Raw genomic sequence first — 144,179 nt, forward strand, 5'->3', positions numbered from 1 at the left:
GCCAGGATGACTCGGAATTCGAAATTAGTCGAACAAGCGAGATGACGTTAACACGCTGGACTCACGTCCAGAAGAACAACGCTTCAGATCCGCGTCGACATCCAGATTTAGTATATGAAGACGGTATCTGTATTCGGACATGTCCGAAAGAACAGATACCATCTTCATATAGTTAAGGCTAACCGGCCATTGACCTTCTTCTTCTGTGCTGGATGCTCACGCATTGCCCGAACTCTTACGGGACTCAGTAAGATTGTCTGCCGCGAGTAATGAGTGTAATGGGTAGGGGCACTACGAATGTTCTGTGTGGACATTAAGTTGGGAATGTGGGCCTCACAGAGAGCGTGCAAGGGATAGATCCCTGCAGTCGCTCTATTCTGTGTGCCCTCGGTGGTTCAGTTGGATCGCCGGCACGGTAGCTCAGCGTGTTGGATCAGAGAGCTGGTTGGCCTCTGTAATAAAGAAAAAAAACTGAGTGGAAGGATCAACAAACGAACTTTAACGGATGTCATGTGACGTCCGCAACGACCAAACACACGGATCAACAACGAACAAAATTGATAGAGTGTCAGCCATGTAAGCAGGAGATCCTGGGTTCGAGTCCCGATCGGGGCACACATTTTCAACTGTCCTCGTTGGTGTATACCAACGCCTGTCGACAGCTTAGGGTCTTGATTTAATTATTATTTCATCCAGATTTAGGTTTTTCGTGATTTCTCGAAACTGCTCCAAATGAACGCCGGGAGGGTCATTTTGAAAGGACACGGCCGATTTCCTTCCCCATTCTTGAGAAATTCCAAGCATGTGCTCCGTCACTAATGATTTCCATGTAGACCGGACTTTAATCCTCCTTCCTTGCTTCGACACGAGCCGGAGCGAGATCTGTCGATACTGTGATTTATCGTTCCACGATATGGTGGCTCACTGTCATGCGAATATGGACTCTACATCTACACAGATTCTCCACAAGCCACCGTACGGTGAATGGCGGAAGGCACCCTGTACCACTGCTTGTCATATTGTTTCCTGTTCCACTCACAAATATAGCGAGGGACAAACGACCGTCTACATGCGTGAAAAACTGGTAGAAGCAGATCTCGTGGAAGATTAGCTGGGATTCAGGAGAATGTAGGAGCACGCGAGGCAGTACTGACCCAACGCCTTCTCATAGAAGATAGGTTAAGGAAAGGCATATATACGTTTCTAGCATATGTAGAGTTAGAGAAAGCTTTTGACAACGTTGACTGGAATGTCCTCTTTCATATTCTAAAGGTGTCAGCGGTAAAATACAGAGAGCAAAAGGCTGTTTACAATTTGTACAGAAAACAGATGACAGTTATAAGAGTCGAGGGGCGTGAAAGGGAAGCAGTGGTTGAGAAGGGAGTGAGACAGGGCTGTAGCCTATCCTCGATATTATTCTATCTGTATATTGAGCAAGCAGTAAAGGAAACAAAAGGAAACTTTGGAGTACGAATTAAAATCCAGGGAGAAAAAATAAAAACTTTAAGGTTTGCTGATGACACTGTAATTCTGTCAGAGACAGCAAAGGACTTGGAAGAGCAGTGAACGAAATGGACAGTGTCTTGAAAAGAGAAGATAAGACGAACATCAACAAAAGCAAAACGAGGATAATGGAATGTAGTCGAGTTAAGTCAGGTGTTGCTGAGGAAATTAGATTAGGAAATGAGACGCTTAAAGTAGTAAAGGAGTTTTACTATTTGGGGAGCAAAATAACTGATGATGGTCGAAGTAGAGAGGATATAAAGTGTAGACTGGCGATGACAAGGAAAGTGTTTCTGCAGAAGATAAATTTGTTAAAATCGAGCATAGATTTAAGTGCCAGGAAGTCGTTTCTGAAAGTATTTGTGTGGAGTGTAGCCATGTATGGAAGTGAAACGTTGACAATAAACAGTTTATACAAAAGAAAATAGAAGCCTTCGAGATGTGGTGCTACAGAAGAATGCTGAAGATTAGATGGGTAGATCACATAACTAATGAAGAGGTATTGAATAGGGCTGGGGAGAAGAGGAGTTTGTGGCACAACTTGACTGGAAGAAGGGATCGCTTGGTAGGACATGTTCTGAGGCATCAAGGGATCACCAATTTAGTATTTGAGGGCAGCGTGGAAAGTAAAAATTGTAGAGGGAGACCAAGAGATGAATACACTAAACACATTCAGAAGAATGTAGGTTGCAGTAGGTACTCGGAGACGAAGAGGCTTGCACAGGATAGAGTAGCATGGAGAGCTGCAACGGACCAGTCTTTGTACTAAAGACCACAACAACAACAACAACATATGCCTACGTACGGGTCCTAATTTCTCGTATCTTATCTTCGTGTACCTCACGCGCCATGTATGTGGGCGGCAGTAGGATCATCTGCAGTCAGCTTCGAATGCCGGTTCTCTAAATTTTCTTAGCAGTGTTTCTCAAAAAGAACGTCGCCTTCCCTCCAGGGATTCCCATTTGAGTTTCCGAAACATCTCCGTAACACTTACGCGTTGGTCGAACCTATCGCTAAATATTCTAGCATCCCGCCTCTAAATTGCTTCGATGTCATCCTTCAATCCGACGTGATACCGATACAAGCAGTACTGAAGATTAGCTCGCACCAGCGTCCTATATGCGGTCTCCTTTACAGATGTACCACTCCTTCCTAAAATTGTCCCAATAAGCCGAAGTCGACCATTCGCCTTCGCTACCACAGTTCTCGCATGCTCGTTCCACCTCACATCGCTTTGCAACGTTACGCCCAGAAATTTAAATGACTTATCACTGTCAAGCAGGACACTAGGCATACTGTATCCGAAAATTTACCGGTTTGATCTTCCTACTCACTCTCATTAACTTACATTTCTTCACATTTAGGGCTAGCTGCCACTCATCACACCAACTGGAAATTTTGTCTAAGCCGTCGTGTATCTTCCTACAGTCACTCAAACGCGATACCTTACCGTCCACCACGGCATCATCGGCAAACAACCTCGGATTGCCGTCCACTCTGTCATCAAACTTGCTAGGTGGTAGCCTTTAAATCGGCTGCGGTCTGTTAGTATACGTCGGACCCGCGTGTCGCCCAGGTCTAAACAGAGACTCCAAAGCACTCGCCCCAGTTGTACAGCTGACTTTGATAGCGATGGTTCACTGACTACATACGCTCTCATTTGCCGAGACGACAGTTTGGCATAGCCTTCAGCTACGTCATTTGCCACGACCTAGCAAGGCGCCATATTCAGTTACTATGTCTTCTGAACAGATAATATTGTGATCATGTACCGTCAAGAGCGACGTTCATCATTAATGGATTAAAGTTAAGTATGTAACTAATTCCGTCCGCTTTCTGAATTCTAATTCCGTGTCATGTTCCAGACCTCAAGTCAGTGTAGTCCTTCCCTCCTCACGCCATTCTGCGTGAGCTAAACGCGTGCATTTCGGCACCCAGTTGTAACACGGTGTTGGCTCTTCAGCCAACACGACAATAACCTTGTCTCTGATGAACACTCGCCGTCGAGAATAGCATACTGGGTTCTATTATTTAAGAAGTCTGCGAACCACCCACATATATCTCAACTTATTCCATATGCTCGTACCTCCGTCAACAGCCTGCAATGGGGCGCCGTGTCAAATGCTTTCCTGAAGTCTAGAAATATGGAATCTACCTGTATTTGGAATCTGCCTGTTGCCCTTCATCCATAGTTCTTAGTATATCATGTGACAAAAGGGGAAGCTGCGTTTCGCACGAGCGATGCTTTCTAAAACCATGCTGATTCGTGGACATAAGCTTCTCAGTCTCAAGAAAGTTTACTATATTCGAACTGAAGATATGTTCAAGGATGATATAGGAAACAGAAGTCAGGGCGTCAGTGGGCTCAAGAGTACCACAATCAAAGGAACAAAGGATCTCAGCGCCTCAAAGCTTTTTACGATTTACGTAAACGATATGGTTGATGGTACTGACAGCTGCACTAGACTGTTTGCCGATGATGCTGTAGTCTACAGGAAAGTAGTATCACAAGACAGTTTGTGAACAGATCAATGAGGATTTGCAGAAAATAAATGCGTGGTGTAATGACTGCCAGTTATCTCTCAACATTAGTAAGTGTAACCTACTGCGTATAACAAGGCGAAAATCCCCATTGATGTACGAGTGCAAAATAAATGCCCAGTCTTTGGAAGCGGTAACATCCGTCAAGTATCTGGGTGTGACTATTCGAAATTACCTCAAATGGAATAATCAGATTGCACATGTAACGGGCAAGGCGAACTCTAGATTGCGGTTTATTGGTAGAATCCTGAAGCGATGCAGTCCTTCAACACAGGAAATTACAATACGTTAGTTCGTCCAGTCTTATTGTTCATCTGTATGGGACCCTTACCAGTTGGGTCTGATTCAACAGATTGAGAGGGTCCAAAAAGAGCGGCAAGATTCGTGACTGGTAAATTTGGCCATCGCGAGAGCGTTACAAATCTCACAGAAAGTTTGAAGTGGGACACACTTGCAGACAGACGACGCGCTAAACGGAAGGGGCTGCTCACTAAATTCCGAAATCCGATCTTCGCCGAGGATGTAGAGCATATACACTCCTGGAAATGGAAAAAAGAACACATTGACACCGGTGTGTCAGATCCACCATACTTGCTCCGGACACTGCGAGAGGGCTGTACAAGCAATGATCACACGCACGGCACAGCGGACACACCAGGAACCGCGGTGTTGGCCGTCGAATGGCGCTAGCTGCGCAGCATTTGTGCACACTTGCAGACAGACGACGCGCTAAACGGAAGGGGCTGCTCACTAAATTCCGAAATCCGATCTTCGCCGAGGATGTAGAGCATATACACTCCTGGAAATGGAAAAAAGAACACATTGACACCGGTGTGTCAGATCCACCATACTTGCTCCGGACACTGCGAGAGGGCTGTACAAGCAATGATCACACGCACGGCACAGCGGACACACCAGGAACCGCGGTGTTGGCCGTCGAATGGCGCTAGCTGCGCAGCATTTGTGCACCGCCGCCGTCAGTGTCAGCCAGTTTGCCGTGGCATACGGAGCTCCATCGCCGTCTTTAACACTGGTAGCATGCCGCGACAGCGTGGACGTGAACCGTATGTGCAGTTGACGGACTTTGAGCGAGGGCGTATAGTGGGCATGCGGGAGGCCGGGTGGACGTACCGCCGAATTGCTCAACACGTGGGGCGTGAGGTCTCCACAGTACATCGATGTTGTCGCCAGTGGTCGGCGGAAGGTGCACGTGCCCGTCGACCTGGGACCGGACCGCAGCGACGCACGGATGCACGCCAAGACCGTAGGATCCTACGCAGTGCCGTAGGGGACCGCACCGCCACTTCCCAGCAAATTAGGGACACTGTTGCTCCTGGGGTATCGGCGAGGACCATTCACAATCGTCTCCGTGAAGCTGGGCTACGGTCCCGCACACCGTTAGGCCGTCTTCCGCTCACGCCCCAACATCGTGCAGCCCGCCTCCAGTGGTGTCGCGACAGGCGTGAATGGAGGGACGAATGGAGACGTGTCGTCTTCAGCGATGAGACTCGCTTCTGCCTTGGTGCCAATGATGGTCGTATGCGTGTTTGGCGCCGTGCAGGTGAGCGCCACAATCAGGACTGCATACGACCGAGGCACACAGGGCCAACACCCGGCATCATGGTGTGGGGAGCGATCTCCTACACTGGCCGTACACCACTGGTGATCGTCGAGGGGACACTGAATAGTGCACGGTACATCCAAACCGTCATCGAACCCATCGTTCTACCATTCCTAGACCGGCAAGGGAACTTGCTGTTCCAACAGGACAATGCACGTCCACATGTATCCCGTGCCACCCAACGTGCTCTAGAAGGTGTAAGTCAACTACCCTGGCCAGCAAGATCTCCGGATCTGTCCCCCATTGAGCATGATTGGGACTGGATGAAGCGTCGTCTCACGCGGTCTGCACGTCCAGCACGAACGCTGGTCCAACTGAGGCGCCAGGTGGAAATGGCATGGCAAGCCGTTCCACAGGACTACATCCAGCATCTCTACGATGGTCTCCATGGGAGAATAGCAGCCTGCATTGTTGCGAAAGGTGGATATACACTGTACTAGTGCCGACATTGTGCATGCTCTGTTGCCTGTGTCTATGTGCCTGTGGTTCTGTCAGTGTGATCATGTGATGTATCTGACCCCAGGAATGTGTCAATAAAGTTTCCCCTTCCTGGGACAATGAATTCACGATGTTCTTATTTCAATTTCCAGGAGTGTATTATTACCACCAACTTTCAAATCGCGCAATGATCACTATTCAAAGATAAGGGAAATTACAGCTCGTACTGAGGCGTTCTGACAGTCGTTTTTCCCTCGCGCGATCCGCGAGAGGAACAGAAGGGGGGGAATATGACTTTGGTGCGAATTGTGCCCTATGCCACACACCGCTTGGTGGCTAGCGGAGTATATATGTAGGTGTACTTGTAGATGTAGATGAAAGCGATTAACGCCTGAGAGGACAGGCAACAAGACAAGAATCCACACGCGAGCAACGACGTCCCAGCACGGGGAGCACTGCTGCGGCTTTCTCGACGCGGTGGCAGGCGATTCGCGCCGCCAGCGATGCGGCCAACGGCAGCAGTGGACATAGAAGAAGCCGTCGTCTTGCATTTCTGACCTGTTAGGTCGATGGCTAAGCGCTATCTTTGATGACCCCGTGACATCTATTGCTAGAAGATAATTCAAGACCGGATGTTGTCCTGACTCATATCGATACACCTGCATCTACATCTACATGATTTCTCTGCAACTGACAATTAAATGCCTGGCAGAGGTTTCATCGAACCACCTGTAAGTTACTTCTCTGTCGTTCCAGTCTCGAATAGCACGCTGAAAAAAACAAACACTTAAATCTTTCCGTTCGAGCTCTGATTTTTCTCATTTTATTATAATGACCATCTCTCTCTATGTAGATGGATGCCAACAAAATATTTTCGTAATCAGAGAAGAAAATTGATTGAAATTTCATGAGAAGATCCTGCCGCAACGAAAACTGACTTTATTTTAAAGATTGCGATCCCAATCCGCGTACCAATTCCGTGGCACACTTTCCTCTATTTCCCTATAATACAAAGCGAGCTGATATTCTCTGAACTTTTTGGATGTCCTCCGTCAGACACATCTGATGCAGATCCCACACCGCACAGCAATACTCCAGAAGAGGGCGGACAAACGTGGTGTAAGCAGTATCTTTAGTAAACCTGTTACATTTTCTAAATGTTCCGTCAGTAAATGGCAGTCTTTGGTTAGTCTTCCTCACAACATTATCCAAGCAATTGTTCCAATTTAAGTTATTTGTAATTAAATGTATATAGTGTCTGTTCAAAATGGCTCTGAGCACTATGGGACTTAACAGCTGTGGTCATCAGTCCCCTAGAACTTAGAACTACTTAAACCTAACTAACCTAAGGACATCACACACATCCATGCCCGAGGCAGGATTCGAACCTGCGACCGTAGCAGTCGCGCGGTTCCGGACTGCGCGTCTAGAACTGCGAGACCACCGCGGCCGGCTCTAGTGTCTGTTGCTCGTGATTGTAATCCCTAAGTATTTAGTTGAACTTACAGTCTTTAGATTTCTGTGATTCATCGTGTACCCGAAATTTACTTGATTCTTTTTAATGCTCATGTGGACGACTTCACACAGTTGTCAATTTTTGCACCTTACAGGTATCTTGTCTAAATCATTTTGCAATTCATTTTCATCATCCGATGACTTTACATGACGCTTAATGACAGCATCATCTGCAAACAATTTAAGAGGACAGCTGATATTGTCTTCTAAATCGTTTATGTAGATCAGGAACATGAGAGGGCCTATCAAACCTTCCCGCGGAACGCCAGGTATTGCTTCTGTTTTACTCGATGACTTTCCCTCAGTTATTACGAAGTGTCACCTTTCTGACAGGAAATCAGGAATCCAGTCACACGAATGAGGCAATACTCTATAGGCACGCAATTTAATTGGAAGTTACTTGTGAGATATGGCGTCAAAAGCCTTCTGGAAATCTAAAAACATGGAATCAAAACAATGGCGATTCTGATTTCAAGGACTGGTATGGCGGTCGAAGCTACTGAAACCGACGGAAACAACCAAAGGAGATCGTTATCGAAAGCAGTTGATGCATTTGAGCTGAGCACTGAAATACAAACGGCCATAATACAGCGATAGACATGAAAAGGTGATTTTGCAGCATGACAATGCTCGACCCCATGCCATGGCGCAAAACCCGTCAAAACATACCTGGAAACTCTGAAACGGGAAGCCCTTCCGCACCCGCTGTATTCCCCTGACATTGCTCCCTCTGACTACCACCTTTTTCGGTTAATGGCACACGGCCTGGCTGGCCAGCACTTCCGGTGATATGAACAAGTGTTAAATGGTTCGATTCATGGATCTCTTCTAAATACGCCTAGTTCTTCCGCCGCAGGATTCGTATTCAACGCCGGCCGTTGTGACCGAGCGGTTCTAGGCGCTTCAGTCCGGAACTGCGCTGCTACTACGGTCACAGGTTTGAATCCTGCCTCAGGCATGGATGTGTTTGATGTCCTTAGGCTAGTTAGGTTTAAGTAGTTCCAAGTCTAGGGGACTGATGACCTCAGATGTTAAGTCCCATAGTGCTCAGAGCCATTTGAACCATTTTGAATGCAGCCCGAAAGATTGGAGAAAGTAGAGGCCAATGCTTCCAGTCGTAAATTCTTTGTAACTTTTCCACATTAAACGCTCGAAAATCGGTAAAATTCTACTTCAATACTTTTGTACGCTCTTACCTTCAAAGAGGTGTCCCACGAGTCGTCCTCGCATCACCGAGCGAGGTGGCGCAGTGGTTAGCACACTGGACTCGCATTCGGGAGGACGACGGTTCAATCCCGTCTCCGGCCATCCTGATTTAGGTTTTCCGTGATTTCCCTAAATCGCTTCAGACAAATGCCGGGATGGTTCCTTTGAAAGGGCACGGCCGATTTCCTTCCCAATCCTTCCCTAACCCGAGCTTGCGCTCCGTCTCTAATGACCTCGTTGTCGACGGGACGTTAAACACTAACCACCACCACCCGTACTCGCATATGAAGGCAATACTGCACTTTTATCTGCAGCGAGTTACGAATTCGTTCAGATATCCTCGGATCATCTTGTAAATCTTGGTAAAACTATACAGTTCGTTACTCCAAGTCTTTGACCATACCAGCGGGAGTATTGAGAACTTAAATTCTGAGATAGTCCCGAAAAGCGAGGTACAGACGGTTGGAGTCAGGTAATCTTGAAAACCAAGGTACAAGCTGTGTCTGACCTGTCCCTATTAGATGATATTAGCGCGCTGGAAGTCATCTTACATCAGCAACAAATTGTGTCCGTGCCTATCGTGCATGTAGGCCTACCACAATCCCGACCACTCCACAAGGTGAGGTAGGTCACGGGTGCAATTTGAGCCCAATTAGATTGGGCTTTATCGAGAACTTTACATTTCAAATGCATTTGTACTAACTAGGACAATATTTGATTGAAGTCAGTGGCAGCTCGTAATCACACATCCACAATTGTTTTGCAAATACCACGTTTAGCGGGATGTTGTTGCTTCTTCTATTGTACACTTTCTCGTGTGTCAGCTTCCACTACCAATTGTTATCCACCTTGTGTATATAGGTTGTTTCAAAGTCTTTGTATCATACGACTGACGGTGATAGATCACATCATGGGCGACACCTTTTGTTACAGCAAAGTGTTAGCTGACTTCCCGGTGACGCCAGACGCTCTTTCGTTTTGGTCATGGCCCTGAGAAGCAGCAGAATGTAGGCACTCTGCTGCGTGTGTATGCAATGGGTGTTGCCCATAATAAAGGCTTTTGCTCCGTGTGGAAGGGGGATGGCTGAGCCAATTGAAATTCCTGATTCGCTTAGAGACAATCATTGTTGTTTTTTTTTTGTTGAAAATCACGCTACCAATTTACAGAGGTAGGTAGTATTCAGCACACCTGGTTAGCAGACCCTGCTAATTCGGTTAAATCTCGTCGTCCTAGGGCCGGATAATACTAAAAGCACCCGTAGCGTCGCCAGCAAGAGTCAGTTAACATTTTATCTATAAATAAATCTGTTCCAGAAGTGACCCCTAGACGTTTTATGTAAAGACTTTGAAACACCTTGGATACATAATTATGACTCTGGAATTACATTAAATCGAAGTGAATTGTTTCTCCTTTTAATATTTAGCACATAAATAATGTTCATAAATTTATTTCTGTTACAGAGGAATGTCTATGTACTACTTCTTTTAAAAGAAAAAGCAACGTATTTTCGCGATCATTAGATTCAGCTTTATTTTTATGGATCTTACCAAGAGCTCAAGGTCGAAGATGCTACTCCAGGTGGGTGTAAAATGAATGTATGCAACGGAAATACTAAACGCGAAAATGAAGATTAGGCCCTGTTTGACTACCCCCTGAAGCAGATCTTAGGATCTGTTAATGGTGATTATCTCCTTCTTGCTCTTTAACATATAAATTACAACATAAACGTATGTGAATGATTAAGGGAACTAGTAACTACCAAGTGATATATGGTGTTTCCGCTTATACATTTAATGTAGATTAAAACCCCTTTATATTACAAATGTTTATATATCAATGTCTAATGGACATAAAGAGATACAAATGAATTTCCTAACTAATACGAGTGATTAATTGCCCAAATCTGCCCCTTTTTATGGCTACGTGATCTAATATAAATAACACGAGACGACTGACATCATCTACGTACCAAACACTAGAAGACACTACTTTCAAAGATCATCTACAGTGGTGTGCAGCCTCAGTGGAAATAAAATTTACGTGATCACAGCAGTTTAGCTTTATAGTCCTAATAAGCCAAAGCAATTAGCAATATCACCATATGTACTGCATCCAGTGCATCGGAGCGATGGTTCTCGTACACATCTGGGAAAGGACCCCAGCCACAAAATAAAACTCCTTTAACCACTAGGACGGCAGAAGGCGGTCCTCTGACTATTATAATCTAATACTGTCTTCTCCTTTCTGTGTTCTACAGACAATAAACGCGAACACTCAGCCACAAGGACGGAATTCAGATAAGGTCTCTACGTGAGTATAGACAGAAGAAGTGCTCTCAATCACTGAACGCTGCGTGATCAACGACGACTCCCTACCTGGAGGCGAAGTCCAGAATTGTATAAGTTCGCAACAGTACAGTGCCTAACCGTTCTATCTATAAAATCTCCTGAGAGCAAAGACAGCAAGACCGTCTGTACCAACAAAAGCTGATACTGAGTGACCGTCAAACCCGGGCACTCAAAATGGATGAGTTTTTCTCTCCCCCACTGACTTCCCAGAAAAGCTCGGCTCCCCTCCCTCGTAACTCAGAAGGCGAATCATATTCTCGAAACTACGGAATATTGTCCCACTCTACAGATTCTTCTGAACGCCGACCAACCATATTTTAGTCTTTTGTCGTCCAGCGCGGAAAGTTTGCTAGGAAATACTTATACAATGGTACGCTTCTTATAGTGAAAATCCTCGGAAATAACCCTGCGTGCGATTTCCGAGGTAACGCATTCTCCCCCGCTACAAAACCGGCCGGCCGCTGCTGTATTGTGCTTCCGCGCTCAGGTGCCCAGACCGGCAGTCTTGACGCGCCCTCTATGAAGTAAGACCAACACACCTGTGTGGGCTTTTCCACCCAGGGCTTGAGTTACGCCTGCCGTTTCATTTCCACTGGCTTTCCAAACTCTACTGGTATAGGCAATCATTCATTATGCCGTTTTCGTAATAAAGACACTCCGTCACCTTTCATGCAATAAGTGTTAACAATTATTTACAAGGTGTACGTGACAATGTCAGTCTTTTTTTAAATATTCATATATACGATGTACAACCTATCAAATGATACCTAACTCCGGTTGTAAATCACGGCAAAGTATATAGATGAATGATGAATGCTTGTAAGGTGTGAAATTACAGTCACCTTACAAAGGAAAGGCAACTAATATCTCACGTAAGAGGGGACTCTTGATGGTGAGTGGGGGGGCGGGGCGGGGGGGGGGGGGTTGGCATATTGCTTTTGTGGAAAAACTATCTCTAACCGGCCTGCCTAGCCACCAATCCTACCAATCCTATAGAGCACTCATTCACTGAAAACATCTGGTCATGGGTTGCAATCACTCACCAGCCACTTCAACCGATGTCAACTTTTCACAACATAGCGTGATGAAATTTAATGCAGAGATGAAGCAACAGGCACAGAATCATCCAGGATCAGTTCGACTCTATGCTCCGAGTTGTTGCTGCTATCAGAGATGGCATATCAGTGTTCTGAATTTCGCACCCTGTATATCCCCAAACAGTCTACAAAAATTTTCATATATACAGTAATTCCTGCTATAGATGTCCACACAAAAGTGAAATTTCTCCTTTTTACTATCCTTAATGGCGTAGCGATTTTAATGGCCACCAGAATTTCTGAATGTATAAAAAATCAGAGACGTGATAAAAGTCTTTGAAGTATGGGATCAGGTCTAAACAATGTTTGATACAATAATCAGGCCATTCCGCCGAGCTATGTTTAGTAGGCTAGAAAAGCAAGAAATGCCTTCAGTTCTTCCGATGGAACAGCTTTTCTTGTGTGCCACATTTAATAATTTGTTTGTGCGATCACCTGTATTTTCTCTGCTGTACAAGCCTCTGTTTCAGTTATCGTATAGCAAATAAAGTAGTGCGTACATGCGACAGACTGCACATTATCATAATTTTATACTTCGGCGCTAACTTCAGATTCACCGTGACTTGCATTAGCGCTTTGAAGAAGAGATTTTTCTTGCTCAGCCTCTTAGGTGAACTCTCTTTCTCCTCAGTATTCCAGAAAAAAAAACACTTGGTGTTAATCGTGTCTTATAAGCATTATCTTTGCAAAAACTCAGCACGGACGGGACTCGATCACTTGCACACGTCTCAGCAAGTAGCCTTCTGCACGGTCCAATCAATTACAGTGACGTCAGCGTGCAATAACCACTCACAGACGGCAGGTGGGAGCCTTAGCAGTAAGGGTCTATCAAGCGTGTTAGGGAGATGTGGAAGACAGTGCAGTCGTTGTCGTAATGCGAAAACGGAGCTATTTACCTAACGTCCAAAAGGACATGATCTTTGGCTTTTGGGCCGAGGATGGAAGCATTTCCAAAACGGCTAAATTTTAAGCTGTTCTCGTGGCGACGCGGATAAAGTACACTGTTAGTGGCAAAAAGCTACTATCCAAAATCGGCACTGAATCAGCTGTAGTGCAGCACAGTCCATAGATGACAGGGGTGAACGGAAGCTGCAGAGATGTGCACAGGCGAGTAGATCTGAAACTGTTGAACAACCGACAGCCCAAATGAGCTAAGGGGCTACGAACAGTGTATCCTCCATGACAGTTCAGCGAACGTTGCTGCGTATGGGCCTCCGCAGCAGGTACCTGGTTCATTCACCCATGCTGACTGCTGTTCATCGGTAATTGAGGCTGCAATTGGCGCCCCAATACCGCAACTGAACGTAAACTGAATGGCGACAGGAGACCTGTACAGTTGAATGATGTTTTATGTTCCATCGGAAAAATGGCCGTCGGCGTGTACGGCGTGAAAAGTCTCAAAGCAAACACTCTACAACGACGTCATGGTCTGGGAACTGTTTTCGTGGCATTCCTAGGGTGAACACGTCGTTCTGCAAGGATCAGTTGCAACACACATATGCTCCTATTCTTGGGGTCCATGTCCATCCCTACATGCAGTTTGTTTTTCCTCGGCCCAGAGGCGTCTATCAGCTGTGAGCTGTGTCACGAAGGTGTCACACAGCTGACAATGTGCGTGCGTGGGTTTAAGAGCACCAGTATGAGTTTACCGTGGTCCCCTGGCCTCAAAACTCCCTGGATTTAAACCCAATCGAGAAACTGTGAGACTACCTCGATCGGTCTGTACGCGCCATGGACTCTCAGCCGAAAAATCTAGCGCATTTGGCCATGGCACTGGAGTCCGCATGGCTCTACGACTCCCTATCTGTACGTCTCGCAGCAGTCATCACTGAAAAAGATTGGTCTTCAGGCTTTTGACAGGCGGTCACAGTAACTTGACAGGACAGTGTATTATACGCTAACGAAAACGGAAGGCGTTACAACACGAAGCACCAGTGAGGTATCTGTCAGACTACTTAGGAGTTGTTCATCACATAACGGATATCAAATAATTAGACGTTCATTCCATTCGCAGCTGACCAGCCTCCGAATACTATCTTGAGGAATTTCTTGACATGATTGCTGGATGGAGGGTGGTGTGAAAGCGTACACCTTCCCAATGCCTCCCAGACAGACTTCCTCGCTGGCAAACTGGAGTACCAGCCAGGCCAGTCAAGGATCCGAACACAAGGCGTTTCGGGTGTGAACTGTAGATAGTTAGTTTGTTTGTTTATTTGGTGTCCTAAACTATCCTAATGGGATTTGCCGTTAGGTACCACGCTCATGAAGGATGCAACAGCAGAATTTACCATTCTTGTCACATACCGTCACACATTCAGCCTCCTTTCAATAATTACCAGATCAGATTGTTTACCCGATTTAGATGACCCTTAGTAATTCAGCATTTCCTGACTCCGATTACATTACAACTCCAAGATAGCCAGAGTGGTAAGACCGTACAAGCGTATGTGTTCCACATTTAGCCCTTTGGAGAGTAATCAGCTTTGCACCAAATGAGACCTTTATGTGCATCGTGGATGTAGCGTGGTGGGACGCAGGCATAATAGAGCAAAGTGTTAACGGTTGACATCGGTGGCCACATCGTTGATCTACAGTTCTAGAACCTTGGATTTCGCATGGTTTGTCTGAATTACCTGTTCGATAGGAGTTTATTACAACAGTGTACGGGGTCGCTGACTGCAAATGGCAGATATCCCGTCATTAAATGACTACACTGGAGATGGGCAAACTCGTTCATTCTTGGTAACTAGTTCATTAATGATCGCTCTTTTCTGGGAACCGTTCATTTTTACTCGTTCACCGTTCATTTGTGCATGGTATATGGTTTTTATGAAAAACTGAAAATTAGTAGCATAGGTGACTGAAGATGGAAGACGCCAAGAGGGGGCACTTGCCTCCCCCCTGGAGTCCAGAGTTTTTATTCATTACAGAATTCTCACACACTTGTAGAAGTAATTTTCGTGATTCTGCAAAACCTCTCGTTTAGCCAACTGTAGCGTTATGTGGCTACCGCAGTGAACGAAAAATCGGTACCGAGTGCAGATTGCTCGTCAATTACGCACGATTGGTTGACCGCTACGAGCAGAATACAAAACTGAACTTTGTGTTCTGCCTTACGGCAGTTCTTGTTATGGGGGAAGCCTCGTCAGAGAGGTCCACCGCATGAGCATCTAGGGAAGTGATTCCAGTGGTGGTTTCCCGTTGCCTTCCACTGATGATGATGAAATGATAATGAGGACAACACAACACCCAGGCCCTGAGCGGAGAAAATCTCCGATCCAGCAGGGAATAGAACCCGGGCCCCTTGGCGTGACAGACCGCCGCGCTGACCACTCAGCTATCGGGGCGGACAGAATAGAAAAACATGTAATAATTAGGTAGTAAAGAAATAACAAATAAGCTAATGAAGAAACACAACTTAGAAACAATAGATGACGATTGGTGGGCGACAATGAGCAGTCTAGTACTTGGGGCCGATTTTTCGTGCGCCACCCTGTACCAATGAAACAATATTGTAGAAGTTATCATATTCTCTTTACAAAATGTGACACCAGACAGTCGATTATGGAGCGAGGGCTTCATTCGGTTATAAGTCAGTCTGCCTTCGTAACAATGAACATGCTGTTTTACCTTGGATCAAAAAAAGACGAAAAATGTCTACTCGTGTATGTCGTGACGACTTCCTTTGCATGTGTAATAAAAAACCTTGCCTTTTTATGAGTATGTCATCTGCTGTTTATCGAAATAGTGAAGTAAGCTGATATGCCCTTCTGTTACCTGGAAAGATGTATGTATTACATACCACGTAATTTTTATGTGATTTACGTAATTATAAAAAAATGGTTCAAATGGCTCTGAGCACTATGGGACTCAACTGCTGTGGTCATAAGTCCCCTAGAACTTAGAACTACTTAAACCTAACTAACCTAAGGACAGCACACAACACCCAGCCATCACGAAGCAGAGAAAATCCCTGACCCCGCCGGGAATCGAACCCGGGAACCCGGGCGTGGGAAGCGAGACGTAATTATAAAATACGTTTTAATTACCGGTCGTGGACGATGAACAGGATACGAAAAGAATCAGAAGTTCACAGTTCAAAAAAGGAAATAACTAGGAGCAGTTGGCAGTGGAACTGCGGCGTGTGGCCACGCGAAGAAGGACGAGTCCAGCCGAGGGAGACCGAGACCGAAATAGACGGGAACGGGAACGAGGCTGGAACGAGACCGTTCCCGGGAACTACAAGGGCTATCCACAAAGTACATTACGTTTTGGAATTAAAAATAAATAAAGTATTGGAAATTTTTTTCATTATATACAGATGAAAGCCACACTTCAATACTACTTTTCTACACAGTTGCCATTTAAATTAAGGCACTTATCGTTGCGATGGACGAGCTTGGAAATTCCTTCGTCGTAAAATTCGGCCGCCTGCGCCTTCAACCACGTGGTTACCTCTTCTTGAAGCTGTGCGTCGTCATCAAAACGCTGCATAGCCAACCACTTCTTCATTGCTGGGAATAAGTGGAAGTCGCTCGGTGCCAGGTCGGGACTGTACGGCGGATGAGGAAACAACTCCCACTTAAAAGATTCGAGAACTTCAGGAGTGGCATTTGCCGTGTGGGCCCGGGCGTTGTCGTGAATCAGCAAGATCTTTGAGCCCAACTTTCCCCTGCGCTTGTTTTGTATTGCTCTTCTGAGCTTGTGCAGAGTTTGGCAATATCTTTGAGAGTTTATTGTAGTGCCTTTTTCCAGGAAATCCACAAAAATCGTATTTCTACCGGGTTACTGATTAACCACGTGGTTGAAGGCGCAGGCGGCCGAATTTTACGACGAAGGAATTTCCAAGCTCGTCCATCGCTACGATAAGTGCCTTAATTTAAATGGCAACTATGTAGAAAAGTAGTATTTAAGTGTGGCTATCATCTGTATATAATAAAAACAATTTCCAATACTTTATTTATTTTTAATTCCAAAACGTAATGTACTTTGTGGATAGCTCTCGTATAAATAGAAAGCCGCGACCGAAGTGAACTATGAAAGACCTTTCCTTAGAATTCGTTCCTCGGTTCTTCCGTTCATCTTGGTGAACCGTTCATTTGTACCCGATAGTTCGCGAACGACCCATCTCTAGACTACATACGATGTTGAGTTGACTGGTTTGTCTCGTACCTTGGGTCAGCTATTGTTTCAGTTTAGTGTCGTAGTTGCAGTTGGTGGTAGCAGTATAGACACGCTCTGATTGCGAAATTTCGAGTGGTGGACTTTGTTCAGCGTTGCTATTACAGCGAACCCCTTGATTTCGCTGTTTCGGCGAGCGTTCACTATTGGTAAGAGAAAATATCTCATTTTGAAGCAACCAGAACCGAAATTCTGTGGAAGCTCCAGGAGAGCAGACGCAACAAGGTAACTATGGACTTGTGTGGTGGGTTTGGTGCACTATCAGCAGGCGTGGAGCAAGATCAGTGTTTTCTGTGTCTGATGGCACGTGCTAGCAAGGAAGAGATAGGCCCTATCAGTTGTTCCAGCGCTGCCGCGCGTTATTACTGTTATTCTGTTTCACTTCAGGCTAGTAGCAAGCCGTGGCTCGTTAATCCTCTCCCTCTCTGTGTTCATTGCTATAAGTGTCCCACAGTTGACGTTTTACACACCTGTGGCGGGACGTGATTACAGAATTATGTATGTGTGTGTTGATCGTGCAAGACTATATTTGCGATTCTTGTTCTACCATGGTCTTTACGGCGGTACACGCTAAATGAAAGCGGAGGACTGCGCCGTTAGAGGTAGTGCCTGTGAAAGTGCTACATGCCGTATGTGTCCTTGTGAAATGTACCAGAAAGACTATTGGCCAAGGACTGATGATTTAGTAAGCTGTGATACGGCACATAGGCGTGGTCTTTTGATGTTGGTTGCTTGTGTTTGTTTAATTGAAAGTACGAGTGCAAGAAATTTTTTTGCGCTCAATAGGGTTACTCCCTAATTCTAAGTTAGATGCGGTGTACCATGCCCCCTTAGGCTAGGTTACTGATTAGTTATATAGTATAAGTGGTATCTATGCAAATATAACGCTGTTAAGCATTCCTTTTTCAAATATATCTATCGCAAAGCGCGCTGAGGTATTTAAGTTCTGCTGCACAAGAAATAACTATTTGGGATAATGCTTTTGCTTGTGGAAAGAATAGTGCATAACACTGTACCGCCGAGGTGTTGCACAGGGCACTCGTAGTTCCGTTTTCTGTTGTCCCGTGGTGACCGGTGAGCAGAGGTTCCCTAGCTATTAAACGTGGTGTAAATTTTTACGGTGTGCTAAATGTGGTGTAATTTGTTATACTGCAGCTGTTCTCGTCATCGAGAATGAATTGAATGCGATTGAAATTTATTTGTTTTTGAGTATTGTAACGTGGAAACCTGTCAGAGAAAAGTCAAGTGTTGATATTGTCATTTAAATTGAGTTTTATTGTTAAATTATTAAAGTTTACTTTTCAAGTAATGGTAGAATTGGGAGCAATTACACATTTTTCTTATTAAGTAAGGATCTGTCAATTTTAGAGAGTTTTTTTTAAATGATTACGTAAATGTCTTAATATTACATTTATGGAATTTCAGAAGTAAAATCTTTTCAAAATATCTGTGATATGTGTTGTGTTGTCTGTAGTGTTTGAAGAGTGGTAACATGCAAGTGACTCCTGGTTCTTATGCTGACTTCAGTTACAGGAAGGCACCTGTGGATCATTACTGGGGGGATCAGTGGAGCCTGGCATCGCCTCCCAAGCTGATGGTCGCACAGCTACGATGGAATCTCCACTGTACCCTCCACCATTACTGTCGCAAATGAATTCTTCAATAAATGGTATTCAGCTCAACCTCGTCACTTGCTAAAATTTCAGCCCTCCAGCCTCAACTGCTGAAATCTCAGTTCAGATGGTAGCAAAGCATGGTTGTGCTCCTGGCCCGTTGAGGTTGATCTAGTAAATTATATCTTACCTGTAATACTTTCTGAAATGTTTCATCACGGCCACCCGAATTGTACTGGATCTGCAACCGCTCCATCAGGAGGAACTACAGTATGAGCTACAAATGCAAGGAACTCATTATGATGGTACAGTACCACAACGAATTAACATTCTTAACCAAGTCATCGGTAAGCTATTGGCGACCCGGCCGACGGTTATAAAATGGTGAGAGACACGCTAGTGCCTATAAAAGCAGCTGTTACAGAGATTCAAACTATTATAGAACTTTTTGATGTTGGACCACCATTCTTAACCCAACAGCGAAGGCTGTAGGCTAGGATGTTGCACAATGGAAATAGATTGAGAGATGTGAGGCACGTGGAGGCAAGAAGCCAGATCAACAATTCGAACAACTCGAGGGTTCCATACGTGAACTAATGGAATGGTTAGGATTTGGTAGTGGGGACACTAGAACTGAGAAGTGGGATACGGTGTCGGCCCAGTTATATCAGTGCAAGTGTTAGGAAGGTTAATGTTTTTCCTAAGGTCTAAACCCGCTGCAAGGGTTTGATAGTAATATAGTAATGTTGGGGGATAGCTCAATTAATGATGTGGTGAAATTTTTAATTATATTGATTGAACTGTAGGATAAGGGTGAAATTCTTGGCATTGGCGACAGGGCTCTACTGGCCTCGATTGCAATTAAAGTTGAAGGGGGATTGTTACAATTTCTTAAAAGTGCTATAACTCAAGACCAAGTATTAGAGCAAGCGCGGCAACAGGTTTTTGGTGAGACGATGCTTTGACGTCCTATGCAGGAATTAGTCCATCTACATTACAGCAGGGATCCGGATGTTGATGAGACAAGGAGTGATTATGTACGCAAGGTGGAAAGATGTGTTGGGGCCTTCCGATTAAATAACAACACGTGTTTACCCATATTGGAGAGGGTATGGGACTGGAAGATAGACAAAGACGTTTCTTGTGTCGAATGCCCAAAAACTAACGACAGAGACCACTTAACCCGATAAATTCAATACGCGATATATGCGGACCGTAAACAAGCGCGCACGGTACAAACTAGGAGGTGACAAGACACCCTGCACAGCGGTGAGACTAAACGTTACATTGTGGTGAAAAGAGGCACACTCGACAGTTCTGCGCCGAACCTAAAGCTACTAGTGGGAGTAGAAAATAAAAGAAACGGTGGAGGCCGAAAGTTGTTCGTGACCAACGCATTGCTAGAATAGGGCATCCCGCAGAGGCACTTTGCCTTGCAGTTATTGTCAAATTAATGACGAACCTATTTGTGTGCTTCTGGATTCAGGAAATGCAATCTCGGGAAGTGCAATCTCGGCTCTTGGTGCCCGTTGGGTGTAAGTTTACTCCAGTACGGGCTGACGTAGTCCTGTCTCTTATAGCCAAAAATTCCCATATCGGGATAATTGGCACTGTGGATGTTAGGTTGCGCATTGATAATTTTACTTAATTTTACTTGAAAAGCTCTGTTTAAGATGGTGAGTAATCTTACCACCAAGATAACACTTGGTTCTGATATTATAGTTAAAATAGATTTTTTACCAAATTGTTCAGACTGTAATTTGAATTCAAATTTTATAAAGGTGAACAGCTTTTGTTTCTCGGACACAAAGGCGATGAATGCTATGAATTCACAAGGACTAAGGGGCCAAGCTCATCACACAGAATAGAAGGTTTTCTCCATCGTTTTCGTACATATCACTTTATTTAAGAGGCACATTCGCATACACATCTTTGCAAATACTTCACAGATATTTTTGTGAATGGTGTGATCAAAGATAAATTTACTCGTAGTGCTGAAGATATAATCATCAAACAATTGACTTATGCAGGAAACAATTGACATATGCAGGAAATAACTTTAGGAAAGGTCTTTCAAATAACTGAAATAGCTGTGGCTTGCGAAATCTGATTGTTCATTAAGCATAGGTTATGGTTTTTTTGATTTTGTGGAGGTATAACTCCAGCTGTTCTACCAGATTTAGGGTCTTACCATTAGCTTCATTATGTAGTACTACCAAATTGTTTTCTAGATTGTTGATGACATGCTTCGTTTCCAACATATGCTGTGCAATAATTAATTTCTCGAAGTGGTTGAGCATGAAAGCATTTAAGTGTTCTTGGAAACGGGTTTTGAAGATCCTGCATGTTTTCCCTACATAGGTATGAAACTTCGTAAACTCCACTGTTGTTGTGTGTTAGCGTATTTGGTTTTATATTATGAACGACTAACTTCCCTAACTTATTATTAGTTGAGAATGAAACTGTTACATTTGTTTTTACTGGACAGGTTAGCATTTTTTTGTGATATGGGGCCCAGGTGTGGGATACTTCATTCACAGTGTGGCCATTCGTTGTTTTGCATTTGTGTATTTTCTGTCTGAACTGTCAAATGTTTTGGCTGTGTAGCCATTGCTTATGGCAATGCTCTTCATCGTATCCTTCTCATTCTTGAGGGTGTTTTCTTCTAGATCAAGAGAGTGTACTCTGTGTAGCATGGATCTAAATACTTCATGTTTCTGTGTGGTGGGATGGCATGATGAATTGTCCATTGTTACATCTGTATATGTGTGTTTTCTGTGTATGCTGAACTTATGTTTTTGTTGATGGTTGGTGATTTTAATATCGTGGAAATTTACGCTTTTGTTATCCCCAGGTTCTATTGTGAATTGTATGTTTTTGTGGAAAGAACTGAAGACTGCTAGTAGTTCTTCGAGCTCATCTTTTGTTCCATCAAACAGCAGCAAGGCATCATCAAGAGATCTTCAGTAACATATTATTTCACTTTTGAGTCTACTGTTTTCATTCAAGAACTTACTTTCCAGATGATTGAGAAGCATATCTGCCAGAAAACGTGTTATGCTATTGCCCATGGCAAGACCCTCAATCTGTTAGTAAAGTAATTATGAGACAATATTAGCTGCAAAATGTCCTTGACTTCTGATATTTCTGCAATTGACATTTTTTTATGTTTTATTAAGTTCTCGATGATTATTTCTATTTTTTCTTCATTTGGTACATTTGTAAATAGGTTAGTTGCATCAAAAGAGGCAAACCTGATGACTGCAGGAATATTTTTATTTTTAGTTGCTAATTCATTTGTGTTGTTAACTAAGTATGTTTTATCAAATGTATGGTACTGTTTGAGAATTTCGTTCAGTAATTTGGAGACTTTGGAGGCAAGTGTACCTTTGGAATTAACGATAGACCTCAATGGATCTTAGGGTTTATGGGTCTTAGGTTGAGCTCTCAGTCTTGGGGCTGTGAGATTCATTAAAATGCATGTCTTTCTTGTTTTTCTGTGAAGAGAAAACTGCACTTATTAACCATTTTTTTATTTTCTTTCGGAACTTTATAGTTGGACCTTGTTGGAGTTCAGTTGCTTTCAGGCAGTATTTTAGTGATGCATTCGTCTTTGTTCACAATTACTGCAGAATTGCTTTAGCCTTCAGAACCATGGCATTGTTATTATCGAGTTTCATGTTTATGCTGTTTACTAACTTTCTTTCTCGACAGACTGCTTTCTGGGTTTCATTATGAATATTTATCATTTTCTGAATAATTTTATTTATGTTGTGTGCTAGGTCAGTCTGTTCAGTGTTATTTAGGTCAGATAAATCAGCTGCTTTTTTAGTGTGTATGAGGGTTTTTAGGTTATTGTTACTTAATCGGGGTTTTATATTGCGTTTTAGCACTTTCTTGAGAATATGTTGATCTTCTTCACTGAAGGTGATGTCAGTTTGGCTAATGATTTTTCATAAAACTGTGTATTGTTGGATGGTTGGTTGTCCTGTTGCTGATGCAGTTTTAGTTGCATGGCTTCTAATTTCTTTTGGTGCCTGTGCCTGATTTCAGTTTGCATTTTGTTTACAATACTTTCAACATAGTCTTTAGCAGCTTTTAATCCTATGGGTATTAGCTATTTGTAATTATATTTTATAACAGTTTTTAATGATACCTTCTTTCTTCTTATACTGAGATTTAACTTCTGACTTCATCCACATTATTTTACGTTTCCTTTTGGCAATTTGGTCTCCGGCAGTCTTGTTTTGACCTTCACTGTGACATAATAGGACAAAAATCTCACGGTAGACATTCTTCGATTAACTTAATACTAGCACTGGTTTCACGAGTTCTATTTTGTAATCCTGTATGAGTATACTGCTTTCAGTAACTGGCTGGGCCATTTCAATTTAATTTTATCGATATTTCGTAGCTTCAAATGTGGCTGTATTCAGTACACTGTAGGTATGAATTAAAAAACGCCTTCCGTCACAAATTTTCGTGTTTTATTTAGTATACGATGCATTTCGGACCCTGTGGGTCCAGCATCACGTGTGATTTGTCTTAATACATGCCTTATTTTTTACCTTGAATGAGGTGAACTGCATATTGCTGTCACGAAAAGGTTTGATGTTAGGTTATGAATTTCGTGAAGCAAACGTGAAAGATATGTGCGAAATGGTGGAAAAGAATCTCAGTGTAAACTTACCAAAGAATCCAAGAAAAGCGTTTTTAACGTACATTCTTTTCTCCATCGTTTTCGTGCATATGACTTCATTCAAGAGGCACATTCGTATACACATGCTTGCAAACACTTCACATATGTTTTTGCACATTGTGAAGTCAAAGATGAATTTACTCGTAGTGTTAAAGATATAATTTTTAAACAATTGACATGTGGGGGAAACATTTGATAAATGCAGGAAATAACTTTAGAAAACGTGTTTAAAACTACTGAAATAGCTGTGGCTTGCGAAATCTGTTTGTTCATTTAGCACAGATTCTGTTGTTTTTGTTTTGTTTTGTCGAGGTATATCTCCTGTTGTTCACACAGATTTAGGGTCTTGCCATGGCTTCACTATGTAGTACTACCAAATTGTTTTCTAGGTTGTTGATGGCATGTTTCGTTTCCAACATATGTTGTTCAATAACTGTTTTTTCGAAGTGCTTGAGCCTGAAAGCATTTACATATTCTTCAAAACGGGTTTTGATGTTTCTGTTTGTTTCTTCTACATAGTAGGCAGGACAACTGGGGCAGTTGTTTTGGCTGTGTAGCCATTGCTTATGGCAATGCTCTTTATTGTGTCTATCTCATTCTTGAGGGTGTTTTCTTCTAAATCAAGAGGGTATACTCTGTGTAGCATGGACCTACATGTAGCATGTTCTGTGTGGTGAGATGGCATGATGAATTGTCCAGCCAAAACAATTGACAATTTAGACAGGCAAATACACAAAAGCAAAACAAGGAATGACCACACTCTGAATGAAGATAAAATATTCGCCAGTATCCCACACCTGGGCCCCATATCACAAAACATTGTTAACCTTTTCAAAAAAATCGAATGTAACAGTTTCATTCTCAGCTAATAATAATATAGGAAGCTTACTCGTCCATAACGTAAAATCAAATACGCAAATATTCAACATGAGTGGAGCGTGCACTGTATCATGCCCCAGTTGTCCTGCCTACTATCTAGGGAAAACAGGCAGAAACTTCAAAACCTATTTTCAAGAGTCTGTAAATGGTTTCAGGCTCAACCACTTCGAAAAATCAGTTACTGCAGAACATATGTTTGAAACGAAACATGTCGTCAACAATCTAGAAAACAATTTGGTGGTACTACGTAACGAAGCCAATGGTAAGACCCTACATCTGTTAGAACAAATCTGGAGATACACCTCCACAAAATGAGAAAACCAGAATCTATGCAAATGAAGAAACAGATTTCGCAAGGCACAGATATTTTTCAACAATTTTAAAGACCTTTTCTAAAGCTATTTCTTGCATTTCTCAATTGTTTCCTGCATAAGTCAGTTTTTTAATAATTATATCTTTAGCTCAGAAGTATAATCTCAGTATAAGAAGAAAGAACATGTTATTAAATGCTATTATAACACATAATTACAAATAACTAATACACTAAACCCATTAGAATTAAAAGCTGCTGAAACTGTTGTAAACAAACTATTGTAAACAAACTATTGTAAACAAAATGCAAACTGAAATCACACACAGGCACCAAAAGAAATTAGAAACCATGCAACTAAAACTGCATCAGCAACAGGACAATCAACCATCCAACAAAATACAGTTTTATGAAAGAGTAATTAACCAAACTGACATCACCTTCAGTGAAAAAGAATAACATCTTCTCAAGAAAGTTCTAAAACACAATGTAAAACCCAGATTACGTAACAATAAACTAAAAAACCTCCTCATACACACTAAAAAAAGCAGCTGATTTAGCTGACCTAAATAACACTGAACAAACTGACCTGCCACGCAACATAAATAAAATTATTCAGAAAATGATAAATAACCATAATGAAACCCACAAAGCAGTTCATCGAGAGAGAAAGCTAGTAAACAGCATAAACATGAAACTCGATAATAATAATGCCATGGTTCTGAAAGCTGATAAAAGCAGTTCCGTAGTAATTATGAACAAAGACGAATACATCACTACAACACGGCCTGAAAACAACATAACACAGCTCCAGCAAGATCCAACTATACAATTCCGAAACAAAATAAAAAAGGTTAATAATTGCAATTTCCTCATCACAGAAAAGCAAGTAAAGACATGCATTTTAATGAATCCCAAAGCCCAAGACTTAGAGCTCAACCTAAGAGCCTTAAACCCCAGGTCCCATTGCTGGAGATATCTTGATGATACCTTGCTGCTATTTGATGGAACAAAAGATGAGCTCAAAGATCTACCGTCAGTATTCATTTCTTACCACAAAAACATACCATTCACAATAGAACATGAGAACAACAAAATCATAAATTTCCAGAATATTAAAATCACCAATCATCAACAAAAACATAAGTTCAGCATACACAAAAAACATACATACACAGACATAACAATGGACAACTCACCATTCCATCCCGCCACACAGAAACATGGTGTATTTAGGTCCATGCTACACAGAGTACACTCTCTTGATCTAGAAGAAAGCACCCTCAAGAATGAGATAGATACATAAGCAATGGTTACACAACCAAAACAATTGTCATTTTAGACAGAAAAATACACAAAAGCAAAACGACGAATGGCCACACTGTGAAAGAAGAGAAAATATTCGCCAGTATCCCACACCTGGTCCCCATGCAACAAAAAATTGCTGACCTTTTTTTTAAAAAAAAAGCAAATGTAACAGTTTCATTCTCAACTAACAATATGTTAGGAATCTTACTCGTCCATAACATAAAAGCAAATACACAAACACACAAAACAGTGGAATATACAAAGAATCATGTCCCAATTGTCCTGCCTAATGAGTAGGGGAAACAGGTAGAAACTTAAAAATCCGTTTTCAAGAACACATAAATGTTTTCAGGCTCAACCACTTCGAAAAATCAGTTATTGCACAACATATTTTGGAAACGTCATCACAAACTAGAAAACAATTTGGTATTAATACGTAACGAAGTCAAGGGCAAGACCCTAAATCTGTTAGAACAACTGAAGATGTACCTCCACAAAATCAAAAAACCAGAATGTGTGCTAAATGAACAATCAGATTTCGCAAACTTCAGCTATTTCAGTTATTTTAAAGACCTCTTCTAAAGTTATTTCCTGCGTATGTCAACTGTTTCCTGCATATGTCAATTGTTTAATAATTATATCTTTAGCACTGCGAGTAAGTTCACCTTTGACCATACCTTGTACAAAAACATGTGTGAAAATGTATGCGAATGTGCCTCTAGAATGAAGTACTGTGTACGAAAACTATGGAGAAAAGAATTTATGCTGGTGCTAAAACGTTAAAAACGCTTTTCTTGGATTATTTCGTAAGTTTACACTAAGATTCTTTTCCACTATTTCGCACATATTTTCCGCGTTTGCTTACGAAATTCATAACCTAACATCAAACCTTTTCGTGACAGCAATATGCAGTTCACCTCATTCAAGCGAAAAAATAAGGCATGTATTAAGACAAATCACACCTGATGGTGGATCCACAGGGTCCGAAATGTATCGTGTACTTAATAAAACGCGAAAAGTTGTTACTGAAGGCGTTTTTTAATTCGTATCTCCAGTGTTTTGAATACAGTCACGTTTGAAGCTGCGAAATATGGATAAAATTAAATTAAAGTTTGGATTATATCCATCGTTGCTATAACTGTGAGCTCTTGGCTTCGCTATTTTGGCGAGCATTCGCTGTTAGTTGGAGAAAATATCTTATTCGATGATTTCGTGATGCTTTCAGTTGCCATTCTCTTTACCTGATGAGCGATTGTACAATTCGGCCTCAGACCATTTTCAAATAAGTGAAAAAGGGGCCTTATGCATTGGATGCATTAGTATCACTTATGAATTTAACATAAGAACAAGACGTATACAAAGATATACTAGGATGATTATACCTTACTTTATTGACGATTCTTTTAATGGTATTTTGTCATGTGCGTCCTTGCTCCTATAACTGATTGTAATTATCACAAAGTAAATTAAAAATGGCTTTTCGCAATTTTAATACCACGTTATTCTTTAGCAGTTTTTACAAAGCACTTATATCTCAGATCGACGCTTTTGACGTATTTACATTAGGAGGTTTATAATTGTTTTATAGAAATTTGATAATTAAGCTATATCTGTCTTTGTTGTCAATTATATTTAATCATCGTTCGTCATTGGTGTAAACACGACTATATGTTAAGTTGTTAAAATAATTTGTAAATATTTGTTACGATATTTGGAAGCACGTAATTTTTCAGTAATTCTTACAAAGATTTTATATGTAAAATTCGATCAGCGTACTGTAATGAAACAGTACTGAAGATCATGAAAATCGAGCAAATCCTTTCGTTACGTGATGTACGTGATGATTGAGTGATGTTTCGCGTTGTAGTGATATTTATTAGTGAGTATAGCGACAATTATATATTCTATGGTTCGTCGTAGAACTGGTAAAATGTTGTCTAGTGACTTTCCATTTCGCTGGTCTTTTTGTTCCTTTAAAATTCCTGCTGGTTGATACTTTAGATGGGTGTAAATTTCAGTTTATTCCATCACATCCATGATTTTACCTTTCTGTACTTACGTAATGTAACCAATGTAATAGCCCATCCATCTCTGCTGCAGATTTAAGACACCAACAACGAAATACCTAATATTGATGAATCACAACAAATATCCAGTAGCCATTGTCACCTGTGGGGAAGACTTTGTTCTGTACTAGTAATACTGAAAATAAGCTCACTTAGAAATTTTAATCAATATAACCCATAGGCATGCAAGTGCTGTACTATCAACTTGGCAGCGTTCGTTCAATATGTTGATGGCGCAACACTTCCCATTTCCAACAGTGCTCTCACAGACATCTTGCGCTATGTGATGCTCAGAGTTGGTACTACATGGCAAAACGTGGTTGGGTTGCATGTGCAAGCAGGCAAAGTGAAAAAATAATAAAATAGCGTGTTTAATGTCATCTGATATTGGAGCTAAAGCTGAAGATCAATATCATTTGGTGGCGTCCGACATCGCAGTGGAAAGGGTTAACCAAGATGTAGTCAGAAGACTGCAAATGAATTGCTGTAGTGTTTGCCCTGCATTGATCGAATTCATGCACTCCATGCACATGTATTAGTCTTCTGGGAATGGCGACAGTCGAGGCGAAGGAAGCCAGCTGACGTCACAAGTGGCTGGCCTTTGTCCCCTGATTGTTGCGCGGAGCTGGTGTTATGACACAGGTCGCGGTGTGCGTCACCAGGGTCACGTGGCGCCTGCTTCTGGGAAGATCGGACCCTCCGCCTGGAGGCTGGCGTATCGCGGAGCCGATCTGGGTAGGCTCCCTTGACGGACGGCCAGCGATCAGGACAAGAGGCGGAAACTGTTAGCCGCCCCGTCACCTCCGGTCGGCAAGCATAATGCCGGCTCCGCGTGAACAGACGAGCACCGACACACTCTGCTAGTGGCACCTGCGATCAATCGCCCTTCGTGGCCGCTGCGTTGCTTGCTAACTGGCCTCCCTACCCTCCTCAAATATGTTAGCGAATACCCCATCCTCAGCTGCAGCGCTTTGCCTCGTTCCTTTGCCTGGTGCTCTACTGGCCATTAAAATTGCTACACTGAAAAGAAATGCAGATGATAAACGGGTATTCATTGGACAAATATATTATACTAGAACTGCCATATGATTACATTTTCCCGCAATTTGGGTGCATAGATCCTGAGAAATCAGTACCCAGAACAAGCACCTCTGGCCGTAATAACGACCTTGATACGCCTGGGCATTGAGTCATACCACAGTTCATCAAGAGTAGTGACTGGCATATTGTGACGAGCCAGTGGCTCGGCCACCATTGACCAGACGTTTTCAGTTGGTGAGAGATCTGGAGAATGTGCTGGCTAGGGCAGCAGTCGAACATTTTCTGTATCCAGAAAGGCCCGTACAGGACCTGCAACATGCGGTCGTGCATTATCCTGCTCAAATGTAGGGTTTCGCAGAGACTGAATGAAGGGTAGAGCCACGGATCGTAAAACATCTGAAATGTAACGTCCACTGTTCAAAGTGCCGTCAATGCGAACAAGAGGTGACCGAGACGTGTAACCGGTCGCACACCATATTATCACGCCGGGTGATACGCCAGTATGGCGATGACGAATACACGCTTCCAATGTGCGTACACCGCGATGTCGCCAAACACGGATGCGACCATCATGATGCTGTAAACAGAACCTGGATTCCTCCGAGAAAATGACGTTTTGCCATTCGTGCACCCACGTTCGTCGTTGAGTACACCATCGCAGGCGCTCCTGTCTGTGATGCAGCGTCAAGGATAACCGCAGCCATGGTCTCCGAGCTGATAGTCCATGCTGCTGCAAACGTCGTCGAACTATTCGTGCAGATGATTGTTGTCTTGCTAACGTCCCCATCTGTTGACTCAGGGATTGAGACGTCGCTGCACGATCCGTTACAGCCATGCGGATAAGACTCCTTTCATCTCGACTGCTAGTGATACGTGGCCGTTGGGATCCAGCTCGGCGTTCCGTATTACCCTCCTGAACCCACCGATTCCATATTCTGCTCATAATCAGTGGATCTCGACCAACGCGAGCAGCAATGTCGCCATACGATAAACCGCAATCGCGATAGGCTACAATCCGACCTTTATCAAAATCGGAAACGTGAGGATACGCATTTCTCTTCCTTACACAAGGCATCACAACAACGTTTCACCAGGCAACGCTGATCAACTGCTGTTTGTGTATGAGAAATCGGTTGGAAACCTTCCTCATGTCAGCACCTTGTAGGTGTCGCCACCGGCGCCAACCTTGTGTGAATGCTCTGAAAAGCTAATCATTTGCATATCACAGCATCTTCTATCTGTCGGTTAAATTTCGCGTCTGTAGCACGTCATCTTCGTGGTGTAGCAATTTTAATGGCCAGTTGTGTAGTATTTGTGGAGGAATTAGAGAACATATTAAAAGGACTGGCTCGTTTCGTCACAGATTCTCTTAGTAACCACGAGAGCAATCTACAAATGTTCCAAACTACAGGTTGACTGTCACAGAGTAGACAACAGCAACCAACCACTTTTTACAATGCTATTTATTTATTTAAATAGCGCCATTACTGGTTTCGAACCGAAAGGTTCATCTTCAGACGGCTAGTTCGCGTTACATTTTACATTGGCTTTCGCTTTCTGTTTTCCCAAATGATGAAATTTCCTTGGGGTGGTGGTGTCCTACAACTAAAACAAGATGTGTTTTTAACTATAATTGTAGCCAAAACAAGATGTGAGACAATGTCTTTTTAACTCTAGTGTCAGACGCCATAAGAAAGGCGATGGGTCTCATAGAAACATTTACTGTTAAAATTCTGAGAGCGTACGTTCCAAGAAGAATCTTGAAGCGTACAGCTTTCTCCCACATACATATCGCGAAATGGTCATGATGGAAGGATGTAAGTAAATCTAAAGAGTTACCTTTTTTCCCTACGTCCTCAATTACTTTTTGCATGTACTCCAATCTCTGTCTTTCTCTGAAGTTTTACCGCTACAGCTCCCCTTTAGTTCCATGGAAGTTACTCCCTGATGCCTTAACAGATGACCTATCACTCTGTCCCTTCTTGTCGCTGTTGGTTGTGTGGAGAAATTCCTCATTCCTTACCTTATCAGGCCACCTAACTTTCAACATTCTCCTGTAACTCCACATCTCAAACGCTTAGATTCCGCCCCGGTATTCCCAATGTCCATGATTTACTACCATATACTATTGTGCTCCAAGGGCACAGTCTCAGTAATCTCTTCCTCAAATTAACGCTTATGATAGACACCAGTAGTTTTCTCTTGACCAGAAACGCCCTCTTTACCTGTGATAGTTTGCTTTTTATGTCCTCCTCACTGCGTCCGTCATGGGTTATTTTGCTGCCTAGGTTAACAGAATTCTCTAACTTCGTCTATTTCGTTATCACCAATCCTGATGTTAAGTTTCTCACCAGCCTCCTGTTACTTCTCGTTACTTTCGTCTTTCTTCGCCGGCCGGTGTGGCAGTGCGGTCTAGGCGCTTCAGTCTGGAACCGCGTGACCGCTCCGGTCGCAGGTTCGAATCCTGCCTCGGGCATGGATGTGTGTGATGTCCTTAGGTTAGTTAGGTTTAAGTAGTTCTAAGTTCTAGGGGACTGATAACCACAGATGTTCAGTCCCATAGTGCTCAGAGCCCGTCTTTCTTCGATTTATTCTCAATCGATATGCTGTACTCATCAGCCTTCCCATTCCATTCAACACATACTGTAATTCTTGTTCACTTTCACGGAAAATAACAATATTATCAGCGAATCTTATCAGTCATATCCTTTTACCATGAGTTTTAATCCCGGTCTTGTAACTTCATTTTATTTCCGGTACAGATTGAACAGTAGGTGGCGAAAGACTGCATCCTTGTCATGTCACCCTTTTCAATCCGTGCACTTCGTTCTTGGTCTTCTAGCCTTATTGCTACCTCTTGGTTCTTGAAGATAATGCATATTACCCTTCTTTCCCTGTAGGTTACTCCTTTTTCTCTCAAAGTTTTAACATCATGCACCATTACATCGTCGAATACCTAGGATGACAAATCGTATGAGCGTGTCCTGATTTGTCTTCAGTGTTGCTTCTGTTATCAAGCGTAGTTACCTCTCTGGTGCCTTCACCTCTCCTGAATCCAAAGTGATCATCTGTCAGATCTTCAATTTACTTTTCCTTTCTTCTCTACATTATTCTTGTCAGCAGGTTGATTGCATGAGCTGTTAAGTTGATTGTGCGATAGTTTTCGCTCTTATCTGCCCTTGCCATCTTCACTGTTGTGTGGATGATATTTTTATGGGAGTCTGATGGTACATCGCCAGTTTCATTGATTCTATACACGAGCTTGAATAATCGTTTGGTTGTCCGTTCCCTCAACTACACTCCTGGAAATGGAAAAAAGAACACATTGACACCGGTGTGTCAGACCCACCATACTTGCTCCGGACACTGCGAGAGGGCTGTACAAGCAATGATCACACGCACGGCACAGCGGACACACCAGGAACCGCGGTGTTGGCCGTCGAATGGCGCTAGCTGCGCAGCATTTGTGCACCGCCGCCGTCAGTGTCAGCCAGTTTGCCGTGGCATACGGAGCTCCATCGCAGTCTTTAACACTGGTAGCATGCCGCGACAGCGTGGACGTGGACCGTATGTGCAGTTGACGGACTTTGATCGAGGGCGTATAGTGGGCATGCGGGAGGCCGGGTGGACGTACCGCCGAATTGCTCAACACGTGGGGCGTGAGGTCTCCACAGTACATCGATGTTGTCGCCAGTGGTCGGCGGAAGGTGCACGTGCCCGTCGACCTGGGACCGGACCGCAGCGACGCACGGATGCACGCCAAGACCGTAGGATCCTACGCAGTGCCGTAGGGGACCGCACCGCCACTTCCCAGCAAATTAGGGACACTGTTGCTCCTGGGGTATCGGCGAGGACCATTCGCAACCGTCTCCATGAAGCTGGGCTACGGTCCCGCACACCGTTAGGCCGTCTTCCGCTCACGCCCCAACATCGTGCAGCCCGCCTCCAGTGGTGTCGCGACAGGCGTGAATGGAGGGACGAATGGAGACGTGTCGTCTTCAGCGATGAGAGTCGCTTCTGCCTTGGTGCCAATGATGGTCGTATGCGTGTTTGGCGCCGTGCAGGTGAGCGCCACAATCAGGACTGCATACGACCGAGGCACACAGGGCCAACAACCGACATCATGGTGTGGGGAGCGATCTCCTACACTGGCCGTACACCACTGGTGATCGTCGAGGGGACACTGAATAGTGCACGGTACATCCAAACCGTCATCGAACCCATCGTTCTACCATTCCTAGACCGGCAAGGGAACTTGCTGTTCCAACAGGACAATGCACGTCCGCATGTATCCCGTGCCACCCAACGTGCTCTAGAAGGTGTAAGTCAACTACCCTGGCCAGCAAGATCTCCGGATCTGTCCCCCATTGAGCATGTTTGGGACTGGATGAAGCGTCGTCTCACGCGGTCTGCACGTCCAGCACGAACGCTGGTCCAACTGAGGCGCCAGGTGGAAATGGCATGGCAAGCCGTTCCACAGGACTACATCCAGCATCTCTACGATCGTCTCCATGGGAGAATAGCAGCCTGCATTGCTGCGAAAGTTGGATATACACTGTACTAGTGCCGACATTGTGCATGCTCTGTTGCCAGTGTCTATGTGCCTGTGGTTCTGTCAGTGTGATCATGTGATGTATCTGACCCCAGGAATGTGTCAATAAAGTTTCCCCTTCCTGGGACAATGAATTCACGGTGTTCTTATTTCAATTTCCAGGAGTGTATTTTAGGAATTCCGATACGGTATTATCTTTCCCTTCTGTCTTGTTTGATCTCAAGCCTTCCAGAGCTCTATTAAATTCTAATTGTGAATCGCTATCGGTTCCATATCTATTCCAATTTCTCCTTATATCACGTCATCAGACACATTCTCTCTCTCGCAGAGGCCTTCAGTGCATTCTTTCCACCAATCCTCTCTCTCCTCTGTGTTTAACAATGGAATTCCCATTGCAGTTTTAATGTTTTCACCCTTGCCTTTAATTTCATCAAAGATTGTTTTGACTCCTCTATATGTCGAGCCAGTCCTCCCGACTACCATTTTTTCCGATTTCTTCACATCTTTCGTGCAGACATTTCGCCTTGGCCGCCCTGTACTGCCTACTTATTTGATTTTTAAGTGGTTTATCTTGCTGTATTCCTGTCTTTCCCTGGACTTTTTCTTTGTACTTCTTTATTTCCTCGATCAACTGAAGTATTTCCTCTATTACCCAACGTGTCGCAGGTTCGAATCCTGCCTCGGGCATGGATGTGTGATATCCTTATGTTAGTTAGGTTTAAGTTGTTCTAAGTTCTAGTGGACTGAGGACCTTAGATGTTAAGTCCCATAGTGCTCGGAGCCATAAACCATTTGAAATGCAGACTGTTATAACCTTCACCCTATGACGTCCATCTACAGCCAGTTCTAAACACATTTGTGACTGAAAACTGTTTAAACCTAATGAAGAGATCATGACAGCCGCGTATGGGTTTTTCGCAAAATGTCACTTCAGGAATAGAACCTACTCACCGGGAAACATTTACACAGGAGGTGTTCACAGTGAAAAGTAAGGGCATTTTTATCTAAAATATTGTTTCACTGCCAGGCTGAGAAATTTATGTATTACCCTTGTATGTTCCCAAAAACTCAACAAAGACTGATCGAACTATATTTCACGACTGACGAGGCAAAGGATGTCGGAGAGACTTACTCTAACCTGCTATCCCTGTGTTGACCTTTCCATCGCTGACGTCACAGAGGCATAATTAGCCGGAGAGCCTCTGTGATATCGCTAAACGGTTACTAGAGGGTTGTTGACAAGTGAGGTTATTTGTCTGTGGAGTGCCGCTAAGCTCTTCCTGCCGAATAAGGAACAGCAACACTTAGACTGACTTCGTAGCAGTTAGTCTGAGAATGTACGCTACATCTACATCCACATCCACATCTACATCTATATCTGTATTCCGCACGCCAGTTTATGGTGTGCAGTAGAGGGTACTTCGTGTACCGCTGTCACTTCCTTCATTCCAGTCATGAATATCGCGGGGAGAACGATTGCTGGTGAGACTGTGTGTGGGCTCGAATTTCTCTATTTTTATCTTCACGATCTTTTCCTGATACATACCCGGGAGGAACCACCGTATTGGCTGGCTCTACAAGGGACGCACGCTCTCGGGGTTTTTACAGTAAATCACAGTATGCCTAACAAAGGACCTCTTGCGGCGTCTGCCAGTGGAGTTGGCTGAGCATCTCCGTCACTATTTCACGCTTACTGAATGAATCTGTGATTAAACGGGCCGCTCTTCTTTGTATCTTCCCCATTTCCTCTATCAGTTCTACTTGCTACGGATCTCGTGCTGATGAGCAATATGAGCAACATTCCGTTATTGGCCGAACGAGGTTTTGTCAGCTATATCCTGTGTGGGTGGTACACATTCTGAGGATTCTACCAATGAATCTCAGTCTGGCGTCGGCTTACCTGCAGATAGTTTTTTGTGGTCGTTCCACCTTAAATCACTCATTGGGCATACGTCTAGATATTCAATTGAGGCGACTTTTCTGCGATCGTGTAGTCATACTATAATGTATCTTTCTGTCTATTTTGCGCACTATGTTACAAAAAAATGGTTTAAATGGCTCTGAGCACTATGGGACTTAACATCTGAGGTCATCAGTCCCCTAGAACTTAGAACTACTTAAACCTAACTAACCTAAGGACATCACACACATCCATGCCCGAGGCAGGATTCGAACCTGCGACCGTTGCGGTCGCGCGGTTCCGACTGAAGCGCCTTTAACCGCGTGGCCACATTGGCCGGCCACTATGTTACATCTTTTTATGTTGAGACTCAGCTGATAATCGCTGCGCCAAGCAGCTCTTCCTGCACTTCACTACAATTTTCTATTGTTACTTCTCTGTGAATAACAGCGTCATCGGCGAAAAGCCTCTTGGATATACCGACGTTGTCCACTACGTCCTCTATACACTATGTGATCAAAAGTATCTGGACACCTGGCTGAAAATGACTTACAAGTTCATGGCGATCTCCATCGGTAATGCTGGAATTCAATATCGTGTTGGCCCACCCTTAGCCTTGATGACATCTTCCACTCTCGAAAGCCTACGTTCAATCAGGTCAGGACTCTGTGAAGGCCAGTCCATTACAGGGATGCTTTTGTCGAGTAACCACTGTGCCACAAGCAGTGCATTATCAATAGGTGGTCGTTCGTGTTGAAAGATGCAATCGCCATCCTCGAATTGCTCTTCAACAGTCAGAAGCAAGAAGGTGCTTAAAACATCAATGTAGGCCTGTGCTGTGATGATGCCACGCAAAGCAACAAGGTGTGCAAGCCCCTTCCGTGAAAAACACGACCACACAATAACACCACCACCTTTACAGTTGGCACTACACACGCTGTGAGATGACTACACCCTGCCATCGGATCGCCACATTGCGTACCGTGATTCGTCACTCCACACAACATTCTTCCACTATTCAATCGTCCAATGTTTACGCTCTGTACACCAAGCCAGGCGTCGTTTTGCATTCATCGGCGTGATGTGTGGCTTATGAGCAGCCGCTCGACTATGAAATCCAAGTTTTCTTACCTCCCATCTGACTGTCATAGTACTTGCTGTGGATCCTGATGCAGTTTGGAATTCCTGGGTGATGGTCTGGATAGATGTCTGCCTATGATACATTGTTACCCTCTTCAACTGTCGCCGGTCTCTGTCAGTCAACAGACGAGGTCGTTCTGTACGCTTTTGTGCTGTACGTGTTCTTTCACGTTTCCGCTTCACTGTCATATCGGAAACAGTGGACCTAGGGATGTTTAGGAATGTGGAAATCTCACGTACAGACGTATGACACAAGTGACACCCAATCACGCGATCATGTCCGAAGCCCGTGAGTTCTGCAGAGCGCCCCATTCTGCTCTCTCACGATGTCAAATGACTAATGAGGTCGCTGATATGGAGTAGCTGGCAGTAGGTGGCAGCACAATGCACCTGATATGAAAAACGTGTGTTTTTGAGGGTGTCTGGATACTTTTGATCACATAGTGTATACATTGTGAAAATTAATGGTGTTATAACGTTCGAGTGGAGTACGTCCAAAGCAACGTTTACCTCTTAGAATTCTGCGCGTTAAGAACGACACGCAGTGTTCTATTTGCCAGGAATTCTCCACTCCAGTCACAATGCTGGTCTGATATTCTATGCGATGATATTTTGTTCATTAGGTGTCAGTTCGTAACCGTATTGTACGCCTTCTGGAAATCAAGGAACACAGCACCAACCTGGGCGCCGGTTTCTACTGCCACCTCGTTCTCGTGGACGAACAGAACGAACTGGGTTTCACGCCATCGTTGTTTTCGGAATCCGCCTTGATTCAGACAGACGAGAATTTTCGGTCTCAGGAAATGTCATACTACGCGAACATAAAACGTGTTCGTTAGTTCTACAACAGACTGACGTCCGCGATATAAGTCCATCGTTTTGTGCCTATGTTCACGACCCTTCTTGAAAACGGGAAATGATCTGCGCACTTTACCAAATACTGGGAAGTATTCGCTCCTCCAACGACCTACGGTGCACGGTTTCCTAAAAGCAGAGCGAGTTCTCCAGTATATTCTACCTGTGTGTACAATCGTATAGGTATTCCACCAGTTCCAGTCGCCTTTCCTTTGTTTAGCGATTTCAGTTGCTTTTCTATCCTGCGGTCATTTAATTCAGTTATCTGTCACTTCGACTTTCGTGCGGCGAATTAAAGGAGGAACTGCGGTACAATCTACCTCAGTGAAAGAATTTTGAAAAAAAAAGGAATTTAATATTTCGGTCCTCTTTCTATCGGCCTCTGGTCCTTAGTTGTCACTATTTGAAATTCGTTTAATAAATCATTTCTGTTCCTACCGAATTCGTAACAACTGCACCACCTCGTTCGATTTTCGCCCACTGGGGCTACATTACAGTACTTCTGTGTCGCGCCTGACGTAGGGATGACGTTTATCGCTGAAACAATCGGTTTTCGCTTATAACGTCCTTTCATCTCTAGTTTAACCTGACTGTTAAAACTGCTCAAAATAACCAGTTTGTGGAATAACCGATTTTCGTTTTTTTTCTGTTATTTTGATTAAAAGTTCTGAGACTCCCTCAGACTTTTGCATTATGCATCTGCAGATACATAGAATCTGGATACGTAGACTCCAAGTATCAAATAAAACAGATAAATAAAAGAAAACTTAGTCCGCCAATTGTGTGCCACTTTTTTCGAAAAATAATGCGGGATTGAATACTACAAAAAATTCACCAGTATTCTCTTACTGATCCCAGTTTTTTATAATCTGCTCAAAATCCATGTTGCAACCGAGGATCGTACCATTATTGGGTATTTCGAATAGTCAGTGCTAAGAGTAAAAACTGAGGTTAAGGAACTCCATTTTCCGTGTTGTCCATTTCCAAGAGCTACAAGCAGATAAAGCCATATTATGTAGACGCAGGGATCAAATGGGCTGCTTTCTGTTTTCGCTGTAAACAATGAATGAATTGTCAAGTTTTTAATTTATTGCTGTTGCCATAACTTCCTTTCTCTTTTATTATTTCACAGAAATGACACACAAATGATAAGCTTTTGTGTAAAATTTGTTTCTTTCTTTAATATTATTTCGAACTAAAAACTCTTTTTAGTCAAATGTATTATATACTTTTACTTTTTAATGGTAGATTGAATACGATGGATTTATTACTGACAAAATGAAAAATGCTCTTAAAAAATTCAGACGAACAGTATGGATAATAGAACCCCGAACAGTTACATCACAGTCGTCATAACTTCAATAACGAATTAATCCATTGGGTAATATTTATTGCCCAGTCTGTTCACAAATACACATTCTGTGATAAGTTTATCTGTAAGTTGACTGTTGTCATCAGAAACAATATCGTTCAAAGCCGACACCAAGCTTTCAGAAGCCACAGAACTTCCTACGAAACTTGTTTCTAAAAAGGAGTTTTATTTAAAAACCAAAGATTTTAGCACCACTCCTATGACAAACTGACATATCAATTTTATACCTCCTATGAAGTCCACAGCTCGTGGTCTCGCGGTAGCGTTCTTGCTTCCCGAGCACGAGGTTCCGGGTACGATTCCAGGTGGGGTCAGGGATTTTTCCTGCCTCGAGATGACTGGGTGGTGTTGTGTCGTCTTCATCATCATCGTCATTCATCCCCATTACGGTCGGAGGAATGCAATGGCAAACCACCTCCACTAGGACCTTGCCTAGTAAGGCGGCGCGGGTCTCCCGCATCGCACCCCTACGCTCTGTAAAGAAGTATGGGACTCATCATCATCATCAGTAAGAAAATAAAAATACTTGTAATAACCAAGACCAAACAAATATCGAAAAATACCGGTTAATAAGAACTAAAATACCGATATTGTTTTAACTGTGTGGTTTTTCCAAGCCCTGCCTGACGCCGATGCAACAAAGTATCCTGTTTCAATATGTAAATTTTTGTGCGTGCGACGTATTATTGCTTTATTTGTGTATCAGCTTGTGCTTGTACAGGTGTCAATTGATTAGCTGAGCGAATGCAAATAGTATTGAAGTTCGCGTGCCGGCCGCGGTGGTCTAGCGGTTCTGGCGCTGCAGTCCGGAACCGCGGGACTGCTACGGTCGCAGGTTCGAATCCTGCCTCGGGCATGGGTGTGTGTGATGTCCTTAGGTTAGTTAGGTTTAAGTAGTTCTGAGTTCTAGGGGACTTATGACTTAAGATGCTGAGTCCCATAGTGCTCAGAGCCATTTGAACCATTTTTGAAGTTCGCGTATAACTAATTGCTATAATGACTTCAGGGGATAGAATATTAATCACCACCTCAGAAGAGCACATTGGTGGCTTTGGAACGCTGTAGAAGTTGTATAATTGGTACCAGGTACACGTGTGACTCTGCATTGCTGACTTAAGTCATGACAGTGAAGTGATTTGTCTGGAATCAGCACAATGGAAGAGTAAAAGAATTGGAAAAAGGACCTATCGTCTTTGTATGTGACATGACCAAGCCACGAACAAAGCTGTCCGATTTATTGGCGTATTAACACGGAATGTCCAACGTCTTCATAAAAAAATATTTAACGACTCGCATCTCTGTAACATGGCGTAAGAAAAGTGCTCGTAAAAAGATCCTAACTGACAAGCACCCGAGACGAGAGTCAATGACAGTCGGTTTCAGACTCGACGGGAATTTCCGCTGTTAGTGAATGCAGGTCCGTCAGAACCAGCTCCCGGACGATCATCGCGAAGGAAGCAGTGCGTAAAGCAGCAAGTGTTCATTTCTCCAGAAAACGAAGTGGACAGTATCCAACTGGAGGTACGTAGCGTGTGTTCTGGAGACTCGCAACTTTCTCTCTTTTCAAATGATGCGAAGCTCAGAGTGCACCGACAGCCCTAAGACACACGTCTGAACCGCCGTGTTTGGAGCAAGTGCCCAGTGCGGAAGTGGGGCTGTGATATCTTGGAGGTGTTTTTCGTAGCATGACTTGAGCCCAGTCATTCAAGTTACCGTGAAAGTGAACTGGAATGTTTATTTCAACATTGGTGGTGCCTTCATTATATAAACACGACATCACTGAGGTTATTTTGTCCACTCAGATTAGAGAACTAGACAGGAAATGCGGGGGTCTGTCTGCAACCTGAAAATCGGACAGCGCTTATAGTGGAGGAAGTCGCCTTTTCCAGAAGAACACTACAACTGCCGTACATGATGACTAACAACCTTTCTCTGCCTCGTGGTGACTGGGTGTTGTGTGATGTCCTTAGGTTAGTTAGGTTTAAGTAGTTCTAAGTTCTAGGGGACTGATGACCATAGATGTTAAGTCCCATAGTGCTCAGAGCCCTTTGAACCATTTTTGACTAACAATCAAGTTCCTCTCTAGCAGCGTAGAGCAGTGTGCAGAGATTTACGTAGGTTCTGTCCATATAAGTTACTTGCTGTGCTATTATTGGCAACTCATATGTGCTTTCCACGTATCGTTTATGACCTTTATAGACCATAAAGAAATTGAGAGGTGGTGCTACAGACGAATGTTGAAAATTAAGTGGACTGATAAGGAATGAGGAGGTTCTGCGCAGAATCGCAGAGGAAAGGAATATGTGGAAAACACAGAAAAGGAGAAGGGACAGGATGATAGAACATCTGTTAAGACATGAGGGAATAACTTCCGTGGTACTAGAGAGAGCTGTAGAGGGCAAAAACTGTAGAGGAAGACAGAGTTTGGAATACATTCAGCAAATAATTGAGGACGTAGGTTGCAAGTGCTACTCTGAGATGAAGAGGTTAGCACAGGAGAGGAATTCGTGACGGGCCGCATCAAACCAGTCAGAAGACTGATAACAAAAAAAAAAAAAAGAAACAGCCCCCCCCCCCCCCGAGCATGTTGGCGCATTGCTTTGCCAGTAATCAGTGATTCATTAAGCACTTTGTGAAACACCCTGTAGTTGCGTGTTGTGTCGTAGTGCGGTAGATAGAGTGGCGAATCATCTGTTCGACTTTCAGTTTCCAGACCTATGAAAGAGGGAAGTGCACGAACACAATCTAGTGACCCACCTTCTCTCGCTCGCCTACCCCAAGCATTTCCCTCCTCCACTCTGTTATACCTCCGGAACACGATTGATCCCTTCATTCGGCTGTAACACATTTAATATTTGGTTTTATCCCACTTCACTTAAAAGTAAACATTAATTTCACACCGTAAGAAGAATATTTTAATAAATTGCGATTTTTCTATACCCTGCAACGCAGAAACTGTTAATCCTACAGACCAATTTTGTAGAAAATTTAATATAGCTTAATATTGTACAGGGAAACATTTTCGCCAGTATCCGTGGTTTCTGAATTATCCGAGAAAAATGTAAAAGGTTACCTTTAAACGCACCACCACCCAGAGTCTCATATTCCACCGTTCAGGATTTTTAGTATGTTGTTCCGGACTGCATGATTTTTTTCCACTAATTTATCTTCATTGACTGGACTTAGGCAGTGTTACGCGGTATTGGCGTGTTCTCCGGGTGACTATTTTCTATTTTCCACTGGGCTATTTTGGGAACTGGATGGGACTCGCAACGACACCGTTCTCATTGTGGCATAGATAGTGGCATATGTGCGCAAGTAGTCCAACTTTTCAGTAAGAAGTAAATAGCCTGAAAAAATGATAATGAATTACGTACACCGATCTACGACGATCCATGCGAAGTGGGTATGTAATGAGCGATATTTTGATAGAAACGTTGACACTGTTATATTCCCAGCGTCCACTTTTCTACTAAAACTGTCTGTACTTGTTAAGTCAAGAATGTTTTTATGGAAGATAACATTTACCGACCATAATACTTTCCTTGTGCTCCTTGTTTTAAACACAGAGTTTAAATTCTAAATACCAAGCAGTACTCAAAGTACAGTGTACAGAAACATAGACAGAACCACTCTGAGAGAGCCACTATTAATCTTTCATGTTTTCTCTTTTTCAATCGGATATCGAGAAGGTACAAAAAGTCACGAATTTGCCACAGGTGCGTTAGAAATACCACTACTACTGCTTCAGGATACATTAGTTGTACTAGAGACCAGCCATTATGGGAAGTTATGCCTGATTTAAACGAGCATTACCGCTTTGCATTGTTCAAGACGTAAGGGAGGTAACGGAGGGCCCAGTTACGTAACAAGTTGTAACTGCACAAGCGTTTCCGTGGCTGTTTTTCTCCACGGGCGTATTTCAGTATGGATTATGCGGGTCGACCTTTGGACCGTCAGCGACGTTGTGTTACTCCGATGGAGAGATAGCTCGGGGGCCAAAACATTCTTCCCTGTCGTTCGTTCCCGCCTAAGCGTGCCGTTCATTCATCCTCGCGGCGCCATTAGTTCCATGGAACTCTTTAGAAATGCACGCTAGCCACCGGTTATCTGGCAATAGATTGCCGGGAAAAATAACTACGAGGCGCTGTGACGCACGGAATTATTTGACACCTCTATTATTCAGTCAGCTCGTCAGAACGTAACTCAGTGTCTGGAAATTTCTACCAAACGATCCACTCCAATGCGCACACGAAATTGTGAAAACACTACGACGTCTTATTAAGCTGTCCAGGCACTTCTTCGTATTTCTCACATGTAGAAGCAACAGGTCGCAATTAAACGAAATAACTTCTTTCCTCTCTCTTACCACATATAAAGAGACTGCCGAAGAATACGGAAACATCGCGAGAAATGCATACTTGAACGCAAATCAGATGCTACTCATGCCTGCATGTTGCCCTTTTGTATTTGACCACGAACGGTAACTTCTGAATACGTTGCAAGCGTCTGTCGCGGTCAGAACCGAGTTCTGTGTAGTTGTGGGTGCGTTATGTCGGAGCCAAGTGAATTCGAAGGTGGGCAAATTGTTGGTGCTAGTATGTTGGGTACTTCCGTAACCAAGGGAGCCTAGGTGATTGGTGTTTCAAGAGGCACCGTATCGAAGATTTATGCAGCGTGCAGGGAAAACGGAAAGATGTCAACAGCTAAGTCACAACGCGGACGAAAGTGTGTATTGAGTGCTCCGGACAGGCGATTATTGAAGAAGGTTGTGAGGAAAAATAACAGGACGAAAGCTGCGAAAGTCTACATCTACATCTACATTTATACTCCGCAAGCCACCCAACGGTGTGTGGCGGAGGGCACTTTACGTGTCACTGTCATTACCTCCCTTTCCTGTTCCAGTCGTGTATGGTTCGCGGGAAGAACGTCTGCCGGAAAGCCTCCGTGCGCGCTCGAATCTCTCTAATTTTACATTCGTGATCTCCTCGGGAGGTATAAGTAGGGGGAAGCAATATATTCGATACCTCATCCAGAAACGCACCCTCTCGAAACCTGGACAGCAAGCTACACCGCGATGCAGAGCGCCTCTCTTGCAGAGTCTGCCACTTGAGTTTGCTAAACATCTCCGTAACGTTATCACGCTTACCAAATAACCCTGTGACGAAACGCGCCGCTCTTATTTGGATCTTCTCTATCTCCTCTATCAACCCGACCTGGTACGGATCCCACACTGATGAGCAATAAGTATAGGTTGAACGAATGTTTTGTAAGCCACCTCCTTTGTTGGCGGACTACATTTTCTAAGGACTCTCCCAATGGATCTCAACCTGGCACCCGCCTTACCAACAATTAATTTTATATGATCATTCCACTTCAAATCGTTCCGCACGCATACTCCCAGAACTGCAGAACTCCAGTCACTGCAGAAATGAATGTTGCACTCGCGAACCCAGTCACCACCAAAACAACACGAAGGGTCCTTAAGCCTGGAACTGCAGAGTGAACTGGAATTCCAAAACCACTCACCAGTCATGCAAATCCTCGTAACTGGAAAAAATGGTGGCGAACCATAAAACCTGCACTTTGGAGCAGAAGGCAGAATGATATTTGGTCGATTGAGTCTTGTTTCATACTTTTTGACTTTTGGCAAGGTTTATGTCCCAAGAGTGAAACATGATGGGCGTTCGGTGATGATTTGGCTAGCCATATCGTGGTATTCCGTGGACACCATGGATGCTCTACAAAGTCACGTTATTGTCATAAATTATATCTTCATTTTGGTTGACCAGGTCCACCTCAGGGTACAATGTTTGTTCTCCAATTTTGATGCTGTGTTCCAAGACGAGAAGGCTCCTATTCACACAGATCGCGTCATTTTGTAAGCACTAGGATGAATTGTTATATTATCCCTGGCCACCACAGACACCAGACCCCATCGTTATTGAGCCTTCGTGGTCTACTTTGGAGAGAAGGGTGTCCAATCGCTATCTATCTCCCTCATCACTACTTGAATTTGCAACTATTTTCTAGCAAGAATGGGATAATATTCCTTGAAGAGTATATGGGATCTATATTAGTGGTAGGGTAATGTTCGTTCTGCAGTAATTTGTTTGTTCAGGTTGTCTATGTTAAGGGGCAAGCACACATTCAGAGACAAACCTATTGTTCTGTTAATTGATTTAACCCCCTGGGGTTTGATTTATGACTTCCTTGGGATAATCTGTCCTTCTGAGAAGCCTCCCACCCCTCCCCCTCTCTGCCGGCCGCGGTGGTCTAGCGGTTCTACGTGTTCAGTCCGGAACTGCGCGACTGCTATGGTCGCAGGTTCGAATCCTGTCTCGGGCATGGGTGTGTGTGATGTCCTTAGGTTAGTTAGGTTTAAGTAGTTCTAAGTTCTAGGGGACTGATGACCACAGATGTTAAGTCCCATAGTGCTCAGAGCCATTTGAACTATTTGAACCTCCCCTCTCCCTCTACCTTCCGACCACTCTGGGAAATCTCCAATCCTTTCCCCTCGCCGATACAAGCAAAATTTTGATGTCAAATTCTGGAAATTGGCAGGAAAAAGACAGTCTGTGCTGGAGAGAAGGGATCTTGTGACATAAATTTTTAATCAGTGTTAGCAATAATAATGTATGTATGCATATTCTTTATTTAGTCAGTTTGCAGGAGACAGGGCTGCCCCACTTGGGTAGAGCTCACGTCTGCCCCCAATTTCCATGATGTAATAACCACCGAGGAATGGAATGAAGTGTCCAAGCACCAGCCACCTCACATATTCCCACACACACAGGTCAGGAAAGAGGCCTGCATACAGGACTGACTCACACTGCAGGAGACAACTTCGTCCTATTCCACTATCCCAGTCAGAATGAACCAGAGGTGTCCACCTTGAGCCGGCCACAGTGGTCGAGCGGTTCTAGACGCTGCAGTCCGGAACCGCGTGACTGCTACGGTCACAGGTTCGAATCCTGCCTTGGGCATGGATGTGTATGATGTCCTTAGGTTTGTTAGGTTTAAGTAGTTCTAGGGGACTGATGACCTCAGATGTTAAGTCCCATTGTGCTCAGAGCCATTTGAACAATTTGTTCACCTTGATGTATGGGACTCAACTGGCTAGGTCACAAAACTGCCGCAAACGGCGCTTGAAATGGGTTTTTTCTCCCCCACCACTTCCTTCAGGAATCAACAGGAACACACCATTCACCTGAAAATTGGCGGAAACTAAAGCCTAGTTTACACGACGACATTGGGTTGTGCCACTCGTTCCGGCGGAGGTTCGAGTCCTCTCTCGGGCTTGGGTGTGTGTGTTTGTCTTTAGGATAATTTAGGTTAAGTAGTGTGTAAGCTTAGGGACTGATGACCTTAGCATGACCCATAAGATTTCACACACATTTGAACATTTTTTTGCCACTCGTTGCGTGGAATGAGTTGCACCCAAATAGTTTCATATTTGACAGTAGACACGGCGCCACCAGAAGATGCGGTTTTAGTTGGTGATGATACATTTTCATTAACACCAATAATTATTAACATTAACAGTAATAATTATTAACATTAACAGTAATAATTATTAACATTAACAGCAGTAATTATTCGAAGCAGGCCGCATTACTAAGAGAATGGTTTGCAAACATTTCTCTTGAAGATAGATCTGTATAGCGGTAATATTTCAAAATTCTAACATATGTGAATGGGGATCACTGCTGCGACGTTTTAAATAGATGAATTTTGAATAAAGAATGCAGCTTCTTGATTTGTGTAGCCTTCCCTCCTGTCAACAATATTCCTTAACAAAGAGTCGGCCAACTCGAACGATGGGATTTTAGTCTTATAGACGAGAGCATTGCCACATCTAGAATTACTAGCTTGTATTTTTCTTAATTCAGCTGTATATGTGCTCCTAACCCAATAAATTTTGCCCTGCAGCTCAGATAATGTCAAACCATCTCTGTTCTGATCACAAATGACAGTCTCTGGAGCAGCAATATGTTGCTGAGTTTTGTAATCAGCATCACTGATCGCACAAACACCTATGCAAAGCATAGATATCCAAAAAGCGAACATTATTCTCCGTTCCCCACTTCATACTTCAGTTTTTCTACACTCTACGAACACACATAACCTAAAAACTCACCCCGAAAGTGTTTAGTTTCACCAACAAGTTGCGCAAAAGCGCGGCGCGCATGCGCAGTGGCCGGTAGCATAATCGCCTGCAACCGAGTGTCCTCGTGTAAACTGGGCTTATTGCGAATGCAGGAACACTACATCCAGTCACATGGTCACGAGGTCAGGGGGATATAAGACAGATGCGATCTCAGGTGCAGTTAGTCAGTGGAAGAACGGTGAAGTGTCAACAGCAGCTGTGGTTCTTATCTGCCTCTACATTGCAGAAGAAGAGTAAAAATAAGTACTCATTACATATCTTAGCCACTATTACCACATGTAGCAGTTCTTCCTCTTCTTTGTCAAGTCCCATTTCTCTGTTCAACTCACTGTCTTTGTCACTGGATGCTTATCGTTTCTTCTTCTTTACTCAGCGGCCCTCAGTGTTTCCAGACCAGTAGTGACCTCCAGCAAGTCTGGACCAGCAGCAGCCACCATCTGCTCTTCAAGACCTGCAGGAACTCCAGGCTGTCAGGACCAGCAGTGGCATCAGCACCCTGGGATCCTGTAGCACACCTGACCAGCATGCTGGAGCAGAACAATGAGTTGCTATTATCCATCCCACTCAATAATTTGAGTAATGAAGACACTCAGCAAGCCCTCAACTCTCAGAACTGTGTTGGGGGCCCTACACCACACGGCGAATGTCAGTATTGGTCACTGATCGGTTTTACAGCAAGGACAGCGTGTTAATGCGGTGGATGACTAACTGACGATTCCTCCCAGTGCCATATTGCTTTCTGCTTCAACTCATAATTTAACAGCTGGTGGTTCAAAGCACTTAAATATTGGTATAGGAGCATCAGTGGACAGTGACTGGCGTGTTGTTTTAGGGATAGAAAATGCGTTGAGAACTGTTACAGTGCAGTTTACAGAGTTGGTATGGGATGAACTGCATAATGCAGATCCCTACATCAACCAACAGATGACCTCTGAGTATTCTCCAACTCTGGACATTTACTGTGCTGGCCTGACACTATCCATAACATGATTACATGAAGGTGTGACACTCATGGTGAGATCTGGAGGTCGATACATTTATCTGAAACACTTCACTGTTACAAACTTGTTCGGGCTATCCCTTGTGCTGGAAAGACTGAACTGTGGGCTACCATGTGTTCAAACTGTGGGTAAAGACATTGTGAACTATCTCTGTATGTAAAGTGAGCATGCTGACAATTTAGATCGCTGCATCAATACGTTGTCAAAAGAAGGAGCTAAAGGAACACTCATCAGTTTGAGAGAAATACACACTGCATTTTGTGCGAACAAGTGAAATATTCTACTGTTGTGAGGACTTAACCAGGGAATTCTTACTGATGTGTACCACTGCTGATGAGTAAATAAAAAAATATTATTGCAAATCTTTGTTGACCTTATTTAACTACCCTCTGATTACATATCGTAAGATGTAGACATTGCAGCTCAGTCAGTATGATGATTGTGCAAGAGTGACTACACATGGTATTATTACAAGTTTTAATTTTTCTATAAAAGCCCATTGCACACCAAAATCGGATGTAGTCGGTATCATGGCAGGGTGGGTGAAGTGTCAGGACATTATTGTAACTGACTGGTGTGGAAGAAGACTGGAAGGAGAAAAATAGGATACTCCTACCTGATAATATGCAAGTAATAGTTGTAGGTCCATCCAACTGCAGCAAGACAAATGTTCTCATGTCACTACTAACACATCTAGATGGAGTCCACTTTGAGCATGTATGTGTATTTTCAAAAACGCTGTTTCAACCCAAGTACCAGCTACTGCAACAATACTGCATGGTGTAGGTGGTGTAACATACACGACATTCAGCCAAAGCAATGAAATCTCCTGCCAGAAAAAGTAAAGCCTAGCACAGTGTTGGTATTTCATGTTGACACTGTGGAAAACGAAGATCAGATTCTATGATCTTTCTGTTTTGGTCTTCATATGGGTACAGTATTTTGTTTGAGTCTTACATTCTCCAGAATCCCAAAAAGTTGGTGAGTGATAATGCAAATCTCATAATAGCTTTCAAACAAGATAGTTTGAATTCAAAACACATTTACCAGGCGCATGTAGCAACCAACATGTCATTCAATGATTTTGTAAAGATATGTACAAATTGCTGAAATCACACACAGTATGGGTTTCTCATTATTGATAAATTAATAAAATTGAATGACTGTAGGTATAGACAGAACTTCAAGGAGTTTTATATGTATATGAAAAAAGTGATGAGTGTGTTAGTATACACTGCACCCTGGACAAATTAGCATATTTGTCAGGCTTTCAGCCTGAGGGGACAGGTGTGCATAGACAGAGAATGTGTGTGTACATAGCTGGAAAATTTCAGTTCTCCAACGTAAAGGAGCTAGAGAGGTATGCGCAGGCCCTTCTAAGACTGATCAACAAATCAGATATCAGGGTCAATGAACTAAAGACGTACATGCAGATAATCCAGACAAAGAAACTAGATGACTTAGCTGTAAAGGTTGATGAAACTAATAAGAAAGTGAATGACCTAACTGAAGAAGGTTGAGCAAAATGTATATACACTCCCGGAAATTGAAATAAGAACATCGTGAATTCATTGTCCCAGGAAGGGGAAACTTTATTGACACATTCCTGGGGTCAGATACATCACATGATCACACTGACAGAACCACAGGCACATAGACACAGGCAACAGAGCATGCACAATGTCGGCACTAGTACAGTGTATATCCACCTTTCGCAGCAATGCAGGCTGCTATTCTCCCATGGAGACGATCGTAGAGATGCTGGATGTAGTCCTGTGGAACGGCTTGCCATGCCATTTCCACCTGGCGCCTCAGTTGGACCAGCGTTCGTGCTGGACGTGCAGACCGCGTGAGACGACGCTTCATCCAGTCCCAAACATGCTCAATGGGGGACAGATCCGGAGATCTTGCTGGCCAGGGTAGTTGACTTACACCTTCTAGAGCACGTTGGGTGGCACGGGATACATGCGGACGTGCACTGTCCTGTTGGAACAGCAAGTTCCCTTGCCGGTCTAGGAATGGTAGAACGATGGGTTCGATGACGGTTTGGATGTACCGTGCACTATTCAGTGTCCCCTCGACGATCACCAGTGGTGTACGGCCAGTGTAGGAGATCGCTCCCCACACCATGATGCCGGGTGTTGGCCCTGTGTGCCTCGGTCGTATGCAGTCCTGATTGTGGCGCTCACCTGCACGGCGCCAAACACGCATACGACCATCATTGGCACCAAGGCAGAAGCGACTCTCATCGCTGAAGACGACACGTCTCCATTCGTCCCTCCATTCACGCCTGTCGCGACACCACTGGAGGCGGGCTGCACGATGTTGGGGCGTGAGCGGAAGACGGCCTAACGGTGTGCGGGACCGTAGCCCAGCTTCATGGAGACGGTTGCGAATGGTCCTTGCCGATACCCCAGGAGCAACAGTGTCCCTAATTTGCTGGGAAGTGGCGGTGCGGTCCCCTACGGCACTGCGTAGGATCCTACGGTCTTGGCGTGCATCCGTGCGTCGCTGCGGTCCGGTCCCAGGTCGATGGGCACGTGCACCTTCCGCCGACCACTGGCGACAACATCGATGTACTGTGGAGACCTCACGCCCCACGTGTTGAGCAATTCGGCGGTACGTCCACCCGGCCTATCGCATGCCCACTATACGCCCTCGCTCAAAGTCCGTCAACTGCACATACGGTTCACGTCCACGCTGTCGCGGCATGCTACCAGTGTTAAAGACTGCGATGGAGCTCTGTATGCCACGGCAAACTGGCTGACACTGACGGCGGCGGTGCACAAATGCTGCGCAGCTAGCGCCTCGACGGCCAACACCGCGGTTCCTGGTGTGTCCGCTGTGCCGTGCGTGTGATCATTGCTTGTACAGCCCTCTTGCAGTGTCCGGAGCAAGTATGGTGGGTCTGACACACCGGTGTCAATGTGTTCTTTTTTCCATTTCCAGGAGTGTACGAAGCAGCTCGCTTAGTATATAGCAAGATGTCGAACAAGCATACGGTCATTGCTGCATGGAATGCTGTCGAAGAGAAGTTACAGCTGCTAAGGTTAGCATATTTGGATCGAGAGCAGACACCGAGATAAACGTTGAAACTAGTTAACTCATCTCTCAATGAACTCTCATCGAAATTATACAACGATGAAGATGACACTATTGCCAGTTTCATTAATCATCACAGTAATGCACAGACAAAACATATGGTGTCAGTGATGAAATACCATACATGTTGGGCACATTGCCTATAACTTTAAATTAAAAAAAAAAAAAAAACAGTACAGGTAGGGGATAGAGAATTTCAAAGAACACCAGGTCTACTAAACCTCATTTTCCTAAAACCTTGAAAAAACAGTAAAATTTTCACCCAAAGACCTGGAGATGTATGATGAAATGATACCATTGACTGGTGCACTCAGCAAAACAGGAAACCAACACAGTGCGAAATACAGAGACATTATAAAACCATTAGTATTAGATGGTTAGTACAGCAGTGTTATTACTATTGACATTCAGCATAAAAGAGTCAGCAATCAGCCCCACAATATATATACAACGACCCCAATGAGATAATACAAACATCAAAAAACAGTTTTGCATCATCTTGGTTCCGAGGATAATAGAGGTTGTTACTTCAAGCTGCATGTGTTGTGGGCTGCACCATGGAATTTATCCGTCAGATGACATGGTCTCTACGTAAATTTCCATATTTCTGTCTAACGGCAGCCCATAAATTTGACGGTCAGCTATCTGCTCGTACAAGGCACCATTCTTTTGCAAGTCACTCATGGGAATGTTGTTGCGATAAGTCCAATTAACTTTGCACGTGAGGTTTTTAAGCTCAGACAACAACAGTCTCGCAGGATTATCGCTAACATATGATTCTAGTTTGTAGCTAGTGGTGTCACACAACCATGTAACTTGATATGATGCCACATACTGAACATGTCGTTCTGTGAAGGCAGTGTGGAGGCAGTGGAGGCATCTTCACAATGCTCCACAGGAGCTAGGAACTCGAAATTAGTGTAAACGACGGAGGGACATTGCTTCTGGTGGTGAGCGTTCTTAAACTACGAGAACTATTTCCTGGGTAGACATTTTCACATGCACCATTTCCTGGCTCGACCAGTCAATGAACTTCCTTTCAAGATATTCTCTCTTGGTAAGTACACACATCAAAAAAAGTTTTGCATCATCTTGGTTCCGAGAGTTCCGGAACCTGTACAGAAAATTGGGATAGAGATCAACATAAACATCATTTCCGCCCTTTTCATTGCTCATGAAAACCACACATTGCATGTTGTACCACCATACAACGAGAGCTTCAGAGGTGGTGGTCCAGATTGCAGTACAGATTGGTACCTCTAATACCCAGTAGTACGTCCTCCTGCATTGATGCATGCCTGTATTCGTCGTGACATACTATCCACAAGTTCATCAAAGCACTGTTGGTCCAGATTGTCCCACTCCTCAACAGGGATTCGGCGTAGATCCCTAAGAGTGATTGGTGGGTCATGTCGTCCATAAACAGCCCTTTTCAGGCTATCAAGGCATGTTCGATAGGGTTCATATCTGGAGAACATGCTGGTCACTCTAGTCGAGCGATGTCGTTATCTTGAAGGAAGTCGTTCACAAATGTGAACGATGGGGGAGCGAATTGTCGTCAATGAAGACGAATGCCTCGCCAATACTCTGCCGATGTGGTTGCACTATCGGTCGGAGGATGGCATTCACATGTCGAAAGCCGTTACGACGACTTGCATGACCACCAGCGGCGTACGTCGGTCCCACATAATGCCACCCCAAAACAGCAGGGAACCTTCACCTTGCTGCACTCGCTGGACAGTGTGTCTAAGGCGTTCAGTCTGACCAGGTTGCCTCCAAACAGGTCTCCGACGATTGTCTGGTTGAAGACATATGCGACACTCATCGGTGAAGAGTACGTGATGCCAATCCTGAGTGGTCCAAAAAAATGTTCAAATGTGTGTGAAATCTTATGGGACTTAACTGCTAAGGGCATCAGTCCCTAAGCTTACACACCACTTAACCTAAAGTATCCTAAGGACAAACACACACACACATGCCCGAGGGAAGACTCGAACCTCCGCCGGGACCAGCCGCACAGTCCATGACTGCAGCGCCCTAGACCGCTCGGCTAATCCCGCGCGGCCTTGAGTGGTCCATGTGGCATGTTTTTGGGGCCATCTGTACCGCGCTGCATGGTGTCGTGGATGCAAAGATGGACCTCACCATGGCCGTTGGGAGTGAAGCTGCGCATCATGCAGACTATTGTGCACAATTTGAGTCGTAACACGACGTCCTGTCATTGCACGAAAAGCATTATTCAATATGGTGGCGTTGTTGTCAGGGTTCCTCCTTACCATTATCCACTGCAGTAATAGCCTTGGGCAGCCTGAGCGAGGCATGTCATCGACAGTTCCTGTCTCTATCTCCTCCATGTCCGAACAACATTGCTTTGGTTCACTCCAAGACGCCTGGACACTTCCCATGCTGAGAGCCCTTTCTGGCACAAAATAACATTGTGGACGCGATCGAACCGCGGTATTGACCGTCTAGGCATGGTTGAAATAAAGACAACACGAGCCGTGTACTTCCTTCCTGGTGGAATGACTGGAACTGATCGGCTGTCGGACCCCCTGCGTCTAATAGGCGCTGCTCATGCTTGGTTGTTTACATCTGTGGGCGGGTTTAGTGACATCTCTGAACAGTCGAAGGGACTGTGTCTGTGATACAATATCCAAAGTCAACTGCTATCTTCAGGATTTCTGGGAACTGGGGTGATGCAAAACTTTTTTGATGTGTGTATGTTGAGGCATCTACTGTACCACAATATTTAGACAATAGGGCGGAAAGTAGGTGATCCAAACAGAGTGAAATTACAATGCCTGCAGACAGCAGATGTTTCATATTTACTTGTATGCTGTGCATGTCTTGGGCAATTTCTATACTAGCAGGTTGTGATCACACAAGGCAATATTCATCCCACTCATCTAGAGTCTAGACATTAACGCATGCCTCTTTGAGGGTAATATTTCATTAAATGGATCAAAGACATACAAGTATACATCAAGGTGGAGTACATGGCACCAGGCCTTACCTGATCCTCTTTCTTGCACTTCGGAAAAATGGCGAGTATGACACTCTTCACAAATGTTTTGAAATACTCTGTGCAGTATCACACTAGTTCCTCCCCCCCCCCCCTCTCCCCAATTTCAAAAGTTTCTCTTTTCTTCACCAGCATTACTGCCCTCTTTCAGGAGATGTTCGAGCTCATAGTATATAGCTGTGTTACACTTAATGACGGGATAATGAAGGCGCTAACGATTTCGGGGAACATACTTTCCAAAACGCCTTGGCAGGCATCTAGAAAAGTTGCAGGATCTTGGTTATCAAACATTGATGTTATCCCCAAAACCGTCAGCAGCCACAGTGCAGTGCAATGCGACTGCAGAACTTACCTGGAGATTTGTAGAAAATCTCGTAGTAGTACTGCTGCTAGACCCAAAGTTATGTCAAAGTGATATCCTGTACCATGGATTATAATGATAATTGTGAGATGGTCCAGGGAGTGGCAGCATCAACAAACGAGCTGGCTGGTATCATTCTGTTGATGACGACAGATCAGGCTGTGGTGGTGTATGTGGGCATGGCGAATACTCATTGATGAATCAGGCTAGGGTGATAACTGCATCATCATCGAGTCAGGTGGTCGAGTAGTTGTAGGTGCAAGTCCACATCTGCATACGGCCTCCATCTCATCTGCAAAGAAAAGAAATTGATAAGTGTCATGCATAAAATGACTGTAGTAGTGCTACTTACGTTCAAAACGGTGGCATCTGAATAAGTCCACAAGCTCCTCAGCACATTGTCTTGGAATATCACATCCTGTTGATCCATCACTTCTTTACGAGATGGTCCATGTCGTGGAGAGCGTGGCTGCATTGGCAAAGGAGGTGATGTCATCAGCCTGTACCACAATGATTATGATAGAGTGGGGTGGGCTGGTGTCTGCAGGTACAGCGAATACGCAATTGACGAGCCGGGTTGGGGCGACGACAGCATCATCATCGTATCAGGTTGGAGAGTAGTTGTTGTAGGTGCTACCTCGAGTCCACACCATTTACGTCCCCCACATCTGCACCAGTAGAAGAAGAAAAATAATAAATTAATCTCCAGATTGCAGCTATAATGAGCACACACGCACACAAACACACACACACACACACACACACACACACACACACACACACACACACAGACGAAAAATCAACTTAAGTGCGTGCCTGTAGGATCACTAGGGTCAAATCGGCGTCACATATCAGCCTCTGATGAACCATCACCGTAACCATTTACATTGTGGTGTTTCATCTCTCGTGATTATAACAGCACTTTTGATGTTGCTGCTAGGAAGTCTCAGACTGTAATGTCTTCTCCCATCAAAACGACTCATTTTTATAGCCAAAAACCATAGCGTATCTGAGCTATGCGTATGTTTTTAACGTCAACACTCAACCTCCACATCAATCCACGTACATTTGAGTATTTTACAGTTGGTTTTGCCCATTAGTGTTATGTATATTGACATTTGGAGGATATACAGGGTTATTAAAAATGATTGAAGCGATTTCACAGCTCTACAATAACTTTATTATTTGAGATATTTTCACAATGCTTTGCACACACATACAAAAACTCAAAAAGTTTTTTTAGGCATTCACAAATGTTCGATATGTGCCCCTTTTTAGTGATTCGGCAGACATCAAGCCGATAATCAAGTTCCCCCCACACTCGGCGCAGCATGTCCCCATCAATGAGTTCGAAAGCATCGTTGATGCGAGCTCGCAGTTCTGGCACGTTTCTTGGTAGAGGAGGTTTAAACACTGAATCTTTCACATAACCTCACAGAAAGAAATCGCATGGGGTTAAGTCGGGAGAGCGTGGAGGCCATGACATGAATTGCTGATCATGATCTCCACCACGACCGATCCATCGGTTTTCCAATCTCCTGTTTAAGAAATGCCGAAAATCATGATGGAAGTGCGGTGGAGCACCATCCTGTTGAAAGATGAAGTCGGCGCTGTCGGTCTCCAGTTGTGGCATGAGCCAATTTTCCGCGGGCTACGCGTGAAACTTGCCCGCACGCGTTCAACCGTTTCTTCGCTCACTGCAGGCCGACCCGTTGATTTCCCCTTACAGAGGCATCCAGAAGCTTTAAACTGCGCATACCATCGCCGAATGGAGTTAGCAGTTGGTGGATCTTTGTTGAACTTCGTCCTGAAGTGTCGTTGCACTGTTATGACTGACTGATGTGAGTGCATTTCAAGCACGACATACGCTTTCTCGGCTCCTGTCGTCATTTTGTCTCACTGCGCTCTCGAGCGCTCTGACGGCAGAAACCTCAAGTGCGGCTTCAGCCGAACAAAACTTTATGAGTTTTTCTACGTATCTGTAGTGTGTCGTGACCATATGTCAATGAATGGAGCTACAGTGAATTTATGAAATCGCTTCAATCAATTGTAATAGCCCTGTATAGTTTGTAGGTACCCTAGCTGGGTTAGGAGTCTGTATCGCAGTTGAATGATACGAATATCATGCCACGCCTGGTAATGTAAGCAATAAGAGCACGTACCAACTTTTACATGTGTATAAAATGGAAAAATAGGGAAAATACGGTAAAAATTCCCAGTAATATGGTAAAATCCGGATACAAAATGGCCAGACAGGATATCTGTATGTATACATAGGAAGTAGTCAAACTTTGGCGACATAACCACTGAGTCAAAGTATCTGGAGATATAGTGGATACAAGTTTGTGTAAAGGAAGAAAACTACCAGAATCACAGCACAATCTGCCCCCAAAGTGATTGAGAGATCTGCATTAAACGTTGAGAGAGCTCGCAGAACTGTTGAATAAACATACGGAGTTTGTTGTTTATACAAAGGGAGGGAGAGATATGACGTCACACGTATGCTTAGAAGTAAAAAAGTTCTATGCAGATGGAGTAATCAGAATAAGCGGTGGAGAGGGGCTATAGACCCTTTGTATGTGTGTGTGTGTGTGTGTGTGTGAGAGAGAGAGAGAGAGAGAGAGAGAGACAGACAGAGAGAGGAAATGGTAACGTCTTTTGTTTGGATTCTGGCTCCTGTGGTATTGTCTCCCAATACATGTGAGCTGCAAGTCATATGTAATAAGTATTGTAAAAATATGTGGATGCAGTTTAAAGTGAAGTGACTCCATAAACGAAAAGCGACACATACGGCTCACATATTGACGCTACTACAGATGAAACTGCGGGAAGTTTGCTGATCGCACGTAGCATACATTTTATCTACCTGAATTAGATTAGCACGTAAAGCTATTGCTCGGCATTTGTCTAATTTTTTAAACCATTTATCTTACTTTTAACCTTTTTTGATTGTTTTCTCTGGGAGTATCAGTTATGGGAAATATATTACTTTCGACATGAATGCAGTTGACCGTTTTGGAGGAGAATTAACGCACGCTAGAGACAGAGGAGGCTGCTGATGCTGTCAGCTCCATTGCTGTTCACAACTTAACTCGCTACGGTGAGGAAGGCTAGGTCTGTCTCTGCTGATTCGTCAGGGTCACCTGGTATCATTATCTGCCAACCTTCGAGCTCCGGTCATCGTCCTATGCTTTTTAATATGTAACATTTTATCGTCAAGCATTGCTCGCGGTGGCGTTCTCGCTTCCCGAGCACGGGGTCCCGGGTTCGATTACCGGCGGGGTCAGGGATTTTCACCTGCCTCGAGATGACTGGGTGTTTGTGTTGTCCTCATCATTTCATCATCATCCAGGAAAGTGGCGAAATTGGACTGAGCAAAGGTTGGGAAATTGTACGGGCGCTGATAACCACGCAGTTGAGCGCCCCACAAACCAAACCTCATCATCATCATCAAGCATTGCTACTTTTACAAAATATTAGCAATTCCACACTTGCTTTAAAATGAATGTGGGTGGCATTCATAAATTGTAATACTTTTTCTCGATTAGTATACGTTTTGGAGTGTTGAGTACTACTACTGTGCCCTGGGGTATCGGCGCTCCAGCGCACACTCAGGACAGTGTAATTCCACTCACACTTAGAGGGTATGGCCAAAAGTGCTGTCACCATGGATCTTTAACCAGAGGTTTTGGCTACCACTATGGAAATAGACTAAACAGTGTTCTGCAGGTGAGAGTCCAATGAAAAATTTTATCTCTGCCTATAATTTTAATTATTTAACTCAGAAATCGATTATGCAAACTCATACAGTTGTTGTACTCACATAAAATATCACAGAAAGATTTGTAAATACTCCTCATAGAGTGGTACTGAGCAAAATAACTGATGATGGTCGAAGTAGAGAGGATATAAAATGTAGACTGTCAATGGCAAGGAAAGCGTTTCTGAAGAAGAGAAATTTGTTAACATCGAGTATAGATTTAAGTGTTGTAATATTGTAACTCTAATTTGGTATGCTGGAATGTAATATTGTAACTTTAATTTGGTATGCTGAAATCGGTGCTAATTGACAATGCAAGTGGGTTAAAAGCTGTGATCTGTCTGGGGACGTTAACCGTGGATTACTGGGCAACTGTTTCATCAGATATTTAGTCTAGGTTTACCAAGCAGACAAAACCGGTAATATATATATATATAAAAAGGAGAATTTAAATAAAAAGAAAGAAATCAGTTTATATTTGGAAATTTATTTTAAGATTGTTCATTGAAATTTCAGCATATTATACGTGAGTTATAACTGAGCTGGTGCCTTATTTACGATTGAAAAGAATGTGAGATTGTAATCTTACGGAACACATAAAATATGGAGCCAAGATTTGGAAAACTGCATACAACACTCCATTCATAAAATAACACACGAAGAACATTGAAACATAAGCAAGAACAAATTAACCACAACCAACAGATTCAGTTTTTACCCAAAGAAATTACGTTCATACCACAATCCTGTCCGTCATGTAATTACCACACACTGGTATACTAAATTCATATTAACTCTTTGTGAAGTCTTCGCAAAAAGAATAGCTGAGGGCTACTTTGATGATTACACCACATGCTCCACGTGGTCAACTTGGTTTACACAAAGCGTATAACTCCACAATAATTTTGGTAATTAAAATAAATTCGATCGAAAAGCAATTGACAAAAGAAAAACCTTGAACTGGTTACTAACGTCTTACTATTAACCTGATGGGTCAAACAGTTATATAAGCACGTGGTACTGGTCTCGCAAAGTACACCCCACGTGGGTTGAACATAAAGAAAAGTATAAAGAAAAGTTGCTATATTAAAAAAATATTCTCAAGACGAGACGTTATAATCACACAAACATTCGCATTTAAGATTGATGAACTTAGTTAGAGTTACTGATCAACACGTGATTCCACTTTACTCACAAAGTGGTAACAAAGCAACTACCGCAAAATAATCTGAATTTAACACGAGAATTACACTCCGCTGCACTTTAAGATAGCATTAGATATTTTAGAGCTAAACCTGAAATCAAGGTGATTAAATTTTCAGTTCGGCTGAACTTAAGAAATCCATTGTCCTACGGACTTAACAGACACGCGCTTAGCCGGAGATCTTACCACTTCAGACGCTCGCCACGGCCACCCTGCAACTGCCTACTGCCGAGCGTGCTTTCTCGAAGGTGGCTCACAAAGACCAACGGAAGTGGCCAGAGGGGCAGCTTCCTATACCAACATGACAACGGACGGACAGGACCATACTAAGGATGGAAACCTCTTTGCTTTTAGGAAGCGTAGCTACCTGTTCCGACGTTGGTCCTACTGTTCTCTAGCAGACAGCCTTGTCTGCTACCCTCAAGCATGCAACTAGAAATACATATGTTCATTCATCCTCTCACACAAAAGGAAGGGGGATGACAGTATCTTATCATATACAGTATATAAAAGAAAGCGGATGTAGGTTCCGTATGAGACTGTGTGACATGAATTACATATAAGAATTACATATAAACTGTGCTTTAAAGTGTAGTAGTGTGACATATCGTTCTTGTTTATGTGTAAAAGTAACACGTTCCACTGCTCAGTCTCCTCCCAGATAGTCAGAAACGCCACAGTACATTTAGAAGAGGAATTTATTCCATAAATGGCAACAGATTTAAGAAATTAAACATGAAAGGAATCCAACAGAGACCTTTCATAACCCCAACGCTCCGGGAAAAGACTGTGCAGGGAATTTTCTGGCCATGCTAGGACATTCCCAAGCAGGCTTCTCACACCCTACTTAAACCAAAAGTGTAAAAGAAAAGGCAAAAGGACACCAGCTACTTGCTAAAACACAATAATTTCAACACATCTTTAGAATCTACCAATTTCAAACAGAAAAAAAAGAACACAATCTGCGACACCTATTTAAAAGGTAGTGTAGACCTAATTCGGTCAGCAAGTAAAAACAATGGTTCCTGTGTCATTAATATAAAAACAATTTCTGGTTGTTACCCTTATGGAGTTCACCAGTATTTGCTCATTGCAAGAGCCAACTGATCACAGGAAAATTTATGACTGTTTATTCACAAGCAGAATTTATGAAAATAGCGAAGGTGCCACAGCAATTAAAAAAAGAACATCAAATAACATCGGTATTAAAAAGCAGAACATAACAATGCACAATCTGCAAAAACAACAAAATGATAAGAGAAAAAACATGTTTTACAAAGTGGTTATCGCAAAAAAATTCTATATCGTATAAAACTAATAATTTGTAGAATTAAAATAGCTATGTGGCACTCATTTAATCACTCTACTATATTTCAATTAGCTAGCAAACAATGAACACTGTGTCATTATACTGAAACTACAATAATTATGTGATTGTTACCCTTAAGGGGTTCCTCACAGTAAATATGCCCCATGCAAAGGCTAATCGATCACAGTTCAATGAGAATAAAAAGCTATCTGACTGATAAACGAAGCAATGCCACAGCAATGAATTTACGAAACAAAATATCACAAATCTAATACATCACACAAAAACAAACATTGATAAATAAAACAGTACAATAGTCAACATCTAAAACAAAAAAAACACCTATAAATAAAACACCTGCAAAATACAAGAGTCAAAGTCTAAAAAAAGATAAATAGAACACCTGCAAAATACAAGAGTCAGTCTAATAAACACCAATAAATCGAACTCCTGCAAAACACACGAGTCAGAGTTTCTCTGATAGCAACACCCGTATATGCACTGGACTAAGAACCGTATAATCACTGTTCACTGACACACTCAGTACTTCCACTGTTCCGAGGCACAATATAGGGGAAAGAGGGGGGGTTCGTCGCCGCAGCTGTCAGTAGGGATTTTTTTGTCCATCTGTTGCGTGCGATCCCGCCGTCTCTGCCCTCTCATGAAGTTTCTCCCGTGTCACGTCATCTCGATATGGTTCCATGTTTGTGTTGTCAAATTCGTGCGGTATCCTCGTTTGACACGCCAGGTTGATATTCTCGGGCAAGGATGACACTTAATGGCTCTTCTTTTGTGCCACCCTTAGCGACCAGAGAACATCGAACCAAGATTTACTGTCGCTTGACAGTAGGCATCCATCAGGAAATGTCGATAGGCGTCGTTGACGTCTGCAAGTTTCTCTGGGCAGTACCTGTCAAAAGGCTCCACGCCCCTTGTGTTGTTTCACCGCGGCCGTCTCGTCACGGTCGCGTGCGTGTGGTGCGTTGCCAGCAGATGGATTTCCGCGCGGTGGACCGCTCGCCCATCTCAGGTCATCGCCTCGAGGAAGGGTCGCCCGGGGCGGCCGCCCATTAGCTCCAGGTACAAGGGAAAGTGTTTGCCGCTTACTCTCCTTTTGTTGTCGGCCGCGCTCCCAAAGTGGCCCGGATGACAGCGTGTCCCGCTGGGAAACCCACCAGTTTACAACTAGTCCGGCTGCTCCCGCTGTCTCTTAAGAGTTTTGCCGGTTCGCTTTCACGTTCTCAACTGCATTCACAGAAATTTTTCATCATCGTAATGTGATTACACAATGTCATACATAATACCACTTAGTATTGTCTTTCACAATTTTTAAGAACAAAGTGAGACTTAAATTTTTTTTAAAATAAAAAATTAGATGAATCGACAATATAAAATAAAGTTTAAATGACTTGACAATGTATAAAAAAAAATAAAAGTGAAATGACTTTACAATGTAAAAAAAAATAAAGGTTAAATAAACTGACAATATAATATTTAAATCCACATCACTAATGTGGTTCACTTACGTTTTAATAAATCAAATGCTATTTATTAATTCACTAAAATGAATAGGATTATGCCTTGTGCAAGTATAGGTCAGGACAGCATAGGGTTCACATGTTATTTACACACACATACATGCACACCTGTTGTCTATTCTACAAACTAACTACCCATAAACATGCATTACTCAATATTCTACTTCTATCCACTACTAGTTAAGCCAATAAGCTACTTCAATGCTATTTCAACACCGTGTATATACCACTACAACATTGGTCTAATTCGTCCTCTTCTTGACGCTCGCGGGATACGTCTTGTCACATGATAAATATGGAGAACTTTCCTTAAACATACACATTAAAAAGAACAATGGTTATTAACACGCCAAAACATTTATACCAGTTCGCACACCTGAAAAGAGACTCGCAATTATACATTTATCATGCTCATATATTCACACATAAAACAGTAAGAAAATTTCACCTAAAATTACGTTATCACAACAATTAATCACGCAGATGACTCTGAGAACGGTAAAAATATTTGCATTATACAGGTTATATTACATTTTCTTACCCATTTTGCTGCGATTTCGTTCCTTCTTTACGTTACCTTTCGCTTCCAAATCAGTTATTTCGCCTGTGGTGGTTATTCTGGATTCATTTCTCATGAATGGCAAAATTGTGGTCACCTCTATTCTGTAAAACAGTATCATCTTAACATATTGAACTTACAACAGACACAAAAGATCCGAATCCTCCTGTAGTTTAAATGACAAATGTTTTGCTTTATCCTTATTACCTTAAACCAAGCTTTCCTTCGTTCCCATAATCAAAATTATTTAATCATCCTCTACCTTCAAGAGGGAAATTTCCTCAGTACATATCATATAGGCTGCAGTGCATCCCGCACCAGCGAAAACAGTAAGCTGTAATGCTCACAGCATCAGCAAAACACATAAACGTCGCTTTTCTAGGACAAGTATTAACGCAGAATAATTTTTTAGGCTTTGGCTCAACATCAATCAAGACTACAAAAAGGATCCATATTTCCGTTCCATTCTCCATTTGCTGAAAAGCTGCTCGTATTTGACTACCACAATAATATTTCAGAGCCACGTAAATTACACAAACCACAATTCTTCTTTCACCTTGAAGGGAATCAATATACTTACGAAATCCACAGACAGCACTTTACGTACTCAGCTATAAAGAACAAAAAAAAAAACATATATCATCAATATTAACATATCATCGCATATTGGAAGCCAATGGTTTAACAATCGTATTATCGCATCCTGTTTTCAAGATTCCAAACTTACTCATTCCTTTCTCAGAGTTCTCCTATCTTAAAATATTCATACAGCACGCATACTATAGTAAGAGATCCTCATTTATACTGACAGATATAGAATAGTAATAGATAGATAGTAGCACTGAAAGCAGAAAATCGGAAACAAGGCTACTAACAGCTGGGGACCTGGGTTTGCCAGACCCATAATACCCACAGATCGGATATTCCCCTGAGGTTTCCTATCTTAAAATATTCATACAGCACGCATACTATAGTAAGAGATCCTCATTTACACTGACAGATATAGAATAGTAATAGATAGATAGTAGCACTGAAAACAGAAAATCGGAAACACGGCTACTAACAGCTGGGGACCTGGGTTTGCCAGACCCATAATACCCACAGATCGGATATTCCCCTGAGTTTTCCTATCTTAAAATATTCATACAGCACGCATACTATAGTAAGAGATCCTCATTTACACTGACAGATACAGAATAGTAATAGATAGATAGTAGCACTGAAAACAGAAAATCGGAAACAAGGCTACTAACAGCTGGGGACCTGGGTTTGCCAGACCCATAATACCCACAGATCGGATATTCCCCTGAGTTTATGCACTAATTCAGCAACGATCTTGCTTTCCTCAGGAGCGACTCTTTTCAATTTACACACAAAAAAAACATAAACAGCATTTTACTCGTTCACAAAGAAACCTTTTATCTTCACGTTTGAATCAAACTAAATCCTAATTGCACAAGGAGAGAAAAAAATTAAAACATCACTTCAATCCATCACATAGAAACATCTTTATCATTAATTTTTATCAACATATTATTCAAAATGCATTTATCACAAATGTAAACTAATCAATTCTTTCTCCTCACCGTCCTCTCTACTTCTCACTGTCCTTTCTAGTCATTTGCCATGTCGCTCATTTGTTCCGATTGGGCGCCTTCTGCGCTGATCGTTTGTCATTGCCGGTTTCGTTCATTTCCATTTGCTGGATTATGTCTAGGGTTAGCCGGCCGAATTTCCACATCATGAGGTGCTCCGCCTACAGTCCTATTCCCACCGTATTCATCATAGTGTCGATTCTGGTTGCCGTACCTGTAGCGTTCACGATCCTGTCTACGTCCTCGATCATTTCTGTTGTTCCACCTGTGTTCGCGACTGTCACCCCAGTTTCTATACGGCCTGTCCCGATTATTGTTCCGTTCGCGTCGCGACGACCAGTCACGCGGTTGATTAGTAATACGGCCACGACTGCGGTCGCGCTGCTGTGCCCCGTAATAACTTTGTGCCTGATTAGGCGGGCATTCTCCTGTATTGTATTCCAACTCTTGGAGAAGCGTCTTAAACGTTTCCACGTCCTCTTTGCATCGTCCCGCAAGAATGACGTGCCGCAAGTGCATCGGCAATTTGGTGATGCATATCCTAATTAGTTCCGCAGGCCCGTATGGGTCGTATAGGAATTGATTTGCCTGCAGCATGTGGTCGAATAGGCGTGCAGGGCTGCCGAAACCAGACTGGTTCAAATTTGGCAGCATAATTATGCCATGTTTGACCCTATCTTGTGCCGCTTCCGACCAATAGGCGGACAGAAAGGCTTGTCGAAACTCCCGAGTGGAGTTGCAGTGACGCGCTGCCGACCTCATGCGAATCGCCGGTTCGCCTTCCAAATAGCCACACATATATTCTATCTTATGTGAACTTGCCCAGTCGGGAGGAAGACAGAACTCAAATTGCTCGAGCCATGCTCGTGGATGTATTCCTTTTTGCGAATTTCGGAATATCTCAAACTTTCTCACCGTAAGGAAATGTTTGAAATCAAATCCCCGCATTTCCTCCTGGCGAGGCCCTTGAATGTTTCTATTACTCTCATGTCTGCCCCTCAAATTACATTCTTCCCTGTCGTCAAAATCTCGCTCGTGGCCGGAGTCCCTCTCTGCACTGTTCGTACGGCTATTTTTAATGCTATTGACGAGTTCGGAATCACACGCCATGCGGTTTTCCAGATGCGCCACGCGTTCTTGTAATTCGCCTGTTACAGCTCTGTTTTGCCTGTTCACTTCGAACTGTCCCTTCTGAAATCTCAGAAGCGAACGCACTTCTTCGGTCTCTGCGGCCGCTACCGGTGTAGTATTGTTCTCGCTTTCCGTCAGCTTCATCGTGCCTACAATGTCCGCTAATGCCGCAATCTTATCATCAATTTGTCTCTTGTCCTCCGCCCCAGTCTGCTTCAATTGTTCTACTTGCTGTTCCAACGCGTGGATCGCTAAACTGTTGTCCGCTATTGTGTTGCTAACGGACGTGGGACAATGCGTTTCCGCCTCTTGGACCATCGAAAGTACCTGCTGGTGCTCCCTTTGGCATTCTTCCCTCAGCTCTTGGAAATTCCTAAGTAGCCGTTCTTCGCTTTCTTTAGATTGGGCATCGCCCCTCCGCTTGCTCTGTTCTAAGGCTTGCAGACGATCATCGATTTGTTCAAATGTACGGCCTAATTCTTTCATAATATCACTTTTTATCTCACTTGCCAGATTGTTTATTCTTTGTGAGATATCATCGGACACTCTCTGCATCGACTTGTCGACTTTATTTGTCTGCTGGATTAGTTTTTCGTCTATTTGTTCGCCTAGCTCGCGGATCGATTTTTCGGATGTTTCTTTTTGTTCTCGGAACGATTTTTCTGATCTCTCTGCGTTTTCTTTATTTTGTTGCAATAAGGCTTTCATGAGTTCTGCCAAATCAATTTGGTTAGTAGGAGGCAAATTAATTTCTGGCTCTGATGTGAGCCCGTTCGTGCTGTTTTGCATTTCGTCTGAAGTATTCCCCATTGCATTTTCGGAACCGCCCGACGCGTTAATATTGGAAATCAAATTATCCCCTTGGTCCATGTTGCTTAAGTTGTTGGACCGCTTACTTTTAGCTTGGTTACGTGTTTGCATTAGTGCAATTTATACTTTGTACGCAACACACTAATCACAATAAATGTATCCCCCAAAAATTACGACAGTCACACGAGAGATACCCAACCTAGTACACACTTTTTCACACGCAAAACAAATTTTTATCTTTGATCGAAACAGTGGAATTTACAAGCGAGAAAAAAACACACATATAAAACACGCATATATAGAACACACAAAAATAGAAAACAAAACAAGACAAACAACGCAACGCCGATCAACGACGCCGTGAATCTTTTGAACGTCTGCTCGGAAACAACGCAAAAGTTGTTTGAGCGCTGTAGGGAAAAAAAAATTAAGATTATAACACGCTCGCAATCTAACATTTCAGAGATTCCAGAGTCTAGCGGAATCACAGAACAGGGTCGCCATGTGTAAGATTGTAACTTTAATTTGGTATGCTGAAATCGGTGCTAATTGACAATGCAAGTGGGTTAAAAGCTGTGATCTGTCTGGGGACGTTAACCGTGGATTACTGGGCAACTGTTTCATCAGATATTTAGTCTAGGTTTACCAAGCAGACAAAACCGGTAATATATATATATATAAAAAGGAGAATTTAAATAAAAAGAAAGAAATCAGTTTATATTTGGAAATTTATTTTAAGATTGTTCATTGAAATTTCAGCATATTATACGTGAGTTATAACTGAGCTGGTGCCTTATTTACGATTGAAAAGAATGTGAGATTGTAATCTTACGGAACACATAAAATATGGAGCCAAGATTTGGAAAACTGCATACAACACTCCATTCATAAAATAACACACGAAGAACATTGAAACATAAGCAAGAACAAATTAACCACAACCAACAGATTCAGTTTTTACCCAAAGAAATTACGTTCATACCACAATCCTGTCCGTCATGTAATTACCACACACTGGTATACTAAATTCATATTAACTCTTTGTGAAGTCTTCGCAAAAAGAATAGCTGAGGGCTACTTTGATGATTACACCACATGCTCCACGTGGTCAACTTGGTTTACACAAAGCGTATAACTCCACAATAATTTTGGTAATTAAAATAAATTCGATCGAAAAGCAATTGACAAAAGAAAAACCTTGAACTGGTTACTAACGTCTTACTATTAACCTGATGGGTCAAACAGTTATATAAGCACGTGGTACTGGTCTCGCAAAGTACACCCCACGTGGGTTGAACATAAAGAAAAGTATAAAGAAAAGTTGCTATATTAAAAAAATATTCTCAAGACGAGACGTTATAATCACACAAACATTCGCATTTAAGATTGATGAACTTAGTTAGAGTTACTGATCAACACGTGATTCCACTTTACTCACAAAGTGGTAACAAAGCAACTACCGCAAAATAATCTGAATTTAACACGAGAATTACACTCCGCTGCACTTTAAGATAGCATTAGATATTTTAGAGCTAAACCTGAAATCAAGGTGATTAAATTTTCAGTTCGGCTGAACTTAAGAAATCCATTGTCCTACGGACTTAACAGACACGCGCTTAGCCGGAGATCTTACCACTTCAGACGCTCGCCACGGCCACCCTGCAACTGCCTACTGCCGAGCGTGCTTTCTCGAAGGTGGCTCACAAAGACCAACGGAAGTGGCCAGAGGGGCAGCTTCCTATACCAACATGACAACGGACGGACAGGACCATACTAAGGATGGAAACCTCTTTGCTTTTAGGAAGCGTAGCTACCTGTTCCGACGTTGGTCCTACTGTTCTCTAGCAGACAGCCTTGTCTGCTACCCTCAAGCATGCAACTAGAAATACATATGTTCATTCATCCTCTCACACAAAAGGAAGGGGGATGACAGTATCTTATCATATACAGTATATAAAAGAAAGCGGATGTAGGTTCCGTATGAGACTGTGTGACATGAATTACATATAAGAATTACATATAAACTGTGCTTTAAAGTGTAGTAGTGTGACATATCGTTCTTGTTTATGTGTAAAAGTAACACGTTCCACTGCTCAGTCTCCTCCCAGATAGTCAGAAACGCCACAGTACATTTAGAAGAGGAATTTATTCCATAAATGGCAACAGATTTAAGAAATTAAACATGAAAGGAATCCAACAGAGACCTTTCAGTGTCAGGAAGTCATTTCTGAAAGTATTTGTATGGAGTGTAGCCACGTATAGAAGTGAAACATGGACGGTAAATAGATTGGACAAGAAGAGATTAGAAGCTTTTGAAATGTGGTGCTACAGAAGAATGCTGAAGATTAGATGGGTAGATCACATAACTAATGAGGAAGTATTGAATAGGATTGGGGAGAAGAGAAGTTTGTGGCACAACTTGACCAGAAGAAGGGATCGGTTGGTAGGACATGTTCTGAGGCATCAAGGGATCACCAATTTAGTATTGGAGGGCAGCGTGGAGGGTAAAAATCGTAGGGGGAGACCAAGAGATGAATACACTAAGCAGATTCAGAAGGATGTAGGATGCAGTAGGTACTGGGAGATGAAGAAGCTTGCACAGGATAGAGAAGCATGGAGAGCTGCATCAAACCAGTCTCAGGACTGAAGACCACAACAACAACAACAGAGTGGTACTGGTAAAAAAAATCAGGATTTTGCCATTTTTAAACGCACATCAGAGACCAGTAACGGCTTTATAAAGATGTGTGGTTGTGCCTCCAGGTAGCTCCTGCAGGGCCGTGGGCAGGCTCTGCATGACAGCAAGCGTGCGCTTTTGGATGCCGCAAAGGTCTAAGGTGTTTTCGCGCTGGTGGAGTACAAAATTATTCTCACTGTCTTCAGTTAGTATTATTGTTTCGAAAGTGGTGCGTAGCGTGATAGCTACCGAACTCTGAGTGATACGCCTGATGCCTAGATCGATGGCTTCTGCGCTTGGGGAGGCACCTGCTTTTAAGTGTAGTACTAAAATGTGTATGTCATTCGTTGAACAGAATTGATAGCGTCCTCTGATGCACGGGTGGCACTCCACAGATACCTGTAGTGGCGCACAGAAAGACTCAGAGCATCAGAGAATTATTCGTCTCTTTCAGCACCGGATGCTCCATTCATCTGATGCACCAGTGCATGCACCCATATGGAAATATAACCATATATTTAAGAACACTAGCGGAAGCGCTGTAAGAGAGCGTTGTCTATGCACAACTATGAGCCAGTTCTCATGCCTAAAACGACATGACTAAAGATAATCAGATCATTTTCTATTGTTTGACATATAAATGTGAGTCGTTTCGGTGCGGGAAGTTATTCCAGTCTGAGACTTTCTAACAGGAACAGCATATATTATGAACTACAGAAACCTCCAGCTATGCCTCATGCTAGGCATAGAAATTGTTAGAATCACTTATGGCATTACTTCAATTAAAAGCTGCTGGTTGGTGGAGTACACTGATGGAAACACCGTACATAGAGCTCTTGCAACGTGTGACTTTGAGAAAGAATTTCACAAATTAATGAACAATTCAATTTTAGGTAAATCTATAGGAAATGTTAGCTAATATCGCAAATTTCATTCAGTGCACCAGTGAGATGGGGTGGTCGTATGGCACAAGAGTTTACATCGTCAGGCCAGATTTCATTTTCTATGAAGGGTTACTCACTGTGGAGATGGCCAAGGTTTTTTGTTCACGAAGCCTGTCTGCATCGATATCTGCGTTCTGGATCTCCGCAAACTCCAAATGCACGAATTCCACTATTAGATTGCAATGCCAAACTTCACCGACCCCCAGTTACTTTATGCAAATACAGACAGTTTCATCTATTGGGTAAAAGGCTGTGATCCGCACGAGGTAATTATGTATATCATGAAGAATTCGGAACATCTGGATATGTGTCCAGTAAACCTTTTGGAATAACATCTCTAAACAAGAAGGTTATCGGCCTGATGAAAGATTATGACGGTGTTTGTGGGGCTCAGATGCAAAATGCTTGCATATCCCATAGATGCAGGTGCCATGCACAGGTTGGCTAAGGATGCACATCATATAGCCTCAAAGGCTCTCAAAATCGTGGATTACAAGAGATTCCTGTTCGAGGATGTTGGCATTCCTCCACATATGGTGTGCCAGGTAGCCTTTTGATTGTGAGGCCATCATGTACATACTGCACTGCCGCTGAAAGTAGGGCTTTTGTGTCATGATGACATTCGGTTCGCCGGTGCGGATGGGATCGAGACTCTCCCATACTTTCACTATTCATTCAGTGATTAAGTGTGTGGTTGTGTATTTATTCGTAAATATGGTTGTGTGTGAGGAGTAGTTGGATGAATCGCTTGTCATAGTTGCATAGTTTTGTATGTGTGTGTGGTTTTTTTTTTCGACTTCAGCTACTAGCCCTTGTTTCCCATATATATATTGGAAACGCCACATATATATATGGGAAACAAGGGCTCGTAGCGGAGGGTGAAGAAAAACCATACACACACACACACACACACAACTACGACAAGAAATTCATATTCATAATGATCGGAAAGAAAATTATTAAAATGTAAATATTGTGCAAAAGAGTAAAAAGTGTGTATAAAAACAAAATGAGAAACGTAATATTTAAGTTCTTCTTCTGTCTGCTACTTCTAATGTAAATGAATGTACCATATAGTATTTGCAAAGTAAATAAGTTTTCGGGTAAGAAGTAATAACTTTGTGGATAAAACCAAAGCACATCACCCATCAGAAAAAATGAGTGTGTAAATATACCAATTAAAAAAGGTAAAAAATTTGATTTGCAAATTCTTGTATATAAGAATAAAATAGCTTTATAAAAAGACTATGTTTATGTAATCAGAAACATAAACAAATTTTTAATAAACAGTAAAAATTATTGCGAAGAAATTGTATCGCAAAAAATAAATTGTTAGTAATAAATCATCACTTAATTTGTTATATCATTTTTATTATTTCCAAACCCTTTAATTATACAATTATTGTTAGTAATAGCCGGCCGCGGTGGCCGAGCGGTTCTAGGCACTTCAGTCCGGAACCGCGCGGCTGCTACGGTCGCAGGTTCGGATCCTGCCTCGGGCATGGATATGTGTGATGTCCTTAGGTTAGTTAGGTTTAAGTAGTTCTAAGTCTAAGGGACTGATGACCTCAGCAGTTAAGTTCCATAGTGCTCAGCGCCATTTGAACCATTTGTTAGTAATAATTTGTGTATTACAAACCTGATCCCTGTGCCCATGATGCACAGACCTCAAATGAAGAGGCCTACACAATTTAACCTGTTGTAAACAATGAGAAAGAGAAGGGGAACTTGGATCTTATTGGTCCATCAGGCGGGGGGAGGGGGGGCAGGGGAGAGGAGGATTTTTTTATGTGAAGTGACGATTGTCGAGTTGTGTCATGAGTATGAATATAACTAGGCCACTTGCCTAAGGTTTGTGGCTAGGAATGTGATTCCGCTGGATGACCTTGATGAGTTGCCGGTGATTCCCGAGAGGAGGGATGTGGGGAGGGGACGTGACTTTGAATGCAACTAGCACAAATATGTAACCTGCTGCCGAAGTGCTTATCAGTAACTTCGAATAAGATCGTTATGGACATGGTCCAGCCCTCGATAAGTATCATCACACACCGTACAGCTCAAAATGAAACAACCCTTCCCGTTGCGTCCCCCAATTTAAATTGCCAGTACATAATCGAAGTATGTGAAAATATCGTATCCTCTGGTGAGTCAACTGCTAGCAGCCGAGCCTCGCTTAGTGTGTATCAGACGAGAGATCACGTCAGCGTGATGGCGGGGCTCTTGTGGCGGTTTGTGGACACGCGAATCGAAGCCGGCCACGTGTTGAGCATCCCAGGGGACGGCGCCGACACCAGACAGTTGGCGGCGCGAGCAGGCCAGGAATCGATAACGCCGAGAGCAGACGCGATCGCCGTCTGTGGTCGACGCCAATTTGGCGCCAGGCGTCTCCGCCACTGCTAAGGCTGCCTGCCCGCGGCTGATGACTCCCACCTCACCGAGCGCGCCGTCTTTGTCAGCAGTGTAGTCCACATGGTTGTAGGGCGAGCTCTGTCGTTAACACAAGAAGCACGACGACAGAACACATGTAATGACACAGACACAGATTCACATTCCGAAGCAGACACAGAAAACATTACACCTATACAGATCCAAACATATGATAATATTAATAATTATAGATTTATAACAATCATTATTATATAGCAAACAACAGTATAACACTTGTATAATGTATAAGAATAAGGTACAATCAATTTTGTTAAATATGCAACACTAGCAACACACACACAACTTACAGAGTTATTCTAATTGTGCCAAAACGAACAGAACAATGGCTGTGTCCTATATGAAGCACTCAAAACTTGTAACATGTAGTAATAGTTACGAGATGACACAAACACATACACACAGACGTACACGCTGTTTTTCACTAGTAAACATAAAAGGTACCTAAACTAGATGTAAGATCACACCATCTGAGGGCGAGAGACTCACAGCATCGCTGAGAACCTGGCTCTTGGATGGCGAGCAATAAAAGAACGGGAGGAAGCTGTCCGGGAGCGAAAGGCCCAGGCTCCCTCCTGAACAGTATTGACTGTGGCATTCTGCACCTTGCTACTTTTCTATCTTCTTAATTATCCAAAATTTTAAGCGTTCCATTTCCCACTTAGTTTGAAGCTGCAACATTCTTAAAATTTCGTTAGAATAGTAAAAACTTCGTATTACCTATACGCACAATTCGATATTGTAAAAAGGCGACTTGTCTTAGTCACTAGGTGGCAGGTTATTTCTAAATGGCACCACGTAAAATAAAATTTCAAAAAAATGTCGTTAACATTTAATGTCTGATAACACTCTGATTCGACAGATGACTCAAAACAGACACCAACGAGTCGTCTGTGGAGAAGTCACCATGCTAACATATTCTCTCTGGAATCTTCCAGGTTTGAGTTCATGGTCCATTGCTTTCCTCGTAATACTTTCTACCAATGATATTCATCTTTTCTGCAGTATTATAACCACCACTTTTATGCTGACGACAATCATTTGCAAACTCTACGAACATTGCTGATGCTGTATCAGACCTGACTCACGACTTCTGCTCAGTATTACGAGGTGCACAAAATCTGCGTTTTAAACTTAACCCCGAGGAATCACAACTCATAGTCATATCATGCCGAAAGTTGAACAGCAGAAGTTTTCATGAAGCATTTCCTCCGATACTCCATGATGGTATCCGCAGATACCCTATTAAAAAAAGTAAAAGTTCTCGACATAATCTTGGATGAGCTTCTAAAATGAGAAGAAGGAATTGTTACAGCAGCTGGAAAATCTCTCTTGTTTATACCGTATGTCAATGATGTGGCCGCGCGTTCTAAGGCGCCTTGCCACGGCTCGCGCGCTCCCCCTGTCGGAGGTTCGAGTCCTCCCTCGTGCATGAGTGTCTGTGTTGTCCTTAGCGTAAGTTAGTTTAAGTTAGATTAAGTAGTGTGTAAGCCTAGGGACCGATGACCTTAGCAGTTTGGTCCCATAAGAACTTACCACAAATTTCCAAAATTTCAATGATGTGTCAATAGTCTTATCCTACTATATATCCCACGTGTATGATGGTGACCTCCAGTTGTAAATAAGTGAAAAATCAATAAACCTGAAAACAGCTATCGAGAGTCTCAGCACAGACATTTCACTATCAAAATGGGCGTTAAAGCTCAAGTTATCCAAAACACACAGAGTACTGGTTGGTCATTCTAGGTTCATCAGCCCGAAATATCCGGAATCCCTACCATCTTTATCCATAAATAGGACAAATATCAACTTATGTCCTTCAGCAAAGAGTCTGGGAGCAATAACAGATGAAAATCTAAGTCGGACTGAACACGGAACTACAGCGTGCAAGAAGGTATCAGCATCTCTCTATGTCCTACAACAATATGAAAAGCTCTTCCCTCTTGACCTGATAGGGCACTTTTATAAACATTTATACTTCAAATTATTCATTACAGCAATGTTATCCCGCAAGGCGTTTCTAAGAAAAACTCACGCCGCCTAGAACTGACTCAAAACAACTGCGTTCGTCATGTCTGTAATGTTCAATCTTTCAATCATATTTCTCCATCATATCCACAACTATGTTGGCTTCGTGTAGACAAGCGCAAAGATTTAGTGATTTCCACTCCCTCTGACTTCTCTACTGTCTTATCGACGTACACTATCCACCATAGCTCTCCTCCACCTTATTTTTCTTGTCTGATCAACATGGCAGAAACAACCATTTCCATCAGAGCAAAATCCTCTCTGTTCCACGTTTTCGTTCAGCCACATTCTCAAAGTCCTTCTTAGTAACAGGAGCCGACTCTCGAATAACTTCCCGATTTATTTTGGGGAACTGAAGAACATCACCAGCTTCAGACGACAGTTAATGACATATCTACTAAAGCAACAATAAGGATTACCGTTGACCCAGTACGCACTCATTACCCTTCTACATTTCTCTTTCCGACTTGATCTTCCTCATTCCCGAGTATTGTTAGCTGATGCAGTCCACTTATTTTTCCTTTCCCTATAACTCGCCATATCAGAAAACTTCCATTTTGTTCACCTATAAATTCTTCTTCTGTCTGCTACTATCAGCCCGCCGCTTTAACCGAGCGATTCTAGGCGCTTCAGTCCGGAACCGCGCTGCTGCTACGGTCGCAGGTTCGAATCCTGCCTCGGGCATAGATGTGTGTGATGTCCTTAGGGTAGTTAGGTTTAAGTAGCCCTAAGTCTGAATGTGGCAGGGGTAAAATACAGGGAGCGAAAAGCTATTTACAATTTGTACATAAACCAGATGGCAGTTATAAGAGTCGAGGGGCATGAAAGGGAAGCAGTGGTTGGGAAGGGAGTGAGACAGGTTTGTAGTCTCTCCCCAATGTTATTTAGTCTGTATATTGAGCAAGCAGTAAAGTAAACAAATAAAAAATTTGGAGTAGGAATTAAAATCCATGGAGAAGAAGTAAAAACTTTGAGGTTCGCCGATGACATTGTAATTCTGTCAGAGACAGCAAACGACCTGGAAGAGCAGTTGAACGGAATGGATATTGTCTTGAAAGGAGAATATAAGATGAACATCAACAAAAGCAAAACGAGGATAATGGAATGTAGTCGAATTAAATCGGGTGATGCTGCGGGAATTAGATTAGGAAATGAGACACTTAAAGTAGTAAAGGAGGTTTGCTATTTGAGGAGCAAAATAACTGATGATGGTCGAAGTAGAGAGGATATAAAATGTAGACTGGCAATGGCAAGGAAAGCGTTTCTGAAGAAGAGAAATTTGTTAACATCGAGTATAGATTTAAGTGTCAGGAGTCGCTTTGAAAGTATTTGTATGGAGTGTAGCCATGTATGGAAGTGAAACGTGGACGCTGAGATGCCATGGACGATAAATAGTTTAGACGAAAAGAGAATAGAAGCTTTCGAAATGTGGTGCGTGGTGCTACAGAAGAGTGCTGAAGACTAATGAGGAGGTTTTTTTTTTTTTTTTTTGGTCATCAGTCTACTGACTGATTTGATGCGGCTCGCCACGAATTCCTTTCCTGTGCTAACCTCTTCATCTCAGAGTAGCACTTGCAACCTACGTCCTCAATTATTTGCTTGACGTATTCCAATCTCTGTCTTCCTCTACAGTTTTTGCCCTCTACAGCTCCCTCTAGTACCATGGAAGTCATTCCCTCATGTCTTAGCAGATGTCCTCTCATCCTGTCCCTTCTCCTTATCAGTGTTTTCCACGTATTCCTTTCCTCTCCGATTCTGCGTAGAACCTCCTCATTCCTTACCTTATCAGTCCACCTAATTTTCAACATTCGTCTATAGCACCACATCTCAAATGCTTCGATTCTCTTCTGTTCCGGTTTTCCCACAGTCCATGTTTCACTACCATACAATGCTGTACTCCAGACGTACATCCTCAGAAATTTCTTCCTCAAATTAAGGCCGGTATTTGATATTAGTAGACTTCTCTTGGCCAGAAATGCCTTTTTTGCCATAGCGAGTCTGCTTTTGACGTCCTCCTTGCTCCGTCCGTCATTGGTTATTTTACTGCCTAGGTAGTAACTTCATTGACTTCGTGACCATCAATCCTGATGTTAAGTTTCTCGCTGTTCTCATTTCTACTACTTCTCATTACCTTCGTCTTTCTCCGATTTACTCTCAAACCATACTGTGTACTCATTAGACTGTTCATTCCGTTCAGCAGATCATTTAATTCTTCTTCACATTCAGTCAGGATACCAATGTCATCAGCGAATCGTATCATGGATATCCTTTCACCTTGTATTTTAATTCCACTCCTGAACCTTTCTTTTATTTCCATTATTGCTTCCTCGATGTACAGATTGAAGAGTAGGGGCGAAAGGCTACAGCCTTGTCTTACACCCTTCTTAATACGAGCACTTCGTTCTTGATCGTCCACTCTTATTATTCCCTCTTGGTTGTTGTACATATTGTATATTACCCGTCTCTCCCTATAGCTTACCCCTACTTTTTTCAGAATCTCGAACAGCTTGCACCATTTTATATTGTCGAACGCTTTTTCCAGGTCGACAAATCCTATGAAAGTGTCTTGATTTTTCTTTAGCCTTGCTTCCATTATTAGCCGTAACGTCAGAATTGCCTCTCTCGTCCCTTTACTTTTCCTAAAGCCAAACTGATCGTCACCTAGCGCATTCTCAATTTTCTTTTCCATTCTTCTGTATATTATTCTTGTAAGCAGCTTCGATGCATGAGCTGTTAAGCTGATTGTGCGATAATTCTCGCACTTGTCAGCCCTTGCCGTCTTCGGAATTGTGTGGATGATGCTTTTCCGAAAGTCAGATGGTATATCGCCAGACTCATATATTCTACACACCAACGTGAATAGTCGTTTGGTTGCCACTTCCCTCAATGATTTTAGAAATTATTCCGATTCTCTAATACTGGATCCCCTATCTCTTCTAAATCGACTCCTGTTTCTTCTTCTATCACATCAGACAAATCTTCACCCTCATAGAGGCTTTCAATGTATTCATTCCACCTATCTGCTCTCTCCTCTGCATTTAACAGTGGAATTCCCGTTGCACTCTTAATGTTACCACCGTTGCTTTTAATGTCACCAAAGGTTGTTTTGACTTTCCTGTATGCTGAGTCTGTCCTTCCGACAATCATATCTTTTTCGATGTCTTCACATTTTTCCTGCAGCCATTTCGTCTTAGCTTTTCTGCACTTCCTATTTATTTCATTCCTCAGCGACTTGTATTTCTGTATTCCTGATTTTCCCGGAACATGTTTGTACTTCCTCCTTTCATCAATCAACTGAAGTATTTCTCCTGTTACCCATGGTTTCTTCGCAGCTACCTTCTTTGTACCTATGTTTTCCTTCCCAACTTCTGTGATGGCCCTTTTTAGAGATGTCCATTCCTCTTCAACTGTACTGCCTACTGTGCTATTCCTTTTTGCTGTATCTATAGCGTTAGAGAACTTAAAACGTATCTCGTCATTCCTTAGTACTTCCGTATCCCACTTCTTTGCGTATTGATTCTTCCTGACTAATGTCTTGAACTTCAACCTACTCTTCATCACTACTATATTGTGATCTGAGTCTATATCTGCTCCTGGGTACGCCTTACAATCCAGTATCTGATTTCGGAATCTCTGTCTGACCATGATGTAATCTAATTGAAATCTTCCCGTATCTCCCATACCTCCTCCTCTTGTGATTCTTGAACAGGGTATTCGCTATTACTAGCTGAAACTTGTTACAGAACTCAATTAGTCTTTCTCCTCTTTCATTCCTTGTCCCAAGCCCATATTCTCCTGTAACCTTTTCTTCTACTCCTTCCCCTACAACTGCATTGCAGTCGCCCATGACTATTAGATTTTCGTCCCCCTTTACATACTGCATTACCCTTTCAATATCCTCATACACTTTCTCTATCTGTTCATCTTCAGCTTGCGACGTCGGCATGTATACCTGAACTATCGTTGTCGGTGTTGGTCTGCTGTCGAATCTGATTAGAACAACTCGGTCACTGAACTGTTCACAGTAACACACCCTCTGCCCTACCTTCCTATTCATAACGAATCCTACACCTGTTATACCATTTTCTGCTGCTGTTGATATTACCCGATACTCATCTGACCATAAATCCTTGTCTTCCTTCCACTTCACTTCACTGACCCCTACTATATCTAGATTGAGCCTTTGCATTTCCCTTTTCAGATTTTCTAGTTTCCCTACCACGTTCAAGCTTCTGACAGTGTCCTTTACAGTGATTTCTCAATATACCTTTTGAGGAGGTATTGAATAGAATTGGGAAGAAGAGAAATTTGTGGCACAACTTGACTAGAAGAAGGAACGGTTGGTAGGGCATATTCTGAGGGATCAAGGGATCCCCAATTTAGTATTGGAGGGCAGCGTGGAGGGTAAAAATCGTAGAGGGAGACCAAGAGATGAATACACTAAGCAGATTCAGAAGGATGTAGGCTGCAGTAGGTACTGGGAGATGAAGAAGCTTGCATAGGATAGAGTAGCACGGAGAGCTGCATCAAAGCAGTTCTGGACTGAAGACCACAACAACAAGTCTATGGGACTGATGACCTCAGATGTTAAGTCCCATAGCGCTTAGAGCCATTTGATCCATTTATGCTACTATTATTATTATTAATTATGGTCGCTATTATTGTTATTATTATTATTATTATTAGTGGCAGCACCTGCAGTAGTACAAGTACTGTATCAGTTCACAGTCAGTATGATTTACATTTTCACTGTATATAGTCGTATCATTTTAATACTATTTATCACATCAAATTGTCATTTTTAGGTAACTATGATGTAAAAAAGTAAACCATAGTCCGATATAAGAGAGGACGTGAGGGCCCTGATCATACCAGGTTAAATAAATGAATGCATGCAATCCAGAAATTTTGAAAAATGTTTGGACCTCAAATTAAACAAAAATTCGTCCAGTCTATAGTTACTTACCACAGTGATGTAGCAAAATTAGCAAGCGCCCCGGACGGCTCGAGATGGCTATCAATTCTTGCATAAAATGTGTAACATTTGGTTATTTGATCATGTCAGTCCTTTCTGCACACAGTTAGGATGAATACGACAGTATAGGCGAAGTGATTTTCACGCAATTTATACCCATCATTGGTTTCTCAGCCACTGCTGACCTCATTACCTCTCCTCATACATGAAATACAGGGGCTGGACAAAAATATGGAAACACGGCGAGAAATGCATTCTTGAACACAGATGCAGATGCTAACCAAGTGTGCAGGATACCCTGCTGCGTTTCATCACGAACGGCGCCTGTGCAATGCCCTCAATACGTTGCAAGTGTCAGTAGTGGTCAGAACAGAGTTCCGTGCAGTTGTTAGAGAATTTATGTCGGAGTTCGGTGAATTCGAGCGTGGGCAAATTGTTGTCGCTCGCATGGCGTGTGCTTCCGTAACCACGGCAGCCGAAGTGTTTGGTGTTTCAAGAGGCATCGCATAGAAGATTTATACCGCAAACGTCAACCGCTAAATCACAACACAGACGAATCTGAATAATCGTGGCAGATGGTCACTGGAGAGAATAGTGATAAAAATTAGAGGACGACAGCTGCAAATGTTATTGCAAAATTGAACGTTGCACTCGCGAACCCTGTGAGCACCAAAACAACATGAAGGGAGTTCCATTGGCAGCGAATTGAGGGGCGATGTGGAATTCCAGAAGCACTCATCAGTGGTGCAAATTCACGTAATAGGGAAACGTATAGCCAAAGCCATAAAACGTGGACAGTTCGGATGAATCATTCGTTCGGATGAATATTGTTTTACACGGTTCACAACTTCTGGCCGAATCTAGTTCTAGCGCACACCGTCCCAAGCCTACAATGCACACTGTTCGCTGCCAAGAGTGAAACTTGACAGGGGTTCGTTGTTGATTTGGAGGCCGGCCGGAGTGGCCGAGCGGTTAAAGGCGCTAAAGTCTGGAACCGCACGACCGCTACGGTCGCAGTTTCGAATCCTGCCTCGGGCATGGATGTGTGTGATGTCCTTAGGTTAGTTAGGTTTAAGTAGTTCTAAGTTCTAGGGCACTGATGAACACAGCAGTTGAGTCCCATAGTGCTCAGAGCCATTTGAACCATTTTTTGTTGATTTGGAGCAGCGGTATCGTGGTATTCCATGCGCCCCATGGTTGGTTTGCAAGATCGCATTATTGCTTAGGATTAAGTGTCCATTTTGGCTGATCAGGTCCTCACCATGGTGCAATGTTTGTTCCTCAGTGGTGATAACTGTGTTCCAAGAAGACAGGGCCCCTGTTCACACAGCTCGTATCATCCAGGACTGCTCCTAAGTGTCCTGTAAATGTCGCGTGACTAGGGCCTCTCGTCGGGTAGACCGTTCGCAGGATGCAAGTCTTTCGATTTGACGCCACTTCGGTGACTTGCGGCTCCTGTGAACACGGGTATGAATTTTCCGCATCTCTCCTGGCCACCATAGACACCAGATCTGAATATTATTGTGGTCTACCTTGGAGAGAAGAGTGCGTGATCACTGTCTGCCTCTACATTCTGTTGCCTAAATTGCCACGATTTTGCAGGAAGAATAGTATAAGTCTCCTTTGAAAACCATACAGGTCCTCTGTTAATCGATTCCGAGGCGACTGGAAGCTGTTTTGAATGCAAACCGGTTTCCTACACAAAACCAGATATAGTAATGTTTCATATTTTTGGCGTTTCCATATTTTTTTCCAACCCCTGTACCCACCATCATTCCACAGCTGCAATACCACATTGGGTACATCCATCGTCTTCGCTATGCATTTACACAACTGCATATATTTCTCCATCTCCTTTCCATATAAGCCGTACAACAGTGGAACAAATTACCCTGCAGCCTGTGTTTTATCCAAATCCACTCGTCATTCGACAGGAAATTAAAGTTTAATCTGTTAACATTGGCGTAGCTTCTCTCATGGTATATCCTAGCTCTTTTCCTTCCGTCCAACAGTGAAGCAGTATCCTTGTCACATTGTCAACACTAATCTTGCCTTTTCCATGCCTATCTGTTTCTATTTTCTTGGTTCTCTATCGTCTGCTAACCTTACCCTATAATATCTCGCTCTTTCTCTTACTAGTCAGCTTCTTTACCACATTTGGTTCCTTCTGTGTTGCTGCCATACATTTCTGTTAACTGATATTATTCACACCTTGAGAGTACATAATAAGAGAACTGTTTGACATAAGGTTACTAAGACTGATATTTCTGAATTATTATTTAACGTCCAACTGACTCCTTACTATGTCCTGAACGATATCGGTAATTAAAGATCTGACAATGAGAGTTGAAATATGGGGAATTCATAAAACCACACAACAAAACAAAATCCAAATATTTGAGCTTCATCGAATATAATACATTTTATTTACACTAAAATATACTTTTACTTTAACCAGCATCTCCTCCAGGAAACACCCAGAAGACACGGTCGTTTGTCAATGCAGCATCATACACGTGCTCTCCGTCGACAGGTACACAAACGTTTAGAATTTCAGTTCTCTGTGACACGGAGAAGAGTGCATTACAGTTTTTACCAGGCCTGGTAGGATATATAAGGGACTTGAACAGAGTGAAATATTGAGAAATCACTGTAAAGGACACTGTGATGCCACGTACTCGTGTGATAGTATATCAGCATCTGATAGTCTGAAAGGGATCTCACTGTAGGTCTCCATTAGGCCAGCTGAAGGAATCGTGCAATATGTAGATTTGTGGGGCACTCGGCTGTGGCCGGTCATGGAGGCCGAGCGGTTCTAGGCGCTACAGTGTGGAATCGCGCGACCGCTACGGTCGCAGATTCGAATCCTGCCTCGGGCATGGATGTGTGTGATGTCCTTAGGTTAGTTAGGTTTAAGTAGTTCTAAGTCCTGGGGGACTGATGACCTCAGAAGTTAAGTCCCATAGTGCTCAGAGCCATCTGAACCATTTGAACTCGGCTGTGGCAGTGCTCTAATGTTGGTCTGCACGGGAACGTGATGGCGAGCGTACTCGTCGTCATGGTTCCGGTCAACCAAGTCGACCACCACAAGGAAGGATCGCCGGTTTGTGCACCGAGCACACCCTACCCCTTCACATCTGCAGCTGCCTTCAGGGAAAAAGCAATGGACTCCCAGCAACGTTCTGTGTTATACCACACTACTGGTCAATTACTAGCAGCAGCTGGACTACGAACTTGCTATCCCGTGCTAACACCACCACACAATGCGTTTGGAGTGGTGCTGTGACAGGGAAGCATGGGCCGCTGGTGAATGGCGTCACACTGTGTTCAGTGAGGATTCGCAGTTCTGCACTACCCCAGATGACCATCATCGCCGAGTATGGCTGCGACCCGGAAAAAACTCCCATTACTCCAATGTTTTGGAGAGGCACAGCGGTGTTAACCCTGGTGTCATGATGTGGAAAACCGTCAGGTATGACTTCAGGTCGTGGCTGGTAGTGACTGACAGAACTCTGACGGCACAACGGTACCAAATGGACATCCTGCGTCCAAATGTTTTACCTCTATTACGGTAGCATCTTGGTGCCGCTTTCCACCAGGACAGTGCTCATCCACGCGTGGCAAGTCTCTATGAACTGTATATGTGATGCCGGCCGGTGTAGCCGAGTGGTTCTAGGCGCTTCAGTCTGGAACCGCGCGACCGCTACGGTCGTAGGTTGGAATCCTGCCTCGGGCATGGATGTGTGTGATGTTAGGTTTAAGAAGTTCTAAGTTCTAGGGGACTGATGACCTCAGAAGTTAAGTCCCATAGTGCTCAGAGCCATTTGAACCATTTTGTATACGTGATGCTGAGCTTCGCCGATGGCCGATGTATGGGACCAGCCTGGACGTCACCTCCGTCCCTGTGCCTATCCAGGATATCAACGACGAATTGCAACGCCTTTTTTTCAGTGTCAATAAAATTCACCAACAGTTTTATACTTTAAGATATTTTATTTTATTCTGAAAAAAATCAGTTTCGACTTTTCATTCTGCCATGTTCAGGCCCCTTACGCTTCTATCAAAATAAACGAACTTGTAGTAGAGCCCTATAAATCGCTAGATATCGTGAGCTCCAGTCGTTATCCAATTTCTTCATACGAAAACGTGGCAGCAAGACAATAGATCTGCACTGCTGTCACATCTTCGTATGAAACAATTGTATAATGATTGGAACTCACGATATCCAGTGATTTATGGCGCTATACGACAAGTTCATTTATTTGGATAGAAGCGTATGGGGCCTCAAGATGGCAAAGTGAAATGCCGAAACTGGATGCTTTCAGAATAAAAATAAAATACTTTAAAATTGACATTGAAAATTACTTACCAGCCGATGTCCCCTGGCCATGATGGACCAACAGAGATTGAATTACAACGGCTGTGGGTCGGTTTGCCCGATGACACCTTTGCCAAGCGAATCAGTGCGTGCAGCCAGGCCAGAGGGAGTACGTCAAACTGATAAATTGGCTCATACTGCCAAGTTCTTTGTACATTTGACTTTATTTTGTAACCACTGCAATAACAATCAATCCGAGAAGTTTCATTTCGTTTCCTTCACTCTATCTGGGTGCTTCAATTTATTTATTTATTTATTTATTTATTTATTTATTTGGCAGTGTACATTCTTATGCAGGCAGTCACATTAGCTCTCTCCATTACATTGTGCCTTGATATTATGAAACTCGTGAAGCACTTCGTATAGTTCTGGTATGATAATCGTAATTACACCTTTGTGGTTCTCACCTTCGAATAATAGGCCTAACTTTTCCTCATTTCGATTTACATTCGTAGCAGCAACAATTATTCACCATTGCAGTTACTAGCAAACAGACGTATAAAAACAGGGTAAATGCGTGTAATATTAAAGCTCCGATCTTACCGAAAAATGTAAACCAACAGCTTCACGTTAGACAAAAAACAACCACAGTTTCATGTCGGTGTCAGGCATCATCCATAGATATCTGTAATCCATGATGCTTATCTGCGACGATACGCCGGGCTGCGCAACGTAACCAGTCACTGAATTTTAAATTTTTTATTTATGGTGCGTTTTAAGGAGGTTGCTGCGTCTCCAGATGGCAACTCCGGTGTTTGACTCAGCTTCTTTTATCCTGGGAAACCAAAGTAGTGGAAATATCTAGAATGTTTCAAGTTTGTCGTTTTAGTTTTCAGTCTCATTCCTTCTGCCTTGTACTCCAGTGGTAGTCATCATGGTCCCCATCGCCCACTAATGGGCATTCCACCTTTCGTTGAAGTGGTAGTGGTATTAAAAAAATAGCCGAGCGGATTGCCGGCACGGTAGCTCAGCGTGTTCGGTCCGAGGGTTAGCTGCCCTCTGTAATAAAAAAACTGAGTTAATCGATCAACAACGAACTTAAAAGGATGTCTTACGACGTCCGCTCCGAGCAGATGCAACTAACAAAAGCGAACAAAATGAGATTTAAAAAAAAAAAAAAAAAGAAGCCGTCTAAGGCGCTGCAGTCATGGACTGTGCGGCTTGTCCCGGCGGAGGTTCGAGTCCTCCCTCGGGCATGGGTGTGTGTGTTTGTCCTTATGATAATTTAGGTTAAGTAGTGTGTAAGCTTAGGGACTGATGACCTTAACAGTTAAATCGCATAAAATTTAACACCCATTTTTGGTATTAAAAATATTTTCACTAAGGGTTTCATAAAGTTTTAAAATAAAGTGTTTGATAATTATTATTGTTATAAGCTTTCTTTTGCTGTAAATCTGCTTTACAAGTTTTATAATGTGAAGTCTTTTTATAAATCACCATTGCTGTCGAACTGATGGGCGCTTAGAAAATTATACTAGTAATAGAGGTACAAAAGTGGGTGGTAAGTAAAAAAGGTGACTGTCCATGTTATACTCTAAGAAACCTTCCACTGAAGACATTTTTCCTTTTTTTTTTCATTTGTTTCGTGTCAACTCCAGCAAGCGGACCAGTTACCTTACCCCGGGTACCCTCACTATGTACTAGAACAGGAGACTCAGAGTCAGTTTCTTGTTACGTTTTTAATAACGCCACGCTTACGTTTTTGGACGAATCCTGAGGAAAGAAAAATTGATCGTCGAACAAAACATATAGGGTGTTATTTAAAAAAGATGTACTGCTGTACACGTCATTGTAACGAGGGAACTTACGTGGAAAGCAATCATGACGGTTAACAATCCCTTGGTAGCTAAACAACATTTGCTCGATTTTTTTTTTATTTTGAGTTTGGACAAAACGTTATTTGGGGTGTTGAATGTGTCCTCCTGTATAAAATTCATGTGCAGCTCACATCCAAACCTCCAGATGTCAAACAAAACTCCCACATAGTTTGTGACATGTGCTGTTGCCCAGAAGAACTTGCCTAAAGGGTAAGTAAGGAGGAACACCTGATCTACGGAGCATAGGAAAAGCGTAACTGTGAGCGTCTGGCATGTAGAACTCCCACGGGAAAGTCAGTAGAGCGTTAGCTTCTCGTATGGAGGGTGTGACAGTTTTTGTGCTGTAGTACGTGTAAATACGGGAGAACATCTTCCTCACATGTAAAAGGGCTCTTCGGGGTTTATAGCAATGTTCTATTGGCAGTCCGCTTTCGTTTCTTTTACTTGAAAGCACCAAACCTACAGAGTACTTTTGTAGTTTCACAGAACATACATAAACAGTCGAAACAGAAGAATAAAGAAACAACGGTATCATACGTGCGAAAGTATTGGTAGTAATAGTAATAATAATAACAATAATAATAATAATAATAATAACTGGGGCAGATGTGGATCCTGACCACAATCTATTGGTTATGAACTGCAGATTGAAACTGAAGAAACTGCAAAAAGGTGGGAATTTAAGGAGATGGGACCTGGATAAACTGAAAGAACCAGAGGTTGTAGAGAGTTTCAGGGAGAGCATAAGGGAACAATTGACAGGAATGGGGGAAAGAAATACAGTAGAAGAAGAATGGGTAGCTCTGAGGGATGAAGTAGTGAAGGCAGCAGAGGATCAAGTAGGTAAAAAGACGAGGGCTAATAGAAATCCTTGGGTAACAGAAGAAATATTGAATTTAATTGATGAAAGGAGAAAATATAAAAATGCAGTAAATGAAGCAGGCAAAAAGGAATACAAACGTCTCAAAAATGATATCGACAGGAAGTGCAAAATGGCTAAGCAGGGATGGCTAGAGGACAAATGTAAGGATGTAGAGGCTTGTCTCACTAGGGGTAAGATAGATACTGCCTACAGGAAAATTAAAGAAACCTTTGGAGAGAAGAGAACCACTTGTATGAATATCAAGAGCTCAGATGGCAACCCAGTTCTAAGCAAAGAAGGGAAGGCAGAAAGGTGGAAGGAGTATATAGAGGGTTTATACAAGGGCGATGTACTTGAGGAAAATATTATGGAAATGGAAGAGGATGTAGATGAAGACGAAATGGGAGATAAGATACTGCGTGAAGAGTTTGACAGAGCACTGAAAGACCTGAGTCGAAACAAGGCCCCGGGAGTAGACAACATTCCATTTGAACTACTGATGGCCTCGGGAGAGCCAGTCATGAAAAAATTCTACCATCTGGTGAGCACGATGTATGAGACAGGCGAAATACCCTCAGACTTCAGGAAGAATATAATAATTCCAATCCCAAAGAAAGCAGGTGTTGACAGATGTGAAAATTACCGAACTATCAGTTTAATAAGTCACAGCTGCAAAATACTAACACGAATTCTTTACAGACGAATGGAAAAACTGGTAGAAGCCGACCTCGGGGAAAATCAGTTTGGATTCCGTAGAAATGTTGGAACACGTGAGGCAATACTGACCTTACGACTTATCTTAGAAGAAAGATTAAGAAAAGGCAAACCTACGTTGCTAGCATTTGTAGACTTAGAGAAAGCTTTTGACAATGTTAACTGGAATACTCTCTTTCAAATTCTGAAGGTGGCAGGAGTAAAATACAGGGAGCGAAAGGCTATTTACAGTTTGTACAGAAACCAGATGGCAGTTATAAGAGTCGAGGGGCATGAAAGGGAAGCAGTGGTTGGGAAAGGAGTAAGACAGGGTTGTAGCCTCTCCCCGATGTTATTCAATCTGTATATTGAGCAAGCAGTAAAGGAAACAAAAGAAAATTTCGGAGTAGGTATTAAAATTCATGGAGAAGAAGTAAAAACTTTGAGGTTCGCCGATGACATTGTAATTCTGTCAGAGACAGCAAAGGACTTGGAAGAGCAGTTGAACGGAATGGACAGTGTCTTGAAAGGAGGATATAAGATGAACATCAACAAAAGCAAAACGAGGATAATGGAATGTAGTCAAATTAAGTCGGGTGATGCTGAGGGAATTAGATTAGGAAATGAGACACTTAAAGTAGTAAAGGAGTTTTGCTATTTAGTGAGTAAAATAACCGATGATGGTCGAAGTAGAGAGGATATAAAATGTAGACTGGCAATGGCAAGGAAAGCGTTTCTCAAGAAGAGGAATTTGTTAACATCGAGTATAGATTTAAGTGTCAGGAAGTCGTTTCTGAAAGTATTTGTATGGAGTGTAGCCATGTGTGGAAGTGAAACATGGACGATAACTAGTTTGGACAAGAAGAGAATAGAAGCTTTCGAAATGTGGTGCTACAGAAGAATGCTGAAGACAAGGTGGGTAGATCACGTAACTAATGAGATGGTATTGAATAGGATGGGGGAGAAGAGAAGTTTGTGGCACAACTTGACTAGAAGAAGGGATCGGTTGGTAGGACATGTTTTGAGGCATCAAGGGATCACAAATTTAGCATTGGAGGGCAGTGTGGAGGGTAAAAATCGTAGAGGGAGACCAAGAGATGAATACACTAAGCAGATTCAGAAGGATGTAGGTTGCAGTAGATACTGGGAGATGAAGAAGCTTGCACAGGATAGAGTAGCATGGAGAGCTGCATCAAACCAGTCTCAGGACTGAAGACCACAACAACAACAACAATAATAAGGATAACTATTATTATTAATATTAATACTTCCGCACATATAATGCAAATGCATCTTTATTATTATGTTCCGATTGTTTATGTTTGTTCTGTGAATCTACGTATTTACTCTGTAGATTTGCTACTTTCAAATAACAGACGCGAAAACAATTGCCAATAGAACATTGCTATAAACTCCTAACAGTCTTTTTACATGTCAGGAACAAGTTGTCCCATATACAAGTTTCACACGTACTACAGTACAAAGCCCGGCATGACCATGGCTCGAACCTGGGATGCTTGGTACGCCAAACAAACGCTCTATCGACTTCCCCACAGGATCTGTGCCTGACAGACGTTCAAAGTTACGCTTTTCCTGTGTTCCGTAGATCAGGTGCTACTTATTACTTACCGTCTACGCACGCCCTCCTGGACAACAGCACATAGCAAAAAACCATACTGGTGTTTTGGTTGATGTTGTTGTGGTCTTCAGTCCAGAGACTGGTTTGATGCAGCTCCCCATGCTACCCTATCCTGTGCAAGCTTCTTCATTTCCCAGTACCTACTGCAACCTACATCCTTCTGAATCTGCTTAGTGTATTCATCTCTTGGTCTCCCTCTACGATGTTTATCCTCCACGCTGCCCTACAATACTAAACTGATGATCCCTTGATGCCTCAGAACATGTCCTACCAACCGATCCCTTCTTCTAGTCAAGTTGTGCCACAAACTTCTCTCCAATTCTATTCAATACCTCCTCATTAGTTAAGTGATCTACCCATCTAATCTTCAACATTCTTCTGTAGCACCACATTGCGAAAGCTTCTATTCTCTTCTTGTCTAAACTATTTATCGTTCACGTTTCACTTCCATACATGGCTACACTCCATACAAATACTTTCAGAAACGACTTCCTGACACTTAAATCTATACTCGATGTTAACAAATTTCTCTTCTTCAGAAACGCTTTCCTTGCCATAGCCAGTCTACATTTTATATCCTCTCTACTTCGACCATCATCAGTTATTTTGATCTCCAAATAGCAAAACTCCTTTACTACTTTGTCTCATTTCCTAATCTAATCCCCGCAGCATCACCCGTTTTAATTCGACTACATTCCATTATCCTCGTTTTGCTTTTGTTGATATTCATCTTATATCCTTTCAAGACACTGTCCATTCCATTCAGCTGCTCTTCCAGGTCCTTTGCTGTCTCTGACAGAATTATAATGTCATCGGCGAACCCCAATGTTTTAATTTCTTCTCCATGGATGTTAATTCCTACTCCGAATTTTCCTTTTGTTTCCTTTTGGTTGACACTCTGTCAATATTCAACGTTAGGTACCGATATGACTGTCAGACATCTGGAGGTTTGTGTCTCAGAAATAATAAACGTGGCAACTACTTTTTAAAAAAATGAGTTAACGCTATTTTTGTGATTGTTCTTAAAGTTTTTGGAAGCCAGTAAGGATGTGCCTCACAGTGACGCCTCCCACTACCTGTAGGCAGAGCACGCAGGCAGCCAGTCCTAAACGGAGACGTGTTTCGCCGCCTACTTGTTCTTTCATTCCCGGCGCGGCGCCCCGGTCGGACGTCGCCCTGGAGAGGCGAGCAGAGCGCGTGCTTGGCAACGCAGCTGCCCACGGCAGCAGCGGCGGCGGCGGCGCGGCCGTTGGTTCGCGAATAGCGGGCCCGGCGGAGCCGCGCTATTGATTGCGAGGCGCCGGGGTCGTTGAACCCGGCGTGTGTACGCAGCACGCACGTGCGACGCCACGCTGGCTGCCGCCTCTTATCTCCGGCCGGCCGCGCCCTGCGGCGCGACTCGGCAAACACTTGCTAGCGCCCACATGTCTGCGCACGGTATTGACGACCCTCAGGGGCACGAGTACGTATCTGGCTCCAGTTCTCTCCACACCCACTTATCCTTGACAAGAATCACAGCTAGGATCAGAGACGGCCATACTACACTCTAAGACAACAAAAGGCGCATCATGAACGAATTATCCACATTGGACGGAAATCGGTAGATGTGATGTACGTGTACAGACAAACAAATTATTACAATTTCAGAAAAATTGGATGCTTTGTTCGAGAGCAAGAGCTTTACAAATTGAGAAAGTCAATAACGCGTTGATGCATTTCTGGCCCTTATGCAAGCAATTATTCGGCTTGTCGTTGATTGACCTGTTGGTTGTCCTCCTGAGAGTTATAGTGTCAAATTCCGTCCTAATGGCGCTTTAGATCGTCAAAATCCCGAGATGGTTGGAAGGCCCTGCCCATAATGCTCCAAACATTCTCAACTGGGGAGAGATCCGGCGACCTTGCTGGTCAAGGTAGGACGTAGCAAGAACGATAACAAGCAGTAGAAACTCTCACCGTGTGCGAACCGGCATTATCTTGCTGATATGTAAGCCCAGGGTGGCTGGCCATTAAGGGCAACAAAATGGGGTGCAGAATATCGTCGACCTACAACTCTGCTGAAAGGATCCCGGAATCTCATTGGCCGGCAGTTGTGACCTAGCGGTTCTAGGCGCTTCAGTCTGGAATCGCGTGACGGCTACGGTCGCAGGTTCGAATTCTGCATCGGGAATGGATGTGTCTGGCGTCCTTACGTTAGTTAGGTTTAAGTAGTTCTAAGTTCTAGGGGACTGATGACCTCAGATGTGCTCAGAGCCATTTGAACCATTTGAATCTCATTGACTGGCGTAGAACTGTCGTCAGTGATAAGTCCTTATTCGAAAGCCCATGCGGCTTTTCGCGGATGATGCTGTAGTATACAGAGAATTTGCAGCATTAGAAAATTGCTGCGAAATGCAGGAAGATCTGCAGCGGATAGGCACTTGGTGCAGGGAGTGGCAACTGACCCTTAACATAGACAAATGTAATGTATTGCGAATACATAGAAAGAAGGATCCTTTAGTGTATGATTATATCATAGCGGAACAAACACTGGTAGCAGTTACTTCTGTAAAATATCTGGGAGTATGCGTGCGGAACGATTTCAAGTGGTTCAAAATGGCTCTGAGCACTATGCGACTTAATTTCTGACGTCATCAGTCGCCTAGAACTTAGAACTAATTAAACCTAACTAACCTAAGGACATCACATACATCCATGCCCGAGGCAGGATTCGAACCTGCGACCGTAGTGGTCGCTCGGTTCCAGACTGTAGCGCCTAGTACTGCACAGCCACTCCGGCCGGCCCGATTTGAAGTGGAATGATCATATAAAAATAATTGTTGGTAAGGCGGGTACCAGGTTGAGATTCATTGGGAGCGTCCTTAGAAAATGTAGTCCATCAACAAAGGAGGTGGCTTACAAAACACTTGTTCGACCTGTACTTGAGTATTGCTCATCAGTGTGTGATCCGTACCAGATCGGGTTGACGGAGGAGACAGAGAAGATCCAAAGAAGAGCGGTGCGTTTCGTCACAGGGTTACTTGGTAAGCTTGATAGCGTTACGGAGATGTTTAGCAAACTCAAGTGGCAGACTCTGCAAGAAAGGCGCTGTGCATCGCGATGTAGCTTGCTGGCCAGTTTCGAGAGGGTGCGTTTCTGGATGAGGTATCGAATATATTGCTTCCCCCTACTTATACCTCCCGAGGAGATCACGAATGTAAAAGTAGAGAGATTCGAGCACGCACGGAGGCTTTCCGGCAGTCGTTCTTCCCGCGAACCATACGCGACTGGAACAGGAAAGGGAGGTAATGACAGTGGCACGTTAAGTGCCCTCCGCCACACAGCGTTGGGTGGCTTGCGGAGTATAAATGTAGATGTAGATGTAGAAATGAGCCTGCATGACCAGCAAAGACGTGTCTGGAGCCGATCCAGACAGCAATTGGATACCAAACTGACTGTCTTTCGCCATACGGCCCAACAACCAGGATTTGTGGTCTGGGGTGCCATTTCTTTTCATAGTTGTCATGCGCGACACTCTTACAGCACAGCGGTACGCCAACAATATTCTGCTGACCGCTTTGTTGCCCTTCATGGCAAGCCGTCCTGTGCTTACATTTCAGCAAGACAATTCCCTCCTGCACCGGATGGGAGTTTCTACTGCTTATCTTCATGCTTGCCAAGCCTTACCTTCGCCAGCAAGATCACTGGGTCTCTCCCCAGTTGAGAACGTTTGGAGCATTATGGGCAGAGCCTCCAACTAGCTTAGGATTTTGATGATCTAACGAGCCAATTGGACAGAATTTGGCACAATATCCCTCAGGGGGTCATCCAACAACTTTATCAAACAGTGCCAAGCCGAGTAACTGCTTGCATAAGGTCCAGAGGTTGACCAACGCGCTATTGATTCTCTCAATTTGTGAAGCTCTGGCTCTTGAAAAAAATCAAATTTTTCTGAAATTTTGATCATTTGTTTTTCTGTCTAGGTACATCACGCCTACAGATTTTCGTTCCTTTCAGATAATTCCTTCGAAGCGCGTCTTTTTTTTATATTTTTTTACATCCGTCACCACATTTTGCTGATTTCCTCCTGAGTGCGAAAATATCCATGTCCTCTCCGTTTTCTGAGTACAAGGGATGGTGCGTGGATTAATTACGGATGACTGGCATCCAGGGCACACTTCCACTTTCCGCCATCCTCACTCAGTCGCAGTTTGTCACATGGCATTATTTTCTTTGGTTGTTTTATTGGCTTTCGAGTGACTCTATACAGCCACCTACTTACAGAAAATACACGAATATGGCACGCAGTAGGTAAATACAATTATAATATAACAACTATCGTAACAGATTCCAGCATTAAAACAATTGCTATGTAGTTGACGAATGTCAACGTGTCACGTTTTCTTCGACTTAAATAAGAAGGTATGCAGGATGCGAACGATAACTGTTTACAACGTACCACAGTGGTTTAAGGGAAGTCCAGAAGAACAGTCTGCTATAAGAAGCTTGTAGTCTATCAAATCGGGAAACAACCTCAAATTGGCCTACAAAAGCCACCCAAGCCAAAGCGCATACGCGCCGTGCGAGGTTTCGGATATCCTCTTGACAACTTCATCCAGCAGTTTAGCCAGACCTAACGGTTTAAAGCTCTTTTCTTTTTCTTGCTGATATCTTCCTTGAGTATTAAACGTATCTAATTCTACATTTTACCTGAAAGTTTTACGGCTGTAACACCTTAAAATTGACAATCAAATCGTTTCTCTGGCATTCTTACTACGACACAGGTGTCCTGGTAAGTGTTAAGTTTAGATAGAAGTGTAAATACAGTTAGATTTAGCATAATGTTTATAAAAGTCTTTTTTAAGGCTCTGTGTCTCAACCTGTAAAATCGGAACCCCTGTACGATCGCTTTGTTGTCTGTCTGTCTGTCATTCTGACTGTTAAAAGCACTTTTTCTCAGGAACTGGTAGACGTGTCAAGTTAAAATTTATGTCACAAATTAAGGTCTATGGGCTCTTGGTGGTGTAAAGATTTTAAGTTTCTAAGATAATTCAGTCAAAATACAGGGCCATTTATGTCACATATTTTGATAATCGCCAACTCTCATCAGAACCAATTGGGTGCTTCCGGTTGACCTAGAATCATGTATGCGTTCACGGTACAAGTAACGTAAAAAATCTTAAACTTATTGGTTTGTAATTATATTACATAAAAATATCGTTTGCGATTTGAACAAACATTGCTGTCATCATCCTTCAAAAGCGTAACAGACGAACATTACTGCTTGCAAACGTAACAAGTAAGTTGAAGTCATGTTTTAGTAAGTAAATAAAAAATATTTTATTAAATCTTCTCTCTCTGCATGTATAGACTGAAGTCTCCTACTCGATTCTTTTTATATATCTGAGCAACTACTGTCGAGTTACAAATAAGTCTTGCAGTTGCCTCGACCAATATCTTGACAGTATCGATATTGATAACAGGCAAAAATCGTTGATATCCTCGATTCCGAGTATGGATGGACTATCGATTTCCATAACTGAGTTTGTACGGAACCCTCAGTGCACGAGTTCCACTCGCACTTCGCCAAGATTTTTTGTTACACTCAAGAGAAAGCTTACATCACTAATGTAAACGAAAAACAATGTTTCGAAAATCTCGCGCGCCGCGCTTGTGCTGTAGCTCAGGTGACCTAAGTCTTTTGCAGGCTTCCTACTTGACAGGCCATTAGTCTCCTCTATCAAATTGTTCGTCTCAACTTCCTCTACTCTACTGTGGTACGTTGCAAACGGTTACAGTTTCCACGCTGTACAATTTCCTATTTATTGAAACGTATTTTCATGGAAACAATAGAGAAACTGAGGTTGACGACTGGTGTTTAAGGCTGCTAATTTTTCTTAGTAACTTTGTTGACAAGTCCTTCCTATATATGCAACCAAGAAAATGTCACAGATTTTTTTATATAATCCTCACTGCTGCGTAGCCTGTTTAATGACATCATTATTTTACAATAAAGTAAAAGGTACACACTTAAATAATTTATTTTTGCATGACGCTATTCACAAATTAAACAACACATTGTCCAAAGTCCCAACAATAATGCGATTAATATTGTTAATATTTGCAGCCATTTTCCTCAGTTGCCAATAATAACTTCAGTCATTTTTTATCAAAAAGATAAGAACATTTACGACTTTTTCAACTAAAATTTATTCTTGAGAACCAGACATGTTTCGCCTATCTATGTTAGGTATCTTCAGTGGTCTTAAATATTTAATTATAGATATTTTGACGTGAGATTTGTAGTGATTCCTTTGCAGTTCGTTTAGACCTGTCTATTTCTGTTTACAATTATATGTTTGTGTTTTTTACAAACTTTCATTTTCGTGCCCTGATCGTGTAGCCATTTGTTGTCCTATGTGTGCTAAATGCAGATGGTATCTGGTTCTTCCAGTTTTTTCTCACATAATCGATACTGTAGAGAACTGCTCCTGCTTGCACTGCTCTTGGTCACATGCTTTAGGGCTGACTGACGGATCGTGGGAACTGAATGAGGAATCCTGGGACAGTGGAGTGGGGCTCTGGGGTGAGATTGGAGGAGGGGTAAGTGGTGGGGCACTTGTGTGTCTCTCTGTGCGTACCTTTTTAATTTTTATTTGTTTATTTATTTTTATTTTATTTTTCAATTTTTATTGTTTGTTAATATGTTTTTATGGTAGACTGTGAATCACTTTGATTATTGGTTTTCTGTTGTTGCTTTTTTGATCATTGAGAATATTTTAGTTTTCATTTACTGCGTTCTATGTGAAATATTCTTCCTGTAGAGTAACTTTCGCTTTCTTTTGTTGTTGTGGTACAAAATTTCTATGGTTGTTTTTATCCATTGTGATGATGTTGTTCCTTTATTAGATGTTCAACATATGTGCAGTGGATACATTCACTCTTTAGTGCCTTTATATATTCTCTGTACCTGATGTTAAGATTTCTTCCACTCGTCCCAGCTATTCAGAGTTGCAGCTTTAACTTGTTTACTCATTACACCTGAACTCCTGCATTTATTTTTCTCTTCTGCCACAGTTTTTAATTTTCTTTTGTATTGCTTTATTTGTCTCGAATGATATATTGACTTTTTTGTTTTTTGAGGATGTTGCTAGTTTTGTGTGTGAGCTGGTTGCCGTATGTCATGAACAATGCGTTTCGTTTTGCCCTGTTTCATTTCCGACAAACGTAAAGCTGTAGCAAATAATACAACAAATACAAAATCTACTTCTTTTACTTTCATGGCCTTAGCTCACTTAACTTAATGAGAGTGAATCCACGTAGTAACCGTCAGCAAGAAATAAATCTTTTCGTACCTGGGAGAGGTAGGTCTCATGGAACTGTTGCTCGGTACGATCCAACCCAAAACTCCTCATGAGTTCCTCTTCATACATCTCTACGTGCTTCTTGTTTTAGTGGTCACCTATCCTTTCCCTTGATGTTTTCTTTCTCTGTCCCCTCCTATTTCCGCCTCATCTTTTGCTTCTCTTTCGTCCTTTCTCACTTTTTTCGCCTGTCACAAAACTGCGCTCTCACGGCGAAAGCACACTGGGCACGCGCCCCTGCTGCCATGTCCAACGTACGTCACTGGATACGCAACACACCCAGCGAAACACTATAATAATATTTGTGAGCATCAATCCACTAGACTACTTTCGTCATTTATGGACTATGAAACTAGTAACAGATTGTAGACGTTTACTCAACTGGGACTCGAACAGGAACCCTTGCTTTGATTGCAGCACACAACATAGAGGAGAATCTCCGTAGAGCTCAAAAAATGGTTCACATGGCTCTAAGCACTATGGGACTTAACATCTGAGGTCATCAGTCCCATAGACTTAGAACTACATAAACCTTACTAACCTAACACACATTCATGTCCGAGGCAGGATTCGAACCTGCGACCGTAGCAGCAGCGCGGTTCCGGACTGAAGCGCCTAGAAACGTTCGGCCACAGAGTCTCTAGAACTCAAAAACTTAAAAAGAGGTTCTGACAGATTTGAGAGTGGGCTGTGAGATGTGTCTGAACAGTCCACTCGATTTCTTGTATGTCCATCCTTTTGCCAGGAGGTCTGATGGACTACGGCAGCTCACTATTGTAAGAAAATGAAACACCTACAGCCGCCCTTAATGTTGTCATTTACTGTGTAGCTACCAGTTTCGGCGCTTCAGCGTACCAACTTCAGACCTTAGTTGATGCTGAAGCGGTTGTCACGATCCATATATCGATGCACCAGTGGCCAACAACTCGTTTATGCAGACTACCTGTAAACGCGATATCGTCTCTCCAACGACATCACAGTCTGATTCTTTCAACTTTTCAGATTTACACAGTTGCTGTTTCGCGGCCATGTTTAAGACTACGGTACCTGAGCAGTCAACAAGAAAATTTCATCTGCAGCTCTGACAATGCTGAGCATCAAAGGACGAAGTTCAAGAGTATTGTACAACACGCCCTCGACAGATAAATCATCGACAAATGAAGAAATGATAGATATCGCAATAAATTACCACGGGTCAGAATAGCAGCTGAAATCACTCAACAGAGGGCTGAAGCCGACGGAGTACCAATGTAGCTCTACATAAAGTACGAAAAATAACTCGCTCTGTGAAGGCATTGCTAATTACGCATATAAAATTTTTTTTCGTGATTTTCTTTGGATTTCTATTCTTTTTCTTTTGTTCATATGGGCATTTCTAATTGTGATTATGTAACATTCTACTGTGGTTTTTGAATGTAAATATGTAATTTTGATTATTTCGTTTGCCAATGGATAAATATGTTTCTTGCTTTGTACCTGTAGTAAAGTTTCTAAAGTTCTCTTTTGGAATACTATTAATTGTGAAAAATGCAGTCAATAACATGTATAAAGGTTTATGCAATTTACGATAACGATATAACATCTATAGACAGGGGACAGCGATAGTGATATCGAGAGTCGAAAGGTTGTTGCGTAGTAGAGGGGATGGTGGATGGTGTGTCTGTGAAGCATGAGCGGAAAAAATAGTACTGTGTTCCATGGCAAGCTAACGTAATTGTATGGACAGTGATACTGAACTATCAGGTTGTTAATTCTCTTTACCACTGCGGTATGTAATGCCATCGCCAGCGAACTTTAAGAGCAAATAAACCGGACTGTGAAAGTGCCGCTAACATTACTTTGTTGTGGCCGACACGAACTGTGCTTTTATTCGAATGAACTTTGCTGGTATTGGTTTTGGGTGGTGGAACTGTTGTATATCACATTCTATCAAGCCATGAAAGTGAAGACTAATTAACTGTCCAATATAAATGGCTTTCAGTGACGTCGAAGTTTGAAACAGAGTGGACATTGTTTACAGTGTGCTTCACATACATGAACAATTCTATGAACTGTGTATTTGTGGCTAAGACTATATGAATGTGACGAACCGTGTAATTATGGACGATAGCGTCACGGACAGTGCATAAAGTGTAAAAACGAGCGATGTCTGAAAGAGAGGACATTGTCAACAACGTTCGTATACTGGCGTCTTGTGGTTTGTTAATCACCACAGGGTTAATGATACAGCTGTGCCGGAACTTTATTTGCGTTTCGCCGGAGAAGATTAACCAGCGGAACTGTCTGTATCCTGCTCTCATCATCGTAACCCGCCGACATCGTGCTGCCTAACGCAACGCTTCGTATGCAACAAAAAGTTAAGGGATTTCGCTGAACGCTATCCCCTGACCTAGAAACTTTCTTTCTCTATTAAAAGTATAAGAATTACAGACTCTGTTTAATTAAATGCTTGTTTAGTTTGTTTGCTTTCTGCTAACTAAAATAAAATTACAATCAGTGAATTAAAAAGTTGCCTGGTAGTCATTGTTGAAACACCAGTAAATATAAACTTCTTCCTCTCATTAGGACTAATTCTCCTTGTATGTCAAAATTATTGTAGTTATTTTATGTAGTTTTATGTATTGTTATGAGACTAGATATATGACAGTAACTAATAAGAGTAATTTGTCGTGAAATATGGCTTCGCGCGAAAATTACGGCGACTGCCATAATTGCTTGCGTTCTGACCAATAATGTAAAAGCTGCTAATCCCGTATTGGTGCTTTTCCTGACGTGAGCGGGAATTATAAATGTCAGCTGTCAAATCACGAGTGACTCTTTACCCAGTAATAAAAGTTTTTTGATATTGTATTGCTACGAGTCGTAGTATTAAGAGACACTGGTTATACTCAAAAGTGGGTAGATGTGTGGTGAAATCCCCAGTGTTCATGCGATTGTTAACAGTACTGTGTGTGATTCACGAAATTTTGTCACTTTTTCTAATTCCTTTGAAGTTTCAGAGAATATATACACAATTTTATCGGTTCAGGTTAATTTCAGAGCAGTTTGTCGTGAATATTAGAGTTTTCAGTTCATAAAAAAAAGTGGGATCGTGACCAATTGAGAAGTATAACAAAGAGTGTGGTTTTCCAACTAGAATTTTGGATGACTTCATAGTTCAGATTTTGATAATTATTTTTCCTGTGGGTTGAGGTCATCACAGCTCTCTTCAAGGAGCAGCGTACTAGGGATAAGTACTCCAACATTTTTTCTTTTCTCAGTCAATTTCAGCTAGAAAAAATCCCGAACTTATTGTGGGACATTGTGGAATATTCCCGTTTCAGTCCATCTGGTTTCATGAAGTTCCGGTAGATGGCGGCGCAATGCGTAGCCTTCAAAATGGTGTTCCCAACGGAGGTGCGTCCCAAGTAAAGAGCTGTCTTTGAGTTAATTTGGCGGAAAACTAGGGCTCCGCAGATATTCATAGGCGCTTCTACGGTAGGGTGTCCATTCGTCTCGTTTTTCCCGGGACAATCCCGTTTTTTACCAAAATGTCCCGCTGTCCCGAAAGCTTTTTGGGGACGCTCAAATGTCCCGTTTTTTTATGATTCCGCTTGGCTAGACTATTTTACGCTACTGGTTGTTTGACTTGGTATTAACTGCGCAATTATTTACGCTAGGAAGCGTGTGATGACTTTCAGCATACCCCAAACATGTACCGAACTGTCAAAAATCGCAGGTAATTTTATCCACTGAATCCGTCCTTTCGATCTAGAGATACTCTACACCACTGATACTTGCTCTCTGGCTTTCGTCACCACACTGGTAATGTTTTGCACTGTGCAATCACTGTTTCATTATGCCAAAACGAAAGTGTAATTTTAACAGCAATGTAAAAAACGAGTTTCCTTGTATCACTGGTAGTGGAGAAACTATAGAATGTATGTTTTGCAGATCAAAATTTGCTGTTGGTCATGGTGGAACGTATGTTTTCGTTAGTGAACTCTCTGTGGTCAGACGAAAAAAAAAAAAAAAAAAAAAAAAACAGAATGAAAGTTGAAACAGTGGGGGCCTTGCTCAATGTCAAAACACACTTTAATGGTGTATCGTGTACTGACTTTTATGATACAATTTCAAACGAAAATGCACTTCTTGATAAAGTACATAAAAGTGAAAAGTACGGTGATAGTGAGGCAGAATAATTGAAAAAAGTGATTTGGGATCATCTGAGTGGACGTTGTGAAAGTAAACTTGTATGTGTATTAAATTTAGTCAATACAATATTTATGTCCCGTTTTTTTTTCTTCATTGTCCCAGGTTTTTCTCAAATTTATTTTAAATGTCCCCTTTTTCAATGAAAATGAAATGGACACCCCATTCTACGGAGACGTGGAAGTGAACAAGAGCACGGTGACTCGTTGGCAGAGGCGTCTCTCATTATCGCGTAAACCTGTCCGATCTCCCGCGTGCACAGCTCCGACTTCTACAATGTTACAACGTGGGGACACTCTCTTTCGAGGTGATCCATGGATCACAATCAAACATCTCGCTGCACAACAGGACGTCTCTGTTAGTAGCGCAGACACACTCGTCCACCAGTTGGGTACCCAAAAGTCTGTGCACTCTGGGTTCCTCGCCACCTAACGGAAGATCGTGAAGGGTAACGAAGGGCCATCTGTGCGGAAGGGCAAAAAATGGGGTGCAGAATATCGTCGATCTACTACTCTGCTGAAAGGTTTCCGGAATGTCATTGGCCGGCCGAGGTGGCCGAGCGGTTCTAGGCGCTACAGACCGCAACCGCGCGACCTCTACGGTCGCAGGTTCAAATCCTGCCTCGGGCATGGATGTGTGTGATGTCCTTAGGTTAGTTAGGTTTAGGTAGTTCTAAGTTCTAGGGGACTGATGACCTTAGAAGAAGTCCCATAGTGCCCAGAACCATTTTTTTGAACTTCACCGAAAATTTAATTTCTAATGTTAAAGGCCACTTTGGGAGAACGTTACGTCCGACCGAGGGCTTAAAGTTCTGTATAGACACTGCCGTCAGCAATTAACGTGTTAAAACATCGACTATAAAACAGGGAATATTTAGTATTAGAAAAGAGTACAATTAAAATAGAAAACCGTACTCACCATATGGACGCCTCTTACTCCACGTATATTTTATAAAACTCATAGCTTTCTTAAGCTGCAGCACACAATCAACGGACAATATGCGGCTTTGCGAATGGCTCTGAGCACTACGGGACTTAACAACACCCAGCCATCACGAGGCAGAGAAAATCCCTGACCCCGCCGGGAATCGAACCCGGGAACCCGGGCGTGGGAAGCGAGAACGCTACCGCACGACCACGAGATGCGGGCAGCGGCTTCGTGTATCGCGCTGGCGGCTCTGAGAAAAGTGAATGGAGAGCGGAGTTTCGTCAGTCAAATGCGCCCGCCGAGAAGCCACGAGGATTCCCTGTAAAGGAACCGACGTCTGGAGGCCGGCTCTGCCGGCTTCTACTTAGTTATATCCCCATTCGGTATATTCCTTCTCAAGTAGGAATACCTGCCGTAGTTAATATGGTTCCAACATACAGACGTTTCGTATTTTAATTCGAACAGTCAGATATACATTGAATTCTTAGGAGAGGATTAAATAATTGTGTCATGCAGATATGGGGACATTAAAATGAAGTCGATCAAAGCGATTTGGCTGAATTTGCCGCCTGTTAGGCTCGCCGCCCCCGTGCGCCGCACGCCTTGCACGCTCCAAGCGGCCCTGCTGAGGTGACAAACGTCATGGGATAGCTACGGTCGTAGTATCGCTAACACAGGGTATAAAAGGACAATGCACTGGCGGAACTGTCATTCTCACTCATGTGGTGCATGTGAAAAGGTTTCCGCATTGATTATGGTCGCACACGACCGTAGCGAGTTCCTTTGCTCACACGACATCGCCTTCAGTGCCTCTCCCGGTCAAATGATTCACGATTTCAGTTGGTAAGAGCTGACGGTAGGGTTCGACAGTGGCACAGATCCCAGCATGCCATGGACCCAAGTTGTCGACAATTTACTGTGAAAGCTGATGTTGGCTCCATACTGGTGTGGGCTGTGCTTACGTGGAATGGACTTTGGCATCCCGTTCAACTGAACCGATCATTGATTGGAAATGATTATGTTTGGCTGCTTGGAGACCAGCCTTCCATCGACTTCATGTTCGCAAACAACGAATGGAATTTTTACGTACGATTGTGTGCCATGTCACCAGTCCCCAGTAGTTCGCGTTTGGTTTGAAGAACATTGTGGACAATTCCAGCGAACGATTTGGCCACCCAGATTGCCCGACATTTAATCCCATTGCACACTTATGGGACATAATCGAGAGGTCAGTTCGAGCAGAAAATCCTGCACATGCAACACTTCCGCAGTTATGGACAGCTATAAAGGCAGGGTTGCCCCAGATTCCTGCAAGGGACTCCCAAATACTTGTTGGGGCCATGCCAGGTCGAGTTGCTGCAGTATGCTGGGCGAAAAAAGATTCGACACGGTATTAGGAGGTATCTCATAACTTTTGTCACCCCAGTGCGTACCTTCCGGATTTTTCTTTTCTTTCAAAGCCATTTCTTTTCCAACCACTGCATAGTCTTGATACCTACGACTTCCCACCTCGCTCTTAATGCACTTTGGCATTTTAACAAGATGCCAGTTCACAACATGTAAACAAGTAGCCTACTCGATAAAGGTGAAAAAATTATAAAATTCAGGTTTGACAAAGTCCTCCCGTTTCCATTAAGCTTCCTGCTGTACTATTGTCTAGTGACATTATTACAGTAAACCTACATGCAAAATAACAATTACATCTAGAACTGACACGGAAAGATAATTAAACAAATCAAGCACTTTTTACTCAGGCGTTAATGAATGAGCAGTGTGACACATTTTAGACTACCGAACAATCAACTGCTCAAAACAGAAGCAAAACTCGGAAATTGATTTTGGTTAACTCACGAACTTAACAGGCCAAGTTGTCCAAATATACGTACGTGTAAAAATAATTGTAAACAAATAGAGTTAAATTGGTTTTAGTACTGCACGAGTTATACTTTTGAACACAAGTGCGAATGTTTAATGCTCGCAAAGCATGTAGAGAAGCCAATTGTTAGTTTTGTATACGTTTACCTAACCAAATAATATTTATTGAAGGAATAATAGCGTTACATTATCGGTAGTAGTATGAAACGCGGAACATTGGAGGCTTATACCTAATATCACAATTAAATACAAGGTTTTCCGGTGTTCGTAATAGACTAACGAATTTCTTGTCTGTCATCTACAAAGTCTGGAACCTGTAATTCCACATATATCAGATGCAAAATAGCTTAAATGCTTTAGAGGAGGGGCTACCCCGGGAATTAAATGAAGAAGCAGGAATATTTGTTTTGGAAGTCATGTTGTTAGTCTCTGGCTGGGAATTCCCTGAATGTTTGTGTTCAGTTACATTCGTTAGTAAAGGTTAGTTGATGTAATCGGTAATAAACTTTCGAAGCTTGCAGACATTATGAAGCTGTGCAGAACATACTGTATGCATGAAATACGGCTGAAAATGTATCCACGATTTATGTTGTACAATTGTTAGTGAAGTAAAATGGCCTTGAGATTTTGCACTAGATAAATATGGTATAGTATTTAATTGAAGTATAATTTATCAACGTAACATTTTATCATTAGAAACAGAATATGATGTGGAGTACAGCAAATATTGAAGAGACCTAGAGGATGAAAGCATCAAGTAAAACTGCCTTAGGAGTGTCTGAAATTTTCAGGTGATTATCATCTTTCCGATGTCGTAGCTCTTCTTGTATACCGTGCTCGCTACGTAAAACCGGAGAGAAACCCCGCGTAATGAAATACATTGTTCAGAAGGTCTGTTATTATAAAAAAAGTATTTCAGCATTTTATTAGCCGTCTTCACTGAATTTTTTTTGCTTAATGTTTTCTCATATTGCGTTATTTTTTTATCGAAGCAATTGTACGCTGATTGGTTTCATCCACCATACGTTTTACAGCATACTATGGTTTTTTGGAGTTATGGTCTTGCCTCCCTCGTTTATGACGTGATAAAGCACTTATTTCTTTGGTTGCTGTCATTTCTGTCAGTTACACACGTATTTGACATCATTTATAATGAAAAGCCCAAGGTTTCTGCTGCCTGTGTTTAGCGATGTGATTGACATAGGTAATAGCTACGACGGAATTTTCGGACATATTATTTTTTCATAAGAAACGATATGCATCTTGCTTTAAACTTTGATACTTCATTTTTTGTGCACACTAGATGCTTTCTTGTTCTCATTTGTTAATAACGGTTGGAATGGCTGTTTCAGAAACGACTATTGGATTTTAAAAGAAGCATTAGGGACCGCTCTGGAGAAAACATACAATAATATCGAGGAGTGTGGCAATGAACTATCGCACAGAACAGCTGTTGCTTCGGTAATTCTTTGTATACTTACTTGTAACATTTCAGTACCAATAATTTCAAACATAAAAATAATTTGGCGTCTACATTTGTTCTTGGCTGTCCTGGTCTTAAGTTTAGGAAGGAAAGGTTCACAGCACATCACAATGAGGGAGATGGAACATATATGTTTAAGAAGCATACCACTACTCTTAAGTTTAGGAAGGAAAGGTTCACAGCACATCACAATGAGGGAGATGGAACATATATGTTTAAGAAGCATACCACTACTCATTAACCACCAATTAAGTTATTAGAACTTCTAGGATTACTTTATTACTGTTACTAGATCTGCATTGTTTAACAGTCATGACTGGATGGGCTGCATCAAAATTACATAAGGCAGGTACATATTAGTTTTACAGTTATTCACTTACTGGTAACATGAAGAAAACTGCCCACATTAAGAAATAGGCTATATAACAGATGAAAACAGTATTATTTTGTCCAATCACTTTGGTTACTTGAAAAATTCTGCAATGGAGTATAAAGACTAGTAATTCAAGTTCTGTGCAGTTTTTCTTTTGAATGATGTTGGCAGCAGACATTGCACTTCTCGAGGTGGTGTGTTGAACATTTTTTAGATCAACCACTGGAAAACCATATGTTTTTCCAGACAGTCAGCAGTTGGTATTTCAGTGTCCCTCCTCCTGCGTGTCATAATTATGTATTTCTTGCCGCGCGCTGCAAGCCCCTTGGTTTTCTTTTACACAGATGAGGCAGAGCAAAAACACATACTGGATAAAAATGGTCATTATTTCTAACTGTGTGATCAGAGGCATGCAGTGCACCTGTCTTTTGTTTGAAGTGATGATCCTGACAGTTTATTTATTTACTTTTGTGTATTAACATGTTGTTGCTACCTGAAGTGTGTCCCCAACAGCAGGCCATAATTAATGTGGCTATGAAATAGTGCATAATATACTTTTATAAGCATTGGATCTGTGGGGTACACCATGCTGCAATTTTTGTTCGTGTGAGATTGCTCCATGAATTGATACTACATGTCTACAGTTTTCAAGATAAGATTGAATAGTTGCCAGAACAGCACTTCAATACCATGACACTTTAGCTCATTAAGTAGTATCTTTTGCAAGATGCGGTCAAATGCGTTGCTAAGGTCACAGAGTTCCAATTCTATACTTTCTCTGCTCTCAGACCCCTGCATTATCATTGTAATTAAGTCCAGTGCTGCTGTAACCATTGACTTTTCTTTATGAAAATCAAGCTGTGTGTCCTGGAAGAGTTTAATTGTCTTCAGAGTAACCTAGTATTTGGTGTTTCATCACAGACACCATGACTTTAGCTAAAATTGGTCTAAAACTGCACACTTCACACGAGTCACCTTTTTAATAGACTGGTGCCAGTTTCAGGAATTCATGGAAGACACAGAAGCATTTATTGGTTAGTATTGCTAGTGGTTGAGCAGGCTCTGTGATAGTTTCTTCAGGACTGTACAGGACATGCCATAGATATCTGCACTCTCTGTATGCTTATGTGAATTCAATATTTTACAAGGTCCTTAGGGGGCACTTCATTGTAGTTATTAATAGTGCAACAGCTTAGATTTTTTTATATGAGCTTTAGGTTCTAAGCCTGAGTCTGGTATTTCATTTACAATATTTTCCACTATCCTAGCAAGTTACTGATTGAAGACATCAGGACAATAGGAATTTAAGGCAGAGGTAGTCTTCTTCCTGTGCCCATTTACCAGAGTCCATGCTGTTTTACATTGATTATGAGCCTCTTTAATGAACCTGATATTGTACTTCTTTTTAGCATCCTTTAATCCCTTTCTGTAAACTCTCTTTACTCTGTGTTTACATTGAAGCAGCTGTTTAGATGGAAGATCTAAAGCTATCTTTATCCACTTCATGAACATTGACACTGCATTTTAATTCATATAACTCAATTGTATACCACATCTTCCCTTTAAAAGACTTTCCCTTCCTTGTGATCTGTCTACGAGATTGTTGCTGGGGACTAATGGGGTACATGTCATTAAATTTCATTCTTAATATTTGGAATTCACATTGAAGTGAGTCACTCATCCCCACCTTTGCAATTTTCTGCAGCCAGTTTACACCAGACAGTGCTGCTTTCAGGTCATTTAGTCTCTCCTCTATAATAATCCTTCTACTGAATGTGTAATTTGAATTCAGTATGTTGAGTTGCAATTTACTCTTGCTGTTCATATTGACTCATGAGCTCCATTACTAATGCACTGTGGTATGCAATCCGTGGGTGCTACACTGATATTATAATCCCATGTATTGAGCTTGTTATTAATTGCGCGTAGACAGGCATCACTCCTTGTTGCGAGCTGTTTTGCTACAAATGGGCCATAGCTTTTTATTAAGCTCATAAAGACCCTCTCTTTTGTACTTCCATCAGCTATATGTATGCTGAAGTCACCACACAATGCAGTTTTACACTTACTGTAAGGTGTGTAATGTGAGATAAACAGTTCTCCATTTGTGCAGTAAAGTTTTCAGTGTCACCATATGAGGACTGGTGTACAGAGATAACTATGAGATCAATATTTGTTAACACTATTGTATCCAGTTCAAGATCCAGGTCACATTAGCATATGATGCAACTGGCATAAAATTAAATACAGAGTGAGGAAACATGAAATATAGTGTGCCACAATGTTTGCTGCTTGGCCTGCTCATGTTCTTAGTCTACATAAATGATGTTCCTGGGAACTTTGAGGACTCTTCAAAAATTTGAATGTTTACTGATGACACAAGTATACCGTTGCAGGGTCAAAACACACTTATATACCAGACACAACCAGAATGGGTGAGGCTTACAACTGGCTCATAGCCAACAGCTTAACCTTAGTGTTATACAAATGCCTATTATGAAATTCCAAACAAATAAAAATTGCATGTGGATACCAGAGGTTAAGAGAAACCAGCATACACTGGATGGTGCTCCATATGTGAAGTCCCTTAGTATCCAGATAATTAACTGATGTGATGCCAGCATCTGGATAAGTTGACCGAGAAGCTCAGTTCTCCTCCATGAGCTCTCAGAAATCTCTCAGCCTATGTTGACCTGTAGACAAGAGTGCTAGATACTTTGCTTACATTCACTCAGTTCCGTCCTGTGGCACAATATTCTGGGACTTTACAGCTAAGATGAAAAAAGTATTTATTCTACAAAAATGTGCAACAAAAATGTGTAAAGTTGATAACTGAACATCTTACAGAAGCCTCTTAAATGATCTGGGGTTCTTACACAAGTACATACCTGTCTAATGATATTAGTGGTTAATAACAAAAGTGAATTTAGCATGGGTACAGCAATTCAGAACCACAGCATGAGATGCAGAAATAATTTCAATGTAGACTATGCAGCCCTCTTTAGTGTTCCAAATAGAGTTTCATTTTCTATCCTTTTTTCCCCCAATAATTCTATAACAGTTTTCCAGTACAAATGTGTCAGAAACTTGAAAACCCCAAATACCTAAACACAAAGTAAAAGAACCAATGTATACCAGATAGTGGTGCGTCTAAAGCTACATAAATACTTTGGAGTATACATGAAAACATTAGCTGAAAATTATGGAAGGAGGAGCAGTGGCTTTTTTTTTTTTAAAGTAGCTGTTTTTTTTTTTCACTGCCAGCTATGTATATAAAGTAATATAGAACTAAATACTATAATTATCAGTTAGAGTAGATTAGTGCCACTCACAATATGCCTTTAGTATACTACACAACAAGAGTCAGCAGTGGTTTCTTGTGTTTTTTAATGTATAACCTGGCTTGTTCCACATCCCCAAAGGCTTTCATTTGTTATGGGACTTACAAAAAATTATGTATGTGTGTGTGGGTGTGTGTGTGTGTGGGGGGGGGGGGGGGGGGGTGTGGTGTGTGTGTGTGTGTGTGTGTGTGTGTGTGTGTGTGAATTAATGTTGGTATGAACCACAAAATGCAAAATATTTATTTACACAAGCAGAAGCTGCAGAAGATTATTTGCAGAAAATAACAGTGATTAGATCATTTATTCAACAATTTCTTCTAATAAAGGGATTGATGTAATCAGAAAAATGTCACTCTATAAATTTGAAATTTCTACAAACAGTCAGATGTATTATTGTTTTGACAGCAATAGAACGCCATAATTTGAGAGATATTACAAAACAAGCTATGTAAATGTAGCACTTTTGTCAGTGTGATACCTTCAAAAGAAGCATGTCTTACAAAGAAAATGATAGCATATGCAACCTGTGCTGCTGTTGCTGCAGCTGACAAGTATTTGTCTAAAATTGTTTATAATTCTGGTATGTCATGTACATATTTAAATCTTATTTATATGTGTTTAAAAGAATTATTTTGCTGTACATAGCAGCTTACTTTCAATGTCCTATTGATACTGTTGGTTGTCAACCTTATCAGACCATGATCATATGCATATTGACATTCATTTGGTGAAATCATGTGCAAAGATTTGCACCATGGTCTGGAATCTTTGTAATTTTTAGCAAGAGTGTGTGATAAGTTATGTCTTTAATTTGTTTTTTTGATACACATGGTTTGCCAGCTTCTGTAATTGCAATGCTTCTCTTCATTTACAGGGTGTTTCATGTATACCTCAAGGCTTGTTTGTGGTGGGAACCAACACCCCCTTAGGCAGTTTGAGGCTACTATGTGATGCATTTGCCTGTCGCTTGGTTTTAATTGGGAATAAACTTGATGATGATAGGATAGTTCTGTTATCTAAAATAACTCCTAATACTGACATAGGTGCAGTGGTGGTGTATGCGCTAATCGTCCTTCATGAAATAATCACAGACAGCTTTCTTACTTGTTACTTGGAAAAAGTGTTGTAACATATTGTTTGCATAGCCACCAGAAGTTATGATTTGTTATAAAAAGCTCTGTCAGATAATACATATTGCACTAATTGCATACTACACTCCTGTTTTCACATCTTGTGGAGGCTTATAACGTAAATTATGAGGGTTTTGATAACTCCAACACCAAATGTTCTCCAAGTTCACAGAATGAGAAAATGCAGGTGTGCTTTGTCAGAAAGGAAGGGCATTTCTGTTTCAACCTCTCCATCATGCACAGACTGCAGCTGCTATTTGTGGTTCTGTTGTTGAGCAACTGTATCTCAGTTGGTCAATCAGTGCACTCGTTACTTTATAAAGTTTCAGTGTGAGCTTGTGCTGTGCACTGGATGCTGTTGCCACACCAGTCTCAAATGCAAAATGCTACAAAGATTTTCCCAAACTTCTCTCTAACGCAATGCCTAATTTGGGTCTAGTTTATTCGGGGCTGCAACAATAATGGATCACCTGTCACTCTGTCTGAACAATGAGCTGGAGCATCATGTAGTGACTGTGGCTTGCGTGTGGGGTGGAGGGAACGAGTCCCTGCATAGTGTTGGAGACAGCACTTGCGTTGTACGTGAAGCACCCTGTATAACTGTGGCTCTTTTGGTCTGTTGTGCTTACTACTGTGTGGCGTTATTTCATAATTCTTCTGCAAAATGATTTCACTGACAGATGGCAGTTGCTTCAGCTCTCTTCTCCAATCATTAATCTTTTTGAACCATGAGTAAAGGATTGCCATAGAGCAGAGCAAGTTAATTGACAGTCATTGCCTTACTGCATTGTTTGTACTCTGTATCCGATATTTATGACACACTACACTCTGCTCAATTATATGTAGATGTGCCAGAGAACATGTCAGCACTAAGTAGGAAAAAAATAAGAGATAAATCAGTTTGTTAAGAGCTTGATTTACAAATTCACCTCACCTAACCCTCAGATAGCAAGGACATACAGTTAACTGATCATCCTCCACACATCTTTGTCTGTTTGTTTCGCTTATAGTCTTGTATGACTAATGATTCTTTGCTTCCCAGAGCCACATGCATACAGCTCACACTATTCTTAGGACTGCTCAGTGTCTTCAAAGAACTGTCCTGTACTTACCTTGCTCTCAGCATTTACTGCAGACTCATTCCAAGTCACTGTGTTCCTTCTCCAAGCCCAACAACAACATGATTTAACTTCATTCCAACACCATTGAGGAAAGGCAATTCCCAGCTTTGTTATTCACTGGTACATGGTTAAAGCAAGTTCCTTCTAGCCATCCAGTTACAAAGGGAGCAAAATATTATTCCCACACTACTTGGCCACATTCTCAAGATCTAGGAAATTAACAGACAGCTGCTACCTACATAGAGTATAGTCTAAATTGATGTTCTGATCAGCAACAAGATGGAACATCAGATGTCGAGCAACATGCTGGTGGATGCAAGGTTTGTTAAGCCTTCAGAAAGAAGTATAACATCTTTGAGGAAGCAATATGACAATAACCACCAAGGAGATGGCACTGTGGTTAGAGACTGGACTCTCATTCCAGAGGATGATAGTTAAATTCCTTTGCAGCCACCCAGAGTTCAGTTTTCTGTGGTTCCCTGAATTGCCTAAGGCAAATACTGTGATTTCCTCTCAAAAGGAAATGTCAAATGTCCTTTAAATCCTTCTTGACTCTGTTCTGTGTTCCATCTTTAATGACCTCATCATCAATGGGATGTTAAGCTCATCTCCTGTTCTTGAGCACAATTATTCGTACAGCAAGCTTCTTATAAACTGTAGCTTCTTTGCTCTAGTCAAGTACGTAATTTGGTTCAAATGTTTGCTGAATGATAACAAGATACAGAAATTTGTTAACATCAAATATAAATTTAAGAGTTAGAAAGTCTTTCCGGAAACAATTTATGTGTAGTGCAGGCTTGTATGGATATCAAGAATGGATGACAAACAGTTCAAGCATGAAGAGAATAGAAGCTTTTGAAATGTGGTGACCCAGAAGAGAGCTGATGATTGAATGGGTAAATTGAATATCTAATGAGAAGGTACTGAATTAAATCAAGAAGAAAAGAAGTTTATCAGTAACTAATAAGTTAATAAGTATCAGTAACTAATAAGACACATCCTGAGGTGTCAGTTTGGTAATTGAAAGCCATGTGGAGGGAAATTGTGCAGGGAGACAAAGGACTATCTATAGTAAGCAGCTTCAAATGGATTTAGGTTGCAGTGGTTATAGGGAGATGGGGAGGCTGCTCAGTTACACTAGCGTGGAGAGTTGCATCAAATAATCTTCGGATTGAAGAGCACAACAAAACCAAGGAAAAACAAAACAATATTTCTCATAAGCAATCATTACTCGAAATGAAACATTTACTGTAGATTTCATAAATCCTTTGAGAACTTTGAGTAAAGGCATCTAGAACAAGTGATCGCAGAATAACAGTTATCACTTGTTCATGGATGGCTAACATATGTATAAGACATGAACATTTCAAGGTTTCTTCCATTCACCTGCAATCCTTTTCTGTTTCTCTCTCTGAAAATACTTGTAAGTAGCACTCATTTCTTGAGATATTTTAGCTGTCCACAAAATGTGTGACACCGTTCTGCAGATGTTTCATTATAGAGAATTTTTACATCTTAGAGCTGTTAAAAGGGCATTGTTAATTTGAAAAGCAATAAACATTTAACGGCATCTATTTATTATTGATTGATTGCCTGATTTTTTATTGGTGCAGTTATATCATGCAGCACAAATTGTACTATTGATATTTCATAGCTCAAAGAAAAGTTGAAGTTATACATAGTCTTAGGAAATAGTAGCAAATTAAATTTAGGTACATATTCTTACAATTTAATTTTTAAGTAACTTCTTTTGTTACATATTCAGAAATTCTTTTACAAAATAGAAACAGTGCTTTATTAGAAATGCCTTTAGTTGAGTTTTAAATTTTGGATATGTAGCAATTTTTATTTCCTCTGGTATTATGTGATAATATTCACAGAAAACATAAGATATATACCTTATGCTGTTAAAGAACAAACTGTGGTTGTTTCCAAACATGTTGACATTTCTGTGTATATATATATATATATATATATATATATATATATATATATATATATATATATATATATATACCTACGTGGAATGTTTCCTTACCTAAAAACAAAGATGATGTGACTTACCAATGAAAGTGCTGGCAGGTCGACAGACACACAAACGAACGCAAACATACACACAAAATTCAAGCTTTCGCAACAAACTGTTGCCTCATCAGGAAAGAGGGAAGGAGAGGGAAAGACGAAAGGATGTGGGTTTTAAGGGAGAGTGTAAGGAGTCATTCCAGTCCCGGGAGCGGAAAGACTTACCTTAGGGGGAAAAAAGGACAGGTATACACTCGCACACACACACATAACCATGGTATATGTGGATGGATATATATATATATATATATATATATATATATATATATATATATATCAAAAGAGTGAAAGTGTAATGAATTTTGGTATAGGTGGCAGGCTGTCTCATCTGTGTTGTCTTCCCATTATGGTGTGTAAAATTATAAAAAATAATCTATTTTGAGCAAATGTTTCATTTGACAACTCAGTTACTGCTGTGTTCACAATTGTTTGGTTTAGATGTACATGGAAATTATAATCAGTGAGTATTGCACCCTTTTTTCCAGCTCCCTTCTGGCTTCAGAATGTAATGATTATGTCATGGAGAAATGGTTAGCTTGGAGACAAGTATTTGACATTTGCCCCAGTCTGAATGTAGTCTAGTGACTACAAGAAAATGCCTAAAATTGCTACAGTTCTTCCCTGTGGCCATTCAGCAGGTCCCCGAGGAAAATGCTACTGATGAAATCTTACTTGTGCTCTTAGTGTTGCATTTTCTGATTTACGTGATTACCGCCACTATTTTTAGTTACTTTTTGCACATTGATGATACAAATTACAATATTTATTGTGAGAAGTTAGTGAGGGACAAGGGCAAAGACATATCCTACATTATTTCTTACAAGGTGAGTGTATATTTCAGACATTTCTTTTAAGAAAACTGTAATTTTCATTATTGATACTCTTGAAGATTTGGAAAAAATCAAGATATGCTTACTCATTTTAAAAAGTTTACATTAAGAATGAGATATGAAAATATCACACCATGTACTATTTATTTTTAATCATTGGTATTAATGGAAATTTCAGTGTATCATACCAAATATGCTTAGAACTAGACAAGTTCAATAACTGATGACTGGTGTGATAAAACAATAGAATGTTACACACACACACACACACACACACACACATTACACAAGCATTCATAGCTAGCTTAAGCTGTACAGAGCACAGCAGACAGGTTATAGCCTTTATCTTCAGCTACTTATGCCATAAGAATAATTACTTGTTTTTGGGACATAAGAGACAATAAGTTAGCAGATTTTGTACAGTTTCATTCCCTGATATCTATTGCTTAGTACATTGGGGTAACTTTGCACTTAGACTGAAAGTATTTGTGACACAAAAGAAAGTAATTGGAATTAGATGTTGGTTTTACAGAGATAAAACCTTTACGCATAAACATTTATACTCCACAACTGTGCTAGAGTGTGTGGGGAAGAGTACATGTACCACCCATTGACACACAATAAAACAAAATATGTAGGAGTCTTGATACTAATGTTGGATCTGATATTATCTTGTGCACTGTGTGCTAGAAATGTACACAGATGACTTAGTTTTCAATCATCAAAGATTTCTCTGAAGTACAGTCAACAATTATATGGGATAATAATTATTTAAATTACACTTCCAATGTTTTAATGTTTGTGTGCAGGTAAATTATGTTTTAATGCATTTGATGCATGTTTCTTTGGCACATCTGACTGACACATGGTCTTTTATACCATTGTGTACCCTTTTCTTGTTACCATTTTTAATTGCTGGTGTTATGCATCTTGTATTTAAGAGCTCTTTTATTCATGAAATTATACTACTGAATCATGAAACTGTTATAACGATATCACAATCTGACCAAGGTTATGTTGTTACTGGGGTAATGTTTCATTTGCTCCATGTCAAACAGTCTGTGAAGTGAGCTCAGTTACATTAAGAGTTATTCCTTGTAAAGTGAAAGAAAGTAAAATATGGATCAAACCAATTTTTGTTTCAATTTTTGTTTAATGAAGCCTCTTCGCAGATTAAAACTGTGTGGCAGACTGAGACTCGAACTCGGGACCTTTGCCTTTCGCGGTCAGGTAATCTACTGACAGTTTCCCAAGTGTATCTCATGACCTTCCTCACAGCTTTAATCTGCCGTTACTTCATCTCCTACCTTCCAAACTTCACAGAATTTCTCCTGCAAAACTAGCACTCCTGCAAGAAAGAATATTGCAGAGACATGGCTTAGCCACAGCCTGTAGGATGTTTCCAGAATGAAAGTTTCACTCTGCAGTGGAGTGTGCTCTGATATGAAACTTCCTGGCAGATTAAAACTATGTGCCACTCCAAGACTCGAACTCGGGACCTTTGCTTTTGAGGGACTAGTGCTGTGCCAATGAAATGATGATGGACTAATTATGAGTAAATCAACCACAGCTATAAATAAAATACTTGAAGAATTCAAGATTCATTTTGGAACTGTAGTTGATGATTCCATTTACTTTGTAGGACTGGAAGTCATGTCAGACCTTGAAAGTAAAGAACTATGAAAGTTTCACTCTGCAGTGGAGTGTGCTCTGATATGAAACTTCCTGGCAGATTAAAACTATGTGCCACTCCAAGACTCGAACTCGGGACCTTTGCTTTTGAGGGACTAGTGCTGTGCCAATTGAAATGATGATGGACTAATTATGAGTAAATCAACCACAGCTATAAATAAAATACTTGAAGAATTCAAGATTCATTTTGGAACTGTAGTTGATGATTCCATTTACTTTGTAGGACCGGAAGTCATGTCAGACCTTGAAAGTAAAGAACTGTTTATCTTTTAACTGGGCTGTATTAGCCACATCTGAGAAAAATTCAAGATGAACAACTGCAGTCCCTTCGCAACAACTACTCATTGCAGTTTACAGTTGAATTTTGGGGAGTACTGCTAATGAAGATAACAACTCCTTGGAAATTGTAGGCTGTTTAATGTTTGCTGCCACAGTGGTGAGGCCATATGTTTTGTCAGTCAAACAAGTCAGTTTCTCAACAACCCTGGACTGGACCATTGGATTGCTGTTAAAAGCATCCCACAATATCTACAAGGTACAAAAACCTCCTCAACTCTTTTTGGACAACCAGAGTGCATTACAATTAACGAAAAACAATGAACATGACAACAGGCCTAATAACATTGACACGAAGTTCAAACAGTATTAAGAAATGGGTAGACTGCTACTCACTGTGTAGACGAGGTATTGAGTCACAGACAGGCACAACAAAAAGAATGCTATACATGTGAGCTTACGTCTAAAAGACTGTCTTGTAACATAGAAAAATGCACATTCACACACACACACACACACACACACACACACACACACACACACACACACAGAGAGAGAGAGAGAGAGAGAGAGAGAGCCTAATTTGCCAGAGACAGTGATCAGATGAGTGTGAGCAGTGCTTGCATGAAAGTGTGTGTGTGTGTGTGTGTTGTGTGTGTGTGTGTGTGTGTGTGTGTGTGTGCTCTACATTAGAAGAAAGCTCACATGTATAGCCTTTTTGTTCTACCTATCTACAAATCACCATCTCCTCTTCATGATGAGTATGAATCTATCCTTTTGTTAATATTGTCATTATCGTGGATTTTCTATTGTTTGACATTAATTTTCATTATGTTCATGAGAAAAAAAGTGGTGGTTCCACTCTTGTATCTTAGACCAGAAGATCAATTGACATTTTTGCAAAAGCATTATCAAAAGAAAAGTTTCAAACTGATTGAAAATCATTATTAATTGTGTCTTTAAAATCACCCAACAATAGTAAGAGTGTTGCGTAGTGGAGCTTGTTGTGCCGATTATCCTTAAATTTTTTGTGTGCAGGTATATAATGTTTTAGGGTTTGATATATTTTTATCTTTGGCACTTCTGATAAACCCATAGTCTTTTATTCCATTGTTTAATCTTTTCTTGTTATTATTGTTAATTGCTAGTGTTGTATGTCTTGTGTTAAACTGCTCTTTCATTTGAAAAATAAAACTCTTGCATCATAAATGTGTTCATCACCAAAATTTGCAATAACCTTATGAGCAGAAGTAGCTGAACTCATACATTTCAGAAGATCATCAATCTGTTTCTTCCAATTAAATTTCTCATCAATGCACACATCCATGAATTTTGAATGTTCTGCCTAGCAACAGGCTTATGTTCAAAGTCTATATTTATCAATGATGTTATGCCATGTAATGTACAGAAAACATTGAACTCAGCAGCAATGGCTTTCTGCGAAGAATCTCAATTTAACTTACCTAAAATTTCGAGTTTCTGCTTGAGGTCTAGTGTAACGTGTTTCCTTGTAGAAGACATGATTCCGAACTGTAAAGAAAGCTACAATTTCAAATAAAGTATATAAAGTATTGTTTAACTAAGCATTGTTGTGCATGATAATTTATTGTGCACATGTTTTTAGAAGTGCACTGGATTACTGACAGGCTGGATTACTGAGGGCTGGATTAGCAAGAGTCTAGTGTATTCGCTTACGAAATTTCCTATTCATAACCAATCCCAATTCAAAAATAATAGCAAAGTGCATAGCCACAACACTAGAAAAAATGGTGATCTTCACTATTCTGTGTTAAATCTGCCTTTGGCACAGAAAGGGATTAATTATGGTGCCACAAAGGTCTGACAGATAGCCAACCAGGATTTAAAAACAAATTAAAAGAATTTTGGAATGTGAAGAAAGCTTGTGTTAAACTGACATGTTTCACATCTTTACAAAAAGTCATATTCATGATCTGTGGGACAAGTATTAACATAATGTACAATTGTTAAAACTTGAGCACTCTGGCCAACAGTTTATTTTGATATTTGATCATATTGACCTTACAGTCATCTGTATTTTAGCAGATTTTATAATACAAATATACTATAACATTTTCTTTTTTGCTTATAGTACTGATTTCTCTAAATGAATATGTTACATTCACACAAAAATTTTAGCTAATATTTTATATTTGACTGCACTTGGCTGCTGTTGTCCAAATTTTAATAAAAGAGTCAGTAAATCTTATTGGTGGCTGCTGAACCACCTAAGGAGAAAAAAAAATCAGACATGTGATTCAGACAAGTAATTGATGTTCCATTAAACCTCACCATATTGGAAATCAGTAACTTTGATTTGATGCAAATGGCTATAAAATGAATAATGGTTGAATCTCATTCTTATTACCAATATTATTTGTTTTCTTTTTTCTACTAAATGAAATAAACCAAGGTTTTCTTTGTATTCTCTGTGTTACTCAAATAAGAGCACCAAGTTCACAGAAACATTAAGGCAATATTGTTATCATTTTTTAAACATTTGTAGAATTATTACAAGAAATTTCTTCCACTAGTCATTGTGCATTCCCTTCCTAAAATGAAATTCTGGTGGAATTGGTAGTGATGTGATTTGACTGGAGACAATTCAGAAGGGAACTGTACTAATTGTGGCATCAGCAAAATTGCTGGGGATTCATGTAGATGAAAATCGTGATTTTAATGATCATGTAATGAAACTTGTGCAGAAACTTAACTCGGCCTGCAGAAACTTAATTCAGCCTGTTTTGCTCTTAGAATTATAGCAAATGTTTGTACTACAGAGGGTGCCAGGATGGCTTATTTTGGCTATTTTCAGTATCTTGCAACTTACGGAATAATATTTTGGGGTTCCACACTTGCTGCCTAAAACAAATCTTTCTGTTACAGAAGAGGGCTATCTGAATAACACCACACAGTCATCCACAGACACAATGCAAACCATTATTCAACAAGCGTAAAGTTCTAACAATACCTTCCTTATATATATACAAATGCAGATTTTCAGACAAATGCTGACATGCATAACTACAACACTCGAAATAGCACAGCACTCCATACTCAGCGAACAAAAAGAACACACACACACACACACACACACACACACACACACACACAAACACAAAGGCATGTGAGCCATATTGGTACAAAACTCTACAACATACTGCCAGCCAACATCAGAAAGTTAGAAGATGAAAACAGATTTAAAGTAGAATTTGAAGAATTTCTACTTGAACAATGTTTTTACTCAGCAAATTACTGTTTAGGTCAATAAATAATTCTGATAATGTTTACATTAAGGCAAAACTGAAAACACCGTCCTTCATCCCCTAAAGTTTCTGTTAATTTTTTAAATCTGATGGACAGCTATTGAGTGTGGTAAAATCTTTACTGAATTATTGTAGTGTTTAGGGAAGACAAAAGCAAAGCCTTAGGCCTATCCAGCACTTGGGTACAGTAACTGGCACTTCTTACCGTGGTACACTAGAGCAATGACTCTTCCATCAGTTGGAAGAATATGAGCCAGAGAACTTCATTTTCCACCAAGATGGTGTGCCACCTCACTGGCATAGTGAAGTACATGATTGGTTGAACTTCACCTTACCCAAGCACTGGATAGGACACAAGGGGCCCAATGAGAGGGCTTGCTTTGCATGGCCTCCACGTTCACCCAACCTAACGCCATGCGATTTTTTCCTTTGGGGCTTCATCAAAGATCATGTGTATGTGCCTCCACTACCAGCAGACCTCCCTGAATTAAGAAACCAGTGAAGCAGCTGTTGCTACGATCACTGAAGACACACTTATCAACGTTTGGGAAGAACTCGGCTATAGACTTGATGTGTGCTGTGTGACAAATGGTACTCTCATTGAACCTTTATAAGGTTCTTGGTAAAACTGTTTGAGGTGCTCTTTCATTTGATATATCATTTAAAACTGTAAGTTTAACATAATAAATATTATAAAGCGTTCAAACCCCGATGTTCATTTATAAACACCCTGTATTTTGTTGGCGCCCTCCTATGTGGGAAGGAATGGTTGTCATAACAAAATAAGAGAAATTGGAGCTTGCACAAAAAAAATTAAGTGTTCATTTCTCGTGTGTGCTGTTCGAGAGTGGAACAGTAGAGAAATAGCTTATAGGCGTTCAATGAACCTTCTGTCAGGCACTTAATTGTGAATTGCAGAGTGATCATGTAGGTGTATAAACTTTATAGTTTGTACTTTGTCACCTTGAAATTAGTTTGTTGTCTAAATTTATCTTTTGTTTTCTCACTGCTTGCATTGTTTACTTGTTGATCAATATGGGTGATATGTGGCAACACTGTCTCATTCCCTTTCCTTTCATGGCATTCAATGCAGCCAGTATCTCATTCTGCCTTCCTTTTAGAGATAATACTGTCATTGTGTCTCATTCACCTTTAAGTGATTGTCAACCGGCCAGGAGCACTACCAACACCACCACCACCACCACCACCACCACCACCACTACAGCCCAGGGCAGCAGCTGAAAGTCTGTTGATCCTGGCTAATGCAGATTCACACTTCTTCCAGACAGTGGCCAGTTCTCCTTGCACCTGTGCGCAGCTGACACAATCCTTTTCCATCATTACCTGTTTTCAACTATAAGCAAGAACACATTACTGACCCAAGCAGTCACTAGATACAGTCTAAATACTGCAGCTAGGGAGCTCCTAGTTATCACTTATTCACTAAGGAGAAGAGCACTACTGAATATTTGTGATGGCTGCTAATTCTAATTCAGTCAGTCAACTGTGATGTTTTGTCTGTGTGAAACTACATGACAACCTCATATAACATCACCAGCAGAATAATACTGGAAAGATACACAAAAATTAGAGGAACGAAAATCATTTATCATCAGAGCCAATAAACATTTATTGATCACTTACAAGGAGAGCCATGTAATAAAGTGACTAAACTAGGGACTCGATATAAACTAAGTACTGCTGCCACTGTTGTCTACTTCTCGCCAATGACTACCCACACTGGTTATGTTCACTGAACATCCTGAAGTGCATTCAATATAATGTTATGGAGACATACATTAGCAAACAAAGCTGTCATTATAAGGTAGCACTAGTAACAACTTATGACTATTACTAATCTGCCCAAACTGGTGATTGTGGGAAATGGCTCTTGTATATTAGGAGAAAAACTGCTACTTTGAAAAAAGCCTCTGTGTTTTCTCTTGGAGTTCTTGGCAGCTGCTCTCATCAGATAAACCGAACAAAGAGATTAATTAATATTACACAAAACACCATCAGCTGTCTGAATACTGGCAAAATCAAGATCTCTTTAACACATACAGTTGGGTTCTGTGGAATTTACACTCCTGAGGTCACATGTTCTTCTGATAAGTTGTAGAAGGAATATCTAAAAAGTTATTCTTTCACTTTGTTTTTGAAAGTCTGAGAATTTTCAGTTTTCTGCTTGATGTCTACCAGCAACTTTTTACAGTCTTGTGCACCACAATATAAAACTCCATTCTAAATCCTAGATGGGGATGTTTAGTTTGTATGAAAATTATTTTTAGTTCTAGTATTGTGACTGTGAATGCTAAATTCCCTGTTTTAGTTAACCACAAATGTCATTAAGGCATATTGGTACTGGCATGTTTGTATAAGAAAAACAAGGTCACAGAAGAGACTTATGCATGATGTTTGGTTATCAACTTTACACAGTATTCTTGAAGCACACCACTGTAGAATGAATACTTTTATGATATTAGCTGGCTTGTTTGCGTTGTGAATTAATCCACTTTTTTGTATGTTTGTCTTCTTGGCGGCATTGAAGGAATCCTGTTAATGAATGAAAAGCATCTAAGTCTGTTTCTGTTGTCGCAAACTTTGCATGCAATTTCTTGAAGATTTATAAAATGACAGAATTCGTGTCAGTTCAAATTATATTGATGTGAAGGTCCACTTTGTCAGTGAGTGAAAATGTTAATACCCTTTATAGAGCCCAAATAATTTTTTTTATATATATATTTATTACTTTTACCTTTTTTCCTACATTGAAAAAGAACAGTTGAAGGCGAAATAGCAATTTTTACCTAATGTTTCTAATTAATTTACTGTATGATGTAATGCTAAGTGCTGTGGAGAGCACTTGTACATACTTTTAATTGAAAGAAATAAGTATGTCAATAAAATCTTCTTGTAATCTGCATCACTTTGAGTAAAACATTTGGGCTTTCAATAACTGTGTCCGCCATCATCATCAGGACTTAAAATCACTGACTGCTGGGGCTGGCAGGTCTTCATGTCTGCCGGTATTTGAATGCCAACAGTGTTCCTCATCCTGTACACAAAAAAATGGTCATGAGTATATTAGTACACAAGACAAACATTATTTTGGATGACAACCATTTAGAGTCTGAATTTCAGCATTTGTAGGTCATGTTTACAGAAAATGGTTACAGCAAGGGGGAATTGCAAAAGCTTTCAAGTGCATGGACAAAAGATACCATATGAATCAGCAGAAGTGGCTAAACCAGCTGCATTCCTTCCATACTGTTGAGCAACTAAAAGCAAGCTGCAATGCATGCTGAAGAGACACGGACTAACACCAGTGTTAAGACTGGCCTCCAAGATAGAGATATGTTATGTCCCATTAGAGGCAACATAGGTCTTCATGTTCCTGGCATGTATGGTGTCCCTTGTGAATGTGTTAGCATTTACATAAGTCTAACTATTCACACTGTTGCTGAGTGTTGCACAGAGCATCCACAACATCTCAGACTTAGGGAACTTGAGAAGACAGCTCTGAAGCTGAAAATTGCCTACAATACAGGCATGAAATACAATTTGATAAGATGAGAGTATTGCCTGAAACACCATCACACTGGGATACTATTATCAAAGAATTGGTCAAAAGTAGAATAATCAGCAACAATTTTGACAAATACTAGGGGTACACACCTAATAGGGCATGGGGGTTGCCTTTGGATATTGAGCGAAAGCAAAGACGTGGGCTTGACATTTGTAGGGATGTGGGCCTGGCAGTTTCAAACCTGGTGCCAGGCCTTGAGCCATGTGATGTCACTCAGTCCCACAGCGGGATGGAGCTGCTAGTAGCTGCCCAATGTTTCTATCACACATGTGTCACTCTGACTTTCTGGAAGGTTCCTGACACTGCCATTACATCTATATAAGCAGAACACGATGCCAGCCCTGCCAGTCAGTGATGATGAAGGCAGAGACAGCAATCAAAAGCTCAAGCGTATGACTCGAAGTGATGCAGCTTGTAAATCGAGATTTTGTTGAAGCGTACCACCGTGGAAGACTCGGAGGACAAATTAAATGTGAGTACAAAGCAAAAGCAATTAATTGCTTGTTAAGATTAGCAATAATACATTGAACACATAATTCCCCATTACACATCTTGCACTTGGTGTATGCTGATGTATAAATTATTCCAACACTTTGTCTTCTTTAGTTTCCGTATTTTCACAATCAGGTGGTTCATTCCATTAAACGGGTCCTCATCTGCTACAGTACTGTAGTGTGTGGTTTGTCCAGGTCATCTAAGTAGCATGGCATACCTTCTGAAGTAAAATTTCTCATCAAAAATTTATACAAGAGATTGTATTTCCATTTTTGAGGTGGAGCATCCAGGCATTGTGTAGAGCGACATCCAATATCTACTTGATAAGATCTCCGTTCCATTTCTTGTTATGGATATTTATCCTGTAGTATTTCACATTTTCATCTGTTCAGCCAGTTCTGCACATGAGCTTACTGTATTCTGTCAGGACAAAGGGTCAAGGAACTTCAATGTGTTTCCATGACCACTGAAAATGTCCTGTAACACCAGTTGTATTTCATGCTGCAGAAACAGTTGTTATGCAGTGCAAAGTTGTTACGGTATGCAATCTACACAGAAACAGGTTATTTTCCTTTTGTATAGCACCATTCACTTTCTCTATTTCCCTCTTCTTTGGAAGGGGGCAGTTTTTGGGATATTATTTTCTATCACATTCCTGGTGTCCCCAAAACCTAAGAAAAAATGACCAAAGAAAACTTGTAAACAAGTTGTCAAAACAGATATGAAATGGAAGTGATTTCATTTTGGGAGGTGGATTTTAAATCATTTTTATGAGACGCACTGTTGCTTTGTTGAAATACTTCTGCCTTGAAATCTGAATAGTTATCTGGCCAGGATAGGTACCGAATCTCACAAAGTAGCCACAAGGTGTATTCAGTGACCAGACCTTGTACCCAGAGCGGATTGGTTTACCACAGATATGTTGTTTCAGGCTACGCCTCTGAAAATAGCTCACTGTTCTTTCATCGTAGGACAAATTCTCTTCTGACACATAATATTTTTTTTTTTTAAATTTGAATGTGAAATATTTTAATGTTATACTTACTCTAAATCCATAGTGTGGTGAAATTCAAGCTGTGGAAACAATGTTAAAATTTAGTTGCCAACTGTCCCCTCTAATAGACTGCTTATTACAAATACTAAAACTGGAATGGAAGAATAGATGTTCAACAATCTGTAAATAAGTGTAACATGATTATAGAAGTTTGTTGTTGTCCATTAATGTAACACTGAATACTAATGGGCTAATGTAATTCATTTTGTCTCCTTTCAGGGCTGTATTGACCTTGTTGAATTTGTCCAATATATCTGCTAAATGCACAGTGTAAGGACACTGTAGTTTGACTGCAGCACCAAGACTTAGGTCAGCTGGCTGAAGAAACTCAACTATTGTACCAAAAGGTTTGTATATTAAAAAAAAAAAAAAATCCTTGTGATAGTCACCTCAACTTAGTGCGTAAGAGAAGAAGTTAAATACATCATCATTTTCTTTACAGAACTAGTAGAGTAGATGATTATTCACAGAATGTAAGCCTGTCTTTTTAAGATAGTGCAGAGATTCATGCAATCACTTACTTATATATTTAACAAAGAGGTACTGCTGCATGCGAATTACACAAAGGACTTAAATAATACCAGGTGTAGTGGATATTAATTGTATGTAAAATGTGTGATATTGAGCAGTCATGGATTACAGCTCCATCAGTTGTACATCCAAGTACTCATACATTTGCTAAGGGAAAGGGTTTCTTCGAAAAAAAAATTTCCACTTCCGTATATGGAGAAAACCTCTAATGTTGGTAGTCAGGTTTCAGATGAACAACAGTTCTTCCAGTACTTTGTAACTGCTGATAATGAACCAAATGTAAATTAGTAGCAATTGCTTGTTGCTGTTGATTTATCAATTTGTATCACAAATTCTATTATCTGAGTATCAAAAGAAAAATTCAATCAAGGAAACCAATAAGTTATTGCACAGAATTTCTTGCCAGTACTTTACTTCAGGAGGCAAAAAGTTTAAATATCAGAAACATAAAAATAACAACACTATCCTAACTGTTTGTACCTTCATCAGGGAGGGGAGAGGGATGGAGTGGGAAAAGTTATGAAGGAAGAGCAAGTCACTTAGACACCAGGATGAGAGGGAGCCATCTGTAGTCAACATGGTGAGGTTAGTGAAAGAAAAATATACTAGTGAAAGTAATGCTTTTCCTTCTTAACCTTTCCCAAGCTATACTTCTCTCCTCCCTGAAGAAGGAACTAATAGTTCCAAAAGATAGGAGTGTGTCATCACTTTCACTTTTATATGTGTCTGTCAGCAGTACTAAACATTTTGCCTTCAAATAAGTGTTCATCCCACAGGGCTGCTTTCCCTTCCCTATATCCACTCCCTTCCATCCTAGCTCCTCTCCCTCTGCCCCCCCCCTCCCCCACACCACTTTCTTCCTCGGTGTTTCCCTTTACAACAATTCAGCTATTCCCTCAATTTTGCTATTCCTTTACAGTCTTGTCTTGCGTTTTGCTCTCCATTTTTTTCAGCTTTTTCTGGTCACCCTTGGGGTTTGACCTCCCTTTCTAAATTGTTTCAGTTTTGGGGAAGAACCCCCTCCCTAGTGACTCAGGTATGGATTCCCCTCCCTCCCTCCCTCTCCTTCCTCCTCCACCGTTGCCTACACCGCTCCCTTCCATTAGGTCACTAGTAAGGTAGCCAGTTTGTGTGATAGGGCTGTCATGTACACATCTGGCTGAACCTCCTGAAAACAAAGGGATCACACTTCTGGTACCTGCGCGATCACTGCCTCACGCATGACTAGGAGTGGTTGCTAATCTTTTTGGGGCAGCTACCACTATGCCAGGCGGCCCTTGCTTCAACACGGTGGTCCCGCTCGGGTGAGCCCCTGATCAGAGTGGGTGGTACCAGGGCAAGCATGCTAAGCTTCACAGTTCTGGCTGCTCTTCTGTGAGCATCTCTTCAGATAGGATCAGTTCTCTCTTTGCTCCTACTTTTGCTTTCTTGGCCTTCTCCTACCTCATCACTCCCTGGTAGGAGGGCCAGGCCTGTCAGCTTAGGACAAAAGTTTCCTCCTACTTGGTTTGTTCCTGGACAGATGGGGAGACTGTGGCCATTACCAAACCACTCTTCTTTTGTAGAAGACATTGAAGATAGGTTTGCTGAAGTAGACTCCCTTAGTAAGAAGCAACCTGGTCCCCTGCTGACGAAAAGCTCTTCTATCAGTCTGCTGGCTTCCTTTTGTGCTTGCAAGCACTTAGGAGGCATCCTGGCGGGCATTACTCCTCACCAGTCCTTAAATATGACAGAGGGCATTATTTTCTATTCGACCTCCTTCTTCAAGCTGATGAGGAACTCGGGACTAATCTGCAATGGCATAGTGTTCATTTAATCCAGTAAGTCCAGAGAAGTCCTAAGGACAATTGTATTAATACCAGTGCTTTCATCTTGGCTTTTCAGGGAGAAGCCCTTCTGGAAAAAGTCACAGTTATGGTTTACCATTGTGACGTGAAGTTCTATACCCCACCTCACGTGCTGTTTCCAGTGCCTCCATTTAGGTCACATGTCTTTGCTATGTGAAGCTATTACTATTTGCGGTGAGACAATATGCCCCAGAAAGGATATTTCAGGCTGTGCGAATTTAACTTTAGATGGTTTGACAGTACATCCAGCTTTTCACAACCTTCGGACTACCTCACAAACATGCAGGTACACAACTCAACAATCTGCTGTCTCTGCTCTGGCAATAAATGCTCCAGGTCATACACGGAAATGGTTTCCACTGCATTCATTACATGTCTGGAACCATTAATCCGGCGATGTACATGATGTTTACAGAACTCGTAAGGCTTTTCCCTGGTAAACTTGAAATAAAACTTCGTCCAACACCACTGGGGCACCAGCTCTATCTTCCCGACAAAATCGGCACCCAGTATAGCTGGTACTGACAGATTACGCACCACTTGGACAGGAAATTTCCACGTAAACTCACCAGTTCGGATCTTAAACTTAATTGTCCCCAAAATCTTGTATTTGCTCTGAGTTGGCTAGTAGGCGATAGCCAATTTTGTATGATAAGTCTGGCAACATGCAGTGTCGATGCCCGTCTTTCATCCATTAAAGATGTGGAACTACTGGTGTCCAGCAGAGCACACACAGGTTCCTCATTTAGTGCTGTGCAAACAAAAGGAACTCTATCTCTGGGAGCCGCTTCAATTCTTATACACAACCCCCTAACATGCAATCCCCGCTTACAGTACCATAATAAATTCTTGTCCTTCCCTGTTTCAGGGCAATTCTCAGCAATATGTCCCCTGTTCTTGCACTTGAAACACCTTACTGTAGGACAATTCCTAACAATATGCCCACTGCTCTTACACTCAAAGCACTTTACTCCCATGGAACCTGCCTGTCGTATGAGGCTAGCTCTTGCTGTTGAGAAACTTGTTCCTTACCTCATTGTTGGTTGGTGTAGACAAGAGCTTATGCACTATTGATCAATTCATCTAATTGCCTACAGCTCTGTGGGCATTCACGAAACAGAGCTCTGCAATGGTCGCTAGGACGCACCTGCTGGAGAATATTCTTCACTACTTCCGCTTCACTATAATTAAGACATAAGCTTCTGGCACTATCCTTTACCCTTTTAATGTACTTCTCTAATGGCTTGTTATCATGCTGGACTTCAAGATATCCTTTACCAATAACTTCATGTTACTTTCGGGGGGACAAATAATTACCGCAGATTAACTCCCGAAATGCGCTAAATGACAACCCATGATGCCTAGTGTCCATTAACAGTTGTTCCAGATGCCCACTCACTATTAGACTCAAAACTGATAAAGATGACAAGCAGTCAAGTCAAAAAATTCCCCTCTATCCTCTAATCTCGATAGAAAATGCAAAGTGCTAAGTACCTGATCAATTGAGTCTAATGATAACGTACTTCCCTCCAGTAGTAATTTTTCGAAAGGGTTGGGCAACTTAGCAAAAATATCATTACCTTTTATAGAAGGAATAGAAGGGGTCTCGCTCACAACTTGTCCTAAGGTAGGCTGAGATAATTCCCCATCCATGGCGTCTCCTCCGCGTACTAACATCCCCTGTGTACGTCCTAATAATGTGTTTAACTGTTCAGACAATTCTTTACACTGGGTGTGGAGGGGTTGACAGTACACAGAACCTGCGCCCTACCAATATATTGTATAATCCGAGCTCTCACTCCTATTAATATGTGACCATGACGGTTCACTGAATTCACAGAAGGAAACTATTGACTTCACCTCGCCTAGTGCACACTTAATGCTGGATACGGCGTCACTCACCTCGCTTTCCTCCATCTGCGGCAGTACAACTGGATGGTCAGCGACTTCCCGCAGCTGCCGCACTAACTCAGCCACACTGCCCAATGTATCGGCACCCCGGACACTTACTTCGTACAGTAGTTCCTCCTTCCACAACTCCGACACCTTTCTGGCTGCCATGCTGAAACAATACAACACCAAAGTATTATTGGCTTTACAAAATGTAACACAGCTCAATCTTAGTGAACTGTAATTAAAAAAATGATATAAGTCATACCACTCCCACGTCCTCACATAACAATGATGCTCTCTGCTACCTTAGTGTAACAGAGCATTAAGTGGAAGAGCTGGAGGTGAGGAGATAGGTGCAATACAACAGTTCTAAGCATAATTTTATTGTAACTAACCATCCAGTAAAATCCACTAATACTCTTAAAACCAATCTTTTAAAAATGACACAAAATAATTGATTTAAAACAATATGTCAAAAAACTTTGCAATGAATCATTTTATTTAAATTAATGTGGTATCTTGGCCAAGAAAACTTTACAATCAGAAGTGAATATAACACATGCATTAACCCTATCAAAATTACTGCAGTTCCTCATTCATTTATCTTTGCTCCTTGCAAACAGGTACCAAAGAAAACAAAACTATCAGAACTTGTCTCTGGAAGGGACATGAAAATAACCATATGAATACAGTACGTATGAGTAGCATGACAAGTTTTCGGACTCCCCCTCCTGCAGAGCTCTCTTAGTTAAATATACGCCACAGCTGAGTCACATACAACATGCCCGGTATTCAGATCCTTGGGCGACGACTGTTCCAATCACCACAGCTCACTATAAATGAAAAACGTTAATTATCGGTATTATGCACAGTGTCACCGATACTGAACAAAGACATCTTTTGTCCGGAACACGTCGTGTAGCAGGTTGACACAGTCCGGGGCTCCGCTCTTCCGTCTCACTCCCTGGTTGCAACTGTTCTCCCGTAGCTGGCTCCAGCCATCCCTCATGGCAGTCGGCAGAGAAAAACACCTGAGTGGAGCTGGATGCGGCACACTGTAGTACCAGTGCGGAAAGGTTGTGTGCGGCATTAAAAGGCATCAGACGTGGCAATGATAGCATCGGCACAAAGGAAAAGACGCAACAGTTTCCTTACTTACGCTGAGTGACAGTTGTTTATCTACTGCTGCATGCTTAGTGTTGATGTGACTACATTGATCCCTTTCAAACCGCAAAAAGTGGTTTTTTTACAGGGTGCATTTATATTCACACATATTATGCAGTAAGCAATAACTTCAATTCTTGAATTTAATAATTTGTAAAATGAACAGTTATTAAGATAGTTTCTTGGTTGTAATCTGCAGACGTTTGCAGTTTGTTTTTTAATATTTTCTGGCAGCTTGTGTGTGTGTGCGGGGGGGAGGGGGGGGGGTGTCATCCGGTGATGAGGTTATAAGTGCCTTTATTTAGCAGAAAAAAATGTAGTTGAAATATCAAAAGTGTGATAAAAGAAGTAAAAACACTTTGATATAAAATTGCATACACTCTCCCCCTAGATCATCCATGACAAACTGCACACTAGCTCACATCCTGTAAGATATCGTTAAAATTGGTCAGGTGTTCTAAAATTGTCAATTAAAACACAAGAAAGTCAAGAGGAAGACTAAAATAGATCTGCAGGAATATGTGGCTGGCTGAGCACTTACAAGAAACATGGATGAGCCTGATAAATTTTAGGGAACAAGTCGGACATTTCATAAAACGTTAAAATATGTACCACATTAGTTTGATTGTTATCTAAAATCTGTCAGTAAATTAGATGCTTCCACGTTGTCTGAATATAAAACACAGTCTTCTAAAATGTGGTTCAATTTGATCGTTATGCCACAATCACCACACACTGGATGCTCTTCTTGCTGGAGCAAGTAGCCTTTATGTCACAGGGCTATGTCCTATGTGAAGACAAGTGAGAAGGATCTCATTCAATGCAGCTCATTGTTTATCGCTTCCAACTACTCTTCCCGTTTATGCATGACTCAGTACCTCAACAGGTAGGTGATAGCATGGAGCTGGATGGTACACTGAACTATCTGAGTATTGTGATATGCCACCTTGGCTGCTCACATTTGTCATTTTGTTGCCTATAATACCCATGCCCATGCCCATGCCCATGCCCAATTTTGGTGGCTTCCTTTAGAGGACTGCCCATTTGGTAAGCAAATTCAAGGTGAGAAATGGTCACCGAAGTGAAGGTCATCAATAACTACCCACTGAGCAGAATTCAGTTGCATATTCCCAGAGGCATTTAGCTGTCTGAAAGTTTGTCGCTTTTGGAAGCTAGATGTTTCAACTAACAGTGTCCCATTCCTCAATTACTTTATAGATTTTAAAGTGCCAGCAATGCCTGGTAAACCATTTTGAATCTATAAAGGTGAAACTGTCTCAAAGCTGCCCTCTTTTCTTGTAATTATCAAAAACGCACTCTGTGAAGCAGCCTGTGTTCTATTACTATAAACTGAATGGTTTAAAATAAATCATGTATCAGGAGGACTGGTGACACAAGCTCTCTTTGTGGGTTAGGTATTGATACCTACTAGCAGTACACCCATTCTGCTTCGAGGTGGGTGGTTAAACATTGAGGTTTCCATCTCTGTCTCATGAGCAGCTAGGGAAATAAGTTTCCTCCCAGACAGAGTCCCTTTTGCCTGAGTAAGGCAACTCATTAAAGACATTTGCACAAGAATGCAGAACTCCACTCATAAATAGACGAAAATGCAAAGTCTACATGATTATCAGATTTGTATCTTGTATTGTAATTGTGTGAGTCACATTTCACTTAAAACTCATTCTTTTTATTAGCACCAACACTGTTAAATAGCGAATGTAGTGGGAAGCAAGTGTAAGAATTCCAAAGTCCTTTAGAGGGATTTGCAAGACATACAGCTTTGTACTGCACACATTATTTATGTTACTGACTTTTACTGAAGAACACTTGATTTGCTTTAGCTTCATGTTGTCACTAAGTAATGCCATTAGTCAAGAGGGAGTAAATAATGCAAAGGAAGCTAGTACCCTTGTCCTCAATTCAGCACAACATGGGAGAGTTCTAAGTGCAAACACACTTGACAGTATGTCATCATCATCATCATCAGCAACAACCTCAAGTATTAGACCTGTTGCCATGCTCTTTATTAAAAGTTGTTCGTGTCATCTTTTTGTAAGCTAATTATGTTTTATTTCCCCTGATCATTTTAGTACTTCTGTCATCTTTCGTGTGCTGTATATGATCTGTTTGTTTTAAGTCAATAGCTTTTCATCTTGTTATTGAATGACTGTCCTGCTACAAAAAAGAAGCCATATTTTAGAAGATTAGCTCAATCTTATTTGTTCAGATGTTAAGTGTCCAGTTCTTGTATTCATACTGCAGTAACAATGAAACAATATCTGTATACAACTTAATCGGTCTCTTCTTTTGGATAGGTCTTTTTTTTTTTTTTTTCAGGCCGTTTTCAGCAGTCGAAATATGTTTCAAAAAACTCATGACACTGAATTGCATTAACTGGATTTTATTATTGCTATCAGTTTCAGCTGTAAGCCATCATATGGTATGAAAATCATGTAAAGCATTTCATTTGTCATGAATACTGAAACACAAAGCATTGAATATTGTAATCCACATGAAACACATAATAAAAAACTTATTCATAACATTCACATGTGCAACAATTGTCCTATTCATATGAGATGACAACAACAAATAAAGTCATTTGGATTTTATGTTTTAGTGTTCACTGTATTGTACCAAAGCATTTCTCTAATCTGTGGAGCTTCATGTCCACATCTTCAAACTTAATATGTTTAAAATAACACCCAGTATGCTTAAATTTATGTGTTTGTTCAATAATTTGTTTATAGTGATATTACGTGCTGTAAGGTCCAATGCTCTAAATGTCATAATTCAGTTCTATTGGTCGAGACTATCATACCATATCAAGCACCACTGCAGTACTGTTTAGGACTGATTTTCATTGTTATCTCTATGATCTGATTATCAGCAAACAATGAGGTATTAAACTTTACACCATTATTGATAGTAAGTGAAAGTAAATATGCTTAGTGAACTGCTTGGTTAGTATTTGAAGGGCTGTTATGCTCCTCAAACTCTGAATTCTTTTGTATTATTCATATTCAGTGACAGAATTGCTGAGACTATGTCTACTGGTAAAGTAAAGGCACCAGTAGTTGACCAGCTAAGGAACATTTTTCTCTGTATATTTAACAACTTAATTGTTCGTTTTTTTTTTTCAAAACTTTAAAATGTCTATTTTTATAATAGTTGACCCCTCAAAATCCAAATTTTTCAGCAGTTGACCACAAACTGTTTCAGTAGATGAAGACAGCAATTTTATTCAACAGGCTAGGATAAAGAATATGTTTGTTTCATTGAAATATGTACATAATACAAGTTCATTCTGAAATATACAACCATGCATACCTTTATTGACCAAAGTTAACAAAACTCAGGGAATTTTGTCATTTACTGCCAATTTTCCTTGGAAAGATAACACTTCATTGTTATTTGATCCCTTGAGTATGTTATTTGTCCTCTCTTACTGTCCATATGTAATTGGGAACTCCACTCTTAGTCATGGATGACACTGTAAGAGCCATCTAAAACATTAATATTTTTTCCTGGATAGTAAGACCCACTATATCCAACACTGACATAGTCATTATCGTTTAAACTGAAGTCTATCTCTTCTTCCACATCACTAAACTTCACATCACAGCCTTCAGTATCGTCATCAGAGAGTTCTGGAACTGAAATAGAAAACTCGGAGTCACGACAGTGTTATAAAAGGATAGATTGCTACTCACCATATAGTGGAGACAATGAGTTGCAAGCAGGCACAACAAAAAGATTGCTGAAGAAGTAAGCTTTCAGCCAAAAATTCTTCTTCTGAAATAGTCAACATATATACATTACAAGCCACATACATATGACAACTGTCTCTGGCTGCTTAGGCCAGACTGCAAGCAACAGTACATGATGAAAGAAGCAGTCTACATATGGGGAGACTGGTGTGGGAACAGGGAGGGATAGCAGTGTGGGGGTGGGGGCAGTGAAATGCTGCTTGTGGAAGCATAAAGGGGCGTAGTGGGGAGAGTGGTGGGCAGCTAGGTGTAGACAAGAGGTTAGAAAGAGGGTGTGGGGGAGTGGGTTTGGAGCAGAAAAGGTGAGAAATAGAAAGACTGTGGGTGCAGTATTGTAATCTAAGGCTGTGCAGTGCTGGAGTGGGAACAGGTTGGAGACAGGTGGGTGAATGACAGTGACGAAGGTTGAGGCCCAGGGGGTTACAGAAACATAGGATATATTGCAGGGAGAGTCCCCACCTGCGCAGTTATGAAAAGCTGGCATTGGTAGAAAGGATCCAGATGGTGCAGGCTGTGATGCAGTCATTGAAGTGAAGAATGTTGTGTTGGGTAGTGTGTTCAGCAACTGGTTGATCCAGCTGTTTCTTGGCCACAGTTTTGTGGTGGCTATTCATGTAGAAAAACAGCTCATTTGCTGTCATGACCACGTAGACACAGCATGGTGCCCACGTAGGCACAGCATGGTGGTCGCAGCTTAGTTTGTTGGTCACATGACTGCTTTCACAGGTAGCACTGACTTTGATACAATAGGTGATGCTTATGACCTGACTGGAGTTTAGTTGGTGGTATGGGACAGATCTTGTGTCTAGATCTATTACAGGGATATGAGCCGTGGGGCAACGGGTTGGCAGCAGGGGTGGAGTACAGATACACAAGGATATGTGTAGATTCAGTGTGTGGCAGAATACTACTGTGGGAGGGGTGGGAAGAATAGTGCGTAGGACTTTCCTCATTTCAGGGCATGACGAGACATAGCCGAAACCATGGCGGGGAATGTGATTCAGTTGCTCCAGTCCTGGACGGTACTGAGTCACAAGGGAATTGCCCCTTTGTGGCTGGACTGTGGAATTTTGGGAGGTGGTGGGTGACTAGAGAGAAAAGGCATAGGAGAGCCATTTCTGTACAAGGTAGGGAGGGTAATTTCAGTCTGTGAAGTCCTCGGTGAGACCCTTGGTAAAGTTCGAGAGGGACTGCTCTTCACTACAGATGCAACGGCCATGGTTGACTATGCTGTATGGAAGGGACTTCTTGGTACAGAATGGGTGGTAGCTGTAGAAGTGGAGGTGTTGCTGGTGGTTGATGGATTTGATATGGACAGAGGTGCTGATAAGGCCATCTTTGAGGTGGAGGTCAACATCAAGGAAGGTGAATAGTTGGGTTGAGGAAGATTGGTGAAGCGAATGGGGGAGAAGTTGTTGAGGTTCTGGAGGAATGTGGACAGGATTTCCTCACCCTTGATCCAGGCCACAGAGGTGTCATGGAAGGATTCCTCCAGATGACCCATGAATACGTTGGCACAGGATGTTGCCCATTGCCGTACCACAAATTTCTTTAAAGATGATGCCTTCAAAGGTAAAGTAATTATGGGTGAGGACATAATTGGTTATGGTGACCAGGGAGGAGATTGTAGGTTTGGAATCGATCGGGCTTTGGAAAAGATAGTGTTCAATGTGGGTGTTTGGGAGGAGGCATTAACAGTGATGAGCAGGGCACTGTGTGGTAAAAGAACAGGAACTGTGAACAGTCAGTGGAGGAAATGATTGGTGTCTTTTATATAGGAAGGTATGTTGCGGGTAATAGACTGAAGGTGTTGGTCTGAGAGAGCAGAGATACTATCAGTGAGGTACAGCAGCTGGTCACAATGGGGCGTCCTTGGTGGTTGGGTTTATGGACTTGAGGACGAAGCATGTAGACGGTAGGAGTGCAGAGAGTGATAGGGAAGAGAAGAGAGATCGACTCAGGGGAGATGTTCTGGGATGAGCCTAAGGATTTGAGGAGAGACTGAAGATCCTGTTGGATTTCTGGAATGGAGTCAATGTGTCAGGATTTGTAAGTAGATGAACACGACAGCTGATGGTGTCTTTCTGCCTAGTAATCCGTGTGGTTCAAAACAACAGTGGTGGAGCCTTCGTTAGTAGGTAGAAGTATAAGTATGGGATCCTGACCTTATAATCCTACCTGCTTATAATCCTGGTAGAAGGACTCCGCCAGCTGTCATATTCATCCATCTACAAACCCTGCCACAGTGACCTCATTCCAGAAATCCAACAGGGTCTCCAGTCTCTCCTCAAATCCGTAAGCTCATTCCAGAACCTCTCTCCTGAGTCTGTCTCTCTCCTCTGCCCTTCTACTCCCAGCACCCATACATGATTCATGAAGTCCATAAACCCAGCCACTGAGGGTGTCCCATTGTGACCAGTTACTGTGCCCCCACTGAGAGATCTCTGCTCTAATAGACCAACATCTTCGGTCTGTTACCCACGAAGTACACTCCTATATAAAAGATGTCAATCACTTCCTCCAGTGACTCTCCACAGTTACTCTCCCTTCACCACATGCTGCCACTATTGAACACCATCTTTCCCATTGTCCAATAGATTCCAAATCTACAACCTCCTTCCTGGTCACCATCACCAACTATATTCTCACCCACAATTACTTCACCTTTGAAGACATCTTCTTTAAAGAAATCTGTGGTGTGGCAATGGGTACTTGCATGGCACCATCCTATGCTAACTTATTCTTGGGTCATCAAGAGGAATCCTTCCTAACCACACATAATTCCAAACCCCACACTTGGTTCAGATTAATTGATAATGTCTTTGTTATATGGATCAAGGGTGAGGAAGCCCTACTCACATTCCTCCAGAACCTCAACAACTTCTCCCCATTCACTTGGCCTGGTCCTACTTATCCCAACAAGGCACCTCCCTTGATGTTGACCTCTACTTCAAAGATAGTCAATATCAGTACCTCTGTCCATATCAAATCTATCAACCACCAGCAATACCTCCACTTCGACACTTACCACCTATTCAGCACAAAGAAGTCCCTTCAATACAGCCCAGCCATCCATGGCCATTGCATCTGTAGTGAAGAGCAGACCATCTAGAACTTTAACAAAGGCCTCACTGAGACCTTCATAGACCAAAATTACCCTCCCTACCATGTACAGAAATGGATTTCCTGTGACTCAATACCAACCTGGACTGGAGCAACTGAATCACATTCTCCGCCCAGGTTTTGACTATGTCTCGTCGTGCCCTGAAATGAGGAATGTACTACCCACTATTCTTCCCACTCCTCCGAAAGTGGTATTCTGCTGCCCACCAAATCTTCACAATGTCCTTGTCCATCTGTGTTCCACCCCTCCTGCCAACTCCTGGCCTCATGGCTCATATCCCTTTATTAGCCCTGTCCCATATATCCTCCAACCACAACCACCTATTCCATCAAAGGTAGGGCTACCTGTGAAACCTGTCATGTGATCTGCAAGCTACGCTGAAACCACTGTGTTGTGTACTATCTAGGCTTGACAACCAATGAGCTGTCTGTCCACATGAATGACCACCAACAAACTGTGGCCAAGAAACAGCTGGACCAACCAGCTGCTGAATGCACTGACCACCCCAATGTTCTTCATCGTCTGCACTTAGCTGCCTGGCCCTCGCCCCACTTCAACCCCGTGTTCTCCCACAAGCAGCACTTCACTGCCCCCCACCCCTACCCATCCCTCCCCCCTCCCTGCCCCAGCCTCCTCCTTACCCTCACCACTCAGATTGCTTCTCCTATTATGTGCTGTTGCTTGCAGTCTGGTCTTGGAATCCAGAGACAGTTGTCGTGTGTGTGTGTGTGTGTGTGTGTGTGTGTGTGTGTGCTTTGTTTGTTTGTTGACTATTTCAGTAGAAGGCCTTTTCATTGAAAGCTTGCTTGTTTAACAGCCATGTGTGTGTGTGTGTGTGTGTGTGTGTGTATGTGTGTGTGTATGTGTGTGTGTGTGTGTCTGTCTGTCTATCTCAGAAGAAAACCTTTTGACTGAAAGCTTACTTATTTAGCAGTCTTTTTGCTGTGCCTGTCGACTTCATTGTTTCCACTATATGGTGAGTAGTAGTCTACCCTTTTCATAATATTATCATTATTCCATCCTGTATTTTTCAAAACTCAGAATTAGATGAATTATTACAAGACTTCAGTTTTCTACCTTTAAATTTTTGCCTTTTCCTGAACTCATTTTTTCTATCATTCTCCCTCTCCCCTTTCTTTTCCTTTCAGTTCTTCTTTCATTTTTTCTGCTTCTATTTCATTCCTTAATTTATTTTCAAAATATTGCTGGATCAGAACAGCACAATGAATTTTTTCTCTCTGTTTCTTCTTAATGAGTTTGACTAGATTCAAAGGAATGAAAAAGATGACTGTTATATGGTCCTGGTATGTCACACAGCTCTGCATCATGTTCATCTACAGCCTTTTATGGTTTGGTTCATAGCCAGGGGAGATTTTTAACATCTGTATAGAAACATCATTATTGCTGTCATCATTCAGGAAATGGGGAGGTTGAAAAGAAGCTGATTTCTGGGTGCAATTTTCAAGCTCCATAATTTGGTGCTTTGTTTTCTTCCTAAGTATAAAAAGAGACTGATCACAAGGATCACTTTGCTATTCATCAATGGAATTTGAGAAGACAATATATTTTGCATTGCCAATGCTATAATTCAGTAATTCAAGTCCCTGTTCCAGTATTTGTATGTTTGCTCTTCATAATTATTGTGAATTTCTACTTGATTTCTCTTGATAGCTGAGCTCTTGTCCAGAATACGTTCAGTTTGTGGGTTCCATGGGAGTAGCCTACATTTTCTAAACTCACTGGCCAAAACGGATGGTGTAACTATTTTGTCTAGTACTTTCTTTCAGAGATTAGTAAAATCTTTCTTCTTTAAAATAAAAGCCTCAGGACTATAAATTCGCCATTGGTGAACTTTTCTCTTCTTGGTTTCTTGCAGTGTTCAAAACACTGAATGTGTGTGGCATATGGGTGCATACCCAAAAAAAATATTTTCTTTTTGTCGCAGAACTGACTTATATGAAGGCTCAAATGAGATGAATGACCATCCACAAACAGTACAACAGGAAAAACTTTTTTTCCCCTCAACTAACTATGGATAAAATGAGTTTGCAATGGAATCTGGTGTGACCTTCTAGTTAATCACTTTATCTCCTTTACGAGCCAATTTCTTATTGCCTTTAAGACTGAGAAAACAGGCTGTCTCATCACAATTAAAATTCTAGGTGGGTCTTTCAGTACATCTAGTAAATCCTTTTCCTGAAAGTATTTTTATACATCAGCGAACCATCTTCTTAATTCATCTTCGCTAGCTGCTGCTCTTGTTGTGATTTAATTCTGGCTGATTCTTTTTGCTGTAATAGGATTTCTCTTTAAGAATGCATGCACCCACATTCTGCCAAGATGATTATTAGCAAATGGGTTACTTCTATTAAGCTGATTTATGATTCATTGAACACTGTCTTGTACTTGTATTACTGTCATGGGAATCCCAGTTGCAAAGACCCTCCTCTTTTTTCTTAGTAAGTATTGAATATGGAACAATTTTGTCATTCAGTAGGCTCTTACCTTCCACTTTGTATTATAAAGATATTCTTATGACCCCCCCCCCCCCCTACTTTTTAGCTGCTGTTCGAACTGGTGTATGGTAGAGGTGAACAACCTCAACTGCTGCTTTCATTTCTTCTTCTGAGTAATTCTGGAACTTGCCTTTGATAGGAGCCATCTTGACAGGTCTACAGCAGACAAAAAAATTCTAAATAAAGACACAATATAATTTCATCAGAAGTTCACCACTGAGTTTACCAGTACTTGACCACCTGGTTATCCACGGGATGCACCCAATGCAGAGTCTCAAGAAATAAAACTACTAGTCTATTTCTTCTCACCATTAAAGTTAAAATATTTAAAGCATTACTAAATCATAACAACTTTCATCATTAGTTGACCACCTGGTCAATTAATGAAAATGTTTGTCATTTTAATTTACCAATTGACCAGAGCTTGACTGTGTACATTGTTGGCTGCTAGCAGTTTATTTCTATATCATTACCTTCAAAATAACTTACCTTTTTACAGTAATGCTTGCGCTAAAATCCCAAGTCAACACTAACAGCATGGAAGAACAGTTGATTACACCTTGTCTTTAACAAAATTGATAAGGAATCCTGCACAAAACAGATTAGCATATACACGCTTTCAGCTAACCATCTATCATTTTATCCCATGATGCCTTGTATGTGCCCTACTCACAGTCCTGCAGTTAGATGTCAGGGCTATCCGTAGCTAGTATTTACATACTGCCTTGGTGATTAGAACTCTTATTAGTGTAGTTTTTCTCTCAAATGGTCAACTACTAATTCACAGTCAAGTACTGGTGCCTTTACTTTTTGTCGGTATTTTACAACACTTTCCATATTAATTTCCACTGTGTTATTTTAACACAATGCTGTACTTCTATTCTCAGTACCAAAGAGATAAGGTTGTTCCATTATTAACATTTGGATGTTATAATCAAATAGACCACTTATAACAGCTCATACTTCAAAACCAGTTAAAAAAAAAAAAAAAAAAACTGTTCGTAGTTTTTACACAACTCACATTTTTGATAGTTGTGTTGCACCCTTCTGTTCATTTGGGAGCTTTAATGTGGCAAATAAACAAAAATTAGAAATCAACAGTTCTAAGTGTTGATCAGTATCATTTGACAGAATTGACATCTCCAGATACAACCTGTACATTTAATTATGTATAGTCTTATAAACAGGCTCTCCAATAATTAATGAATGAATTTATTTATTTAACTCCTCTCCCCACATGGACCCGAAGGAACCACATAAGGTTTGATTTATTGTAAGACCATTAATGTTTGTATCTGGTGCCAGTAAGTTATTTTTCTGTTTGTTCAAAATTGGATATGAGTTTCCATGAGATTATGAATTTTGTTTGCTCTGAAGCAATTCCTGATCTGTACTTTGTAATGGCAGATGGGTTCTTTATTAGTGTCCTCATGTCATCAGCAAACATGATTGTTCAGAGCACACCTTTAAAGCCACTAGAAGATTACTTATGTATGTTAAGAATAGAGCAGGCCCACCACTAAAACTTGTGATTCCCGTTATTCTGGGTTTAGTCCTGTGTGTCCATCTGGTTTCTTTTGTGAAGATATTTGAAAGAGGAATTGAATTGATGCCATAAAATATTTTATACTCCACAAAAAGCCTACAGAATATACTAACAGGAGGGTTTATTTGCAAGATTATATATGCTTTTCTTCGTAGAGGATAATATCAGAATATCTATACAGATATTCTGCAGGTCACCATACAGTGTGTGGCAGAGGGTACCCTCTACCACTTCTAGTCATTTCCTTTCTTGTTCCACTCGCAAATAGAGCTAGGGAAAAGTGACTGTCTATATGCCTCCATCGTATCGTATCTTTGTAGTCCTCATGTGCAATGTATGTTGCCAGCAGTCGAATCATTCAGCAGTCCACTTCAAATGCCGGCTCTCTAAATATTCTCAATAGTGTTCCCTGAAAAGAAAGTTGCCTTCCCTCCAGGGATTTCCATTTGAGTTCCTGAAGCATCTCCGTATCACTTATGTATTGTTTGAACCTGTTCATAACAAATCTAGCAGCCCACCGCTGAATTGCTTCTCCTTCAGTCCAACCTGATGTGGATCCCAAACTAAGAGGCTGTTAATGGTTTTACTTAGAAAAATGAGTCCGCTTTGTGCTTTAAGCTGTTTGAACCAAACCAAATGGGTCAGTAATTAGAGATGAGATTTATAGTATTTCAAGTCCCTAAGGAAATGTATCCTGAGGCATTAATTGATTACAAAGATAGCTCAGAGGTTGCCCTATCGAGTTCATGCAAGATTTTAATATTCTAATCGTAACACTGCCATGAAAAAATAAAAAAAGATAATGTTATAATTTATGTGATCTACTTAGGATTTTTTAAGCATATGTCTGTTGGTGGTCATATTTGTCATCATCACAACATCAACTGAATGTTTCATGCTACAAGAACTCATTACAGGTAGTTTCATTTTACAGTATCACATCTAATAATTCATCATGAAAGCAGAGCAGGTAAACATACCTAAACAAAACATTTGATTTCTATCCATCCCCTCTCCTTTTCGTGTAATATAAGGTGTGGTCCAAAAATCTGTGTCTCCAAAAAGAAGAGTGACAGAATGGTGTCCTAGAGGTACACAGCATATTACTTGGCCATATCTGTTGTCTGATGAAAATAACTTGTCATGTTGATGTAGTTGTGTTCAACTGGTAACACATGATAAAGAGTGTACAGTATCAATGCTCATTTCTCTATGGAAGAAAGTCATTCAGGATTGAATGACTATATTTGTTCTCACATTTCTCTTAACATAATTTCTACCATTATTCAGGACTGTAGTTTGTGACAGTTCTTATTGAACACAATGTTGACTTTAACAACAGACTGCTTCCAATTCCACTACTGTAAAAGAATAAAGATAAAGAATTTTAATTGTACCAGTATTCTGCACAAATGAATGATACACATTTGGATGGGATACATTTGAATGACTAACATTTTACAGGAATCTCTTTTTATTAACTGTGAACAAACTACCAACATACTTTAAGGGCCTTTCATAGTCGACTTTGAATTAGTTCTGCTGCTGCGCATACTTCTATTCTCATACTTTCTTGGATCATGCTTGCAAAAGCACCCAACTGAAAAAAAGGAAAAAGAAAAGATAAGGGCAGGGTGAAAATTGTTTCTGAAGGACATCAAGCTCAAAATATTAAACATGAAGCAGTTCTCATTTCTAATGTGTAGATCATTTCTCACAATAAGGTTCTTTGTATACTATTTGTTTAGGCTCTGTAGGCTTTCGGTCTGATCATTCACTGGTCATTAAATACAAGTTTAATGTTTCCATATTTACACTCTAGGAGATTAATCGAAACCAGAAACAAGCTACCTACAGATTATTTAATGAGAATCATGATAAAGCTCAGCTATTTTTATTTAGTAATATCGGTTCATATATCCTTTTCTACAGTTCCACATTTTTCTCAATGAGAACAATGATTCCTGTAGTATTGGAGCTTCTGCACATACAGGAGTATAAAAAAGTCTGTCTGGCCATTTCGAGGCCTGGACAAAAAACAAAATCATAAATTACTAAGTCTTGAAATATATTTTAAAGAGAAGTGTTTTACTGATAATTAAGTTCTTTATAAGGTTTATGATCTAGATGTTTAAATTTTATTTTCAAAATTATGGTGGGATTCATTGAATATCTGCAGAGAGAATATAAGTTAATTGACACACACAATTGCACATTTAATAATGTTTAATCATGACATGAAGAAAAGATATTCATAACACAAAACAAAGATATTAGTATACTTTTAGTAAGAGTGAGACGCAGAATAATCAACTACAGAATTTAAGTGTTGAACAAAAATTATTAAATAAAATAGATGTTTCTAAATATCAACTGTGTCATATTTTTAGTAACTTACAAACTCCTGTATTATTCAGTAACTACTGAAATACTGCTGTAAACAATGTTTTAGCCACACATATCTACACTCCTGGAAATGGAAAAAAGAACACATTGACACCGGTGTGTCAGACCCACCATACTTGCTCCGGACACTGCGAGAGGGCTGTACAAGCAATGATCACACGCACGGCACAGCGGACACACCAGGAACCGCGGTGTTGGCCGTCGAATGGCGCTAGCTGCGCAGCATTTGTGCACCGCCGCCGTCAGTGTCAGCCAGTTTGCCGTGGCATACGGAGCTCCATCGCAGTCTTTAACACTGGTAGCATGCCGCGACAGCGTGGACGTGAACCGTATGTGCAGTTGACGGACTTTGAGCGAGGCCGTATAGTGGGCATGCGGGAGGCCGGGTGGACGTACCGCCGAATTGCTCAACACGTGGGGCGTGAGGTTTCCACAGTACATCGATGTTGTCGCCAGTGGTCGGCGGAAGGTGCACGTGCCCGTCGACCTGGGACCGGACCGCAGCGACGCACGGATGCACGCCAAGACCGTAGGATCCTACGCAGTGCCGTAGGGGACCGCACCGCCACTTCCCAGCAAATTAGGGACACTGTTGCTCCTGGGGTATCGGCGAGGACCATTGGCAACCGTCTCCATGAAGCTGGGCTACGGTCCCGCACACCGTTAGGCCGTCTTCCGCTCACGCCCCAACATCGTGCAGCCCGCCTCCAGTGGTGTCGCGGCAGGCGTGAATGGAGGGACGAATGGAGACGTGTCGTCTTCAGCGATGAGAGTCGCTTCTGCCTTGGTGCCAATGATGGTCGTATGCGTGTTTGGCGCCGTGCAGGTGAGCGCCACAATCAGGACTGCATACGACCGAGGCACACAGGGCCAACACCCGGCATCATGGTGTGGGGAGCGATCTCCTACACTGGCCGTACACCACTGGTGATCGTCGAGGGGACACTGAATAGTGCACGGTACATCCAAACCGTCATCGAACCCATCGTTCTACCATTCCTAGACCGGCAAGGGAACTTGCTGTTCCTACAGGACAATGCACGTCCGCATGTATCCCGTGCTACCCAACGTGCTCTAGAAGGTGTAAGTCAACTAC

Source organism: Schistocerca cancellata, chromosome 1 (genome assembly GCF_023864275.1).
Source record: "Schistocerca cancellata isolate TAMUIC-IGC-003103 chromosome 1, iqSchCanc2.1, whole genome shotgun sequence".
In the NCBI taxonomy this organism is placed as follows: domain Eukaryota; kingdom Metazoa; phylum Arthropoda; class Insecta; order Orthoptera; family Acrididae; genus Schistocerca; species Schistocerca cancellata.